We start from the raw sequence: 144179 nt of genomic DNA on the forward strand, positions 1-144179 counted from the left end.
ATAAATAAATATTGTTAAATAATAAATGCTGTCAAATTGAATCCACAAACATTTTGAATGAAATCACCCTCTGTTTAAAGGTACATGAGTGGTATTAACATTCAGTGTTTCTGTTTATCACTATGAAAGAGGTCTGAAGTATTTAGGTTGAAACTTTAGAATACAAACAGTTCCGATTGCATCTAAGAGAGCAAATGGTAGTATGCATTATGGTTGATTGGTGTTACGATTAAAAGGAGGTCCTTGGAGAATTGTCTCCCCTGTAAAGGGGTCCCTGGCCCCAGAAACTTTGTTAATGTATGGTGTCTGTATTGATAATAATAATAACTAAAATGGCACCCGGAGAGTGCAGACCTCCACCGAGCTGCCCGAGTACGATTTTTATTTCTAGATTTACTCTGACGATTAAATCGATTAAAAATATGTAATTGCATGATTGATTAATTGCATGATTGTCCATAGTTGATCGCGTTGAATTGCAAATTAATATTTTTTATCTGTTCAAAATGTATCTTAAAGGGAGATATGTCAAGTAGTTAATACTCTTATCAGCATTGGAGTGGGCAAATATGCTGCTTTATGCAAATGTATGCATATATTTATTATTGGAAATCAATTAACAAAACAAAACAATGGCAAATATTGTCCAGGAACCCTCACAGATATTGCATTTGGCACAAAAAATTATGCTCAAATCATAACATGGCAAAACTGCAGCCCAACAGGCAACAACAGCTGTCAGTGTGTCGGTGTGCTGACTTGACTATGACTTGGTCGAAACTGCATGTGATTAACATAAAGTGGCTGTAAAGGGGAGACTCGTGGGTACCCATAGAACCCATTTTCATTCATATATATTGGGGTCAGAGGTCAAGGGACCCCTTTGAAGATTGAATTTCAGCAGTTTTTCTTCGCCAAAATTTAGCGACATGGTTGGTACCGGTGGATTCCTCAGGTTTTCTAGTTTCATATGATACCAGTATCTTCACTTTAAAACTGAGCCTGCTACAACCTAAAAATCTCGAGTTGCGTTAATGCATTAAAGACATTAGTAGCGTTGCTTTAACTTATTTTAACAGTCCTAACTGATATATTGGAGATAGCATCTACTATCCAAACATATTTTTTTATATTGGTTGTTAGGACCAAAGGGAAAATCCTGTACAGTAATGAAGTATAACGCAGTAACACAGTGATGGAAAAATGAGGCCCACGCCGGGTGGAAGGCATCCTCGACAGTCGTTTTTAGCCCGCAGTAAATCTAGTCTCAATACAACATGATGATCCAGTGAAAAGAGTCCTGCCGTCTTTCATTCTGAGGCCTGGCCTGCAGTTATGAAGGTCTAATGTAAGCAGTAAAGATGGGCTGAACATGATGTAGTATTAAGAGCACCACAGATTTTTACAGCTTGAAGCTGTAAATTTGCGGCTGGTGTCGGTGGTGTAGTGGAACACGGTGTTCTAGAAGTGCAGGTGAGAATATGACTGCAGTCAGTGTTTGTCCAAGCTCATGAAAACACACATTACAGATCTGGGAGGGATTTTAGACACTGATCTTAATGTTATTTTAACATTATAACAGGATGGCAAAAACAGAATTGTTTCACCTTAGGAACATCTGCAAAATTAAACCATTTTTAAATCAGAGGAGCGATGCTGATACATGCTTTTATTACAAACCGCTTCGATTACTGCAACTCTGTTTTTACTAGTCTCCCTAAAGCTCCACTGTCCGTCTCATAGAAGTTCCTAAAGTGTCCCACAAGACACAGAGGCTGCTTTCTGTTTTATAACCCTAAACTGTGAAAACCCTCCCCTTGGATCTAAGAACAACAAACTTCCCTTGGAATCTTTAAAATTAAAGACCTATCTCTTTACTTATCAATGTTAATGTTTTATTGTATTGTGATAAAACTTGTTTTGTTTGTCTTTCACTATTGATATTGCTTGTTATTGTTTATCTTGATCTCATCTTGTTTTGTTGAGCACTTTGGGCAGCACTGTCCCTCCATATTTTGGTGTATTTACACAAGTCAAACTTTATTGATGTCATACATTTTAGCAATTGGAGAAAAAAAACATTGCATAGTGTATATCATAAGTATAATAGTCTACCACTACTAATACACAGCATCCAAATAAAATTAAAACATATAATACAAATGATACAAATAAAAGTAGAATGGCACTCGGAGAGCGCAGACCTCCACCAAGATGCCTGACTTTAAACACAGATCACAGCTTGCAGCTGGCGGTACCGTGAGGTGGTCGGCTTATTATTAACACGGTGTGTTTCCGTGTAACGTATCGGCGGATGCCTCTCTCATTCAGCAGCCTTGTTATGTCTGTATAATGTTACACTACGTTGTCTCTCGTCCCGTCATTTACCGTTTTTTCTTTCTCACCGCGGACGGCCAGCAGCTCCTGCACACACATCCACAAATGTCCATAGTGTTACGTTACAAGCGTACTTTAACCCAAACCATGATGTTTTTTTCTAACCCTAACCAGGTGGTTTTGTTGCCTAAACCTAACCGCCACCGTTTTACAACAGGTGTTATAAGACCAAGCAAGACACAGACACAGCTTGGCTTGTTGGTCTAGGGGTATGATTCTTGCTCTGGGTGCCAGAGGTCCTGGTTTCATATCTCGGACGAGCCCCCCCCCCCCCCCAGTTCCTACTGTCTGAGTGACTGCATATGTCCTTGGGCAAGACACTGAACACCAAGTTGCTCCCCAGGCACTTTACAGCAGATGGGTTAAATGCTGAGGTCAAATTTTATGTACGTATATGATGAATAAAGTTAGAATAAAGTTTAAGTTTTGTCCTCACATGTAGTGTCACTCTCTGCTTGCCCTCAAAATGACTCAAAGTAGAAGGTGGAATGAAGGTGTTGCATGTGATATCTTGTGCATATGTAGGCCAGGTCAGAAGCGGGACCTGTGCAGACTGGTATCAGATAAGGGGCACAGATCACACTGTGACAATCAATCACAAGTGTGAGCGTTGCTGACCTAGACACGGATTATCTTTAGCAGCGCTCCCTCCGTACTCGTGACTTAGAACCCTGCTGGTTGTCTCTCTAGATTTCCAAATAGGGACTGATTTACATGTCCTGGGGCGAATGGTGAATGCAATTTACTGGTTAGACATAAAACCAGCAGCACTAAGTGGTTCTAATGTGTAATGTCAGTAAACATGGCACTATTGATACCAGTCTTTCCAAGTAAACATGAAACATGTCTCCTCGATATTGATCGCGGGCACCCTGGGGTACAGATACCCCTGATTGGGTAGGGAATCACTGCACTATAGGGCACTAAATGTGTATTAATCCGCAGCTGAAAATAGTCCAGAACAAAAGCAATATTAAAGCAGCAGTGGGTAGAAACGGAGCAAATATGATTAATAAAGTTATTTTTATAAAACGGTGACTATATCCTGAAAGTAGTGAATGAGACAGGTCTCTCTCTGAAATTACCTGTGATTGGCCAACGTCTTCCGTCACGGGCTAGATTTTCTGAAGTTTGAAAACAGAGCCATGAGGAGGAGTAGAAGTCTTGTTTTCTCTTGTGGTATATTTTCAGGCCTGGTACCGGACAGAGAGGCCCCTAATTGTAAACATATGTGAAAGAAGTAGGGCAAAGGCCAGGGGCTGAAAGATAAACATGTAGGAGATACCTAAGACATGTGGTCATACCTTAGCTCAGGGATTGGAGGACCTGAACCCGATATAAGGGGGTGCGAGCCCCCAAGCTGCAGGACTTTCAGATTCGACTTGAGACCTCCGGGCGCTCTAGACGCCCGTATGACATGTGTGGCTTGTTTGTAATAAACTCTATTTTACCAGCAAGAACAGTGTCCTCGGAGCATCCTTCATCATCACTTCAACAGCACTGTCGCAGAAAAGATACGACATAAATTGGCGTCACGAGACAGGATCGGAGGTGACCATCAGCACAACTTCACAAAACGGTGAGATCACTCATTGAATGCTGGTCATTAATTGGGGCTGTTATGTGGAGTTGTGTGGACACACCGTAAATTAAGAACCTTCTTGTTACAGACATGTGCTGTTGATTTGATGTTTAAAGTGAGGCTCCGTGCTAAATTTAATGAAAAAAGGGGGAATGAATAGAGAAAAGATATAAAGGGAAGAAAAGAAGTATGAGAAATACAAGGAATAGTTTAGAATAGCTTTATGGTAACGATAAGGTGAGTTAAAAAGTATCGTGCAAGATTAATGAAGAGGGGCCCTAAACTTCTTAACGGTAAGACGCATGCATATTAGCCACTGCGTAACGATGGCTCTGACATAGTCCGGAATTAACTTAGAAAGACAAAATTGGGAAACCTGGATCCAGGTAATTTGAATAAATAAATGTAAAGAGTGTTAAGAGAGATAAGGAAATAAAGGAAATAAAGGAAATAAAGGAAATGATCATATGACAAGCCGCAAATCGGATAGGATAGAGCCCTCAGGTGTAGGAGCATTGTAGTACGGGCCATTAAAACCTGAAACAACATCTGATGGTCAGTTAATAACTGGAGAGTGTAGAATCACAATTCGATTGACAGTTACCACTCTGATGCTGTTGACGAACGGTGTTCAAGAAGTAGCTTCTCGTCGAAAATTTTACATCTCATGGGTAGCAGAAATTTTACGAGAAAAAGTAAGGAAATAGCGGCAGAAAGCATGCATAGGAATATATCTAAATGTTCAAGTGAAGAAAATGTGGGTGCGTGTTTACTTTGGGATGGAAGGGTGCAGTTGAGAAAAATGTGTGTGCGTTGTAGTTTGGAGTGAAGAAAATGTGGGGGTGTGTTTACTTTGAGAGGAGCAGAAGGGAAAAATGTGGGTGCGTAAATGTGTGTGACATTTGGCTGCTGATGGAGTCCAGATGTGGGCCATAAAATGGTTAGAAGACTAAATGAATTGAATGATATATTGTGTAAACCAATGAGCTTCTTGCCTTTTTCTAAGAAGACTGTTGAATTGAATAATGTAGTGTGTAAAACCATGAGCTTCTTATAAAAGACTAAAACATGAGCTCTTCTTAAAAGGGACGTTATATAATAATTAAAGCTGTTAAAGCACAAAATGAACTTCTCTAAGAAGGGTAGTGATTGAAACCTCTCTCTCTCTCTCTCTCTCTCTCTCTCTCTCTCTCTCTCTTCCCAAAATTCCTTTCGATGACCCTTTCTTGGGAGATACAGAAAATTCCTTTGCCATTTGAACTGTTTGGTCCAGGGGGGTTCTTTAATGTTTAGATAAGGGGTTTAAGTTAGGAATATAATGTATGATGCTGTTAAAGGGACCTATGGGTTCACAAGAGACTAAATCATTGCCTGTTCCTTGTCTGTTATGTCATTTATGGTGAGTGAAAATTGAGACGGGAGGCAAGGCAGAGGGCCGGCACATCACGGAGGGTGGATTGCTGACGTCAACTTGGAAGGCTTTCCAGGTCAATCTACTAAAAAGGCCGGTACAATTTATACACAAACTCTTTAACAAAAACAAAACCTGCATTTCCATATGTGTATGTGTTCTCAGTCATAAGCAATATTGATGGTACACATATAGACCTGCTTTCATTTATTAAGCCTAAGAGGAAACTGACCTGCTCAGTTAGGAGAAATAAATAAATGAATTAATAGAAAACTTGGCAACGGATTGATCAGTGAATGCATTTGATTAATTAATGGCATATGATTGTTGAGTCTAACCTCTGCTGACAATTACAGATGTTCATGTATGTTATGGTGCGTAGTTTGTCTGATCTGTGATGTGGTGGACATTCAAGGTGGTGACTGTTTGAAGATTTGAGCTGAATATTGATTGATTAGATGACGGGTTAATTTGTTGATTAATTGAGTAGTTGGATAATCGGATAAATTGTTGATTGACTGATTGGTTAGTTGATTAATTGGTTAATTGGTTAATTGGATAATTGGTTAACTGATTAGTTGGATAATCGGATAAATTGTTGATTGACTGATTGGTTAGTTGATTGATTGGTTAATTGGTTGATTTGAGAATTGGTTGATTGGTTGAATTGGTTAATTGTTTAATTGGTTAATTGGTTAATTGGTTAATTGGTTAATTGGTTAATTGGTTAATTAGATAATTGGTTAATTGATTAATTGGGTAATTGGATTTTAAAAAAAAAAAAAAAAAAAAAAAAAGGGGGGAAGTAATCTAAATAAGCCTTGAGTAGTTTTAATTTCAGCAATTACTTCTTAAAGTACAATAACGGAACATAAGGAAGCCGTTATAATGGGGAAGAAGAACACTAAAAATCCGAAAGTAATCACTCCTGTTGAGATAGTACAGAAGAATAATCCTTTAATTAGGGGCATCGCAAACATTGAAAAAATATCGGAAAAATGGCACAAACGCTGGCCTGAAATTGACCAACCATGGCCAATGGAGGGGACGCTTAACCCAGATGTAATTAAAATAATGCTAGTACTTGTATCGACATACAAAGCTGAGCAAAAGAAGGGAAAAAAGGGGATAAAACGCAAAGAGAAGAGGCAAGTGGAGCTTGGCATTCTCCAGTTATTTGGAGATGAGGGACAGAAACTGATCAAAGCTGCAAACGATAAGAGGGATAAAGTTGCAGAAGAAATAAAACAAAACACAGAACAAACCGAAAAACTAAGGAAAGACACCAATTCATCGTTCTCACACATGAACCCAGTGAAGGGACCACCACCCTATGAGGCAAAGACGAAGGCTAAGAAAATCTATCCTCAGATCCCGGTGATCAGTCAGGAAGGTGACTACCGTATCAGAAACAAGGAGGACAGAATAATAGAAACAGGACGAGCGGAGACAACTATAACGATGTATCCAAGATCCAAAAGTAAGAATAAAACAAAGTTTGGGTCTAGGAAGCAAAAGTGGGACCATGGAAACGAGAGTGACCAAAGCGATCAGGAAGGGTGCAGAGGAGGATATGACCCTGAAGTCAGGCGGATGTTGGCAAGAGCAGAAATAAGAGGAAATGATAACTCTGATGACAGTGAGGAGGAAGAGGGCCATGAAGAGGGCCGTGAAGAGGATGCCCGGGAGACTATAAGAAAGATCGAAATAAGCATAGACCGATGCCGCCGTGACCACCAACAAACTGATAATCCAGAAGAACTAAGAGAACTAGAGAACCACATAGACGAATTGTGGAGGAGGAAGGAAGAGATAGAGAAGGAAAACTTCGAACAATATACCCTGACATCCAGAGGTCGCTCTAGAAAACAGTCGAATCCCAAAAAGATCTGTCCAGTCATTATACGAGGACGGAATTTGGAGTACAAGCCTTGGCAGAATACAGATATGTCAAACATACGTGAAAAGTTACCTACTCTTCAAGATGGAGCACATCCTTGGATCTCGAAGTTGGAAGAAATCACAGTGGGAGAGCAACTGGCCATGGGAGATATAAAGAGACTCTTGGCCAGCCTCGTTGGAATTCCCGCTATGGAAGAGATTCTACAGAAAGCTGGACTTAATCGATATGTGGGAACTGCTGTGAATGATTCAGAGCTGTTTGCTGCAAGTAGAGGCCAAGTGTGCAGGGCGCTGAAAGACACATTTCCGACAAACGTACATCCTGACAATATTTTTATTGATCCACTGGGACAAGAGGAAAACCCGAGGGCCTATGTGTCGAGAGTTCATCAAGTGTGGAGAAATATCACAGGAAATGACCCGGATTTGAATCAAATGGAGCAGTCGATTTTGCGAACCAGAATACAGAAGGGGTTGCCCCTGCCAGTGAGAAACAAATTGGCAGAGGTGGTTGGTCTTGGAAGCATGGCAAAGAGTGGTTATACGGATCATATAGCCCACCAAGTTGAGCTGTATAGGAAAAAAGAACATGATCAAAAAGACCTGGACCAAGAGACCCTCAGGAAACTTAATCACATGCAACTGATGGATAATAAGAGGATGGAGAAGAAGCAGGCTCTGGTTATGCAGAATCAGGCTCCACTAAATCAACTAGTCTGATGATTCAGGAGGCGCATGGCTTAGCTCACGTTGCAAGGGGGGAAGTTAAGAGAAAGATTACCAAAGAGTATGGTTTTTGGGCACCATGTTTGCTTGAACAGATTGATTATGTCATAGGCAGGTGGAACTAGTTATAGACTATGTTGACATGATAAAACCGATTGAAGGGAAAAGGTACATGCTAGTCGTGGTGGACAGATTTTCACGATGGCCTGAGGCCTGTCCAACAAAACGAAAGGATGCTCAATCGGTTGCCAAGTTCTTATGCAGAGAGGTCATAAGCAGGTGGGGACTTCCAGATCGAATATCCTCAGACAATGGGAAAGAGTTTGTGGATAAGACGGTGAAATTGATTTTGCAAAAAAAACTAGGAATTAAACAGCGTACAATTTACTACAGTAACCAAAGGTGATTAGTACACAGATAAAGCTTGTTACATTAATTCCAAAAACAACTAAGAATGTTCATACACCTACTCAGGCTACTACTCTAGTTATGACTTCAAAGGGGATGAATGCTACAACAGTGACGACATCCGTGGCATCTACGACATTTGTAAATACAACGCAGACATCTAATATGACATCTTGGACCTTTAAGGATGTGGTTAATTTAGTCGAGAAGCAAGTGTCAAAAATAGAGCCTAGCGTGAACAGAAGTAATGACATTGTTGAAGTTAGAGAACAGAGGATAGAAGAGAAGGATGTAGAGTCATCTACGTCCAGCTCAGAGGCTGCTACTGTAAATTTGAAATCAATAAATAATGATAATGCTTCCAATCAGAGTACTACCTTGGCGACAACATTGACGCCTAAGAAATTGGAGAATGTGACACAGACACGGGACAAAGTATCCTTGAAAGTGAAAGAGATGGTAAATGAGAGCCGGAAGTCTATGTTGGAGATGGGGATTAGTGTGGGTAGTAGGAAGGAGATTGAGGAAGTGAAGGTTGGAAATTCATCTGAGACTGTTCAGAGGAATATTGTAGATGTGGGAAAGGAGTTTGTTGACTCGGATCAGATATCACAGGAGATGGTTGAACAGAACCATGTAATGCAGAAGAGAGAAGCTAAGTGGAAAGCGTATGGATTTGATGCTTTAGCGTTGGGAATTGTAGACCCATGGGCAGGTAGAAATTTATGGTTTCAGCAGTTAACACACTCAGTGAGATCAATCAAGAAATTGAAGGGTCCATGTGTGTTGAAAGTACCAACACCAGGTACATGGCCTTCAATTTTGGAGGCGGTACCGGAACCATTAACTATGGCATGTCAATCTTCTGTACTGTCATGGCTCTTGTATCAACAGCAGTCATCAGTGGATAAAGTGATGGCTTTATCAGTGAACCTTTTTAAACCTAGAATGAATTGTTCTTGGTTGGCAGGTTTACCATATGTAAATGTACTTGATCAGCATGAAGATATCAGAACAGCGGTCCCTGATATAATGGAGGTGACAGCAGTGGGAGCTAACAGCTGTTTTTGTTCAAATACAACTCATGAAGGGCCGGGAACGTTTATGGGGTTATCAGAGTGTGATAAATATATGATGGACTTGGGTAAAATGGAGCGTGGGAATAGTAATGATTCGTATGAAGCATCTTTTCAGGCACCACAACACAAAAGGAAGACAATTTTAAGGGTACATAATCAGATATTGCCAGGGAATGTGACTATTGGGAATTTCAAGGATATTTGGTGGGTCTGTGGTAATAAGGCATACATATTTCTACCATATGGGTGGACAGGATGCTGTTATATGGCACTGTTGAAACTTCCATATGAGGTTCTTACTAGCAAGAAGGGAGAAGGGCCAGAGGGGGTCCAATCTGATGTCGCTTCAAGTAGTAGGAGAAAACGTGAGTTGGCACAGTTTCACGAGTTGGAATCCTACCATTGGAGAATAAGTTTAGCAGAGAAGTGGGGTATTGGATTATTTCCGTGGTATGGGGTAGCGTTCTTGGTAGATCACATCGACAACATTACCTACACCTTGCAAGGCTTTGCGAACGAAACCATAAGAGGTTTCGAATTGTTGTCAAACACCCAGAGAAGTCACAGACTGACGTTGCTGAAACATGACATGGCTCTTGATTATATTTTGGCCAAACAAGGGGGCTTATGTGTTGCTTTAAATTTATCAGGAGATGCTTGCTATACGTTGATTCCTGATAGTTCTGATAATATGACTAGTGTCATAGGGGCATTGAAGCTCATAAGAGATGCGTTTGGCCCATCAGAAGACGCGGGATGGTCTGCAAATGCTTGGTTGCAGGATAAATTGGGGCCACTAGGAGCAGTGTTAGTTCAGGTTTTGGTAGCGCTCGTTATGTCGTTGTGCGTGATGTTTTGTTTTTGCACGATGTTGTTGACCTTTGCAAAGGCCATGATAATTAAATGGGTTGGAGTTGTGCTGCCCGGCGATCAAACGCTGATGCCATTATTACACGAAGCTGACACGGACGTGGATGAGGATGACGCCATAAAGATCGAATTGGTGGAGGAATATCCATTTTAAATATCTCATATGATTATAATCATATTGTTTACCTCTGTTTTTGCTTGTGTAGTTTGTAGTGTTGATGTTGTGTTGCTCTTCCGAGACTTTGTTTAGTCTCGGAGGGGGGATATGGCAACAAATGAACAATATGATTAATGGACAATATTTACATTTTTACGTATCTTATTCTGTGTTTGATGTTTTAATTGGTATCTGTTCTGTATGCAAAAGATACTGGTTTTCTTTTCTTTCATTCTAGAACATATTGGGGAAGAACACTGTGAGGGTGGTGGATTGTCAGGGACTCCGAGGGGCTGAATGGATTCAGACACTTCAAACATGAAAATACGAATGGCCTGAAGAACTCTGAACGTGGACTGTCGATACAACATCCAGAGTCAAGACGTCATCAATACTACACCGGCGTCAAGGCTGCTGAGAAACTACAGCGTTATACAGTCTTATGTCTTCTCTGAGATGTTACCTTAGTGTTATTGAAAAGGAATTTTCTTTTTTGTGTATTACATGCTTGAGAAATGATGGTTTCTAAATATAATGGGACCTCAGATGTTTTCTTTTTCTTTTTCTCGATGGTTAGGGACAGTGGGGTAGGCAGGAAAAGGTCCATAGAAGGTGCGATGGGTCGACCAGCCTGACTTTGGACATTGTTTTGTTTTAATTTGCTGAGAGTTCCATATGCATTTGCTTAAATCATTTCCATATACAAATTGCTAAAATTCTGTATTTCAGTGTTATGGAGTATTACGTATGGTCGCCTTGGCAGAGGGACCGTGAGAGAATTTTCCTGTATACATTGTTTAATACATTGTTCAAGAAAGATTAGCTGCCTGACAGGTTTTTCACTCTCACTTTTATACTCCATACAGTTGTTTCAATGGTAATAAGGACAGGTTGTTAAATTTGTCATGTTAATACACCTGTATGTTTCTTCTCTTATTTTTTCGAGACTTTGTTAAGTCTCGAAGGGGGGAATATGTGGTATATTTTCAGGCCTGGTACCGGACAGAGAGGCCCCTAATTGTAAACATATGTGAAAGAAGTAGGGCAAAGGCCAGGGGCTGAAAGATAAACATGTAGGAGATACCTAAGACATGTGGTCATACCTTAGCTCAGGGATTGGAGGACCTGAACCCGATATAAGGGGGTGCGAGCCCCCAAGCTGCAGGACTTTCAGATTCGACTTGAGACCTCCGGGCGCTCTAGACGCCCGTATGACATGTGTGGCTTGTTTGTAATAAACTCTATTTTACCAGCAAGAACAGTGTCCTCGGAGCATCCTTCATCATCACTTCAACAGCACTGTCGCAGAAAAGATACGACACTCTCAGAACACTTGAATTTAAAATATGTTAAAGATTATTATGGACTTTTGCCCAAAGATGCCAAAAACATTCTGCCCACTGCCCCTTCAACTCCTGTTCGAGTAACGTTTGCTAAAAACTTTGCTTTGAATTCAGTGGTGTTTGAATTTTAATATTAAGTACTCAGTGGCTGTTAAAACTCAAATACTTATGTCTCTTATTTGTTTCCATACATTTTCCAACTTTGAGGGGTCACATGATAAATCTGAGCAACAGACTAGTTGCATACTAGTGACAAATTAAACCTTTGCATTTTGAATCTTGAACATTGGAAATTACATTCATGTTCTACTGTTTTTTTTTCTCCAATTACAGTCTGCTAGGAAAGTAATCGCTCTGGCAGCAATTTTTCTGGTGTGTTATATATTGTTGCAAATTAGAAACCTAATGTCTAGGAGACAGGGTGGTGAGGTGATTAACAGGATAGGAAGAAGAAAAAAAAAACGTATTTCTGCTATTTATTAGTAGTGCTAGTATTTTCTTTTCAAACTACTGTTTCTCTAATTATTCTTTTTTACTTTTTCCTGGATAGTTTGACCCATTAAGCTCTAAATTATATTCAAATGTAACAATTAAAAGAAGAAAAGTCACTTTGGTTCAGCAGCTCACACCTCAGATGTATAAAACACGCAATGTAGAAGTTGCCTCTTTTTAAAAGGGGTCACAGGAGAATGGAATATTGTCTAATGCACACCTGGTTGACAGAATAAAATAAAGAATATGAAGGCAGTAAACCCTGCTTAAGACTGGACCGACTGTGTCTGTGGTGTAGAATGCATGAATACTGATATGACGGCTGAGACTGTGGCCTCGCTGACACAAATCGGTGTCAGATTTACGACCGTAGAGAGTTGGAAATGTCAGATGCGGTGTGTTTTTTTTTTTCATCTTTTCACACTTTCATCAAAAACCAGGTCAGTGTCAAAAATGACAATTGTGCCTCTTTTACCTGAAGCCTATCCCTAGCTGTAGGGATAGGGTTAAAAACTGGAGATATTATGGTAACCCTGTATTTAACAGGTATCACTTCAGTATTTGCTGCACCTCTACAGGCTACCAAAACCCTAAAAACAAGATAGGCAAGGACCCTTAAAGTGGCAGTAGGCAGAATGTTGTTGGTATCATTGGGCAAAAATGTCATAATAACCTTTCAGCATATTGTAATTCAAGTGTTCTGAGAGAAAACTAGACTTCTGCACCTCCTCATGGCTCTGTTTTCAGGCTTTAAAAAATCTAACCCGTGACGGGAGACTTTGGCCATTCACAGGTCATTTCAGAGAGAGAGAGCATTCCTATTGGCTGTTCATTCAACGGAGCACCTCTACAGGCTACCCCAACCCAAAAAATAAGATAAGCAAGGACTCTTAATGTAATACTTTCCACATGAGACACGTTATGATCAGTTGAAAATAATTTGAGCATCAGCTTTTGGCGAGCTAAATAAAGTGTGACACTTATTTTGGGTGTAATAATCCGGGCAGAATTATCGCATGCTATCAGCACTGCGGGACAGCTTTAACCCTGATAGTGACACTCTGTTCTGAGCCGAGTGTGCAGCCCATTACTCTCTCAACCAGCGACGAAAGGAAAATGAATGCTTACAATGCCGGCTGGTTTTACATAAATCGGCAGTGTTTGATAGCTCATTATTTATTTAGCAGCGTGTGCCGCGGAATGAGGTGCTACCCCATTTATAACAAACAGCTGAGGTGTACAGAGTGTGTGGAAATATGCAAACACAGAGATGCAGGGACTGTTTAGTGTCCCAGAGAGGGAAGGGGACAGGAGATGAGCTGCTACCTTACAGTTTTTTTTTTTACAATTGCTAAAACAACAATTTCGGAAAGTAGGGCCCTCTTTGTCAAAACTCTACATACACGCCAAAAACATTTACACAAAATACTAAATATCTTGCATCTCTTGCAAAAGAAAACACTTTATTTAGAGCTATGTAAACTCTTCCAAAAATGCACCCGAATTGACTCTTATCAGGCCATAACATAGGCGTTACCAGTCACTATAAGCATCATAGATGTGGGTCATTAGGAGCCTACTGTGCATACTAAGTTGTAAAAGTGAAAGTGAAACTTAAAAGCAACACGTTCTAACACATTGTTTAACTATATGGAAAAAGGCTTCTCTAGGTTTAGGCAACACAATTACCATGTCAATAGATGATAAAACCTACTATTGGGTGTAGTAAGTGTTCAAAACTTTCTGCACATTCAAAACATGTCCCACATCTGTATTCTCTGAGAAGTCGAGAACAAAACTGTGATATTTTGAAGAAAAACTTGTAATATTACCAGAGTAAAGTCACAATTTAATGAGAATAAAGTCATAATGTAAAAAACAAAACAAAAAAAAACATCAACCTGCCCTGTAGTCTGCTGAGCATGATGTTATTGCTCTGCTGATAGTATTCCCTTCAGACCGTCTGACAGACACGCAACCCCGTTTGGGACTCTGGTCTCTGGATGAGACGAAGTTTAGGGAAGCAGCTGTGCGCTGCTCAGAGCGCAACGCAGTTGATGAAATGATCTTCATCAGTTGTAGAAAACAAAGATAACATCAAAGCATTAAAGAACAGAGCATCAATAGTTTTTAATAATATCTTCTAATAACCTACTGTGCATATATCACAAAGTACGATCTCAGTTTTCGTAGAGTTTTTGAGTGTAAAGTCAAAGCGGTGAACACGACTGTGCTGTCAGGTGCGTAGAGCGCAGTGGAGACATTGCGGTGATGTGGTGTTTTTTACGTGTTTTTATCTGTTTGAGTATTTATTTGATCTTTGTAAGGTGTCCTTGTTGTCCTGAAAGGCGCCACCAAATAAAATGTATTCTTAGTATTATTTATTATTATGTTTAGGCAACAAAACTATGGTAATCGCCGCGGTTAGGTTTAGACAACAAAACCACTTAGTTAGGTTTAGGAAAAAAGATCATGGTTGAGCTTAAAATAAGTATCTTATCTAAGTAAAATATGTACATACTAGGGCTGTCAATCAATAAAAAATAATTGCATGTTTGACCGTGATTAATTGTCATTAATCGTAAATTAATCACACATTTTTTTACCTGTTCAAAATGTACCTTAAATGTACTTAAAAGTATCTAATACTCTTATCAACGTGGGAGTGATAAAATATGCTTGCTTGAAATCAATTAACAACACAAAACAATGACAACTATTGCCCAGAAACCCTCACAGGTACTGCATTTAGCATAAAAAAATTTGCTCAAATCATAACATGGCAAACTGCAGCCCAACAGGCAACAACAGCTGTCAGTGTGTCAGTGTGCTGACTTGACTATGTCTTGCCCCAAACTGCAGGTGATTATCATAAAGTGGGCATGTCTGTAAAGGGGAGACTCGTGGGTACCCATAGAACCCATTTTCATTAACATATCTTGAGGTCAGAGGTTAAGGGACCCCTTTGAAAATGGCCATGACAGTTTTTCCTTGCCAAAATTTAGCGCAAGTTTGGAGCGTTATTTAACCTCCTGCTCAACACGCTAGCATTATGGTTGGTACAAATGGATTCTTTAGGTTTTATAGTTTCGTAAGATGCCTGTATCTTCACTCTATCTTTAAAACTGAGCCCACCAGAGCCTCCAAAATAAAGAAATTAGTGGCGTTAAAACAAATTTGCGTCACCACTTTATTATCGCCTTAACTTTGACAGCCCTAGTACATAAACAACATATGTACGGAAAAAATACGTCACAAAATAATTCAATAACACTTTGGGATACAAACACTGGTCTCCTGGTTGAAAGTACTGTGTTTGTTGGACCCGTCCACCTCCCCATGCGTTTACGTGGCAGTACAGACTACATGGAGTGAAATGACACACCGAAAGGAAGTTGTTATTGCACGTGAAATGACTTACAAATTGCTCTGTCATTCATACACCATTTGGTGAGTCCGGGCCTGATCAATGGATAGGCTACATGAGTTAGTGGTTTCAACTGTGCCAGAAGGAGCAGTTCTGTGTCTTGGCAATTGCAAAAAAAATTGTAAGTACAGACAAAAAAAATCCCCCTTTTTAGGATCTATCCAGTTTGTCTATCTGTGGTGTCTTTACAGGGTGCAGTACTCACCATGTGAGCCCGTCATGGTTCAGCCCAGGGCTCATCTCCCGCCTCCACCGAGACACACAAAGATATAGACAGAGGTTAATTGGGCTCAGATGCACCTCGCTGTCCCGACGGGCTCAGCCAAGTCTCAGTCCAAGCCCCAGTTTCCACATGAACACACGGGGGCATGCGCACTGCATGTACTCCGAGAGTGGGTCACAGTCTGGTTGAGGCCTGTTAATGTGCATATCTAACACTTGTGTTACAAGTCAGCAGATCTGAATTCTGAGGTTCTGATATCATCTGCGTTTCTTAAAAATGGTTGCATCTTGTGCTGCAAAACCAATATTTCATGGTTTTACATTGCCAACCAAACTACAGTGGCACTACGCAACATTTCAGTTTTTGTATGGATGAAACAAACCAGGCGGATTGTGTTACCTTTGGACATAGCCAGTCCAGCTGTTTCCTCCTGTTTTCAGTCTTTATGCTAAGCTAAGCTAATTAGCTGCTGGCCGTAGCTTTATCTTCAGCATACAGATATGAACGTGCTATCACTCTTCTTATCGAACTCTCTACAAAGAAAAGCAAATAAGCACATTTTCCATAATGTCAAACAGTTCCTTCAAAGCTGAAGTAGGCAAGTTGCACATAATGATAAATATATATATATATATATATATATATATATACACAAATATAGGTATAGGTGACCACAGATAGTGTGGGAGGAGACTTCATGGATGTTTAACGGGCTAATACCAGCTGTGTACCACTGCAGAGCAGCGGCTTGCATGATATTTTAGCCCTGATTAAATCACAAGGCTATTTCTTCCTCATTTGGTTGTCTAGAAACAGAAAAACAATATGTAAATGAGAACAAATATTATGTGACTTTGGCAGCATACCCGAGTACCTGGCTGTCTCTGTAGCTTCTCCAGACCAGGGAGGGTCTTTTGTCATTCTGGATTTATATTTTATTTTAGCTTTCCCTAGTGAGGTTTAACACTACGGTAGGCAGGTTGGAGCAAATATGATTAAACAAATAAATAAATTATAAAACAGGAATGCATGAGACAGGTAATGTGAAAAAGAAAAAAAAAATGTTCTCTCTCCTCCGGTGCTCCTAACGGCATCCGCAAGATTTCACAGACAGGAGGAATACAAGCAGTCAGAGCCGAGCTGGAGTCTTGCCATCTCTGAGCAGCTGTCAATTATTCGCAAACTTCGATCAAACTACTTGTGACCCGGCAGCCATGTTGAGATCAGTTGAGGAAATACCAAGCAACGCCCACTAGCCGGAGCAAACTTTCTCATTTTATAGCTAAACAGTACACTACAAGATGTTTCTGAAAACATTTGAGGATAGAAATAGGCATTACAGTAACATAATATTGATTCATATTTGATCAACGCTGCCTGATTGGACCGTTTGATTGGAGTTAAAACATGGGAACATTATGCATTCTATAAGAAAGATAAACCCTTGTCTGGATCATTATGAAGAACAGTCTGTGTGTCAATAAACCAGCTCATCAACAGAAGCCATGTAAGTGCAGCATGAGATACAGAGACAGACAAATGTCTGCTTGTAAGCCAAAAGATGCTTCCAGATATTTACCAACAGCTGAGAGGCATTGTTAGTCATAATGACTCCGAGTGTCAAACGCCTTGTTAGCTGTTCTAAATCACTCCTATGCACAGCCTTACAGGCTTTACCAAAAAAAGTTCATTCATATTTTAACATCTCAAATGTGATATTTCACATGTGAAATAGCCCAAAATCACATGCATGTATCAGGTGAGTTTTAAGTGCATGTGAAAAGTAAAAAAAAAAACACTTAAACCCATATGTGAAATTCTTATTATTATTTTAACACATGTTAAAGTAATGTATTCATTAGGGCTGTCATTCAATTAAAATATGTAATCACGATTAATCGCAAATTAATTGCACATTTTTTATCTGTTCAAAATGTACCTTAAAGGGAGATTTGTCAAATATGTAATACTCTTATGAACATGGGAGTGGACAAATATGCTTGATTTATGTAAATGTATGTTTATATTTATCATGTATGTACTGTTTAGCTCCTGTTGGTGGGCGGTGCTTCGTATTTCCTCAACTGATCTCAACATGGCGGCAGGGGTCACAAACTTTCTCATTTGACAGCTAAACAGTACACTACAAGATGTTTCTGAAAACATTTGAGGAGAGAAATAGGCATTACAGTAACATAATATTGATTCATATTTGATCAGCGCTGCCTAGTTTGACCATTTGACCGGAGTTCGCGAGTGATTGACAGCTGCTCAGAGACGGCAGACTCCAGCTTGGCTCTGATTGGTTGTTTTCCTCCGGTCTGTGAAATCTTGCAGATGCCGTTAGGAGCACCGGAGGACACATGATTTTTTTTCAGATTACCTGTCCCATACACTACTGTCAGGACATAGTGACTGATTTGTGAAAACATTTTTTTTAAATCATACTTGCTCCAATTCTACCTACTGCAGCTTTAAGATTCCTTTATACATTATACAGTATATGCGTATATAACATGGAATACTAATATTTAAATTAAATCTTAAACTCTTAAGCAGTGAGTTAAGAGTCAGCGAGTCACAGCACAGCTATCCATTATATCAACACACAGTGTCTGAGTGACAGTGCTACTGATACCTGAGTTCATAAACTCTCACTGTCTCTTCTTCTTCCTCTCTGTCTTGCCAACATCTTTTATCTCTTCCTCTCTCTCTCTGTTTTTCTGCCTCTCTCTCTCTCTCTCTCTCCCTTCCTCAGTGTCTTTTGATATGCTAAGCAGCACCCTATTTATAAATCATAGTTAGAGAAAACATAGTAGGTTAGGGGACAGAAAACAAATGCCCCATGTCTGCTGAGGGAGAGAGGGGGATAGAAAGAAAGCGATCGAGTGAGGAGATAAGGGGGATTGTCTGCTCGGTGGCTCCCTACGAAGCATGTCACCCAGGTTGAATAGATGTACATATCATTACCTTTCCCCAGTACATGGCGATAATGATATAAGACAGCAGGGTGAGGGAAAAGAAAGGAGCCATTGTGCTGTGAGGCTGTGAGGCCGTGAGCCAATAAGCGTGGCTTGTAGGCGGAGAGCCAATTCTCTGACGCTGTAGTGTACACAGGCGAGTCAGTATACTGCTGCTGAGGCATATGGTGGCCAAAAGCCCTCAATTCCACTAGTAGTGATATCTTCAGTGAACAAAAACATGCATTATCATCAATTAAGAGTTCATCAATCACGAGTTCTTGACTTGTGTTACATTGTTTTATCTTTGTGCAAGACGACTGAGTGCCTTAAGATGCAGTTCCTCGAATGGCCACTAGATGCTGGCTGCATAAAGACTGTATTGAATTCTAGAGAAAATCCCCCTACAAAACAGACGTTTTCCATGAGGTGTTAGAGTCTCAGAAGCAAATATCCCCTCGTCTAATGTGTGTGTTGGCAGGGATTGTATTAATTGTTTATTTCATTAGGAGGATATCAGGTCAGAAAGAGGGGTATGTTTGTCATACATGTTCACCAGGAGGAAAACCAACACAAGGCGTCATGTTATTTTACACTGGTTGGCTACTTATCTCTACTCTCTTTCTTTATTAAACAAAAATGTGCTGTTTAAACACCTTCCCATTGATCTTTCCCTCCCGTAAACCAAGTCGATTTGGATACCATAACTTAGCTTTGGGAAGACGGTGACATGACAAAGGACACAATCCTGCCAATAGGGATGCGTCATGAGAAAATGCTCATATGGATTGTCTTGGAGACAGTCAAAATCTATTTGGTTGTTTGTCAGGTACAATGACTTCTATGCTTTCTTTCTTAATAGACTTCTGTTGAATTGGGACACAGGCCCAGGGGTCTCATTTATAAAACAGTGCGTAGGATCCATACTAAAAATGTACGTGCGCACAAAAGCCGAAAATGGCGTACGCCAAAAAAAAATCAGACTTATAAACCGTGCGTACGCACACCTTCAAGCAATGTTCCCTTTATAAATCACACTCCACCTGGAAATGTGCGCACGTGAATCCGCCTCATATTCCGCCCACTACACGCCCACTTTCAACCATAAATGGTCAATGCAAAGCACCTCATGAATGTTTCTGCATGTGAATGAGCCTGTTGATCAGTGGATCTTTACGGTGAATCACGGCGACTACCGAGAGGAAGACAGATAAAAGGAGTTTTTCTGACACAGAGATGGAGGAGCTTGTAGGTGAAGAGGTCTCTGAACCCTTGTTCCCTCCTGATTCTCTCATTCACATCACTTAGTCCTCACAGTGCCGGTATATCCACCAGCACCATGCAGCATGTTCCGAGTCTCACCGCTGTGTTTATATCTTTACAGCAATCAGACTGATCCATTCACTTAAAATGATCAAGACAATCAGTAATATCCCCCACCTGGATATCATTAGAAAAAGGAAGTTTGATAGGTGTACACTATTTATTTATTTATTTAAGTTGTTATGGTGAACTTGTCCTGCATTATGATTAGGACTGATAATGATAATGAGGATATGGAGAGTAACGATTGTGTGAGAGCTGTCACTGGCTTCATTTACACACTTTGTTAATTTACACAATCCATAGTGATGAAGATGTGCCGGGTGGCGGTGACTGGAGGAGGCAGAGTGGTGCACCGCAGTGCACTGGAGACAGTCTGATAGTTGCATCGGATAGTTGTTTTCATTTTGTCTATATGTATACTGTATCTGTCCCTATCTAATAAACCATAAATAAATTAATAAGTCATGTCATCACTGCAGCGATTTTACACAACTTTATGAAAACTAATATGGTACTTGGTGATATCTGCACACTATTAGAAGATATTATTAAAACTATTGGCGCTCTGTTCTGCCATTCTTTAATGCTAATTGATATAATCTTGGATTTCTACAACCTATGATGATGATTTCATCAGCTGCTCCACAGCTGACTGTGACTGTCGGTAGTCCGGTCCTCTCCTCTGAGCTCCAGAGGTGGATGACGTGATGGTGAGACAGCGCTGATGAGATATTGAGCGGAATTTGCTTCGAGATTTGAGTTTATCTTTCACATTTGTAAGGTGCTTATGGAATAGTTATGGCCCACTAGCACAAAGAACACTGCTGTTTTAAATGTTTATGATAAAGTGGATATAAGTATGAAGTGAAATTAAATGTGTGAGAGGCATCATTATAGGTATAATGACATTTAATGTCTACAGTCTGGCTTCAATTCATCTGCGTCTCCAGTTTCCCCTGACTCGGTGCCTCCATAATATGCGTACGCATGGGTTAAAGTTTCCGTACCGGTGCGCACATTCTCCCGTCAAGTTTGTTTTTATAGATCACAACTGTTGTGTGGGAAGTGGCGTACGCACATTTCAGGCCCCGTTTTGTGCGTACGCAACGGTTATAAATGAGACCCCTGGGGCCTCATGTATAAAAGACTGCGCAGCTTTCACACTGGAAGATGGCGTACTCACAAAATTGGAAAAGTACGTACGCACAGAAATTTTCACATGTATAAAACCGTGCGTACGCCTGTTCCTGCGCACCTTTCCTTTATACATCCCACTTGACGTGAAATTGAGCGCAGCTGCACGTGCCACTTGGTCCGCCTTGTCTCCTCCCATTAATAACTATGCAAATGACTATAAACACGCGCCATGCTGTCACTTATTGTCCAAATAACAACTGCAAATCATGCTGGAAAAGGAACAAAAAAGAAGAATTTCACAGAGTGTGAAATTGAAGTGTTTGTTACTGAGGTGGAAGCTAGAAAACATATTTTATTTGATGGTCTTTCATCAGGAATCAGTAACAAACGCAACGTCTCCACAGCAGCTGACCGTGCGCTCCCGAAGGTTCCCGAAGGCTTCCGAAGGCTTCCGAAGGCGCACGATCAGCTGCGCCCCGTGCCTTGACTGCTGAGAGGCGCCGGTCTGGCCGCGTCCTCAAATATACTATACGCTGTGCTGGAGTCACAGAGAGAGATTGTCAATACAATGAAGGATAATATATATATATATGCAACTAATTAAAAAGAATGAATGATGGTGGGATAAGTCATATATTAAAAGACCTTGTTAAAAAAAAATGTTTGTCTCAACTCACCTCGTTGCTTTACATTCTGTGTATCTCATCCAAACGGCACCATATAGCTGCTGCATTTGGCTCATTGTTAGGTGTGCCAGGGTCCGGTTCATCCATCTGTAGCTCCAGGGGACACAGGCTCACCACGGTGGTTTGCCACATTGTGCAGCACGCGATTTTGTTTTTGGCACGGTGGTTAAGTCATGCCATCTCTGGGAAATTAGTTTAAATGTGTTTCTGTTGTGCCTCTCTGATGTTAAACTTTATGCGCAAACTAGTTAAGAAATATGTGGGTTGTTTTTTTTGATCCCACATCATAAATAAAGCTCAGTAAGTTGAGTGGAAAAAATATTTTTACACATTTAGCGAGTTTCAGGACTTTGTAGTTTGACACTGCCAGATGACAGAGTTTGGAAGACGGCCCGCACATTCTCACGACTGGTCTAGAGTTTGCGGCACGGTCCGCACATTCTCACGTCACGTTGATTTTTATACATCCCGGCGTGAGCGTGAAACACAGCGTACGCAACATTTTAGTACGTACGCACCATTTATACATGAGGCCCCTGGTCTTTTTTGGGAAATTTGTTCTGTATTCCAATTTGTTTGGAATTAAAATAAGAAGAACTGGGTGGTTAGTATGAGCAGTCATTCATGTATGATATATGTCGTCCGTAAACAAAGAGCACTACCTCCATAAACTCAAATTCAAGAGTTTATAACAGGGACTTATTTAAAGGAATCGAAAACACTTCCTACCAATCAACATTGTTTTTGATTGACAGGTGACCTCTGAGAAGTGGAGTGCAGAACCACTGAAGCAGTAAGCGCAAGCTTATCAAAAACAGATGTTACCCGAGTGAGAAGGAAATAGGAATTCAATGATCTACAAGTAAAAGTTTAAAGATCCTCAACAAAATGAGCGTAATAGTGACACGAGGGGGAAGAAGAAAAGTTTTGGACAAGAACTCAGATAAACTCACAGGCCAGGAGTCAGTGTACTCGGTGCAGATATCTAGTGGAAAAATTCCACCCAGGGAAAAGTCATGACAAAACAATTTTACTGCAGTAAAAGCAATCAAGTATTGTGGTTGTTGGCTTAGTTGCCTTCAGGGATACAGCAAAGAGATGTGGAATAGCAATAGTGGGGAAAAATAAATTGTTTGGAAGCTCAATAATCAGAAGAAAGGAGAGGCCAGTTTCTTTTCTATTATATAGATTTGGGAAAGTCAGATTCGTCCACATGATTTTCTGCTATGTACTGAGTACAATGATTTGACTTCTTTTCAGCCTGAAAGTGGAGGTAATCTCTTTGGGGTTAGCATGCTATTACAGTCTGACAGGTTCCTTGAACCCATGACGGATACAATCTTAATATTCCTTCACTTCAGTGTCAGACACATTTCAGATCACATTTCAGCCTTTCCTCTGGGACGATTCTTTTTTGTTTTTTTCTTCCAAGCAGACATAGTTACAGGCTAATGTCAAGGCTGTTAAAATGACCCATTTTGGGAGCCTGATGGTGTTTTGGGCTGTTTATCTGCCATTACAAGGACATCAAATGTTTGGCAGCACCACACAGCCTGTAGCTTCAAACTAAATTAGACTTGTTTCTAGTTAAAACCCATGAACTGCTTCAGCAAAAATGATTTAGGGATTCAGTTTAATCTTCCCACGGCCCACTCGTTGGGTCCTGGCCCAGCTAGCGTCTGATAAGCTCTGCTTTCGATCGGTACTTTCCGGACATTCTCTTGGTTAAGGACCCGGAAGAAGATTTTTTCTTTTTGATGCGGACCTCTCAACAGGGTCACATTAATTATTTTGTGTACATAATATTTTGTATTGCTTTCTTTGATTGAAGGAATGCAGAACTACAGGATTTGTCTTTCTTTTGATGTTAGCTTGATTTAGTGTACTTTTTAATCAATGCATATTTGTAGAGTGGCACTTAAAGTGAGGATATGTAACTTTTGAAAGTGCAGTTCCCATTCGGGGATCGGATAAACGGTTCTCGAGATATGCGAAGGACACACGCATACAGAGATTGCTTTCTTTATAATAAGAAAAAATAACACATTCTTACCCTCACAAATAAATAGTTTAATTTATAAGCACTAAAACGCACTCTTGCTCAAATCCTTACAGTCAAGGGTCTTGCTGCTACAGCCTTGCATGGTCTGGTATGACTAGCCGCTTATGGTGGCAAACGTTAGCAATCTTCTTGTTTTCCAACTGACTTTTCTGAGTCAGTTTCCTGACGTTGTGACTCTGCTGTGCTTGTGCAACTGTTACACTACTATTTAGCATTCATCATCATCTTATATTTTCCACTTATGGACACTCTTACGTGCCGTGATGTGTTGCATTCAAGTTGTGTTTTTGTGCCCTCTACTCTGTCTCCTCAGGTGCCGCCCCCCCCCCCCCCGTGCAGCTGCAGTGGATGAAGGTACGCAGCCTGCAGCTGATCAGCAATCAGGGTAGAGTATAAGAGAGCAGGAAATCGGAGCAGAAGTTGCCAGTGGGCCAAACAGCAGTATTCAATATTGTGTGCGGTGGTTGACGTAGTGGTTGGCAGGTGTGTCGCAGTCGGCAGTGGTCTATTGTGAATTTAGTGTGTTTATTGTTATATTGTTAGGAAGTAGTGTTAACTTGTTCACGACTTGATTGTTCGCTGCCTCTGTGGAGCAGTAGGTTTAAGTTGAGTACCTCCTGGTTGTTTTTCGCTGTACTTTGTAAGCAGTAGCTTTAATTTGAGTGCTTTAACATTGGTTATTGCCTTATTGATTTAATTGTATACATACCCCCACGCTTTCTGTTAGAAAGTAGTTCTCAGTTGGTGTTTGGACTTTTTTCATCATTATTTTGTTAAAACATTTTATAATTATTTTGCACACAATCCTTTTGCCAGTTCTCTCATTCCCAGGTTTACAAATTTATTTTGTTACTCCCTCCATGGACCTTAAACGGAGGGGTACATAACAAATGGGGGCTCGTCCGGGATCCGAGAGTTGATTGGTTTACATGTTCTTGTGTGGAGATTGTCTTCTGTGTCCACCGTGGTGAGTATCTTGTTGGATATCCATTGTTTACCATTGTTCAGTGCTTAAACAGTTTCCTCTGCTAGGTAGGTGAGTGTCCAGCCAGGCTGTACCAGCTTTTCGTTCGGGCACTCATTTATTATTTTGCCTTTATTATTTTCAGAGTAATCCTGAGCGGGGATTTATTCCTGGTTGGAGGTAGGCGTTTCAGGGCTCCGGCCGCTGAAGTGTTGACTTTAAAGTCGCTGTTGGTCACTGTTTAGCAAAAGTTGCTAAAAGTTTAAACCTCAAATGGAATCTCAATAAGTTTACAGTTAGATCGTAAAATTTGGCAGCATTTCCCTCTCCATCGTAAATAAATGCACATGTTTCAGAGGTGTCAGTGTCCTTGGACGAGTTCGTCCAACCATTTCTGTAACAGGACCTATCTATCTGACCCACAGGCCATCTCATCTCTTCTTCTGAGGCTGGGGACACACTATAAGATTATCAGGCCATTATATATCCTGACATTTGGAAGGGAAATCCTGATCCGAGTCTCGGCTGGGTCGATGGTCTGAAAAGATTACCTGGTGCCAATGCGTGACGGGGATACAGATTCTGAGTCTGAACAGACGGATCTGAGCTGCAAGCATAACATGAAACCAGACAATCCTGAACACCTTCAGACGAACATCAGCAAAGCAGCACGCTGTTCAGTGGGGTGATTCTGCTGCTTTAGGCTCATTAGAGATCAGAGATCGATGACCTGTGATGCTTAAAGCCCCTTTGTGAAGGGTTGACACTTCTGAGTATGATGACTCCTAGAGGGAATGCTAGAATGGAGAACAGAAAGCAACATATGGACTGCAGTTTCTACATGGATCGTCTAATTTTTCTGAAAACATAAATGTATGCCGTCAGAAGAATTTGAAATGTTGTGAAAAAATCAAAACATAGGGACTTTAAAGGGTCAGAAATACCAATTAAGTTAAATTACAATTTTGTCTTTCCCTTTCTCGTATGAATGAATTCATACTTTAAAGCTGGAGTAGATTGGAGATTGTAGGTTGGAGCAAATATGGTTAAAAAAGTTATTCTTATAAACAGGGGGGGGGGGCAGAACCATTTTGTTTCGTTCACCTGTAGCAAACCACCCCATGAATGACTCTTGGTTCTGTATTTTTTTTATAACCCCCCCTAGTTATATTGTTTATATCAATCTTTTTTGAGTCAAGGACCCTTTACAAGATAGAGAAAATACCAGGGACCCCCTCATGAATGCCCCTGGATTCATTTGTAATAGCCTACTGTGTTTTGTTGTTGTTTTTTTACACTTCTATAGTCTTAGTTATGTGAAACAATAACACAAAAGAAATGTATTATAAATATATTACACATGTATTATATATGTATGCAGATATGTTAGATTAGAAGGTAATCTATGAACTAGTATACTGTAGATTTAAAAATGTAAATATTATTCCTTGGACTATGTAGCCTTTTGTAAAAAAAAATATAAATTATATCAGTCATTTATTCATTATCCGTAACCGCTTATCTGGCTCAGGGTCTGGAGCCGATCCCAGCTGACATTGGGTGAAGGCGGGGTTCATCCTGGACAGGTCTCCAGACTATCACAGGACTGACACATAGAGACAGACAACCATTCACACTCACATTCACACCTACAGGACATTTAGAGTAAAAAATGAACCTAACCTTAATGTCTTTGGACTGTGGGAGGAAACCTGAGAACCCGGAGAAAACCCACGCTAACACGGGGAGAACATGCAAACATCACACAGAAGGGCCAGATTTGAACCTGTAAAATGATATTATGATAATTTAAATTAATGAATCGGAAAAACTTTGAGAACCTGGGTTTAGAGAATATTATAAATCCAAGACGAAACTGACAGAAGGGTGGGACTCGGAGAAAAAGTCTAAATTACAAATCCATCTGCTACTTCAGCACCACGGACAGCACCATGGATTTATCAATACGCAGCACAGTTAGGCTGCTGATATTTTCAGAGCCGTGGTCGGGGCCATAGATTCCAACTGGCACAAACATCAGTCAGATAAAGGATCAGACTGGACTAATATATTACACTAAACAGCCCCTCTGCCCTGCACTCTCTTTGCTACGAGGGGATGGACATGGAGGGGGTTGAAGGTTAACAAGGACATTTTGGTTATTTCGCTTACAAAGGGGCGTGGCATCCCTCCCTCAAATTACCGACTGCTTATTACAGTCAGTAAAACAGTCACCTCTGCGTGTATAAAATTGTGGTATTTCCCTTCAGGTGACTACTTAATCAAGGCTTAATCAAGTAGACTGAAGTTCTCCCTTGTGCTGCAAAAGTGCTTAATTCTCACACTTAAATGTGTCACACAGCTCTCTGTGCTTCATATTCATTGCATCTAACTGTATCTCATTCCGTCTAACTTGCCATAAATGCGTCTGTATTTCATCTAACGTCTCCAGTTTGGTGAAGAATCAGTCTGCTGCTTTGTAAATTTCCCACCGGGGGGGGAAGTCTTGAACTTGGAGTATCAGCTCAATTTGAAAGCTCTTATGTGCCTCTCAGTCTGTCAAGGAATCTGGTATGAAATATGTTTAATTATGGCAGTGAAAATAAAATTGACCTAAATGTCTCAGTTAAGTACGTTGCACTCCCTCACCTCTCCGTCTCCGTCTCTCCCTCTCTCATCGCCATCCAACAATGTCCTGAATACCTCAATGATGTGCTTCTAACCTATATTTCTGAGCCAAGTATATCCGTCACACCGTTAATTACCCGATCAGTCTCTCTCGCTGCCTCTACCTCCTGTCAGTCCCTTATCCAGCCCTGTTGTATTAAAATCAAATTTACATTATCACTGAAATTCCCAGTGCTCTAACTGTCTTATTTAAGTGCACCGACACCCTTCTTAATCATGCTCCGCTCCTCTCCTTTTAACAGTTCACATTATGCAGGAATCAAATTTATATCACCCCCCAAATGTCTTACTTAACTGCATCTGCCACCTTCTCAATCAGCCCCCTCGCACCTCTCTCGTAATCTAAACAACCGCTGAGTTCCTACATCAGCAGAAACAATGACGGCGTCTGCTTTATTTGTAAGGAGCAGCGCATCCCATCAAATATTAACAACACGCTTGCCGGGGAGGAGAGGGTGAGCCGCTTTGTAGTTGCGACGTGACGACGCGAGTGAGGAAATTGGGTTGGAAGGGGATGGTGTTTTTTGTTTGAAGGGGGGGCTTGTAATCAGTGTCTGGGTTCATTAGGGTGAGATGAGCTGGTGATGAATCACCAATCACAAAGAGCTGTAGGGTTGGGTGGGGCCCGTTTAGCATTTCGATGACATCATCATGTCTGCATTCCATTCCTACACCTAAGGCAGCTCTGATGTAGTAGAGTAAAAAGATAGGGCATTTTGGGCATTTTTGACGAGGAAGAAGATGAAGAAAGGAAGAGGAGGAAGTACAGGACGGTCCACCATCATTAATCCTTTAAAGTCCCCCTCCACACAGTTTTACTGCCTGTTTTTTGGTTAACGTTCTTTCTCAAACAGAGAATGGGGGTGTGGTTACTAGTCAGACGTCATTCATTACCATGGCAACCAGATTGCATCGTTTTTCAACCCAGTTTAGATTAAACCAGTTTAGATGAATTTGTTATTTATGAAACCATAAATGGGACAGAGAATTAGCGCAACACACCGACTCTCTCTCACTCGCGCTCTTCTTCACCGTCTCCTCCTGGCGAGGCGGCCGTCTGCGGCACCGAGGAGCCGCACCACCGCACGCCAGCCACGGATAAACATGTTGCCCAGGTCCCCCATTTGAAATGCAGTTTCTGGACGTTTTGGAGGTGCACCGTCCACCAGTACCTGCCGCTCTCGCCTCTGCTCCCAGCAACGACACCGCACTGCTCTGCTCTGAGATCAGTATATTTCTCTAACGGGGATTTTTTTTCTTGTTTTCTCTTGAGCTGAAAGTTCTGCGCTCCCCGTCGTTCGGACCTGTTAGAGGCCCGTAAACCTCCAAAACGGCATCGGCTGCTTTTTTATATAACCTATAGTAGAGTCAGAAATGAAGAACAAAAATATATACAATGGCCGAATAAAAGGATTAAATACAAGGATCATAATTAAGCAATGATGAAGGACTCAGCCAGAGTCTAAAGAATTTTAAAGATTTAATCTCCTTTTCTCATAATTTTTCCCTCGGTATGTATATACATACAGTGTATATAAATATATGGTGTATGTATATGTGTATAAGTTTGAGCACCATCATATTAGCATATCTTTTTTAAAGTTAATCTTACTTATTTTTTCCTGTTTTTTTTTAATTCTTTATTTTATTTGCTTGTTACTTTTTTTTTATCTCTGTTATTACTTTCTTTATTCCTTTATCGTTTTTCTAATTTTCAATCGATTTTTCTTTTTCACTATAAAATGTATAAACATTGTAGGAATGATAGAAGTTTGAACAACATCAGATGTAAGGATATGTACATTTTTGTTAACTCCTGCACTCCTGCAATAGAGTATAAAAAATAAAAAAGTATCTCAAAGTACCCCTACATTGACCTCTTGTTTTCTAACTGTTAACACAACGCCGTTTCCGGGGAGAAACCACAGATATGGCGCCGACTGATGGCGACACGCTACGAGCCTCTCTCACTTTTCTCTTTATTTTAGCTCTAGTTATTAGTTTCTTAGCACAATCTACGTCTTCCGCAGTCATTTATGACCGTCAGACTCTACTGGACATCAGACAAAATGTTCCAAACTTCTGCACACCGCCCGCGGTACTGAAAGACATTGTTAAATCGGAGGTATCCTGGTACACCGGCTACAAGCGCCGGCACAGGCGGAAACGAGGAAGACGTGGCGGGCTACTGGTGAGACTACGGCGGCGGCCTACTCGGCCTCCCATCCCGAGCATTTTGCTAGCCAATATGCTAAGATAGACGAGCTCCACTGCCGTATCAGCGCCCAGCGGGACATGAGGAACTGCAGTGTGTTCTGCTTTTCTGAAACTTGGCTAACATCGGACATTCCTGACAGCGCCATACAACCGGAGGGTTTCTCCGTGCATCGCCTGGACCGCTCGGGGGATGCGACCGGCAAGTCAAAGGGTGGCGGCGTGTGCTTCCTAGTGAACAACTCGTGGTGCACCGATGTGGAGGTAATTTCCTACTCCTGTTCACTGGTTCTTGAACACATCACTATCAAGTGCCGGCCTTTCTACTCACCGAGGGAATTCCCCTCCGTCCTGCTAACCGCTGTCTACATCCCACCCCAAGCCAACGCTGCGGTAGCTCCGGAGGAGCTCCATGGCGCTATCACTGGATACGAGAACCAGCACCCGCAGGCCATTTCCATCGTGGCGGGGGACTTTAACCACTGCAACCTTAAATCAGTGCTACCGAAATATTACCAGCACGTCAGCTGCCATCATAAAAGTAGCGTACAGGTCTATCCCACGGCCTCACTTTGGGAAATCGGACCACTCTTCCGTGCTCTTGCTACCTGTTTACAAGCAGGAGGCAAAGAGGGAGAAACCCACCCAGAGGTCAGTCCAGTGCTGGTCAGCAGAGGAAGAGCTCAAACTCCAGGGTTGTTTTGAATCCACTGACTGGTCAGTTTTCAGAGATCCTACTAACCTGAGTGAGTACGCTGATACAGTTACTGACTATGCTAATTCTGTGTGGACACCTGTATTCCCACTCGTACCATCCGCTCCTATCCAAACCAGAAACCATGGATTAACAGCGACGTCCGCCTGAGACTAAAAGAAAGGTCCGCCGTCTTCAAAGCGGGGGATGAGGAGCGTTATAAGGAAGCCAGGTACGAGCTTAGGAAGGCCATCAAGTCAGCCACCGGGACAAACTTGAACAACATTGTAACGACGGGGACTCGAGGCGCTTATGGCAGGGCCTGAAAGCCGTAACAGGCTATAAAACCAAGCCAGGTGGCCTCACTAACACCACCGCTTCATTCCCTGACCAGCTGAACACTTTCTACGCCCGCTTTGAGCATGTCGTGGAGCCACCAGCACAGGGACGTATTCTCGCTGCGGATACACACACACTCAGCAGGACAACACATCAGGTGACAGAGGCTGATGTAAAAGCAGGCAAAGCTGCCGGCCCAGATGGCATTACACCTCGGGTCCTCAAGTCCTGCTACAGTCAGCTTTCTTTTGTTTTTACAGACATTTTTAACCTGTCACTGTCTCTCTGTGTGGTTACAACATGTTTTAAAAAATCCATAATTGTGCCTGTGCCCAAGAAATCACCTGCATCTTGTCTGAATGATTTTAGACCTGTAGCCTTAACATCAGTGATAATGAAGTGTTTCGAGCAACTGGTTAAAGCATACATAAATAACAACATATCTGCCAATATTGACCCATTACAGTTTGCATATCGGTCTAACAGAGCTGTGGATGATGCCGTATCACTGGCTTTATACACTGTGCTAAAACATCTGGAGGGAAAAAACACATATGTCAGAATGCTGTTTGTTGATTACAGCAGTGCTTTTAATACAATCATACCATCTCTTCTTGTATCCAAGCTGACAGACCTCGGCCTCTACAATTCCATCTGCAGGTGGATACAAGATTTTCTGACAGGCCGACCTCAGACAGTAAGAGTAGGAAACAGATACTCATCTACCACAGTTCTGAATACTCCACAAGGTTGCTGTCTCAGTCCCTTACTGTATAGTCTGTACACATATGACTGTGTGGCTATACATTATACAAACAGCATTGTGAAATTTGCAGATGATACAACAGTGATAGGGCTCATTACAAATAACAATGAGATGGCATATAGGGACGAAGTGAGGAACCTGACCATGTGGTGTCACAACAACAATCTGTCCCTGAATGCGGAGAAAACTAAGGAGCTTATAATTGACTTCAGGAGAATTAAAACTGTTCAATCACCTGTTGATATAAATAACACTCCTGTCGAAATTGTCAACAGCTTCAAGTTCCTAGGCATCCATATTTCTGACTCCCTCTCCTGGTCCCTGCACATCAGCTGTGTCACAAAAATGGCACAACAGAGACTGTACTTTTTGAGGTGTTTAAAGAAACATGGTATGTCCACCAAAACCCTCATCAACTTCTACCGGTCCACAATAGAAAGCATCTTAAGTGGATGCATACTGGTCTGGTTTGGCAACATTACATCACATGACCACAAACTCCTGATGAGGACAGTGAAAACAGCATCAAAAATTATTGGATCACCGTTACCACAGTTACAGGACATTTACACCACTCGCTGCAGGAAGAAAGCACTTTGTATCATGCAGGACACAAGTCATCCAGCATATACACTTTTCTCTTATCTCCCTTCAGGGAAGCGCCTACAGAGCATCAGAGCTCGGACCTCTCGCCTCAGAGAAAGTTTTTACCCTCAGGCGGTCAGACTACTGAACAGTAGCACTAAATGAATGCAGAGCTGTGGATTGTTTTATGGATGTTTTAGGTTGTAATTATAGATTTTAAGGGCTGAGAGAGAGCCAGGGTAAAATGCGTTTCATTGCATTTCACTGTACACTGTACTTTTAAATGCATATGACAAATAAACTTGAAAAAAAAAAAAAGAATATTCAAATCAATTAGAGTCAGTGATTGATTGATTATTTATTTTTATTTTTTTACATTCTTTGGAAAAAAAAAATAGTATTCAAGGACTGACACTCTTTCTTAATGAGTACCGGTTGGCCCTGCTGTGCCTGGATACGCTTAAAAACCACTGGCCTTGACAGTCTTAACCTTGGCATTTGTACGCTACATAAAAAGGAAGCCTTTTTAGATGTGAAGAAAGATGTGAAGTGATTTCAGATTTTGCATCAGTCCAAGAGTGTGATTCAATAACTGATGACAAGTTAAAATGAAAGGATTCATCCGCAACCCGGTGAAGCCACTTTAACAGGTAATGACAGGAGAACGGGCTTGAGGAGTGCTTAGTGAGTGAGTACACAATCAGAATACGGCAGGGGGAAAAATATGGAAATGTGTGCTCTGCCGAGAATTTCAATTGGATTGCAGCTTATGCGTTTGATTACATTTCCATTTTATTGTGTTAAGGAAGAAGTGATGAAAATGGCGGAGACACACACACGTATGATTAAATTTGGCGTTTTGGAATAGCAGTGAGGCAAGGTGGGTGTGCATATTTTACGCACCTTACATTCTGGAGTAGATTACAGGTGTTTGACTGACATGCCTTACTGGGTTTGTGTCTATCTGCAGCCAAATAAAAACACCCACCATGATTTGGGAAAACACAACCACAGACACAGAGACGTACAGTAGTGAAAGATACTTGGCGTAGTGGAGTACAGGATGCTAACTGGCACACTGTAACTGGAGTATGTGTCTGAGCCAAGGCTTTAATAAGCTGCGGAGAACAAAACTGTGGCACCATAAAGGTCCAGCTGCTCTGAAATCAAAGTAATGGATGCCAGGAAGGAGGTTTATGCATTTCAGTGGCAACTTTATTAGCCTTCAGAACAGTCTGAATTTTAGTTGGCACGGACTCAACAAAGTGCTGGAAACATTTCTTAGGGATTCTATATGCTGACTCAATAGCTTAATGGAGTTCCCATTGTTGTTGTTTTTTTTTGTTGAGGGTTTGTGAGATGATTAACAGAAGAGTTAAGCTGAAAAACACTCATTTATGCTATTAAAAGGTTAAAGTGGGGCAGCACGGTGGTGCATTGGTTAGCACTGTTGCCTCACAGCAAGAGGGTTGCAGGTTCGAATCCGGCTTCTGTGTGGAGTTTGCATGATCTCCCGTGTTAGTGTGGGGTTTCTCCGGGTTCTCAGGTTTCCTCCCACAGTCCAAAAACATGCAGGTTAGGTTAATTGTTGACTCTAAATTGCCCGTAGGTGTGAATGTGAGCGAGATGAATGGCTGTCGGTCTCTAAGTGTCGGCCCTGTGCGGCGCAAAACACATTTTGCGTATAATGTTTACACATTTAATGCTTTTCACGTCATTCAATGCCCCATTCTCTCTCCCAACTCATCACATACCAACACAGTCTCACGGCAGTTTGTGAAATTGTCACAAAATTTAATCGATTTGATTCATGTACATAGACATAAATTTCCCTTTTTTTCTTGTGACGCTAAGAACGACTTTCGACAACGTTTTTCTAGTGCGTTTTCCTGCGAATGTCCAGCAATACGTGATGCACGTGTCAATTTCTGCTCCAGTCTTTTCAAAATAAAACTACTTAGTTAGGTTTAGGAATAGATCGACTTGGTTCAACTTAGGCAACAAACTACCTAGTTAGGTTTAGGAATAGATTGACTTGGTTCAACTTAGGCAACAAACTACCTAGTTAGGTTTAGGAAAATCATTGCGGTTTAGGTTAAAATAAAACCATAAGTGGTGTAACATGACAAAAACTACTTAGATAGCTTCAGGAAAAGATCGTGGTTTGGGTTAAAATAGCTTTGGAAGTCCTATAACTTAAGTACGGAAGTTACGTTACAAATAAATCAAATTTGACTTTCTTGGGTGAAAGTGTGTTTTTTGGTTAGGTTTAGGAAAAGATCATCGTTTGGGACATTAACAGAGGTCTGTAGGTGAAAGTCATTTGTTTGTTCGACCCATCCATGCACCCCACCCTCCTCCCTATGCAGACTTTCTCACTCTTTATACTACATCACCTGACTTCCGGAGTTGCTTTGAGTGTCTACTATTGCCGTGGCGTGAAATGACACGCTGAAAGCAAAAAAATTAAATTACCTAATAAATTGCCGTGTTATTCACATTATCCATTTGGTGATGCCATTCAGTTATTTTTAGACTTCCATGTTTTCTTTGTAAATTACAGATTGTTTTTTTTGTCTTTTCAATATTCTAAAAAGTATTCTAATCCAACGAGGGATAGAAATCTGTCTCTGGTTGAATCGGTCACAACTGGTGGACATGTGCAAGGGGGTGGAAACGGAGACAGTTTTGTTAGTTTCTTAATGTATTGTACAGGATGCCGTGCCAGAATATGGCACAGACTTGCAAACCAATGCGGCATCACTCAAGTGGAGAAGGCACTTTTATTGGAGAGAAGAGCCGGAAAGGCCGAATGTTGTGTGATGGTTTTATTGGTTTGGGGTTTTTAGCTTGCGCAGCATGAGGTTACCATTCAAGATACACTTTTCCAGGAGATGAAGGTTTTCTAGGAAGGTTAAAGTCTCCTTGTAATTCAAAGACATGAAATTGACATTTTAATGAGAAAAACATATAGAACCCTCATGGTTGGGAATGACCAATGGTGGGAATCTTGGCACACAAAATGGAAATCATTAGATCGTTTGGGCCTTTGATTTTCATTCTGATAACACATTACAGGTTGCTAATATCTCAATATATTGAGGTACAGTAATGAAGACCCCAAAGCGACCACATGGCCTGAAATGAAGCCATTTTTGGGATTCCCAGTTTGTGGAAATTGATTTAACCCTTCTTAAAGTATCACCTGAAGTCTTTGAAAATTTTTACAGAGAACAATTTTCTTAATCTTGGCCCGAAAAGAGATGGAAAAAATAAATGAAATGCACATACGCATAGGCAGACATCCAACCGCCTACACAAAAACGAATAAAATCAATCAAGTCTACTTTAAACACATCGACTCACCTTCTGTTCAAAATCATGCATGAAAAAAAAAACAGGCTTAAATGCATAAAATCTACACATTACCCGAACCTTGTCTCGAAACATTTATGCGAATACAAAATGCAGGCAAGTAAACACACACAAGAGGTGAACTTTTACACCGTCTCTCACAAACCCGCTCCAGCTGACACTGTGAGTTGATGTATATAGAGCTACAAGGTGTTGATTTGCTCATTATTTACACTTTCTCACCAACACTAACCCCAGCGTGCACCTGTACCACATGTCAATTAAAATGGAAATACATGGAGTCATGGCACACAGCATCAGACATCGGATATGGACAGGAGGAGAGAGAGATTCATCTGGAGAGAGACTTCCAGAAAAAGATGTAAAACAAGAGGCAAGGTTAAAGACATGAATAGGTCAGAGAAACCAGAGAGAGAGCTGGTAAGGCCAGGCAGCAACCTCTGTTTCTGAAAAGTGAGGGGGCGATTCCTCTGGTTGCAAAAAGAAGTCCGGTTGTATAAAAGTCTATGAGAAAATGTACCTTGTGTTACATATTGCTCTTGCATGATACATTAGATACACAATTTCACCAATTCATTTTTTTGGGTAATTTTACTTTTATTTGATAGTTGTTCGGTGTACATATTTGTGTTATTTTCACATTTTTATACAGTTATTTTATATTTTATATTTAAAACTACAGTTTCCAAGGTAACGATGGAGCTATAAAAGCTTGTCACTGGGGGAACAAGTCAGACCGGGATTGTATCTCCCAGGTGAACGTGTGTCCTGAAGTGCTTGCGAGCAAATAAATCCATCATTATTTGACATCGGAGCTGTCTGTGGTTCGTTTGAGTGCAACGTTAACCGTCAGCCGTCGGTCTATAATCAAACACAACGCAGAGACTGTTGGCTGTCCCCACTATCAGTGGTACAAAACAAAGTTAACGGGGCGGTTATGAACTGCATAGAGGCAGTAACAGAAGAAAGACCTCCCGTTACACTTGCACGGCAGCTGGATTCTCACGACGTCACAAGATCACGCAAGAATCACGGGATCACGTATCACATGATCGTGGTCTTTGCGTTTGGCAAGCCAGTGCACGGAGTAATTGGCGTCCTATGAGGGAGCCACTGGCAGCTACGGGTGTGTGAGACAACACGGAGTGACGGTTCGTTCTAAACAACAATGGCGGCACCTGAAGAGGTTAGCGTAGATGCTGCAATAGCATCAGTTATATCAAAACTGGAGAGTATTTCTTCATTGAAAGAAGAGCAAAGAACGGCACTGGATGCAATGTTTCCGCTCTTCTCCCAACTGGCTCTGGCAAGAGTTTGATTGACAGACGGTTCATCCAATCCAACACATTCTCACCACCAACTCGTCAAATACCGCCGGAGACTGACACATTGGGTACCCCACTTGTGTTACTTTTGAATGGACCAGGGACGGCGTGTCAATATACGCTTGTTACATCCATAGTGCCCTTTCAAAATAAAATTTCGTTTTCACAGCAAGTTTGGGCAACACAACCACTTAGTTGTCATGGTTGACTATAACTTTACTGACTAGTGACTCACGGGACTTATGATACTAACGAATCGCGTGACTAACGACTCACGGGACTGACGATACCGATAAATCATGTGACTAAAGACTGGTGTGACAAAATAAGTCAACGTTACTTTTAGTTTCACACTACTGGTTGAAAATCCTGTGTTTGTTTGACCCATCCACCAGCCCTCCCGCTCACCCTGAACGGACTCTCACGCCATTAAAGGTCCCATATCATGCTCATTTTCAGGTTCTTACTTGTATTTTGTGTTTTTACTAGAACATGTTTACATGCTGTAATGTAAAAAAAAACTTTATTTTCCTCATACTGTCTGCCTGAATATACCTGTATTTACCCTCTGCCTGAAACCCTCTGTTTTAGCGCATTTCAACGGAATTGCGTTGCTAGGCAACAGTTTGGGTCCATGTTTTCTTCCTGTCAGCTGAGGTTTTTACATACACTAAAACAGGAAATAAACTGGGACACATTTAGAATGTTTATGTTTAAAAACTGTGTAATGTAATCTAAATATTGTATATTTGTGACATCACAAATGGACAGAAATCCTAACAGCTTGTTTCAAAAGCACAATTTCTAAATATGGGCTGTGTGTATTTCTCCGTATATTGAGCGTTTTGATAGTTTAGCAGTATTTTTACAGCACTTGAACCGGCTTTATAATATAAGAGACATGAAAATCTCACTTTTTACAATATGGGACCTTTAATACTATGTCTCTTGCTCTGAGAAACGCAGCAGGTGGGTTTACATCGGTTTACATCACTTACAGTTGCTAAAGTATGCCTCCGTGTGTTGGTTTCTGATGCCGAGGGCGCTGACAAAACAGCGGTATTTGACCAGTTTGGAGTGAGAGCGAGTTGAATCACATGCCAATGTTTCCTGAAAGTGTCTGCCCATTTCCAAACAGTTTTCCAATGACTGCTTCTAAGAACAAAACCATCTGACGGGTCAAGTTATGAGAAAACTGTGAGGAATGAGCTTAAATCACCAAATGCAATTGTCACCAACAACCGTTTCCTTACAGCTAAAACAATTGAGTGTTACCTAAAAAGCCGTTTTCCACTCAGTTGACTCTGGAATTGGGAGTCACATGGTAAATGCTTAGGATGCAGAGCATTTCTGCTCCTAAAACAAAGACATTCCATATCTCTCAGCTTTCAGGAACGAAGCCGGAAGCAAATCACAAGATCTACATGGCTCCGCCGGGAACCAAGTGGGATCAGTTGGTGAGTGTTTTGCAGGTTTAAGGGCCCCGTGGGACTCAACATGGGATTTGCTGGAATTCATGTCAACGGAAGTAAAAAGGGGCTTTAGGAATCATGTCAGATTTGTTGGGTTATCCAAGAAATCCAACCTGGGATACAGATGGCACTTTTGGGAATCAAACAGGCTTCAATGAAATGAGAATCCTGAATAGCTTCATTGCCTTTGGTTTAACATGTAAAATGCTAATGGCAGGCTTACAACTGATTTAATGTGTTATTTCCCAAGATGGAGACGCTTGTGAAGAATTGTATTACACGCAGGGTATTGCATGACACCTCACTCCAAGTATCGTTGGAGTGGGTTGTTAGAAGTATGGCGTATTTGCTCCTCTAGTTCATACTGCCAGCTGATGTTTGATTTAACCAAATAATCAGAGCCAAAGTGAAAGGTAAAGTGACAGTTAAAATTATTATGCACTGAGCTAAGTACTTAACTTTGACTTTGAGCTTTGAGTTCGGCCTGCTATGTGGCTCACCCTTACTGACGCTCAAGGCTGGACCGGCCATCTGGCAGAGCGGGCACTTTCCCGGTGGGCCGACATGACTTTTGGGCCGACACAGCTGTCTTTTTTTTTCTGACCAGACCATAAAACAGGCTGATCGGTCCATTGTTTTGTGTTTTTTTTCTAAATTGACATTGGGCTGGTGATGATGACAGAGAAATGTGTCTATATGTCTGTATCTGTCCTGCCCCCAAATGCTCTAAATGAATGTGTGTGTGTGCTCAGCTGAGAGGTTGCAGTCGTCTTCAGTGTAAGTGATGACAAAACAAAACACATTCAGCATTGCATTGATGGCACAGACAGGGGACAATCACATTAGACGGGCTACTTCTGAGAAGACTGGAAAACACCGGTGGCAGCAACTTGATGATTGTGCAGTGAGCATTAAAGAGTCCACTGAAAGCGCTGAATTTTCCATATACGCCACACAGACGTTTATGGGCTTAAAGCAGCAGGGGTAGGTGTAATGATTTTGGCATTATAGTGCAAAAAATCCATTATAACCTTTCAGCATATTGTAATTCAAGTGTTCTGAGAGAAAACTAGATTTTTGCACCTCCGCTTGGCTCTGTTTTCAGGCTTTAAAAAATCTAGCTCCTGACGGGAGACTTTGGCCAATCACAGGTCATTGGTCTTTCCTCAACTGATCTCAACATGGCGGCCGGGTCAAAAACGTTCTCATATTTATTATTAGAAATCAATTAATAACACAAAACAATAACAAATAGTGTCCAGAAACCCTCACAGGTACTGCATTTAGCAAAACAAAATATGCTCAAATCACAACACGGCAAATTGCAGCCCAACAGGCAACAACAGCTGTCAGTGTGTCAGTGTACTGACTTGACTATGACTTGCCCTCAAACTGCATGTGATTATCATAAAGTGGGCATGTCCGTAAAGGGGATACTCGTGGGTACCCATAGAACCCATTTACATTCACATATCTGGAGGTCAGAGGTCAAGGGTACCCCTTTGAAAATGGCCAGGCCAGTTTTTCCTCGCCAATATTTAGTGTAAGTTTGTAGCATATTTGGCCTCCTTCTCAACAAGCTAGTATGACATGATTGGTACCAAAACAATTCCTTAGTTTTTATAGTTTCATATGATGCCAGTATCTCCATTGAATCTTTAAAACTGAGCTCGCTTCAACCTCCGGAAGATTAATTGTGTTAATGCGTTAAAGAAATTGGTGCCATTAATTCATTCATTTTACACCCCTGATAATAACAAATCAAAAATCTGCTGTTGGATCAACAAACCTTTATGTTGCTAATGTTGTTGATATAATATGCTGTGTAGTGCTAATGCGGAGGAATATTATAAGTGCATTCTTAAAATAGAGGAATTTTAATTAATTGCTTTATGTACCATTTAGGAGATCCGGACTGTATTTCGTCTTAGAAATCATTTCTTTTTTGTACTTCAAAATTGCATGTATTTTCTCTTATCACACACACACACACACACACACACACACACACACACACACACACACGCACACACACACACACACACAAACAACAGTAGAGCTTGATGAATGAAAGGTCGGCTCTGCGCTCTAATAGCTTTGACTTGCTGACATTTTCTGTCCAGCCTCGGAGAAAATAGAGAGATTAGAGCATGCACACACACACACACACACACACACACACACGCGCAGATACACAGAATGAACCTACATTACGCTCTTCAACACTCACATATTCAGGCAGGCATGTACTTTCTAGACACATAACTGAACCACACAAGGATGCACATACCAACACACGCTTACATTCTATACAAGTACTGGGAATACAGACACTCTGCAGGTAATTATTGAGAAACTGCAGTGTGCAGCAAGCTTGCAAAAAAAGTGTCGCTAATGTGCTGGCTGTTTCACAACTTTCACAATTCGATTATTTGCTATATTAAAATATGATGCTTCAGAAAAGCAGTGACAATGATGGAGAGGCAGAGAGAAAGCCAACTCCCCGACTCCCCCCACCCCCACTCCGCTCTCCCATCGCTCGTCCTCCTCCGATGTATCACAGTAACTGAAATGTCAAATCAAGCGTCAGCGTTAAATACTGAAGTGCCTGTGAGCTGCTTTCTGTCGTCTCCCGCTTCTCAAGTGTGACTTATCATTCTGCCACAAAGGAAGACATCTAGAGAGTTCCAGATACTTGTTGGAAATGATGAGAAATGTGAGTAAGAGGCACATCATCGGGCTAACGCTTATCATTCTAATTTTATTTTCTCGTTCATATACCATTAAAAGGACTATGGAACTGGTACCAATTGTGACAGCAAAAATATTTTCCACACCAAAATTAAACCGATGATATTCTGTAAGTCTTTTAATATGGTAGGTTAGGGAGAGGGTAGGTAGACACTGGAGGGTCCATACTGACGTCCAGATCAGTCGAACAGCTGTTCGTGAAAAGTCAAGAAATTGAATGTACTGATTCTTGTAGATAGACACAAACTTCAAGTTTTTTTCGTGATGGTGACAGCACGGAATCGATTCACCGTGTAGGAAGGAGGTCGAGGTGGATGGGTGGGTCAAAAAACACAGGACTTTAACCCAGGAGACCGGTGTTCGTGTCCCGTGTGAAACCACAAGTCAAAGTTGATTCAATTAATTAATTTGTCAATTAAGTTACGGCACTTCCAGAGTTATTTTAACTCAAGCCACGATCTTTTCCTAAACCTAACTAAGTAGTTTTGTTGCCTAAGCCTAATAAAGTCAATATTTTCCTTAGCCTAACTAAGTAGTTTGTTGCCTAAGCCTAACAATGTGAATCTTTTCCTAAGCCTAACTAAGTAGTTTTGTTGCCTAAGCCTAACAAAGTAATTTTTTTCCTAAGCCTAACTAAGTAGTTTTGTTGCCTAAGCCTAACAAAGTCAATCTTATCCTAAGCCTAACTAAGTAGTTTGTTGCCTAAGACTAACAAAGTCAATCTTTTCCTAAGCCTAACTAAGTAGTTTGTTTCCTTAGCCTAACAAAGTAAATTGTTTCCTAACCTTAACTAAGTGGTTTTGTTATCTAAGCCTAACCAAGTCAATCTATTCCTAAACCAAATTAAGTTGTTTTCTTTTGAAAAGACTGGAGCGGAAACTTAACTATCTGGCCAAGCAGATAGACAATCATAGTTTAGGATAATGGGGTGGCCAATCAGATTGGGCCCGTGCCACCCTAGGCCCCTCTACCTGTACATACCCCCTGGAGCCATGGAGTTTGAAAAATGTGGGCATTTAATTGTCAGAGAGGGTCTAACAAAACCATGCTACTGGTTCTATTATGGGAAATTTGCCTCTTTATTTGAAATATTTGCCATCGTTAGATATTACCAAGATTTACACCAATATCAATAATGAAACACAGTTGCCTTGAAGCACTTTGGTAAAACAGTCGCATACCTTGAACATCTTATTTGCATCCCATTGACAGACCCTTTCACTTTTAGACATCGTGAGATAGTACATTACATAACAACTGTTTTGTTGAGATATATACTTTTGGATAGTGACACATTATATTGATAAATAAAAGTGTAACCTGTCCCTTTGAAGAAACAGGAAACGGTGTCCATGTGACTACGCCAATCTGTTGCCTTGCTCCCAAATCGTCCTCCTTTCCATTTGATGTATTCAGCGGGGTCCCACTGTTGAGTAGGAGGATTCACAACTGTGCCATCACTTCTTTCCTCCTCTCAGTCCCTCCTGTCAAACTCTTCCTTACGCCGTCTGTCATTCCAGTTCCTTGATCCCCAGTGCGTTGTCGAACGTGTCCCAGTCTTGAGTGGGCGTCTCCACATCCCGTCACTTAACTGGAACACCACTTATTTCTCCCCTGTGACAACTACGTCTTGCCTTCATTTTCCTTCTCCCAAGCCGTACTGTATAATCCTTTTTTTTAACTTCCTTCTACTTTCTAGGATTTACTATGCCTGAATGCTGCCACACCAGGGAGGTGCACTATCGAAGGAGCATAATTTTTAGTAAGTCTACCAAGGTCCTCTTTCCTACTGTAGGCATATACATGTTTGTAGATGCTTTCATTTATGGCACCTTTAAATCAAACTCTATCACCACAACCAAATTGAAATACTTGGTTAAAGGTTAGGGGAACATTGTGGTTACATTTAAAGAAACCAACATGTTTGGTCTGTGGGACACAAACTGATGGATTGCCATCAAATTTTCAACAAACATTGATGGTCCTCAGAGGATAAATCCTACTGACTCTGCTGATCCTCTGACTTTTCATCTTGCGCCACCAACAGGTCAACATTTCACTTTGTCAAACAGGCTACTTTGATATATGACTAAATACTTCCTAAATCAATTTTTTTCCCAACAGCCTGTGCTGTACTTTGTGATTAGTGCTAATTAGCAAATGTTAGCATGCAAACACGCAAAGCAAAGATGGTGAACGTTATACCCGCTAAACATCAGCATTGCCATTCTGAGCGCAGCACTGCTGTGTATAAGTACAACCTCAGATAGTCGCTAGTCTGGCTGTAGACCCCAAGTCTTGTGACAGTGGATGTGGATGGACATACTGCTTCCATTTTGTCTCATTTTGAGGCTTCTGTGCAGACAGTTCCACCAGGAAAGCTCTTTGTAACAGAAGATCTGAAGATCAATTTCGGCCCAGGGGTCTCATTTATAAAACAGTGTGTAGGATCCACTCTAAATGTTGGCGTACGTTGAAATGGGTAAATGTACGTACGCCAAAAAATACTCTTATCTACAAAACCGTGCGTACGCTTCTCAATGCGCAATTTCCTTTTATAAATCACAAATCAACTTGAAATTTTCCGCACGTGGCTCAACCTCATACCCCGCCCTCTACACGCCCACATTCAACCATAAATGGTCGATGCAGAGCCTGCTGGTCGATGGATCTTTACGGTGAATTACGGCAACTACCGAGAGGAAGACCAATGAAAGGAATTATTTCTGACACAGAAATGGAGGCGCTTTTTGTTGAGGTGTTCCCTGTTCCCTCCTAATTCTTTCATTCACGTAGTCCTCACAACATGCTAAAATGATCGAAACAATCAGTAATACCCCTCCACCCTGAAATATCATTTGAAAATGGAAGTTTGATTGGTGAACACAATTTATTTTTATTTAAGTTTTTTTTATGGCAAACTTGTCCTGCATTATGATTAGGACCCATAATGATAATGAGGATATGAAGTGTAACCATTGTGAGAGAGCTGTCACTGACCTTATTTACACACTTTGTACAATCCATGGTGTCAACGCGGAGACACATTCTAATAGCTGCATCGGATAGCTGTTTTTATTTTTTTCTATGTATAAGCCTACTGTATCTGTAAATAAATAAATAAAGTTATGTTCACTGAAGCGATAATAAACACAACATTTTTATGAAAACTAAAATCGTACTTGGTGATAAATGCACAGTATTAAAAGATATAAAAACTATCGACGCTCTGTTCTGCCATTATTTAATGCTACTCGATGTAATATTGGATTTCTACAACCAATCAATTACAATTTCATCAGCTGCTCCACAGCTGACCATGAGTGTCGGTAGTCCGGTCCTCTCCTCTGCGCTCCGGAGGTGGAGAACGTGATGGTGAGACAGCGCTGATTAAATATCGAGCAGAATTTGATTTGAGATTTGAGTCAGCTTATATGTTTTACAATTGAAAGGTGCTTAAGGAATAGTTATAGCTCATTAGCACAAATAGCACTGCCGGTTTGAATGTTTATGATATATGAGTATGAAGTGAAATTATCATTATCAAGTTATCATTACACGTATAATTCCCCGGCCTCCATAATTTGCGTACGCATAGGTCAAAGTTTCCATACAGGTGCACACGTTCTCCCTCAACGGTTATAAATAAGACCCCTGGTGATTACTGTCCCAAAGCCCTCTCACTAATATACTGTGAAAGTCCATGCTCACTTGCCAAGTTAGTTCGTTGCATATAGTAAATTGTAATGGGTATCCAATTGTTTGAGTCAGCTAATCCAAACTGCATTATCCCAGATGTGGTTGGTTTGTTTTTATATACTGATGCACCCCTCTCCCTGCTTATATATCCACAGCCTCTATACCTCATGCATCAGTTGCTACACTCTGCTATAAGTAGTAAAATGTGTGGCAAGCATTTTTTCTGATAAAATAAAGATTTAACTGTAAAGAGGTAATACTCAGAAAGGCCCTTAAAAGAGAAAAGCAGTCCAATGCGAGGGAAGGAGGCAGTTGGAGTGTGGGGCTTCTACTTGTACTATTTATCCTTGGATGTGTTTTTTTTCTGTTAGTTATTTTTGCTGTAAACTGTCAGCTCTGCCGTCACATAACTTTATTTTTCCAAAGATGAAGTTGCGGTGAAGACCAATGTTCACTCTGTAGTTGAGATACAGGGAAAACTTGAAGAGATTTCAGTCACTTAAAACATGACATCTTCAAAGAATGTGGTTCCGCACGGTGCTGAAGGGACGGGAATTGGATGGTCGACCATCCAGGATAGTCTGAAAGGTAAAAGGTTGACGTGCAGGGGGAGGGTTTGGGCTCTGATGCTGCCTTTAAGACATAATGACAGGTTTAGCAATGACATTTAAAGATCAGCATGCAATTTGTTAAGGCTTCAAGCTTCAACAGATCGAAAAATGGAAATGATGCAGCAATGAGAGAGTCACAAAGGCAGCGTAAACTCATAATAGCATAACAAAAGGGGAAAGTCTAAACAAACCAAATTGAAATAATGAGATAATTAGGTTACAGTCTGTGTTGGCAGTCCAAACTACGAGGTCTTCTGGGGACAACTTTGGGAGAGGCTAAAGCAAAAAGCCCTCATCTGCTTTTATGTCTCAACTAGTGTCCTGAGCCAGTACATTTGAGTTCAGTGTCCCAGTTCCACACCCACGGGACCTTTGCTGTGCCATAGTCAAATATATTCCTGCAGATATGGTACTGCATAACTAGTGAAACTATTCACATTTAGCAAGTTGAGTTTTCCATGCAATTCAAGAAGGAAAATCTCCTTCATTACCTAACCTGACAGGATGGTTTGTTACACAGAACCAATCTGAAAAGCATTGGAAAAGGGCAGGTACTACTAATACTAATACTTGGCAAGTGATTGAATGACTGATCTGTCAATCAAACTCGTGACAAAGTCGGTCTGGAGAAGAGTGAAATCATCTTTTCCATCGAGAAAAGCCTTCAGTGCTACCCTTTCTCACTCCGCCGTTCGGTAAGTAAGTGCCCCTCAGCATCTGAAACCGACACACGGACGCATCCTTTAACAACAGTATATGACAAATCGGGCTTTCAACTAACTCCAAAGCAAACCCACCCATGATGTTATTCGACGGTCAGAGCAAGTGACGTAGTTTTATAAGCTTGAGAGTGCACTCAGGGTGTGTAGGAAGGGTGGTGGATGGGTCAAACAAATACAAGACTTTCAACCAGGAGACCGGTATTCGTGTCCCGTGTGAAACTAAAACTAACGTTGACTTATTTTGTTACGTCAGTCTTTAGTCATTTGACTCGTCAGTATCGTCAGTCCCGTGAGTTACGTGAGTGATTGGTCACTTGAGTCGTTAGTATCGTCAGCTCCGTGAGTCACGGCAGTCACTAGTCAGTGAAGTTAATGTCAACCACAACTGTTTTTTCTAACCCTACCTAAGTGGTTGTGTTGACTAAACCTAACTTCCTGTGAAAATGGAAGTTTATTTTGATAGGACACTTTACGTGTAATGAGCGTATATTGACACGCCGTCCCTGGTCTGTCCAAAAATAAGATGCCGCTGTAAGTGCCGAGGGGCACCGACCAAGCAGCGGTACTTGACAAGTTGGAAGCAAGAATGTGTTGTTCAGTGCCGTTCTTTGCTCTTCTTTCAATGAAGAAATACTCTCCAGTTCGGATATAACTGATGCTATGCAGCATCTACGCTAACCTCTTCAGTCGCCTCTCCATGTCGTCACACACACACCTAAGCCACGCTCCGTAGCTGCCAGTAGCTCCTCACATGATGCTGACTGATCCGGCGCTGGCACTGGCCGGACACCAACGCATTACTTGAAGCCGAACAAGATGGATCTTCGTATGACATGTGTCCCTCGATTTTTGCGTGTTCTCGTGACATCGCGAGAATCCAACTGCCGTGCACGCTAGGCTAATTCATTACCCCAAACAGATCAGTCTTGTCATGTCCTGAGTTTTATTGGTTCTATTACTTCAGCTCAATGAGGCTACATTTAAACTGTGTACTGCCAACAAAAGCAGACATGTTCTTAAGAAGATTCATGTTTTATATTGTTTTTATAGTTAGTGCATATACTCCACAGCAGAGGACAGTTATGACAAAAGTTACAGTGTATGTAAATGACATCAGCTAACAGGAAGTAAACATGGAGCCAAGCTGTTGCCTAGCAATGCAATTCCATTGAAACGGTCTATTGCTTCTCTAAGACATTCCTCCTTCTTCCAGGAGCTCCCAAAGTGCAGGTAGTCCTATACCAAATTAATAATTAATGAATTATAAGCGTTGTGCATGCCATTAGCTGATCGGTACCTGCTGACAGCACCTTGACTCATCAGTATCAGCTGACTGCTCACACTCTCGCCATTCATGCTATAGATCTTTCTTATGGCAGAGAGAGAGAGTGTCCCAGTAAGCCATGACAGTAAGCCAGCCGGCACAATACCAGGACCCTGGCGCTAGCCGACCTAAATGGAATGCAGCCATTTTTTATGTTATCAGTTTGACATGTGCTTTCATGTCTGCTGTGAATCAGGCCTATCGACCCTCATTGCTGTACAGCCACCACTCTAATCTCCTCTTGCTGTTATGTGTACACACTCTTTCTCAACTCGTCAAATACCGCCACTTGGTCAGTGCCCCTCAAAATTGAAGACCGACATACAGGGTACCTCTCTTGCGTTACTTTTGGACTAATTCAGGGACGGCGTGTCAATATACGCTCATTACATGCATAGTGTCCTTTCAAAATAAACTTCCGTTTTTATGGGGAGTTAGATTTAGGCAACACACCCACTTAGGGTAGGGTTAGGAAACAGTCATGGTTGACGTTAACTTCACTGACTCACAGGACTGACGATACAGACAGGTCAAGTGACAAAATAAGTCAACGTTACTTTTAGTTTCACACAGGACACGAAAACCGGTCTCCCGGTTGAAAGTCTAGTATTTGTTTGACCCATCCACACTGAATGGACTCTCACGCTAATAATACTACGTCACTTGCTCCGATCGTAGAATAATGCCGCAGGTGGGTTTACATTGGAGTTAGTTGAAAGCCCGGTTTGAAACCCTTTCTATTCCTTCACATACTTTTGCTAAAGGGTACCTCTGTGCGTCGGCTTCCAATGCCGAGGGGCACTTACCAAACGGCGGTATTTGACGAGTTGGGAGTTAGAACGGGTTGTTCTGCACGCTATTTCTGAATTTTGTCTGGTTCAGTGTTCTCTTTTAACTTTTTTTATGTCATCCCTCCTTCCCATCTTCCCTTTCTGAGTGTCTCAACATTTACCGAATAGTCCTCACCATCAGACGGGGCACTACATGACATATGGCCATACATAATTCAAGATGATTTGAGTACACGTTTATGGGATTTACATCGGCATGAGGTGCCGTTTTTAACGGTCATAAATCCAATTTGAAAACTCCAGCTTCCTGAGCTCTTGATGCCTCCACAATTATGCTGGGGCTCAACTTTATGGATATATACTCATGTTAAAGAAGCCTATATGACTGAAGAAATAATGTTGAAGCTGTGATTTTAGAGTATGATGAGTATTAGTTTTCACTATAGATTGTGTAGGCTCGAGAATGGAAATAGGCAGGAGAGACATCAGAAATCTGCTCAAGTTTAACTCGTAACATGATCAACTTTGATGAAGACATTAAAAATGTAACTCATACAGTAGTTTGTGTCAATAATTAAAACATTTTGGTTTATGCATGAGTGATTTTTATTCTCATGAAAGTTCATACCAATTCCCAAAGCCATCCTTGGACCCGAAAATCATGATAACGTATTCACTTTCCATCCCATTCTGTCTGTATTAATAACATTGTAGAGGGGGCATGCTGGCTCAGTTGTTAGTCCCCTCACAGCAAGGAGGCCCTGGGTTTGAATTCATCCACCAGCTTGGGCATGCATCACACTGTCTCGCCAATAACTGTCTTCTGCAAGTCTTTGTAGGCTCGGCCCAATGAATCATTCTCTCCTCTTAGGCATGATGGGATGGAATACTATGATTTAGTGACATGGTGTCCAACATTGTGAAAACACACACACCTATATATATATATATATATATACACTCACCGGCCATTTTATTAGGCACACCTGTTCAATTGCTTGTTAACACAAATAGCTAATCAGCCAATCACATGGCAGTAACTCAATGCATTTAGGCATCTAGAGGTGGTGAAGACGACTTGCTGAAGTTCAAACCGAGCATCAGAATGGGGAAGAAAGGGGATTTAAGTGACTTTGAACGTGGCATGGTTGTTGGTGCCAGACGGGCTGGTCTGAGTATTAAACTGCTGATCTACTGGGATTTTCACGCACAACCATCTCTAGGGTTTACAGAGAACGGTCCGAAAAAGAGAAAATATCCAGTGAGCGGCAGTTGTGTGGACGAAAATGCCTAATTGATCGCAGAGGTCAGAGGAGAATGGGCAGAGTGGTTCGAGATGATAGAAAGGCAACAGTAACTCAAATAACCACTCGTTACAACCAAGGTATGCAGAATACCATCTCTGAACGCACAACACGTCGAACCTTGAAGCAGATGGGCTACAGCAGCAGAAGACCACCCGGTACTAGCACCGGCCACTTTATTAGGTACACCTTGTACCTAATAAAGTGGCCGGTGAGTGTGTATATATATATATATATATATATATATATTAGAACTGTCAACTGATTAAAATATTGAATCGTGATTAATCGCATGTTTATCCATTGTTAATTGTGATTAATCGCAAATTAATTTTACATGTTTTATCCATCCAAAATGTACCTGTCAAAAATGTCTAAATATGATGCAAAAGGAAGCGAGAAACGAGAGGAAACATTTGGAAAACTAGAATGGCCCTCCGCCAACGCATGACATTAAATCAGATCACAGCTCACAGCTGGCGGTACCGTGAGGTGGTCGGCTTGTTATTAACACGGTGTGTTTCCGTGTAACGTATTGGCGGATGCCTCTCTCATTCAGCAGCCTTGTTATGTCTGTATAATGTTACACTACGTTGTCTCTCATCCCGTCAGCACACACATCCATACACGTATCTCTGCTCTCAGAAGGAGAAGGGGTCATGCATCATTAACGCGTCATCAGTTACACTGCGCATGTGTTACACCCAAAGGTCTTAATGTTCTGGCTGATCGGAATCCGTAAAAACATTCCTGGATCCGGATCATGATCTAGATCACCACCAAAATCTAATGGATTGTTCATTGTGCCACAGCCCACCCCTCCAACAAATTTCATTGAAATCCATCGCGGACCTTTGGAGTAATCCTGCTAACAGACAAACAAACAAACCAACAAACAAACAAACAAACCAACGCCGCTGAAAACATAACCTCCTTCCTAGGCCTTTGGCCTTGGCGTAGGTAACAACAAGGAAAAGTAAGGTAAGAAAAGGAAAACCTAATGGAGGGACAATAAAGGAACGATGACGGTAAAGGAAGGAAGGACTACTGTAGCAGGTCAGGGAAAGAAAAGGAAAGGACATTGGAAATAAATCATCCCTGTCAAAAAATCTCAAAATCAGATAATGGAGAGGGGAAGACTGGGAAAGGAAATGAATGATGAAAGAGGATAGGAAAGATGAGATATAAAAAGGCAAATGAGAGATGAACATGACAGGGAAGGAAGAGCATGATGGGAAAGGGAATAAAGGGGCGAGGAAAGGGATTGGGTTGGAGGGTCGGTACTAAGGATTTGCCACCCAAAATGCTTTACAACCTCTACATTGTTACAGGGTCTACATTGGAAACCGAATCAGCGACAGGCAGAATTGGACACACAGCCCAGTGGCCATGAAGAGAAATCCAATCACATCAGAAATCATTAGAGCAGATTGTTCCTGAAGCGTGGCACTGCCGAGAAGTGTGTGTTTTCTTCTAAATATCATCACACATGGCTGGGATTGATGTATACACACATGAAGAGCATTGTGTCAGTATAGTCTATTAAAGTAAGAGAGTTAGAACTAGTTAGGAGAGGGGAAATTAGAATGTCAGCCCAAGTGGTTTATGGGTAAATAAATAAGAATGACATTTAAATAAGAGAGTGAGCTTCGAACTCTGTGTGTTGTGTGCAGCCTATTAGACTCATAATAAGCAAACAATTGTGTCAGAGGCTCTTTATTGGTGATTGCTGATGCTTGAAACACTCAACCAGTGGCCTTTATTCAACTAAATTGTATTATTTATTCACTCCAGTGCACAAGGATTAATACAATTGAATTTGCCTTTCATTAAAAGTAAATATCAAAGTTCAATTGGGTGGGTTCAAAAGGACAAAGAAGCCACACAACCCGTTTTTTGGCTGGACCGCAGCGGGCCGGCCCTGCAAACGCAAAAGTTTGACTGAGTGATGAAGTTATGCGATTGGTCAGCCGAGTGTCCGTTGACCGTTGATCTTTACCCACTGAGCAAAGACACTTCCAAAAGACATCAATTTAACGTCTCTGTCGACCGTCCAAAAGACAAACAGAGCCAGAATGAAAGTTTTTGGGATGTTTTTTTAAAGGTCCCTTATTGTAAAAAGTGAGATTTTCATGTCTTTTATATTATAAAGCAGGTTTACGTGCGGTATAAATACTGTTAAACTATCAAAACACTCAATATACGGAGAAATACACACAGCTCGTATTCAGTAATTGTGCGTTTGAAACAAGCCGTTAGGATTTCTGTCCATTTGTGATGTCACAAATATACAATATATAGATCATTACACGGTTTTAAACATAAACATTCTACATGTGTCCCAGTTTATTTCCTGTTGCGGTGTATGAAAATAACATCAGCTGACAGGAAGTAAATATGGACTCAAACTGTTGCCTAGCAACGCAATTTCGTTGCAATTCCGTTGAAATACACTAAAACAGAGCGTTTCAGACAGAGGGTAAATACAGGTATATTCAGGCAGACAGTATTCAGCCAGACAGTATGAGGAAAATAAAGTTTTTTTTAACATTACAACATGTAAACATGTTCTAGTAGAAACACAAAATACAAGTATGAACCTGAAAATGAGCATGATATGGGACCTTTAAAGGTCTTTTTAACGTTCAACTATTGACGTCAACCTGAGTTGCACGTCCTCAGACGTCTAGATATTGAACCCATTTTCCACTTCCGCAGACGTCCAAAAATTACCCTAACCAGACATTCAAATATTGAACCCAACTTGCACGTCCACCAGACGTACAAAAGTGGGTCTGGGCTGACAGACGTTATACAGACATGATCTGAACGTCTTCCTGACATCGCATGTTTGCTGGGTTCAAATTGAAAAGTCCTTCATGCAAATGAGCCCTTCCAATTTAATTCTAACTTTTTGATTGCACATTTAAGTTCTATATTTTTTTCTTTTTTTTAAATGTACAGTATTAGTTAATAGTTTCTAGTTGCATTATATGTTGTCAATTATGCCCTTGTTTTAATATTTGTTACTACAGTTTTAGTCTATATTATGGGAGCCCTAAATGGACATAATTCAAAGATTTTTTTAACGGCATTATCTCGAGGTCACGAGTTAATTATGTTGTTATCTCAAGAAAATTAACTTTATTATCTCGAGATAACAAGATAATTAATTCTTTATCATGAGAAAACAAAAGGCTGTTTTGTTTTTATGACTTATAATGTTTGGGTCAAATCAGCCGACGGTGAATGCATTCAAACAGCATGGATGTATATGTTGCACACTTGGACACAAAGTGACTTCCAGGCGTGCATGAGTTTAAAATAAATCTTTACTTCTTCTCTGGAAACACAGAAACACAGCACATTAGCATTGCGCGGCTACATTCTGCCGATACGTCTGCTGAATGACGCATACCATAAACATTCACATTGGCTATGAACACACAATAAACATAACATGTCTGCTTCCTGTATAATCTTCAAAACACATTCACACTGACCATGTTCTGTACACTCACAACTCATATCCTAGCAGGCCCCGGTTGGCTACACTATAAATGTCCTCATTAGCAAACGGCTAACACTTTTACACACAACATACTTCTCACAGCTTGCAACACTCCGTTATAAACCTCATGTTTACATTACCGCTGGTCCCTTATTCATACACATTCTTTATACATCTGTGTCGCTACTTTTATACATCTTTTAACTACTTTAGCTCACCTGGAAACACAGAAACACAGCACATTAGCATTGCGCGGCTACATTCTGCCGATACGTCTGCTGAATGACGCTTTCGCGCTCCTGCATCTCACCCAAGGACCCCTTAGCTGCCCGAAGTGCCTGTATGACTTTTACTCTTTATAACCACAGATAATCCTACCAGAATATTAGTTGCTAGTGCACATACACATATCAGATTAAAAATAAAACAATACATAACATATACATGAGAATGAGAATGGGGGGTGTCCAGTGTCCATCACTATATCTAACATTACTGTGGGTCCCACACTCTCCCCTCCAAAATGAATGTCGTCTCGACATTAAAGATTTCCCAGAAAACTTGTGTCTTCAACTGGTGAGTTATAGCGGTAGGTAAAACGGAAGTCAGTCTTTGGGATACTCTCTGTACACAACAGTCTTTGACATGACATCTATCTCCCTCTTTATGTCACGTGACAGCCACAGACACCACTGGCCAAGTGATATCTGAAGTGCTACTCCGCTACTCTTGCGGGCTATGTATCTCATGCTGAAAGGTTTTGACCCAATTTCTACCCCATAACCCATTACACAGACTCACATGTACTACTGTATGCCTCACATATGTCCAGTTTTCTACAATGTGTCAGTGGTCTGGATTCTGGTACTCTACTTAATATGAATCGATGTACAATACTGCATGAATTTTAAATTTTTACTTAAGACTAATGTGTAATTATGAACTCTTTCTTGTTTAACTGTCACAACAATGAACTCAACATGTGACTATGGACTTATGTCTACTTTTAGCTGTAAACATCACTTATGTCCGTGTGTGACTGATGGTTGACCTAATGTGTTGTATGTAAGTGTTTTGGGTGGGTTTCTTTGTCGAAAAGGATACTTTCTCGTGGAAGATGACTGCGGCTCAGGGCCCCTCTCGTCTGCTTCATCAGATGCTGACACCTGCTCAGAGTCCATCTCATCTGCTTCATCAGATGATGACACCTGCTCAGAGTCCATCTCATCTGCTTCCTCAGAGGACGTTTCTTGCTCAGCCTCCGCCGTTTCTCCATCCTCCACGTCTGGTTCCATCCTGTCTTCAACACTCTCCTCTGGACACTCATCTTCCTCACGGCCTTGCTCCAGTTCCCTGTCAGCTGGTGGTGGCTGGAATTCCTCTGCTTCCACTCTCAGCTGGCTTCTGACCTGTTTGAATGGCTCTGCTGGTCGTGTGGTGATGAATCTCCAGTTACTTTCATCCTCTGAACCACTGTCGAGATCTTTCTCTGTCTGCTTTGCTTGCCTTTTACTCCTCTCATTTGTGTTCAGTTTTCTCTTGTCCATTTTCTTTTTCTCCTGCTTATCTTCTTCCACAGGCAGAAAGTCGCAGGGCAGTAACAGGTTCCTGTGCAGGACTCTTGTCTTTCCTGGGCCTCTTTCAGGTTGCACGACGTAGACAGGACTGTCCTTGTGCTTCCTCTCAGTTACAATGTGGACTTGCTCCTCCCAGTAAGATCTGAGCTTGCCAGGTCCCCCTCTGTCCCTGAAGTTCCGCACTAACACTCTACACCCTGGCTGTAGTTCCACTCCATACGCCTTCCTGTCGTACTGCTTCTTTGATCTGTTTTGCTCCTTCTGAACTGTCTTTGATGCCAGCTTGTATGCCTCCTGCATCCGCCCTCTCCACTTACTTGCATATTCGCTGTGAGAAGAGCTCTGATCACTTGGAGTCAGGCCAAACATGATGTCGACAGGTAGCCGGGGATTTCTACCATAGAGGAGGTAGTACGGGGCATATCCTGTCGCTTCACTTCGCGTACAGTTATACGCATGCACGACTTTGGCTAAGGAGCTCTTCCAATCTGACTTGGCTTCCTCTGTCAGGTTTCTAAGCATGGAAAGAAGTGTTCGATTGAATCTCTCGGTCTGACCGTTTCCAGCTGGGTGGTAAGGTGTTGTGTGTGAACCTTGGATCCCACAGTATTCTTCCAGCTTGGAAAACAGCTTATTCTCAAACTCCCTGCCCTGATCATGATGCAGCTTCGCAGGAAATCCAAACTTGAGCACAAAGTCTCCAAAAATCTTCTCAGCTGCGGTTTTTGCTGACTTGTTGGTGCATGCGTATGCCTGGGCAAAGCGTGTAAAATGATCTATCACGACCAGGATGTACTCGTATCCTCCTTTACAGCTTTCCAGATGCAGGTAGTCGATTGAGACCATTTCGAAAGGGTATGTGGTCACCACATTAACCAGCGGTGCTCGAGTTGGCTTGTTCGGCCGCTTCCGTTTCAGGCAGCTACACACCTTGGTCACATAATGGTCCACGTCTCTCTGCATATGAGGCCAATAGAATCGATCACGGATCAAGCTGAGTGTCCGCTCCACTCCTAGGTGTCCCATTTCTTCATGTAGCTCCCTGTAGATCAGCGGATGGAATGCTGTAGGTAACACTAGCTGTGCTCGAGCTGCTGACTTTCTGTATAGGATACCTTCTTCGTTGACATACAGTTTTTTCCTCTCCCTTACAAGAACAGAAGTGTCATCTCGCCGGTCTCTTCCTCTCAGATGAGGCCACTGTCCTGTGACGACATACTCTCGGACCTTGCCAATGACTGGATCATCCTCTTGTGCTTTCTTTAGGTTCTCTGTGGAGATTTCTGCCACTGGGGATGCTACTCGTTCATGCTCTACATCAGTACATGCTGCAGCGATGGTAACTGGACACATCCAGGGCTCATGTTCGTGGGAGTCAAGCTTGAGTGCCTGTGTGACAGTTGTTATCACCTCTGGCTCCATTTCCTGTGAACATGTGTGGATGTACTGCTCCATGTCTAATGGCATTCTCGACAAACCATCAGCGTCTCCATTAGCTTTCCCAGGCCGGTACTTAATTGAGAACTTAAAGTCCGCTAACTCAGCAATCCACCGGTGTGTTGTGGCGTTCAGCTTCGCTGTGGTCAGTACGTAGGTTAAAGGGTTGTTGTCGGTATAGACAATGAATGAGGGTGCATAATACAGGTACTCCCGAAATCTTTCACAGATTGCCCACTTCATTGCTAAAAACTCTAACTTCCCAGAATGGAGGTGGTAGTTTGCTTCTGGAGCAGTTAGTGTTCTCGACCCATAACCGATGACGACCAGCTTGCCTTGTTGTCTCTGGTACAGTACTGCACCAAGCCCCTCCTGAGAAGCGTCACAATGTAACACAAACGGCTTCTCAAAGTCGGGGTAACCTAGGATCGGTGGACTCAGCAGGTACTCTATAAGCTGGCAAAGAACTTCCTGGTGTTGTTCTGTCCAGGTGATCGGCTGGCTTGAGGGCCGCACATCTGACTGCTTGCGTTTCCCCCTGCTCCTACTTGCACTTGATCCTTGGGCCTTGCTGCCTGTCTTATCCGTGGCTAACAGACTGTACAGTGGCTTGGCAATGCGTGAAAAGTTTGGGATGTATGGACGGTAGTAGGATAAGAACCCTAGCATTTTCCGCAGGTCTCCCACAGTCTCCGGTTTGCGGTCTTTCAGCGCTTGGACTGGCGCTAGCTCAGCAGGATCCATGCAGTAGCCGTCTTTGGATACAATCTTTCCCAGATATTTCACTCTGTCCTTAAACACTTCACACTTTTTAGCTGTCAGTTTTACTCCATGTGCTTGGTAGCGACGTAACACCTCTCTCAGGTCACGCAGGTGATCCTCAAATGACTTACTGTGGACCAGATTGTCGTCCAAATACGGCTGAGATGTTTCATCTCTCAAACCAGCGAGGCACTCCTCCATGCTGCGCTGGAACTCTGCTGGAGCCGAGGACAGGCCGAAGGGGATCCTTACCCACTCGTATAAACCCCAAGGTGTAATAAAGGCTGTGAGTGGTCTGCTATTCTCCTCAAGGAATCCCTGATGGTACGCCTTGCCCTGGTCCAGTACCGAGAACCATGCACTCCCACTCAGGCTGTTCAGCATATCTTGTACCCGGGGGATGGGGTGACGGTCTGGAATGGATTTTTGGTTCAACTCACGGTAATCCACGCACAGACGTAAGCTCCCATCCTTCTTACGCACACACACAATTGGTGATGAGTATGGGGACCGGGATTTACAAATCCATCCTCTGTTCAGCAGGTCCTCCAAATACTCCTTCACCTCCTTGTGGAGCGGTTTGGGTACTGAGATGTAGGTGCGCCTTACCGGAGTTGTGTCACTCAGTCTGATTTTTAACTGCAGAGATGGAATGCATCCCACATCATTCTCGTCCTTTGAAAATGCAACACACTCTTCTCGTAGCATCTGTCTCACCTTTTGCTGCTGATCTGGAGTCAGATGATCAACTGACACTGGTGGGTCCCATGAATCATGTTTGCCGGTGTCCAGCTGTTCGTGTTTATCTTGGTGATGATTTTCAGGAGCGTTGGCTGTGTTTTCACTTGCTGTGCTGGCTGTGTTTTCACTTGCAGTGGCTGTTTTGACTGTGGTTTCACTAGCACAGGCTGGTCTCACATCGACTGGGTAAATAGCCTTGACTTGCTGTAGCTGTCCCAGCACTGTGCGAGGGGTGAGGGTGATGTCATGGTCGCTGTTATTTGTGACAGGGATAGCCACCTTAGACCAATTTCCCTTCTGCAGGCAGATGACTGTTTCAGTAATGTTTACCCCCTCTGGCCACTTTGGAACCTCCTCTGGTTCAAAAAGGACTTCCTGTTTTGTGCAAAGGGGACCTGTTCTCACACTGCACTTAACCTCCCTGGTCTGGCCTGCCGGAATCACTGTCTTGAGTCTTCCAACTTTCACCACGCCCTCCTTGTCGTTCTGGTCACAGCTCCTCACTATCTGGATCAACACATTTGCTTTTTTACAGTCAATGGAGAAAGCCTCTCTTACCACCACAGGTGTAACCTCTGGATGCTGCTCCATTCCATTCATCACCAGATGCTCGATCACATTGTAGCCGATGATCGGTGGCTCTGCTACTCCTGGCTCATTAGAGATGAGCACTGGCACAAGTAGCTCTGGCTGTGGGGCTCTATTTGAACTCAGCTTGAACTTCAGTTCAACCCAGCCTGCAAAGGGTATGGGTGTCTGGTTTGCTGCTTTGCCAATGAGGGTCTTGTCCTCACCCAGGAGTTCATCTGTGCTCCGTACCCGGACGTGTGGAAGGTGTGACTTTCTCCAACTTTCGTTGATAATCGTGACCTGCGAACCCGTATCCCACAGTGCTTGTGTCGCTACTCCATCAAAGAAACAATCCACCATGCACTTCTTTCCGATGAGGGCTCTCAACTTGGCCTGGCGACTCAATGACAGATGGCTGGCATAGGTAGCACCCACAGTCTGTTCAGCCTTCCCACTTTCCGCTAACTCCGCCTCCAGCTGCCTGATTCGATCACAAAGAAGCTCATGTACCTTGTCATCGGGTTCAGTGTGGCTTGGAGCTAATGATGTTGGGGGTGTGACCGTCTGGATTGTCACCTTCATGCCATCAGGTGTTCCTTCCTGCCTCCTTTGTCCTCTGCAGCCTCTTGAAAAGTGCCCTGACTTTCCACACTTGAAACAGTGTTCACACTGGTCACCTGTTCCCTGCCCCTGACATGCTTTACATCCTCTCCTAACACCCATTTTTATTTGGCGTGTGGGCACTTGAGGGTTAGCTAGGCTTTTCCTTATTTCGGCCATTTCTTCTCTCCGCAGCCTGACTGTTTCATAAAGCTCTGAGTCTCTTGAACTGGGACTAACAGGTGTTTTTCGGCTCTTGGACTTCACCACTTCAGCTTCCTGCTCTTGAACCCCCGCTCTGGCTTCAGCTGCACACTGACTCTGCTGACTGATCTGCCTTTCTGTCTGTAGTTCATTTACCTTAGTGACTTTGCTGCTCGTGTTCTTCCTTTGCTTGGATTGTCTTTCTGATTCAACACTAGCAGCTTCATTCATGCTGTCGATGAGTATTTCATCCGTCACCCTCTGATCATCGAGATACGGTTTAAGTTGAAACTTGATATGGTCACTTAACAGCCCAGTACTAACTGATCTCAAGAATTTCTTCTGGATGAGCTCGGAGCTGTACTGTTCATCTGGCTCCACTTCTCTTGAAGCAAGTAACAGCCTTTCCTTTAACTCAATTGCTCTAAAGAGGAAGTTTTGAGGAGACTCACGACTGTCTTGTGTTATATTTACTAGTCTGTGATATAGATCTGTAGAACTGTCTTCTTTGAAGTGCCCCTTTAATATGGCCTTTAACTGGGTGAGGGTGAGGTCACTTTTTATCTCAAGCATATCACGAAGACTCAAACCTGGACTGATTGACTTGACCACAGCTTCCATGACTTCAGCTTCACCGTGTCCTTTACTCAGTCCTTTGTCCATCTGATGCATCAGGTTCGTGTATGACAGTCTGTCCTTCTGTCCCTTTTCCCCTATCTGACCACAAATCTTGAATTCTCTCCTTATTGTCACTTCTGGAAGCCTGTTCACAGCTGTAGGCATCACACTTTGTGGAGCCGAAACTTGGCTTGGAGATGCACTGTTCATTCTTTCACTCAGCCTCCTAACTTCATCCTGCAGCGCTTGACTGTTTAGCTGGAGCTGTGAGTATTTCTCCTCTAAACTCATTTCTTCAGCCGTTTTCTGGCTATCTTGTGCTGTGCTCTCTGTGTTTTCTTCACTATGAGCTTTTCCAGTCTTTTCTATTATTTGCTCAATTAATTTCAGTAATTTTCTCAGATGATGCCTTGCAACATCCTCCTCTTCATCATTAATCACATCGTCCATGGATTCTGTTATTTGTCTGATTAATGCTCGCCTTGTTGTGACATTTCCTCTTGGGATTTTAGCTGCATCACACACCTCTTTGAGCTGATCCAGCTGCAAAAGCCATAGTCTCTGAGACACGGTCTCTGCCAGCTCCTCCAGATCCATTGTGTGTGATGTAGCCACGCCCCCGACGATGCGCGCTCCCGACGTCGTCAGTGAAAGGCAATCCCCGTCCATCTTGTCACACTGAGCACGGCGTTAATCATCTCAGCGGTGCCTCCAATATTTGTTGCACACTTGGACACAAAGTGACTTCCAGGCGTGCATGAGTTTAAAATAAATCTTTACTTCTTCTCTGGAAACACAGAAACACAGCACATTAGCATTGCGCGGCTACATTCTGCCGATACGTCTGCTGAATGACGCATACCATAAACATTCACATTGGCTATGAACACACAATAAACATAACATGTCTGCTTCCTGTATAATCTTCAAAACACATTCACACTGACCATGTTCTGTACACTCACAACTCATATCCTAGCAGGCCCCGGTTGGCTACACTATAAATGTCCTCATTAGCAAACGGCTAACACTTTTACACACAACATACTTCTCACAGCTTGCAACACTCCGTTATAAACCTCATGTTTACATTACCGCTGGTCCCTTATTCATACACATTCTTTATACATCTGTGTCGCTACTTTTATACATCTTTTAACTACTTTAGCTCACCTGGAAACACAGAAACACAGCACATTAGCATTGCGCGGCTACATTCTGCCGATACGTCTGCTGAATGACGCTTTCGCGCTCCTGCATCTCACCCAAGGACCCCTTAGCTGCCCGAAGTGCCTGTATGACTTTTACTCTTTATAACCACAGATAATCCTACCAGAATATTAGTTGCTAGTGCACATACACATATCAGATTAAAAATAAAACAATACATAACATATACATGAGAATGAGAATGGGGGGTGTCCAGTGTCCATCACTATATCTAACATTACTGTGGGTCCCACATATACATCTAAGCCTGACGTGTTTTTTTATCGCCTGAACCAAGCCTTACTCGTTAATTAACCACATTGCTTGACGCAGGCTATTTACTACTGTTTTCAATAGGAGATGATATTATCAGGGATATTTTATATTCCCTCATGTATGTCTCTTTTATCTATTGATCATTTGATTGTAGCTCACTCCCCCACTACCGACGGGAGCTCCTCACTAGTTAGTGGCATTTAAGATATTTAAGATCTTCATGATATTTGTATGTTGGATGTATTTATCTTTGTCGTTATTACTACTCTTACTAAATTATTTTTGATATATGTACATGGATGTTGGCACTGAAACTGCTATTGATATATTTACTTCTACTTCTCTCTTTTTACTACTATATGATGTATGATTGTTTAACCTGCCTACACGCAGGCAACTTTTCCAGCCTATGCTAAATCAGTTCCCAACTAGGGGAGGCTATTTAAGTGGATGTAAGTCTCAGATCAGTTTGGCGTCGAAACGTTAGTCTGTAAATAAAGTTAAAGCTGAAGTAGGCGAGATTGGAGCAAATATGATTAAAAAAAGTTATTTTTATAAAACGGTCACTATATCGTGACAGTAGTACAAGGAAACAGGTAACCTGAAAAAAAATCATGTGCCTCTGTTTCCTCCGGTGCTCCTAACGGCATCTGCAAGATTTCACTTACTGGAGGAAAACAAGCAGTAAGAGCTGATCTGAGGTCTGCTGTCCAGCTGCCATCTATGAGAGCCGGCTGTCAATCACTTGCAAACTCCGACCAAATGGTCAAACTAGGCAGCGCTGATCAAATATGAATCAATATTGTGTTACGTTAATGCCTATTTCTCTCCTCAAATGTTTTCAAAAACATCTTGTAGTGTACTGGTTAGCTGTAAAATGAGAAAGTTTGTGACGCCGACGCCATCTGGTGAAGGAAAGCCAAGTACCGGTCACATGACCGGAGCACAGCCAATAGAAATCTCTGATATGACCTGTGATTGGCCAAAGTCTCTCGCCTAGGGCTAGATTTTTTAGTCTAGTGATCTCTCAGAACACTTGAATTACAATATGCTGAAAGGTTATTTTGGAATTTTTGCCCAATGATGCCAAAAATATACTGCCTACTGCCACTTTAACTGCCTTAAATCTGTGTGCTCCAGTGTGCTTTGGACCTGCTCTCTGAATTATCTCCTGTGACATTTTTTAATCATATCCGTTTAAGGCTTACATACTGTATTTATCTTCTGGTATCTGGTATTTTTCTTGTCAATATCATTTTTATTTGCACTGTTAATTTATACTTCCTATTTTTATTATTTGTTGTTTTCATTTCAGTATAATAAAAAAAAAAATGTAAAGTCCGACATTTGATATGGCATACACCTTTTTTTTGGCGTCTTTATCCACCTAAATTTTCAGTTCTCAGTTCTCTAGTTAGCGAGCTGAACTGAACGGTTAGTCGTGTTTCAGTTCAGTGAGTGGGACCACGTGCCGTACAGTCAGAGCTCAGGTCAAGCACCGAACAACTCAGTGAACAAATCTTTTGAAGGAATCTTTTAACTGAACGGATTCTAATGATTCAGTACACTGAAAAGAACTGCTTAGCTCATCACTATTTACCACGGCCATAGAAATTAGATTTTCTTTAAGCCAGACGTTTGAACAAAACATCAGGAAAATGACAACACTTAGCAGCAAAGACTCTCCAGGCTCAGAATACCTTTCCTCTGCATACAGTCATTTCCTTTCAATTACTCAAAGGGCTACAGAAACAATAAAAACAGCTTGGCTTTGGAAGTGAGATCCATTTGGCTCACCGGCTGCATTCACTGGCAAATGCTTTAATAGCATGTTAGCTAATTGATATTGCTGCCTATCCTCGTTTCAGTGACATATCTGGCAAACGCTACAACGTAGCGCTCGTGGGTCGAACACCGGTGCCGCACATTGTTATCTGTCTCAGGTTTCTAGCTATCACCTTCCACCCGCTGATGGACGGAAAGCTGGCAGCAACAGTGAGGTTCACTGGGCTCTTAATATAGCTGCGAGGCTACAAATGTCAATCCAAACACTAGTCCATTGTGTCTCCACTGACCAGTTTGATGTGTTCAGACTTTGTTTGTGTGGTTCAAGGTTCTTTATTTGTACTTCATCACTACTTCGTCATTTCCAGCAAAGCAGTCATTGGCAATGGAAATCTTTGGTCCCAGGTTCCTTCAACAAAGCTCATAAAATATGTAAAAAGGGGAAATCACACAATAACGCAGACAATGCCAAATTTGTTTTCTCGCCAATAATTTCTTTGAAGCATTAACGCATTTTTTAGGTTGTAGCGGGCTCAGTTTTAAAGCTAGAGTGAAGATACTGGTATCATATGAAACTAGAAAAAACTCAAAGAATCCATTGGTACTAACCATGTCATACATGATACTTGTCGTGAAAGAGGCTTAAAAACAGTCCAAACTTATGCTAAATTCCGGTGAGGAAAAACTGCCATGGCCATTTTCAAAGGGGTCCCTTGACCTCTGACCTCCAGATCAGTGAATGTAAATGGGTTCTATGGGTACCCACGAGTCTCCCCTTTACAGACATGCCCACTTTATGATAATCACATGCAGTTTGGGGCAAGTCATAGTCAAGTCAGCACACTGACACACTGACAGCTGTTGTTGCCTGTTGGGCTTCAGTTTGCCATGTTATGATTTGAGCATATTTTTTTATGTTAAATGCAGTACCTGTGAGGGTTTCTGGACAATATTTGTCATTGTTTGTGTTGTTAATTGATTTCCAATAATAAATATATACATGCATTTGCATAAAAAAGCATATTTGCGCACTCCCATGTTGATAAGTGTATTAAATACCTGACGAATCTCCCTTTAAGGTACATTTTGAACAGATAAAAAATGTGCAATAAATTGCAATTCAATATTTCAATTGATTGACAGCCCTAATATAAGCATACATAAATATAAAATAGTGGTTATTTTTGCAGCAGCCTGATGTCATTTGAACACGATTCATGCTAAAAACAGTGGTTTGTCGTGCGTAAAAGCTCTGAGCTTTGCAGCGCTCTAACTTGGACGCTGCAGATTCATCACATATCTGTCCGGCTGCCTTCAGATGGCTGCAGGGATTTAATTAACTGATTAACTTTAATTAGCCTGCCTGGGAATCACAAGCAACCATCACTTGAAGATTAAGTACTTTTGGATATTTTACCAGCTCTGAAGTGAAACACACTGAAATGAAAAATGCAACATTGTATGCTTTTAGGATTATCATGGAATACAGCCCAAGGGCTTCACTCTTTTTGTTTGCTCTTTCACTGTCAGTTACTCTGTTGTTGATTGAGTTCAAGCAGAAGTTTCTTTACAGACTGCTGAAGAATGCAGATTGACAAACAATGTGATGCGTTCTAACTGGCTGAGTAACATTCACTAAGAAACGCCATTAAGGTCCAGGTAAAGCAACAGTATATATAACACTTTGTGTTGGTCATCTCGCTGCTGCGCGCTACTTTTGCAGAATGTTAACAGAGACTTCTGCTGGCAGAGCTGGCCAACTTCCGGTTTAGCCATTTGCAAACTTGAACAGGGATAAAATAATTCAATTGTGCAACTCCTCTAGGCCAATGGATCTCAAATTTTTTGGCCCAGAGGACCCTTTACAGGGAAGAACATTTTCCAAGGATCCTCTTCTAATCGTAACACTGATTAAACATTATGCTTACAACAATTTGTACTCTTAGATGCCATTGGAACTATTTTTATTCTGAAACTTTTCAACCTAAATACTTCAGACCTGTTTCATAGTGATAAACAGAAACACATTTCCATTTTGAATCATGTTAATACTATTTTTATACTATGACAGCATTCACACTTTTAAAGTAACTGATCTTAAAAGCTTTCAGAAAATGAACAGTAGCGAGATTGGCATAGTCCTAATAAATCCAGACGTTTAAACTTATAAATAATGAACTTATTGCTGTGTGTCACAATCATATCAGAGTTTCTATTGGCCAAAAGCTAACGTGGGTGGGAGTAATGAACACAATTTGCTTGTTTTGTCGGTGCAAATTGTCCCCATCTGTAGATATGCACTTTTAATGATACAATACAAATTCATGATTTATAGCAAATTATTTCAAACATTTTCCAAATGTTATTGGACAGAATTGGTCAAGACAGAATCCAAATGAATTCTCACTCATCACTCAATCACTCATCTTCAACCGCTTATCCGGTGTTGGGTCGCGGGGCCAACAGCTCCAGCAGGGGACCCCAAACTTCCCTTTCCCGGGCCACATTAACCAGCTCTGACTGTGGGATCCCGAGGTGTTCCCAGGCCGGTGTGGAGATATAATCTCTCCACCTAGTCCTGGCTCTTCCCCGTGGCCTCCTCCTGCTGGTGTTTGTGGTGTTTATTTGTGAAATTTTACTTGCTGAACAAAACATGTTAAGATCATAAACATGTGTTTGCCACAGAGCTTATTTTCTGCAATAATCCAAAATCCAACGGAACACTCCCATTGGCTTTTTGTCGAGGGAACCAGAGCGATGTTAACTTCCTGGTCGGCCTACAGAAATACGTCATCCCTGCAGCAATCTAAACTCATCAGCAGTGGTAACCATGGTGACGTTAGCAGGAGTGTCTGGGGGTCAGCAGCCTGTAGTTTGCTCCGTTGAGAAGACTTCACTTTTTCTTATGTCTTCTTCTGTCCATTCTATGTTTACATGATAATTGGATTTCTCGGTATTCCTGTATTCATCAACAATGACTTTCATTTTCACGCCTATTCTGAACCCAACTGCAGCATGAGGGGCCTTGAGATGGTGTGACAGAGATCTCATTCAAGTACAGTGGAATGAAGGAGAGTCAGAAAAATGCAGGAATAAAAAGAACGCACCTGTGAATGAGGAGCTGGTTTCTTACCAGCTGTTGTAAGGAATAAACCTACAAACTAATCTCTGAATGAAATCACCAAAAACAAAAGTACCTTAAATTAACATTCAGATAATTAGAAGTGCAAACACTGGCTGTAAAATTGTATGTCAAGACTGTTCATTTCAAATTCATTAATAACAGGTTAATCAAGCTTTAAAGCTGCACTGAGCGATATTTTTTTTATATTACCAGCTCTATAGAGCCTTTTAGTGTCCTTCAGCTCATGGTTTTGGTCTTACGGCCCAAAACTTCAATGTGACTCCTTTCTTAAGTTGTGTTCAGACCACGAGCGAAGCAAATATTTGCCTTGCTTTACTCGTGCTAGTTGGACCGCCAGTATCATCGCCAGATTGTGCTGTGAGTTAATTGCAATAAACAGATACAAATTATGCCAAAATAACATAACATACATAATAATGCCAATTTATGAAAAGTCTGAATTCATGCTTTCTCAGGTCTGTCTGTAAGACGACAAGCAAACAACTTTTAAAATGCTTTTTTCCTCAATGGAGTTTGGATCGATCAGTGCCAGGCTATGCCAACATTGTAGCTGCTCCATTAACACTCAACAAAAAGTAATTTAGGAATAAAAATACAGTACCGATGTTGCTGTTTCTACCATAGACAGTCAGTGGTTTATACACAGATTTATACACAGAGTTTGGTCTGGGCTCTGTACAGATATGATGTACCATCGTAGCTCTGGGTGACCACTGACGGCTACAATATTTTTAGATTTAACGTCAGGACATCCGTGACGACAGGTGGAGAACCTGAACGCTGATAGGCTTTCACGACACAGCGTCACATGAATTTCTCGCTCAAGTTGAAATTTTTCAACGCCCGCAAACACACGAAATTTGAGTAATTTGTGTCACCCGGCGTGAATTTGCGTCTATTTGCCTCTCTGCATTGACATTGTATGTAATCCCGCCACTTTAAAAGTTTGCTTTGCTCTTGGTGTGAACTCAGTGATACTGTTTTTTAAATTCTATTTTATTTCATTTCATTTTACTTTTTTGTCCTTAATAGTTTTAAGATACTTCCATGTTTTGGGGAGAAACTGCACCAAACTCCATAATAATTTTTTTATATATTTATTATTTCAGGTCTATTTTTTGCTGCACCACCCTGCTCTGACAATGCCTGGCTAACACACTGATTACTTATCTGTGTGGCCACTGGAGGTACAAGCTGAGTTGGCTAGAGTTTATCAAAGGAGGACCAGATAAGCAACTGCTCTCCCTCCTGACGATTGGAAATCAATGCACCATCATGTGCACTAATGTGTCTAATGTGTGAGTGTACCTTAACATGAAGACTGCACTCTACAGCGCTGTGGCATTAGGGAGGAACACACAGGAGAGGAAATAATATTATTAAAATCTCTAAGGAAACTTTCAAATCAGCGAACAACAGGAACAAAATGATGTGTTTTGAAATTTTCGTGTCAATCAACATTGAATACCACCTGAAAGAACAAACTACAGCCGGACACTAAACGGGCTCAGTCTTAGAGCTAGAGTGAAGATACTAGTATCATAAAGTAGAAAACCTATAGAATCCATTGGTACCAACCATGTCATGCTGGCTTATTCATAGTTAATTGCAATTAATCGTAAATGAATCACATATTTTTTTATCTGTTCAAAATGTACCTTAAAAGGAAATTTGTCAAGTATTTAATACTCTTATCAACATGGGAGTGGGCAAATATGCTGCTTTATGCAAATGTATGTATATATTTATTATTGGAAATCAATTAACAACACAAAAACAATGACACATATTGTCCAAAAACCCTCACAGGTACTGCATTTAGCATAAAAAACAGTGTGTCAGTGTGCTGACTTGACTATGACTTGCCCCAAACTGCATGTGATTATCATAAAGTGGGCATGTCTGTAAAGGGGAGACTCGTGGGTACCCATAGAACTCATTTTCATTCACATATCTTGAGGTCAGAGGTCAAAGGGACCCCTTTGAAAATGGACATGCCAGTTTTTCCTCGTCAGAATTTAGCATAAGTTAGGAGTGGTTATTTAACCTCTTTCGCAACAAGCTCCAACAAACACACAACGTTTAACCAGGAAACCGTTTTTTTGTTTTTCATGTGTTTTTTTAGTAACGTTTCTGACATGTAGTCTTATTTTCTTGTTGCTGTATTTCTTTGTGTTTCAGTTACGATGTAGCTAATATTAATAACACAAACTGTGCTATTGTTTTCAAGTCATGAGGAGATAGGAAGAGGAGTTAAAAGGTGCACCAACATGTCGTCATCCGAATTTCAATAGCAAGAGGAGTCAGAAGACAGCTGCATGTGGGCACTAGCAGACTGAGCAACAGTGCCCTCTCATCCTTTTGTCTTTTCAATGTGAATCAGATCGTGATTCATTAACCCCGGTGGATCCTGGACCTCGCCTCGGCTGGGTCTGGGGAACGATGCATTCAGGGGAGCTGACATTTCTCCATCTCTCCCACTCTATCTCTCTCTCTCTCCCACACATATACACTTTTTTTCTCTTCAGTGTAATGGGCTACTGACACACACACACACACACACACGGGTATTCCCCTAACCCCTAAACTCCCCCTTATCTCAGTGCCTCTGTGTCCCTTTCTAGTGAGGAGGGAGGTTTCTCGCCCGCGGGAAGACTGAACAACACTGTGCATGAATGACTTTGTGTCTGCTTCTGTGAAGGGGGACAGAACGAGCGAGCAGAAAAAGAGGGTGAAATAGAAAGAAAGAATGTAACAACAGTTTTTAGGCTTCAGGGAGTTTTACTCCCACTGGAAATATCCAGCCATACTAAAGATGCTCGTGCACATGGTGCTGGTACTGCAGGGAACGTTTGGTATGAAGTGTACGTGGTAATCTGGTTCACAAACAAGGAATTTAACAGCCTGTCTTAATTCATTTAATAGTTTTTCCATAATAGTAACACGTTAGTAACACATTACAGTAATGAAATTACTTGTTTTTCAAAAATGAGTAGTGCAAGGCCCTGATCAGACAGAGCCGGTTTTGCAGGTTGACAATGCGAGGCGCACTCAACTGCCTTCTTTTGTCGATGACGCCCGATTGGACAAGAGTCTTTTACAGTTTGCTGCATCTTTTTTTTTAGTATTGTTGCTAGACAAATATTGAATGAGCTTTAGTGTTCAAATACCTGTTTGCAAATACCTTTTGTAGGCTACATATACAGTGTGAATGGATATTTCAGAAAGGGAAATAAGAAGTTTGGTCGCCCATGAACAATAAGAAAAGATACACAGTTCACAGCAGACAACACATAGCCACAACATTAATAACACTAACACTTATCCCGAGAGGACTTCAGTGGAGTTTGGGAACCCGCCTAGCCACTAAATTTAACAACAGTAAATTAAAGGGGCTCTATGTAAAAATCTGAAATTGCTTGTTAACAGCGTCAACGTTAAGTCAACGTCAGTCAGCGTCCTGTTGCTCGCACTACCAACACACACGAGACAGAAAGTGATCGACAGGCGTCATGTTGATTAGCAACATTAGCCAGCTAAAACCACCATATCACTTTATATTTCACATGCATGGCAGTAATGTTAACTGGCCAAACGAAGGTCTCTCCATGAATCGCAGGCCTGGCCGATGTTGATCCTAGTGTTGACTTTTCCTGCTTCAGCCTCCCGACCGTGGTCAGAAGGCACAGGGGAGACACCGTAGATTAGGTCTCCTGGACCGGAGTCGATAACGTTAGGGTATTTGTGAATGTTCAGCGGAAGTTTGAAGCTCCTCAAAACCAACAGGGGTTTCCCATGTCTTTTTTCTCTGCTGCTGAGTGGAGTGACGGGGGTTAACTCCAGAGCGAGTAACGTTATCGACTCCGGTCCAGGAGACCAAAACTACTGTGTCTCCCCTGTTCCTTCTGACCACGGTCGGGAGGCTGAAGCAGGAAAAGTTAACCCTGGATCAACATTTTTCCTTCCATTCATGGAGGGACCTTCGTTTGGTCAGCTAACATTACTGTCAAGCATGTGAAATATAGAGTGATACTGTGGATTTAGCTTGCTAATGTCGCTAACGGTAATCAACATGATGCCTGTCAATCACGTTCAGTCTCATGTGTGTAGGTAGTGCAAGCACAATCGCGAGCAACCGGAAGCTGACTGTCGTTGACTTAACGGCCACAGGTGTCACTGTTAACAAACTACAAACTTCCACTGAACATTCACTGATATCCTCAAAGCTAAACTAACTCTCTTCTGCACCGCTGTTCACTCGTTTTTTCACACACTCGCTGCCGCTCTCTCTCTCTCTTGCTTCATCACTCACGCCACATGCACACACTCTTCGCACTGGCGCTGCTATACTCCCACAACACTAGTTTTCGCCCTGACGTTGGTCACATTCCTGTTTTGCAAGATGGGCCTCACTAAATGTAACTTGGGGTTTTTTTTTGTGCTTCTGTGGAGTTTGTGTTGGAGTTTGAGTTGTGGTGGGGACTGGATGTTTGTTGGCAATAGCAGACTCCATGAATGTTAGCTATGGTTGCACACTGTTAACCGTGAAGGCCCTCACGGGCACGCATGATGTCATACAGTATGCGTTAAAATGGAAAAAAAACGGCCTGCATTCTTCATATTAAAAGCAGATAAAAAAAGATAGAGGAAACCCAGAAAGATGCAGAAGGTCTAATTTTTTAGGTTAGCACACAACCTTTTACACATTGGCTATAAAAAACTATTAAAACACATTTATACGTGTAAGAACTTACATACAGTCCATTTACGCGTCCTTGGGTTTCTTGAAAGGCGCTATATAAGTCCAATTTATTATTATTATTATTATTATTATTATTATAACAAGCAATTTCTGATTCTTGCAGAGAGTCCCTTTAAAGTCATTCAATTGTAAATATCTGAACTGCACTAAATGGCTTTTTACTGAAGTCTCTCATTGTTTCATCAACAGGGTGAGGAAGAAAACAAAAAAATTAGGAAATGTGAAAAACATTGGTTTATTGTTAGTAGATTCTCTGAACTCTATGACATGGCCTATAACCTATTTTGGTTGACCATGCATGTCTCTCGGTCTAGGTCCATGTGCTGTCACTTTGTTATGAATGTAAAACCCCAGTGCCTGGAGATCTCTCGTAGGTTTGTGTCACATACTGGTAAGACAATGTCCTGTCACTCAAGCAGATCTCAGTGTATCTCATAAGAAGTGTTTTCTCCTTCGTTCAATATCCACAAACTTCCTTGCTGTGACAGCTCAACAATGGCTGCAATGGAAGACGCTGGACAGCTCTGTCTGCAGCCATTACCCAAGTGCACAGGTACCTCTGAATTTTTAATGGAACCTGTCTTTCTCTCCCTCCCTCCCTCTCTCTCTCTGTCATAGCAATAACAATAATTGATTTCAGCTTTAAGACCATTGAATGCTTGTCCCCTTTTTACCGCAAGTCCACACATTTCAATTAGCTTAGCAGAGAGTGGTTTTTACCTCGCAGGAATGCATAATAGCAGCCAATAAGAGAGAAAGAGAGAGAGAGAGGAAATGGGAGATGACATTAGTTGGCTGTTAATTAGACAATTACCCAATATGGACACTGTGTGGGGAATCCAGCAGTGCAGTGGCTTTTCAGTGAAAGTGTTACCAACACAGCTGTTTCTCAGTGGAACCGTTCAATTAAAGGTTTGACTCTGGGCTCAGTCAATGCATCATGGGAAGGGATAAAGTTGTAATCCTCAAGCCCCTGCCTGCCTTTGGTTTTTCTGCTTATTCATCTCCACACTGTCCTGATTTTTTGTTTTTACCCTTGTCACTCTAAACCTTGTGGAGTCAGAACACATTCTCATCCCAACTCGTCACATACCAGCGCTTTGTCACGCCCCTTGGCGTTTTATATACAGTAATTACTTATGTTTATATTTATTTTAATTGCACTATTTTATGCCTTAGATTATCATTTTGCTTTTACTTTTACTTATGTGATTTCCCCTTTTATATATACATATTTTATGAGCATTGTTGAAGGAACCTGAGACCAAAGATTTTCATTGCCAATTAATGCTTTGCTTGAATTGACAAATGAGAAATAAAGTTAAAAAAATATATAATATCACTGCCCATCTAGAGCAGGAGTAGATCTAACTATAATTAGCATATTCCATTAACTCCGCCTCCCAGCCCTAACTCCAGCCTCAGTCTGGATCTCATTCACATGAACAGAGGCAGGTAAATAATTCTGTCTTTGGTGATTTGTGCATGTTGAAACTTTTAGGTCTTCATGTTGATTTACCTCCAAAAATGATCTGCTGAGTTACAGACTCTCTTTCCCAATGTAAGTCAATATGAAAAGTATTTTTGGGTCCAGTGGCATCACATGACGGACACAGAAGTTCTAGTATCACCGATTGGCCACTACGAAAAGTTGCTTCAAAGCCCGGAGCTCCTCCTGGGGGGCTTGGTATAGTGGCCGACAGGAGAAAGGAAGGAAGTCATGTGATGTAGTATAAAGAGCGAGAAAGTCTGCTCAGGGAGGACGTCAGGATAGGTCAAACACAGGACTTTCACCCACAAACTCAATATTGACATATCTTAAGTTAAAATTGTTTTTATCTGCTCTAAAGTTAAGCATTTTAACGTGGGGGTCTATGAGGATTGACTTGCCTCAAGGGGCCATTTTAAGAACTGCACTTTCTGGCACTTCCACGTTGGCTTCATATCTTGGCACCGGATGTTGCAAGCATCCATATGTGATAAGTTGGGAGTAAGAACATGTTGGACGAACACATCCCTCAAGCCACACCAAAGATGTATTCATAAAATAAGACAAAACTCATATTAATGGATTTCCTCATTTCTTTTGTCTTTTCTTATTTCCATTTGTGATGAATACATTTTGAGATTTGGCCCTACTTTTGGCATCATGCTTTGGATTGTCTGGCAAATTGTAAGTGTAATGTTGACATGGAGTTCAACAATGAGTTCAACAATGAGTTCTCACTCCCAACTCGTCAAATACCACCATTGGTCAGTGACCCCCGGGATTGGAGACTGACGCACGGGGTACCCCTCTTGCGTTACTTTTGGACGGTCCGGGGACGGCATTTCAAGATGCGTTACATGCATAGTGTCCTTTCAAAATCGTTTTCACAGGAAGTTAGATTTAGGCAACACAACCACTTAGTAAGAATAGGGTTAGGAAACTGTCACAGTTGACGTTAGCTTCACTGACACGGCTTACATGGCTAACGACTCAGGTGACTAGCAACTCGCGTGACTTACCGGATTGACGATAATGATTCACATGACTAATGACTCACGTGACTCACGGGTCCAATGGTTCACACGACTAACGATGTTTGTGACAAAATAAGTCACAAACTCTCTAGCTCTCTCAAGCTATTTATACTACGTCACTTGCTCCGACCGTCGAACAACGCTGCGGGTGGGTTTACATTGCAGTTAGTTGAAAGCCTGGTTCGTCACAAACTGTCTCTAAAGGGTGCCTCCATGCGTTTGTTTCCAATGCCAAGAGGTCCTGCCCGATTGGCGGTGTTTGACCAATTGGGAGTGAGACTGGGTTGGTGAGTTAGCTGCGGGCTATACCTGATCCCCACCTTTTGTATGCTATGTTGGTTTACATTTTGGTGAATATGTGCCATAGAAAAGCCTGCTGCATTAGCTACTAGAGGTCCCTGTGTGCACTGCAACCGTGGGTGTACAAAAAAAAATCACTTAAATACCGTTGACACTGAAATGAACTGTGTTTCATTGGCATTTTGGATCCACCAAAAGACATCCACGCTTCATCAGGAGGCGCATGTTTCATTCATTTTAGGTAAGTAACAACATATGATAATGAATTCTGTCCCTGAGTGTTTTTTCCTGCCTTATTGGCGTCAACTGTCTGCTGGCATCTAAGTGGTGGAGTCTACTTCATAAAAATCTATAATTTAGTATTAATGATGTGGGCAAACTGTGCTATTATCTCCCAGTCCAGCCCATAAAACATAAATCTGTCAGAAGGCTTTGTTTCTTTCTTAGCAAAAATGCCATTCCACCTACTCGAGCGGGTTTTATGTTGGTTATAATGACAGTTGAAGTGGAGGGATGGGGGGGATGAACGAAGGGAAAGCTGCAGCAGCAGGTCTTCATCCAAATTGCAGTCCCAAGATGAGCCTTGAGAGCAGCATGCGGGCATTAGCAGATTGAGCAACACAAATACCTAATGAAAAGCCAATCGTGGCTGCCTGTTCACACTGGCTCTTAGGAAGTTCTTCATTTCACTTTGCTTGACAAATGACAGCTGTCAGTTGGTAATTGTGGAGTTCTGAGTGTGTAAATGGCAGCAAAAGTGTCTTTCCATCCGACCATTTGTATGAGAATCATAGAATGATAGATTTAAATAGAAAAGATAATTGGCTCACTTTGATTGAGAAACCGTGATGCTCATCTGAAGAGGAAATGATTTTGTCAGATAATCGCAGACTATAGAAGAATACAGAGTGGCATATTAATTTGGAGTTGAAGTAAAAATCTCTCTCCACCACAACTTCCCAAATATGTCACATTCATTGACTCTCCAATGTAAGAGGAAGCCAGTTCAATCGGTTTGACCCAGGTAACAGAAGTTCGCCATGTTGGCATCTTATATCCTGTGTGTGTGGCTGTCTGGGAAAACAAGTACGTCATTATCATAATGATTTGTTACCAGCCAACACATCCCCATTTATTCATGCCAGCAAAAATGTTTAGTGTATGAGTTTCAGTCATAAATTGGAATGGAGGATTTGAGCATGACATCAATCATTGCTGTCTGAATGTTTGCTTTACAGACACTGTGTTACTGTCTCCACAGTCGGGTTGTAGAGTCGGCTAGAGCCAGTTTGAAGTGGAGCCATGTGTATTGTGACCTGTAAATCACTAGGTCAATGTTAAATATAATTAAAAAAAAATCAAATAAGCCCATTTGGAGCGGATATATGTCTCAAGGACAGGTGGGGTGATTTTAACATTTCCTGCGCTGATCGGTGATTTTTAATACCAGCCACAATTGTTGATTTTCTCATGTGATTAAACGGTCCAGTGTGTAGGATCCAACGGTCTCTAGCAGTGAGGTGAGGAGACCGCAACTAACTGAAGCTTCTCCTTTGGGCCAAGCGTGTTGGAGAGCTACAGTGGCCAATACGAGTGGTGAAGCAAGAGAGAGAGAGGCGGCGTACGGCCCAAGCAGGAAAAGTTTGGTTTGTCTGTTCTGGGCTACTGTAGAAACATGACGGTGCAACATGGCGGACTCCGTGAAGAGGGGACACGCTCCGCTGTAGATATAAACTGCTCATTCTAAGCTAACAAAAACACAATTCTTATTATCAGCTGATTATACACTAAAGAAAACATTAATATTATATTCCATTTCTGCCAATAGATCCTCCTAAATGTTACAATTGTTAATTGTTAATTGAAGAGCTACTTGTCCTTTTACTTTTTGTCTTCTTCTTCTTGTTATCAACTTAGTGTGAAATTTGATAGTTGGAAAATTGGAAGTCAAATATATTTTTGCTGATCTGATAGAAACATGTTAACACGGACACATAGGCCGATTTGGAACCAATATGACATCAAATGTGTTGTTGTTATGCCAACTACAGGTAGATACCAGTATTCTCTTTTGAGCCCCATTTATTAGCCTATATTTAATTTTACATTGTGTCAAATTGACACCATTAAAGGTATGTTGAATTAGCTATTAGCAGTTCCTGTTTGCAGTGTACCCATGGATGTACAGACAACTATCACTGGATAACTTTGATACTGAAGAAAGAAAGCTGAGTTCTGAAGCTTTTTTTTTTTTTCATTTCTAAACGCATTTATGGACGTTTATTGGCGATGGACATCGGAGATAATCCTCTGGAGGTGTAAATCAAAGTAAAATGTTTCTCTGATTGGCACAATCATAGAGTCATTTCTGAAGTAAATCTATGGCGTGGCACCGGAAACGCTAGAGAGACGATGATCAAACCGTTGAAACTTTCTGCCGTTGGGTTTTCGCAGACGAGGGGGGGCTCATCGCGACAAATCAATTGGTTGTTTGTGCGAAGGCAGTCGGACTCGGCTGCACATTGATTTTACACAGAATGTCACATTCCACCATTAGCCTTGATATCTGTTGTGTTGCGCTGCAGTGATTCGATCAAATAAAGTCACACTAGCTCCCTTGACACTCGATATACGCAGTTCTACAGTGGAGATGAGAGGAGACAAACACAAGGAGCTTTCCTATACAGTCCACACTCGTATAGGTGCCTGAATAATAAAGATTAATTGAGATTCGTTGGAAAAATGTATACACACATACAGTATACAGACTCAAAGACATATTTGCATCTACACACATACATTCATCCTCAGGGTGGGCCACCCTCCCACATGATTCACACTGGTTAAGTGATGCAGGACACCTAACTACAAAGCAAAGACACACACACACACACACACACTCACACTCCTTCATCTCTGCACGTGCTGTGAACCTGTCACTGCATCAGTTGATGGATCGAGTCCCTCATGGGTTCAAAACGCGGGGCTCACCTCTTTCTAAAGCATCAGCACTTCAATCAGACCCTTATTAGTGTGTCCCTGTAAGTGTGTGTATGTGCATGTGTGTGGGAAGCGATGTCTTTCATGATCTTTGCGCATGTGTGTGTGTGTGAGTGGGGGGGAGATATAGGAAAATGTGTGCGTAATGAGGTGGAAATAAGCGTCTTTCAAGAAACTTCCCTCAGTGTGAACTCCCATACATCTTGTTAACTGACAAAGCTTTGAAGACGAGTCTTTTTTAACTTAACACAGCGAGGTGGAGATCACACTCGCTCATGCACATACACTCACACTTGTACAAACACACACACACACGCACATACACACACACACACACACACACAGGCATGCGGACCCTATATAACGCAACGGGTGGGATCAAAACAACAACAACAAGCGAGCAAGTAGGTGAACAAAATTTGACATGAATCGTTCTATCAGACATAGATTTGGGCTGTGCTAACGGAGAGCGATGAAAAGAGTCACTAAAAAGGAGAGGTGAGGGGAAAGTTAGGCAAACAGAGATGAAGATAAAGCTAATGGAAATCTAAGGAGAGACAAGAAAGAGCAATAACATAAAAGCCGGGCAACGGCAAAGCGTGTCGGAGTCATACTCATTAAAACATACATGTGAGATTAGATGTAAAGAAAAAAATCTATGAAACCATAATAATTGGCTCCGGTATGCAAATGCTTAAGCATGCTTTACAATGATTAAAAGTGACAAAATTTGAACTTGTTGCTGCTTAAAACCATGTCAATTCAGAGCCAAATATCCTCCTAAGCCCTATAGGGTGCTGGAATGTGTGGTTCGCCTAGACAGACATACCCAAAATAAATCAAGAATAGCTCCACAACTGCTAGGTCTATATGCATGATCTTGGTCTCTATGGATAGGTAAGACCTCAGAGAATTCATCCCAAGTGTAAGTAACATTGTGACTGTTACTATGCCTGAGTAAATTGTGATGAACCGAAGGAAAAATTTACATTTTTAACCTCGCCTAAAATGTTTTCTAGATTAGACAGTGGATAACACCATTATAGCAATGATACCATGCACAGAGATGACACTGAATTCATTCAGCAACTCCTTGACTACAACTTTGCCAAAGCAGATATAAATAACATAAAGTACATAGATTCTACAAAGGTTTTAGTAAGGGTAGGACTCTTGGATACCCAAAGTGTGCCAAATGGGTTTTCTACCTTTTGAAAGGGAATCTGGGTATAAAATACTACTGATATCCACTACAGGAGGCTATGTGCACACAATGGAGACTTTGGCCATGACATTTACCCTCTGCATCATCACATTCTACCATTGTGCACAGTATAAAATCAATAAAAAACAACTAAATTGTATAATTTTGACTAAGTACACTGCAACAGCATTTTTTGTTAAATAGGCCGACTTTGTATTTTACTTTTAATTCTCAGGAAAGAAAACTGAATAATTCACCCCCCTGGCATGAACTTATGTGAATCTCTGGTATAAACTAGGCTCATATTCAGTTTTCATTCATTCATTCAATCATTTTTTGCCCCTGCTTGAGTATTTCTTTCTTTTAGTACTCTCCAATTCTCTCTTCTTCTCTCACTCACTGAAGGTCCTTTCAGACACAATGCAAAAGAGGCACCAGGAAACCTTTTATTTTCAATGGCTTGGATGTTGATGTGAATGCTATTTATAAGTGGAAAACTCGCAATCACATGAAAATCACATGAAAATCACATGACAACCAAGTGTTTTGCTTGCCTCAAAATAACTTGCATGCTCATGACACAGGTCATTTTATAAAGTTAGATGTTTTGCACCTGTTAGGTTGGGAACATTCTCATTTGTACCAGTGAACTATAATTTTATTATATCATTTCCAGCAGAGCTCCACCCATGTTTTATGTGAACATGTAAGGGAAGCATCTAACCTTTTAAAGGTCCCATATTGTAAAAAGTGAGATTTTCATGTACTTTATATTATAAAGCAGCTTTAAGTGCTTTATAAATACTGTTAAACTATCAAAATGCTCAATATACGGAGAAATACACAGCCTGTATTCAGAAATTGTGCGTTTGAAACAAGCCCTCTGTCCATTTGTGATGTCACAAATATACAATATTTAGACCATTACACAGTTTTAAACGTAAACATTCTAAATGTATCCCAGCTCATTTCCTGTTGCAGTGTATGTACATAACATCAGCTGACAGGAAGTAAACATTGACCCAAACTGTTGCCTAGCAACGCAATTCCGTTGCAATTCCATGGAAATGCGCCAAAACGTAGCATTTCAGACAAAGGGTGAAAACAGGTATATTCAGACAGACATTATGAGGAAAGTAAAGGATATTTTTGAACATTACAGCATGTAAACATGTTCTAGTAGAAACACAAAATACAAGTATGAACCTAACAATGAGCAGGATATGGGACCTTTAAGTGATTTCAGAGTTACAAAGACCAACAAAGGGGACATTTTAAAAAAAAAAGAAAAAATGATGTATTCTTACCTCATACTTTCAGATGGGTTCAGTTTTGAAAACAAAATTGATTTCTTAGCTGGTATCTTAAAGTATAATACATGTCTAAGCTGTCCAGTTAAAAAACAATGCATTTCTAAGAGACGTGTTGACAGCTTTGTTTTGTTCAAGTAATCCATCATTGTTTGGTGTTCAAGAATACTGATAAAATGACTCAGGTCAGAGGAACGTGTCAGGCATGATGTCATAATGACTTTGGATATGTGTGTGTGTGTGTGTGTGTGTGTGTGTGTGTACACGCACAGCAGCATCATCCATACAATTTAACATACAGTTTTGTCAGCTATACACGCTATAACAATAGGGCTCACCCCTTTTTCGCTTGCCCACACACATTTTGATAAACAGTCTCTGCTAACAGGTTTACTAATTATTAGTAACTATAATTTATGTTATTTAACAGTTTATTGCTGCACATATTAAAACATTTTATATACTATATGTAAGTTTTTAATGATTATGAAATGATGTGCAAACCTTTAACAAATTGTTCGTAAAACATCTGTAAACACTACAGAGATAGATGGACCAGATATTTGTTACACTTTGTTAATGGTTAATAATTAGTTTGTAAACCGTTATTGGATAGCTATAATAAAGTTGCAAATAATGATTATATTACCATGTTAAATAGTTTACTAATACTTTGTAAAGCATATGTAAACATTATTTAGTTAGATAGTTAATTGTTTTCTGGTCCATCTATCTATGAAATGTTTATAGATGATTTACAAACGATTTCTTAAAAGTTTACAAATTATTTATTATTCGTTAACAAATTACAGCAAATGTTATAATGTGTGCAACAATAAACTGTTAATAAATACTTTGCTAATGTAATCAGAATGTAATTGTTACCGTTTCCTATCAGCTATGATACAACATAGAATTTATAAAGAAATTATTTCATATCACACAAACTAATGGTCAAATAACAGAAATTACAGCATTGCAAATAATTAGTAAACATTATTAATTATCATTTCATTATTTGTTAACAGTAAAATAACTATTAACTAAGTTTAATTAACTATCAATTTGCCATTTATAAATGATGGTTATTATAAAGTGTTACCTATTCTCCTTATTTAAAATAACAGCTTTGTCTCTTGGTTCATTTCTCCTCGCCTGTCTGATGCATATCTCTCTCTCTCTCTCTCTCTCTCTCTCTCTCTCTGTCTCTCTCTCTCTCTCTCTCTCTCTCTCTCTCTCTCTCTCTCTCTCTCTCTCTCTCACTTAGTCGACTCAAATCAGATCCGCTGTCATCAAACACACACACGCATGCACTCAGACAGTTGGGACTGTCTGCACTCTATTAGCCTGTCTCTTTAGGTCACTTCAATCAAATGGGGGCGAAACATTTTCCTCATCGTCAGCGCTGAAACATGATCACAGGGGAACATAAACCAACACACACACACACACACACACACACACATCCCTGTATATCTACCTTTGTGAGGATACTCATTGGCATAATGCATTCAGTAGCCTAACCCAAAACCTTACTCTAAGCTAAACCTGATTCTAACCTGAACCTTAACCGAGTCTGAACCCTCAAACAGGCCAAAATGTCCACACTTTCCAAAATGTCCTCACTCTGAAGTTCTACAACTCGAATTGGTCCCCACAAAGATAGTTGTACAAGCACAAACAGACACACACAAACACTCCAACATACATAGACCGTCTGTCTCTTCCCCTTTGTCCCTCCCCAACTTAACCTGCATACATCAGTCAACCATCAGCACAGCCACATTGTACAGGAGGATCAAGGAGGTCATCAATCTTTAACCCTCCATTAGATTGAGCATGTTTCACAGTGCAGTGTCCACCACTCCCTCTTCCCCCCCACTCTCAGCCCCCAGCAGATGTGGCGGGTGAGCACCAATTTGTTGTTGTTGTTGTTGTTGATTTCAGGTTGATGAAAAGTCAATGGGGACGTGAAGGCAGTGGAGGGTGAGGGGCGCCTTTAATTTCACCCCTTCGCTCATCCCAGGCGCCAAGGGTGCAGCCGGGGCTTAATTAGAATGCATTTTAAATATTGATGGGGGCTGGTTGTCCCTACTGTAAGGCTGCGCAGTGAAACCGGAGCGCAGGGGAGGAAACTTGATGAGAGCAAACACACAGTCTGACAGCTCTGAACTGACTGGCTTATTCATTAATTAAAATAAGACGGATGGCTGAAAAGAGGGAAGAATGAGAGCGGTTTGACCAACAGATAGATAGATAGATGGATAGATTTGTTAGGGATTATTTCCAGCGATAGATTAATATTCATTTGGTGCTCTAGTGAGTATTTCTGGCAGCAGGACGATGTATGTGGGATTGAGGTCAAATAAAGTACAGCTAAGCATTTATCCAGATCTCATAGAGAACAATTGCTCTGTGTTGGAAAAATGTTGGTTGCCCCTCTCTTGGTTGAAACGCTTAACATTAAGTTTGGCTTTTGAGAAACTCACATACATCTGGGAAATGTTTTTGGAATTTGTTAAAAATGGTGACATTGAAGAGGCGTTAGAGGTGTGAAGTCAGAGTAAAAATGACTGATCTATTGTGAGGAATGTGTGCTGTACTTCGTTATACGTTTGTGACCATGTTCTTTATTTTTTTTTTTTTATTATATATTGATCGATTTATTTTTATATATTTATTTACTTATTTGTATTATTATTTTAGTTATTTCATTATATTTCGATTGTAAACAATTTATATACTTTTAACTTCATGTTTAGCTATTTACTTTCAATTAAGATTTTTTTATAATCATTTTTATATTATAATTGTTTTATGCACTGTTCTGTGTTGTATGTACAATATGTTAAATGTATAAAATCAATAAATATATGTTAAAAAAAACCATAAATAAACTACGGTGTATGTTCATGGTGATGAAGGAACATGTCACCCAGTGGAATAGTGTGGCTCACTGATGTGTTTTAAGAGTTTTTGGACAACAATGGAGCTCTATGACACAGAGAAATAAGATACAACAGGCTTAGGACGCAAACACAATACTCAGCTTAATCTCACAAAGCGTGTAACACACCCGCCAGTCCACCCGAAGAAAGCGTGTCAGTGTCACGTTTTATTTCGCAGATGTGTGAATATTACATGCCTGCATGAAGGTGCACTGTTTTGTAGTGACGGTAGTAATGTAACGTTTGTCATGTGTTGTGTAGTGATGAAAGTCTAACTTCAGAGCTAGTTATGTAGGATATAAAACACAGTTATGGTGGATGGGTCCAACTAACACACGGCTTTCGAGCGGGAGACCGCTTGGAAGTCCTGTGTTTTGTTTTGCAAGTTACGTTAGTGACGTTTGTTACATGTTTCCGTACTGACGTTACGTTGTTTCCGTACGTCTTTTACTTTTTCCATTAACCTAACTAAATGGTTTTCTTGCCTGATCCTAAGTCAGTAACCATGATGTTTCCATTAACTTTCACAAAGTGGTTTTCTTGCCTAAACCTAAATCTTGATGAATCTTGATGCCCATAATCATTTCTACAGTAACGTCCCCGGGAATAAGGTGGATAAGGTGTTCAAAGTGTGAACAATTGGCCCCTGCGTAATTTTTCTGGTGAGGACATTATTTACTACAATTCAGAATAAAGAGCTAATTGGGGTCCGATAAACAAACTCAACATACCATTCCAACACTCCATCTTTCTATGGCCCTCATGCTTATCAGGAGCCTTACATGAAAAAAGTTCCCCTGTGTTTCAAAAAGACATCCATCAAATCAACAGTTGTTCCTGTGTTGCTTTCACAGGATTCTTTGGAAACTCTAGTTCAGATATAAACAACGAGCGTTTCTAAGGGAACATACACACAATCCCAACAGTTTGGCAAATGTCGTCTAGGGAGCACAATTTGCAGGAAGTAAAAAGCAGAGCTGCTGGAGACTTTGAAAGCTTCCAGACCACTCAATGTCACAACTGTTGTAGAAGTAAAGCTTTACTCGAATGTGCCAGGACACGTTTCAGGGGAAAAGACAGCACGGAACGAGACGAGGATAACATATACATATGGACACAGAGAAAGAGCAAAGTGAAGGGCATAACATAATGGCATAAAAACATAAGAGCAAAACAATAAATCAGAGATGCGCTTTGCCATTAAATCACTGTGAAGATTTAATGTCCATAAAATTGCTGAAGCTGAAATCGAGGTAGTGGGGGAGGTGGAGAGGGTAAAATCAAATTCTAAAGAAAAGTTTGGAATGTGGCCAACGCAGAGGAGAAGTGGGGAGAGAAAAAGTGCAGAGGCAAGTGAGAGGGGAAAAAGAAGGTTTTGACAAGTGGCAGGAAGAGAAGGAGAACAGAGGAGGAGGGGAATAAAAGGAAGGACAGTTAGAAGAAGAGACGATAAAAATCTAAAAGAATGGAAGAGAATTAAACTGTGAGAGAAAAGACAGTGAAGGCCAGATTGGGAAACAGTGCCAATTCTGTTTTATAGAGATATTTTTTTTATGTGAAAGGGAAGAATACTTCAGTTTCCAATACAGTGCGTTGTGATATATTTAAGTGTCTGTCCAAAGTGGAAATTCTCCGTTTACCTTGTGCAGGGTCAGCCAGGTTACAGCTACACTGGAGCAGAGAGAAGTTAAGTTGAAGAAAGACTTCTGCCATCTACGGTTGTCATCCTGTCAGTCAAACCTCCACTCAGGTTCATATGAGAACATCAAGTACAAAGCCCGCTGTGACATGCAAAGATGAAACTTTAATGATTCCCACAGGGAAATCAAGATGAAAAACTTCCAACACATTAAAAGCTCATATGGATGAACATATAATAATTAAAAATGATCTAAGGAAATAAAGATGTCAAGGAAAGTGATACCAAGATATGACTTGTAAAAGAAAAAGTCAGTTTGCAGCCATCTGATTTACACAGGTTTTAGTCCAGTCAGTGCCAGAGAACCTGTGCAGAATGCAAAAATAAAACAACCCGATCTCATTCCTAAACGACAGAGTAGGTTGTTTGCCAATGACTGCCAAAATGACGTGATCGTTCTATTTAACATTGTGAAACGGTCGCACATGTCGATTTTAAACAGGTGAACGTTCTATTTAACGTTATAAAACGGTCGCACGTGGCAATTTTAAATGGGGCTGTTCTATTTAACGTTGTGAAACAGTCGCACATGGCAATTTTAAACATGTGACCGTTCTATTTAAGGTTGTGAAACTGTCGCACGTGGCAATTTTAAACATATGACCGTTCTATTTAACGTTGGGAAAATGTTGCAGTTTTAAACACAAGGTTAACATTTTGAAAAGGAACTACTTGGTTAGGTTTAGAATTATATATTATATTAAAATAAGCATGTTTGTTACATAGTACATGATGTTGTGATGAAGTACATGATGTGTCACTTGGTTACGTTAGTTAGTTACGTTAGTTACGTAGTCACGGTAGTCAGGGTAGTTACGGTAGTTACTAAGTTATGGTAATTACTTAGTTACAGTAGTTACGTAGTTTCGTTAATCACATAGTTACATTAGTAACGTATTTAGGGCGGCTGTGGCTCAGAGGTAGCGTAGGTCGTCCACCAATCATAAGGTCAGCGGTTCGATCCCCGCCTCCTACTCCAGTCACATGTCGAAGTGTCCTTGTGCAAGACACTTATCCCCAAATTGCTCCCGAAGGCTGTGCCATCGGTGTGTTAATGAGTATCTAAATTAGATCCTAATGGGCAAGTTGCAGCCTCTGCCATTAGTATGACTGTTTGTGTGAGTGGGTGAATGCTGACATGTAGTGTAAAGCGCATTGAGTGGTCGGAAGAATAGAAAAGCCCCATAAAATGCAAGTCCATTTACTATTTACGTACTAATGTAGTTGTGTACTAACATAGTTGTATATCTAACTTAAAATAACTCAACGTGTTGATTTCTGGTTTCACACGAACAGCAGTCTCCTTGGTGAAAGTCCCGTGTTTGTTTGACCCATCCGTCCGCCCCAACCTCATCAATATCTGGACTTTTTCGCTCTTTACATACCTGACTTCCTCCTTTGCTCCCGTCGTAATTACCACGACCACTAGAGAGGTCAGCGCCTAACAACAAATGTTAATGCGGGTCATAATAAGCAGTGGTAACACTTTATAATAACCATCATTTATAAATGGTAAATTGATAGTTAATTAAACTTATATTACTGTTAACAAATAAGGAAATGATAATAATGTTTACTAATTATTAGTAATGCTAAAATTTATGTTGTTGTATCAGTAGTTTGTGTAATATGAAATAATTAATTTATAAATTATATGTTGTATCATAGCTGATAGGAGACGATAACAATTACATTCTGATTACATTAGTAAAGTATTTATTAACAGTTTATTGTTGTACACATTATAACATTTTGTATACTATATTAAGTAATATAGTTAATCGTTAATTGTATCGTTAATGATAACCAAATTATTTGTAAACTTTAAATAAATAGTTTGTAAAACATATATAAACATTACATATATAGATGGACCAAAAACCAATTATGACAAAAGATTAACTATCTATCTAAATAATGTTTATAGATGCTTTACAAAGTATTTATTAATCATTTAGGTATTATATTAAGGTATCATAATCATCTGTTGCAATCTTATATAAGCTTTCCAAATAATGTTTATAGACGGTTTACAAACCAATATTAACCATTAACGATGTGTTACAAATATCTGATGTTTAAAGATGTTTTACAAACAATTTCTTAAAGGTTTACAAATATTTTCGTAATCATTGACAAATACATATAATATAGTATATAAAATGATATAATGTATGCAACAATAAACTCTTATATAACATGAATTATAGCATTACTAATAATTAGTAAACTTTATTCATTATAATTTCATGGTTTGTTAACACTGAAATGACTATTAACTAATTTTAAATTAGCTATCAATTTACCATTTATAAGTGATGGTTATTGTAAAGTCAAAATCTGTCCAGAACAAGAAAATGTATAGAAGCACAATGCACAGAATTTTTTTTTAAAATGGAGAAAAAAAAGGTGCTGTTAAACCTGCATTGATTTATATTTTGGCCATTTGTGGGCAGAACAACAAGCTATAAACACAATTGACATATGTTATATTATTACTACTGTGTTTTACTATATTGTCATCCATTATCTGTTCATACAGCAGTCTCCACTTATAGGTGCCCACAGGAGGAGTTTTTAATAGACAGTTACATTTATGAACACATAACTGTGCGTTATATAACATTAATTAAATGTTTATATACTGTTTATAAATGATAAATGCTAAATAGGGTAAAAATAAAATGTTACCCTGCAGCATTAATATAACCAAAACAAACAATGGCCTTAACTATGGAAACACAACCCAAGTTGTGACAAACAGCAAATATTATGCTGTCATGATTGGGGCTTCAAGTGATTCATTTCACTTTAAATCCTGAAGATAAAGACATGTTGCATCATCACCAGGGATTTTGTCAGATAATTTACAGATATATTTCACAACATTCAAACTCACTTTTGAGTTCAGGTGCAATGAAAATGAATAATTAGTCTGGCTAATGGTGCCAAATGTTTCCCTCAAGTCAATAATTTTCCTTTCACAGCAACTTGGGTTGCACCCCAAGCAAGCACTAAAACTTATCTGAGGAAACTTTATGGAGATACGATACATCATCATTTGCATATAAACGATTGAATGGGAAGCTCAGTTATTCTCCTAGCCCCCTGGTTGTATTGAGTTTATAGTTTTGAGGTACCAAAGAAGTTGCTACCCAAATGATTTGTACTGTTCAGGTGTCTGATGCAAAGGGAGGCAAAGTTGTGAAGGTGGATGAAATCCATGGAAGGCAAAAAACAGAAGTACAGAGGGGAGCTAAAGTAATCACTACTGAGGCATGTCTGTACTTTCCAAATCTGCCATCTCACAACTCTTTGACTCTGCACCAGAACCATTTTCTGCTTTTTAGAACCTTCTGTGCAATGCCCAGTACAAGTAAAAGGAAAATAATGTCAGAGGACATTCCCTATTGCAGCAATTATTTTTTTTTGATTGTCCTGAAAACTAATCTTGTTCCAATAGAGTTTAAAAAAGAAAACAACAAAGAAGTGAGGACTGAAAGAGAATGATAAGCTGTCTGGAGACAAAAGGAAGGTGCAAATAAAGCGGATGGGAGAAAACTTTAGGACTAACAACATTAAATGTTGACATTTGGACAGTAGAGAGGTGGTGTCCATGAAAGAAACAGTACAATAGAGGAATGCAAGTGATGGAGAAAAAGACATTAGACTGAACAGGGAATCTGATGAATGCGAAAAAACTAATTCTTGAGTCGGGGGGAAATTAAGAAAATGGAAAAAGAGGGTGAAAAGAAGACAACTTTGAAAGGAGGGCAGACAAAAAGAGTTTAACAAAGAAAACAACAAAAAAGGTGAGGAAGAGGATGACTAGCTGTCTAGAGACAAAAGGAGGGTGCAAACAAAGAGGAGGAGAAACCTTTAGAACTAATAACATTAAATGTTGACATTTGGACAGTAGAGAGGTGGTGTCTGGGAAAGAAATAGTCCAAAAGAGGAATGCAAGTGATGCAAGTGGGAGAAAAAGAAAGAAAAAGACATAAACTGAACAAATAATCAGATGAAAACAAATTCTTGAGCGGGTGGAAATTAAGAAAAAGGTAAAAGGAGAGGGTGGAAAGAAGAAAACTTTGAGAGGAGGGCAGACGAAAAGAAAGAACACTTTAAAGGTGAAGGCTGTGGCCTTGACTAATCGTCCATACGGCTCAGTGGCAGCCGAACCACAGGGAGCCGCCTGGTTTGTGTGTGTGTGTGTGTGTGTGTGTGTGTGTGTGTGTGTGTGTGTGTGTGTGTGTGTGTGTGTGTGTGTGTGTGTGTGTGTGTGTGTGAGTGAGTGAGAGTGAGGGAGAGAGATGAATATGCATTGTTTTCTGTCAAACGTCAGGCTGCCAGCAGGTTGCCAGCTTGGCCCATTATAGCCAGGGAAGACAGCTAACACGGATCATGCACAGTTACACACACAAAGGCCACACACACACACACACACACACACACACACACACACACACAGTCGTGTTTTCATAACTTGTGAGGACACTACAATGACTCAATGATTCATTTCCTGGAGACTTAACTTACCTCTAACTGTAACTGCTACTTGCCTGACTCTTTCCCTAACCTTAACCTAAACCTAACCTTACCCTAACCCTAAACCCTAATATATAATGATTTACGTTATGGGGACGTGCATTTTTGTCCCTATTTGGAAGACGAGTCCCCACAAAGTGACTTTGTAAACAGGCTCATGTCCCCGCAACGTGGGTAATCCATGCCCACACTCACACACACACACAGCCGTGTACTTCCATCTTTGTGAGGACACTCATTGACATAATGCATTCCCTAGCCCCTCACCCTAACTTAAACCATCACAACTAAATGCCTGACCCCAACCCTTACCCTAACCTATACCTAATTCTAACCTGCACCTTGAAACCATGTCTGAACCCTCAAACAGGCCTGTGAAGGTCTTTCCGAAGGTGAGGACCGGCCAAAATGTCCTCACTTTCCAAAAATGTCCTTACTCTGAAGGCCAAAACTCAAATTTGGTCCTCATAAAGATAGCTGGACAAGCACTCACATACACACACAAACACAATGATGACTATGACTGCATGTGCACATATTGTGCATACAGAAACATACAGTAGCACCTGTCAAATGACTGATAGTGTTGTTTGCGTAGCACATACACATCTCCCTCTGTGGCCTGTTTCCTTTCTCTGCCCCATTACCCTTTTCTGCCTCCTGCTACTCCGCTTTAAAAAGCCTTCCGTCACAGCCCTCCCTCTTTCCTCACCTCTCTTTTTACTGTTAAAGTGCGGTCCACGGTCCCTTTTAGACATTTACTTGATGACATAAATGTGTTGGCAATCACCAGTCAATTTTTCCATTAAAAAAACGCTTCCAACATGTAGTGTTCATTTTGTCATTTTTTTTCTTTTTTCATTTAGTCGTAGTGCTGTCTGTCCTGGTTAGTTTTTATCATATTTAGTCAACCTCATCCTTTCGTTTAGTTTCCTTATCATTTTTTTATAAAGTCAAATTTTAGTTGACTTAAAGTCGGGACCTTTTAGTTGTGTCTTAGACTAAAATGTCAACAGTTTCATTGACTAAAACTAAATTAAAATAGTTATGGCTTTCTTTGACTTTTAGGCCGTCGGATTATTTTTAACATTCCAGTTTATCTAGTTTAGCCAAAACATCACCTTGATTCTTTCAAAGCCCTGTGGTTGCCATCGTTAACCAGCAGCAACCTCCTGGTCTAAGAAGTGAAGCCAATGCGGAAGTGTCATAAACTTCCATTCTTTCTAATGGCCAGCAGGGGGCGGCTCTTCTGGTTGCAAAAATAAGTCCAATTGTATAGTCTAAGTCTATCAGTCAATGAGAGTCTCTTCTCATTTGATTTATTACCTCAGTAAACATTGTAAACATGAGTTTATGGTCTCAATCGCTAGTTTCAAGTCTTCTTCAATACAGCATGATGTTCATTTAGTAAATTATGGTCCCATTTAGAGTCAAATAGACCATAAAGCAGGGGATGACTACGTCCACTCTTTTATAGTCTATGTTCTTTAACTGAAGTAATTATGAAAAAAGTAATTGTGTGCTGCTAGTGTAGTCCTGATATGGCAGAACCACTGCATTGAGAAAAAAATAATAGTCTCCTCCTTTTTGCAATGAAAATAAAGAGAGATTTTGGTAAAGTTTTTATTTTTGAAACTACATTTTAGTGTCGTCTTTTTGTCAACAACATTACATGTTGATATAGTCACAGTTAGTGTTTGATGACATCAGTGCCGTCTCGCCATTGTCTCATCGTTGTCTTGTCTTAGTCGTGGTAAAAAAAGTAATTGACGAACATATTTAGTCATAGTTTTCATTAAAGGTGCTAAATGCTAGACTGGGCACAGTTGTCAACACGGTGACCCAGTCCTGACAGCACGCCACCCTTCAGCGATGGTTTTCAGCTGTAAACGCCATAGGAAAGTAGTGCAGAGCGGCAGTTGTGAGCCAGCCAGTGGGGCACGCTCACATGCAAGAACATGCACTAAAAAACCCGCGCAGCCGGCCCGGCTATGTCCACAAAGCACAGTGAAGCTCGGATTACAACACACATGGAGGGAGAGTGACTTCATTCTCTGCTCAGGTAGACATCACTCCTCTATGTCTTTACATAGCAAATAGTTGTTTGCTGCTATATTAAAGCTCTGGTTATCGTATAGAGAACCATTAATGAAATTAACACTGGTGCAAGCAACGATAATCTTTAACAAGTGGGACCAACCCAAACATTAGGAGAGCTTTTTGCCAAAAAAAATAAAGAGAGAAATTAAAAGCTCTAAGTCTAAATATATCTGCAGCCATAAAACCATAATGCCTACAATTCGGACTTGCATCATTGTGCTGTTGATCCTCTGGGCATAATATAATTTAATTGTGTTGTATGCAAGGACTCCTATAGAATTTGGGAATTAGAAACTGTTACTACATTAGCTGTCTCAAAACTAACTCTTCTTGCAAGTTAATTTGTTTGATATACTGAAGCAAGGGCCTTGAGGTGCATTCATAAGAGCACAAAGTAAAAATCACAGGGAGTGCAAAACAGAAATTGGTTTGCATTCAGTCTAACCTGAACTCACTTTCTCCTTTTGACTTTATGTATTTCAAGTATCTCCACTGTAAGGTACAAAACTGTGGAATCTTAATTTAATCATTTTCAATAGGAGCTTTTGCAAATGTCAGCGTACAATGTATTCACAACGACAGAAGACAGGGAGCAAGTGCAAAAATGTTCAACCAGTCTCATAGATGGGACTGATAGCCATGACCTCTTGAAGAAGCCTTTAGAGGTTCTGTCCATGTAGCACAACCACTGTTAATCACATAAAATGATACTATGGCAACTGAGAATTCTCAAGTCTGATTCGCTGTAATGTGTGGATTAACTTTTAGTAACCGGACAGCCTATGACACAGATGTGTGTGGATTATCATTCTAGACCAGTATAACCTATTTTCCTTGAAGCCCCCCTCTTTAACATTATAAAGCAGGTTTAAGTGCTATATAGATACTGTTAAACTATCAAAACGCTCAGAAATACACACAGCACTTATTCAGAAATTGTGTGTTTGAAACAAGCCATTAGGATTTCTGTCCATTTGTGATGTCACAAATATACAATATTTAGACCATTACACAGTCTGTCCTGGTTGCAGTGTATGTGAATGTCATCAGCTGACAGGAAGTACACATGGTCTCAAACTGTTGCCTAGCAACGCAATTCCGTTGCAATTCCATTGAAATGCACTAAAACTGAGCGTTTCAGACAGAGGGGAAATACAGGTATATTCAGGCAGAGAGTTCGAGGAAAATAATGTGTTTTTGAACATTACAGCATGTAAACATGTTCAAGTAGAAACACAAAATACAAGTATGAACCTGAAAATTAGCACGATATGGGACCTTTAAGTACGTCTGTTCACACCAGGCATTAGAATGTGTCTCCAGATGCGTTTTGAGTGGCCACTCGTGATCCGACCTCCCTTCCCCGCTCTATGTGCAAATAGATACGCACTAAACACATGGCTAATACAGCATACGTCGTGACGTTATATTACAGGAATGCCAGTAGTAATATTGTGAATTCGGGTACATTTTATTAACATTTTTACAACATCAAAATATAAGGTTATTGGACCTACGCGCCACCGGCACCGCTGCCTTTGCCAGACAACAGCGGGGTACAGCGCTCCAGAAGTCGAGCAGGCAGGCGGGCGGGCAGGTGTTAGCTCCGTGCAAAGCAGCGCAACAAAAATCGCGACACATTTCCGATAGTATGATAATAATGTACTTCCTGTTCCCAGTCTGATAGTCTGTAGATATGTAGCCTATAGACAAAGTATACAGTAGAGCACAGAGGCCGTTTCCATGCTGCGAGGCAGACGAGCGCTCGCCTGTCTGTTCACATGAAGTGCGCAGAGACCCGCTGATCCCAGCGGGACGTCAGTTGAGTAGGCAGTCCTTAATGTGGTACAGGACACATTTGCGTACACACTGCTAAAAGAATGTGGCCACATGTGGCCCAGACAACCTCTGAATGTGGTCTGATCATCACCCTTAAAAAGAAAAGAAAAAATACAAATCCTCAAACTATGTCCTTAATTTGAATAAGGTGATTCAGTGTATTAAATTAGTCAACTTTCTTTCATGAATATAACTCGTCGGTTTCGCCAACACACCCCGACCTCTGCCCTAAGCAGACTTTCTCGCTCTTTATTCTACGTCAGTTGCTCTGACTAATAATGCCGCAGATGGGTTTACAGTGGAGTTAGATAAAAGCGCGGTGAAGCTCATACAGACGCTAAAGGGTTCCTCGGTGCATCGGTATCGGACGCCTAGGGCCACTAACCCAGAGGCGGTATTTGATGAGCACAAAAGCCAAAACTTTTGAAACTGTTTGTTGCTAGGTTGCCTAGCAATTCTATGGTAGGGGAACTCTGTTTTATGATATTTAAAACACAAATGCAAGATCATTTTGAGGGCAAACCTATATATATATTTCAGTTCTGAATATGAGCCTTTCGGAATACTTTTCGAGACGTGGCTCAGGGAAAAGGCAACAACGACTACATAAATAAACAGACTGAGATTCGTGTTCCTCTCCTGTGCGCAGCATCCGTCACAGTCTTGACAGAAAACCAGCGGATTATGATGGAAATGAGTGACAGGAATGTTCTCGGTGAAGACAGGAGACTGAAAAGAAAATGTGTGCCTTGTCGTCTGGAAGTATTGCCCCCTTCTTCTTCTCCTAGGCCCCCCAACAGATAATGGATTTGACTGTACTATTTTGCTGGAATGAAAGGATGGTGTGACAGTTTCCGTTTCCCCCTGAGGAGAATATATAATCTCCAGGCATGAATTTACATTAGTCTTGTCATCTGATAGAAGAGGCGTTTATTGTAGGGCAAATCTGCATGAAAGCCTCTTATAATGGGATCTCCGGTTAGGTCACATAACTACGTAGTCTTTCATGTGTCTTACAATGAGGAGCACGGCTGAACTCCATATCAAACACCTGCTGATAAAGCTATGTTTCTTCTTCCTGCATGTTAGCGCTTAACACCTTATGAGTTACTTCAACACACCTAATTACGGAAGCCTTGAAATGCAAGTGAGAAAAAAAAAAAAACCTGGTGATCCTTAAGTCTGATCTAAATTGTTTTATCTCCTGTGTTCATGACTTAAAAAAAGGTTTTGCTAGGATAATTTACTTTTTGATCATGTGTTAAACAGGTGAAAGGCAATAAAGTGTTTTTTGTTGTAATACTGATTTTGGCCATAAGAGGATGAAGAACACCACTACCCCATGTTCTAGATGGGATTAAAAGCATTCATGTTTACTTCCAGGTGAGTTTTAATTTACATACCTTGCCTTAATATGTGTACCTGGTGTTTAGAGTGCATGAAGAAATTAAAACTAACCTAGAACAAAACCTATTTAGAACACGGGGTAGTGCTGCACCTTTCACTTTCTTTTTTCAGGATAATTTTCTGTTTTCATCTATGAAAAAATAAGGTAACTTGGAAAAATTATCCTGGCAAACCTTTTTTTTCTTTTTCCCCACCTGTTTCACATATTTTTTTCTTAAGGAACTTGGAAAGATCATTCGGGCAAAACCCTTTTTTTCACCTCTTCTTAAGTCATAAAAACATTTTTTGTTTCACTTGCCTCTCAGGGCTTCCATAGCTCAATCTCATAACATGAAGAAAAAGGGGTTTTATGAATACTTACTACCTAAACTGCCATAAAATTATCTCCAGCTACACTAATAGTAGCCGTTCAAACCTCTCAAAAATCTGTCTATCGTACTTTAAAGGTGCTAAATATGAGATTGGAAGCATTTCCATTGCCTCCGCACGGTTCTCAACATGGTGACGACTGAGCTGGCGGCTCGTAGCTATCGGTACGAACAGCAAAGATTATAGAAACAAAGAGACGAAATTCCTGTGTTTTTTTGACAACAGCCGCTGCCGCTATTTTGGACTAAAAACACTTATTATGTTTATAATATTTTATTATTCAACGCAGGCCATTTAGGTAGAATATGACAATAGAATACAAATAATTTAGTTTTACTTTTGTCCGGCACTTTTAAGGCGTTTTACTGGTGTCCGGTAGTCATTTTCAGTCCAAAATGGCGGAAGCGTAGTTTTGCTGCTGGGCGCTGATTGAAATTGCAATTGAACAAACGATTGACTTTCACCTCTTGGCAATATACGTTCTTTGCTAACAGCGCTAAACGTGAAAACAACGGCAACACTGTTTGACAGAGCTAAGAGTGTTAACCTGGGGGGGGGGAAACTGGTTGGTCGTGCTACGCTTCCGTAACAGTGCCATCAGTAGGGACGGCGTTATCCGCTATAACCGCTGTATAAGAGCAGTGTAGAGCAGCGGCCATGAGTTAGCCAGTGGCGCTCACGCTTAACTTGTACAAGGATGATAGAAATGAATAGTAAAAAATGTTGATGAAGCCGTTTACATGATTGCATCAATGTGACACCATTTCAGTCTTAATTGTACTGTATGTCATATTGTAAATCGTCACATCATATCATAAAATGTGACACAACTGCCTTATGTGTTTCAAGAATAAAACATGAAGATAACCAAAATGGACAGCCAAGTGTGTAATGGCACCTTTCAAATCCGAGGCTGCCGATTTACCAACATACAGTATCAGTCCTACTGCCTTCAGACGGCTGCAGGGGTTTAATGAACTGAAGGAGAAGCTTTTCATACATTATTAAACCAGCTGTGGACAACATTAACTGTGAGAACCACTTACAGTCATTTATAGATAAATGCAGATACATTTACTGATGTTCCTGCTTTCAGCACATTAAACATTTTTTATGCCAATTTAAACACATCTTACTTGTTAAGCATTACTCTGTCATTGCTGCACATTTTCTCCAAGTATTTCCCCTTTTGACAAAACCATCAGATTGGCAGTAGATTGACGTGTCAGAGATAACTTTACTTCCACTCCGCATTTTTTGTCCTAGTCATGCTGACCCATCTGCAATGGCTCTATGGCCCCCAGCTGGGGCCCACCCCACAGTTTGACAACCCCCTAAATTGTGAGAAGACATATCATGGGCAAGTTTAAGCAAACAATGCTTGGGCTTAAAAGTGTATTGCTCTATATTCTCTATCTATTTTTTTGTCATATACATCTTTGTGACCTCATATAAGTAGGTTCCTTACATCTTAACCCTTATTTGAACCCACATCTCCACAATGTATCTGTACAACCTTTTCCCTACAGTAACACAGACACTTTACACTATGTAAAAATGCATTGAGTGTGAGAGATTTGAGCCAAGGGAATGATTATTCGAAAGGATTAGATTTGAATTCACTATGTAAAATAACACTTGTGAGCTTTAAAACAACTTCTGCTTCTGTTGCAGGGGGAAGGAAAGGCTTATATGGGGGAAAGTGTCGGATTTTAACCCACGAAAATTGCACAGAGCACAGCGCACGTCTTTGCCCAGCGAGCCACTGGGGTGTCTCTACATAATACGATTTGACTGCTGAAATCCATATGAAGGGAAGGAATATAAAGAGAGTGAATGGGGGATTGTGGCAGGCAGTTTTTGTGCGAGGAGAATGGATAATCTATAGGCATGGATTTACATTCATCTCCTCTTCTGTGGAGCTGACTTGGCACAGAAAACGCACGACTTATGAAGACATCAGCTATGCAGCTTTCAGTCAAACTGTATGGGGATGAATCTCAGTGTGTGTGTGTGTGTGTGTGTGTGTGTGTGTGTGTGTGTGATTGAAAAAGACAAATTTAATGATGAAGACATCAATCATGATTTGGTTAGTCAACATCCATGCAGATTAACTGTGACTGTGTGTGCATGAGTGCGTGTGCGAGGCTCTTGTGCCTTACTGTACATTAAATGTGAAAAAAACACACATTATGGAAGTTTATGATACATATTATAGCATTCACATACATTATATATGAATGTCATTATGTGTTTGGAACTGTCAGTAAGGCTGAGCTTTGCATACTGATGACAGTGCTCCTGCTTCAACAGAATACAGTATATGCTTACTTAGCTCCACACTAAGAAAGCTTATTTTTCTCTCTAAAGATTAAGGCAATAATTTGCATCTTAATCCCCCCGTAACATGTAGTCAAAAGCATATAAGCAGTGGAACAGTGAGTGGTCAGGGGTCTTCAAATGCAGCAAAAGTGCTTACATGGCTTGTGTGAATATTAATTGCACTTTTGCTGGAGTCCTGGAAGTTTGATAAGAGGTTGAAAACATTCTTTGCTTTCTCTCAACCAAAGCTGGATCCTACTGTTACTGTGCATGCCATACTAGAATATCAAAAGCATCAAAGGGCGGGTTAAACTTAATCCTACCAGAGGTCTACTTATCGTCAGGCGCTTTACTCTATCGTTCAAATTTTTCATGATTCTGTCACTCAATTTGTTCCCAATGACTTATTGTAATTGTCCCTTTTTAATATTTTAATTGGTGTTTTTAAAAAAAAAAAATGGGGATTCTAGGGGACCCCAGTCAAAAGCATCCAATTCCACATATGCAGCTTTAACTGATGGACCTATTTATTGAGTTCACATATGCCATGGCTGTGGTCGAAAAGTATTTTTTGCCTAAGATGGTTCCTAACGGAGTGAAATGACCCGGAAGTATCTGAGTAGCAGCCATGATAAGAGCTGTTTGAATCCTCCAAATGGTAAGGAAAGGTGCTTCAATGCTTCCTTTATTACCATAATCATAATAATATAATAATATATTAGACTTATATAGCGCTTTTTAGGGATCTCAAAGACACTTAACATATTCGGGGGGAAAACGGTGTGAGACAGACAGGAGACGAACGACAAAAACAGGCGACATACACAGGCACACTCACATACATACACACGGACTGATGGGTAGGGGGAGGGAGGGGGCTACGGGTAAGCAGATGAGAAAAGATGTGTTTTGAGGCGGGAATGGAATATGGTGAGGGAATCGGAGTCCTTACTACCATCCTTACTACCATCCTTGTGGATTCAATGAGCACAATTGTATTAATGTGTGATGATGTTAGTCCCCATAGTAGCCAAACTAGAGACCTAGGGCATTTAGAGGATGTATAGATTGACAATACGGAGGTTTCTGAGCAGTTTCCAGAACAGAAGCGCTCGCAATCCAATCACCGAAAAAAGTAATTCTTGCAGAAATCTCCAAATGTCAAAAGTTTTTGATCCCAAATCAAAGCATGTTTTTTTCTATGGGTGTTTTTCAAGGTCTCGGTGTCTTAACGTGGTAATGTGGCGGGATTATTGATAATTTTTTATCAATTCTTGAGTGGTAAAAAATTGTTAAATTTAGCACCAAATCTGTGTAACAAATGGTATCAACCCAAAAAATAGATATAAATGAGCACGGGAATGGCCATCAAATACTTCTATCATAATGTTCTAAGCACTTTCACAATCATTTGTAATTAATCCATCCATTTATTAATTAATTAATTAATTAATATTTATTTCTTATTTATGACTAGAAGATCTTGACACACAGTGCTGAGCTGCATCTCAAATTAATCTTCAGGTTCCCAGCTTTCAGATGATGTACTCCACTTCTATGTGACATACAGTATACTGATGACTTTTTATTTACCCCTGAACATCCCCTGTAAAAAGAAGGCGGAATAGTAAGGGGTTAAACACTCACTGCTGAGTAAATATAAGCTGCTGGCCTACAATCAAGGTTTGAATAGTCTACATATACAGAGTAAATATTGCGAAGCATATACGCTCTACCAAATGGATGTAATTCTCTTTTGTAAAGCACTAGAATGTTCAGGGGATAATTATGATCATTCATGTGGGGAGTTTTGACACATTGCCTCTGCAGTTGATCATTCTATACCGGAGCACAGTCATTGCAGAGTAAACAGAGCCTTAATGTATGCATCTAATATATTGAAAGACATGCTCGCTAGCTTTTTAGTAAATTAGAAACCATGTCGTCGTCTGGGTCTGCAGCAGGGAGCCAGAGCTGAAATTACATTACAAAACAAACGGAACTTGGTTTTACACATCATCATATTAAAGCACCGCACAGAATCTGGACTTTACTCTTGTTGCTTTCATCCTAACGTCAGGAAGTGATGTAGAACTCGATACCTCATGGAGCACTTTTGATGCTTCTAGTGAGAAATGAATGAACGTGTTGTTTGTTTAGTGAAGAGCCAGGTTTCTGCAGTAAAAAATTAACCTTTCAATTTCCACACATACATTTCTGGGTCCATAAATTCAATCTGGCAGTTTAATACGACATGCTATTGAACCTATTCCTGTAAATGAGATTTTAAAGGAGGGTTTTTAAACCCTTGTGAATGGAATTATTACATCAGACTTCGAGTCTGACTTGAAAAGGTAAATCTGCAAAGCTGGATCGGCTAATGAGACGGCTGGCTCATGCACGGCTAATCGATCTGCACTTCTGGGTTTGAATTCCATCTTTGTCATCTGGTCTAGGCCTAGGTGATCATTCCTCATTACCTTAAGGGGATAACCAAAGCCTCATCTAAGTAAGCAGCTAGTTATCCAAGGGTAAAATTCAGTTACCAATACAAGTTACATCCAAAAAGCAGGCAGAAGTGTAAATCTCCTTCATGAAGAGGAAAACTCACAATAGAAAATGAGGGGACTTATTAAACCTGGTTGCAGTGCTATAGTATAAAGTACATGAATGTCCTGTTTGCAGAAAAAGTCAAGTTAAGTCAATTTAATTTGCATTGCCCAAAATCACAAATCACAATTTTGCCTCAGGGGGCTTAACAATGTGTATAGGATACGACACTCTCTGTCCTTTACAGTGCGACCCTCTCATTGGATAAGAAAAAACTTAACCAAAAAAAAACCTTTTAATAGAGAAAAAAATGTTAGAAACATCAGGAAGAGCAACAGAGGAGGGATCTCCCTTCCAGGATGGACAGACGTGCAATAGATGTTGTGCGTACGGAGTAACAACATAATGAAAATACAACATAGACAATCCATATGACAAAAAATAATACATATAATGTGAACATATGTGAAAAGGTGGATCCAGGAGGATGTCAAGCAGCTTCCCGGTGTCGCCAAACCGATAGAGCCAGAGCTACACAACCTCCTCTCCACGCCAGATAGATAGAGCAAGAGCAACACGACCTCCTCTCCACGCCAAACAGGTAGAACCAGATCAACACGACCTCCTCTCCACGCCAACCAGACAGAGCCCGAGCAACACGACTTCCTCTCCACGCCAGATAGGTAAAGCCAGAGCAACACGACCTCCTCTCCACCATGGAGCCTAGAGAGAGGACCAGATTTTAGTTTTTAATTCACAAGAAGAAAGCCTTTAAAAGGTACACAGTCCGTAAAAATACAGGCCAATGTACCGTGTTAATATGAAGATATTTTCTGTATCAATATTACGCATCGATTTAACTTGTTTAAAGCAACTATTGAATGCACTTTTATGAATTTATGTTTACAAGAGGGGGGAAATACCTAAAGAAGAAAAAATAAACATGTTCAATTATATATATTATGGTGGATTTATTTGATCATGTTGCTGTAGCCTCACAGCTGTTCAAATAGTTATTTTATCACATTAGAACATTACATTAGTGTGATGACTAATGTATTTTAGAATTGTTTTAGAGTGGAAGAAAATAATATATATTTACCAGAAAATGTAGGCATATACTTACTATAGAATTGGACATTTCGTAAAAACGGGAAAGGCTCTAGGGGAGAGTGGTGTAAGATGAGCCAGTGGGTAAGTTGACCCACCCCCTGTATCTAGGCAACTGTGCATATGTTTTGTCATGTGACCATAAATTCAGGAAGTACCCATCATTTCTATCTTGCTGTGATGAAGTGAAGCACATGGGAGAAGTGGTAAGTACTTTTTTACACCAAAAACTGTTTCTGCATGTCAGGAATAATGACTGTTAGTTCAAAGCAAATTTATCCAGGTCTTAAAATATATATTATACATGTTGGTGAATTACTAAGGTATAAAATCATGTGAATCACTTTGCTAAAGATTAGCCTGAATTGCTAAGCTAGGCCATTTTTTCCAAAATGGTAGCTATGGGGCAAAGTGAGCCAAAGGCTATGGGGTAAATTGAGCCACTGGCTCAACTTACCCCACCATAAGGCATTTAAGTTCAGTTAAGTCTCTGAAGTATAAAAGGGTATTACAGTTGAGTGTTACACAACTTGGTTTGATTTTTTACATGTTACCCTTTATAGAAAAGGTATAATGCCAAGAATCTACAAGAGGAAAACCAACTGGGGCTCAAGATAAAGGAAGTAAGAACAGTTGGTTACAGTGGAACAGCAGAGGCAAAGAAGGTCTTCACAGAGGAGGTAGAGAAGGAGCTTGCAGACCATATCAAGAAGCTGGCTGAACAGTTCCATGGCCTTATTCCAAAGAAATGCTGTGAACTGGCATTGGAATTGGCAGAAAGAAACAACATTCCTGTCCCCAAGAACTGGAAAGAGAAGTGTTTAGCAGGTATACCTAGGTTGTGCAGCAAATTATGTCACTCAGTAGGTTAGTACAGACAAACTTATCTTATGTAGTACAGTGACATGATAAAATGAATAATAGCCCACTTTTTTTAGGTCGAGATTGGTTCAAGAATTTTATGGCACGCCACCATCTCTCCTGCCGTATGCCTGAAGCGACATCTTTGGGAAGGGCTACAGCCTTCAATAAGACTACAGTTGGGGAGTTCTTTGACAATCTAACTAAAGTGATGGACAGGTGACAGAATTCATGTATTTGCCTGCATTAATAACTATGACAACTACATACAACAGTTAAGTACACTTACAACAAACTGGCAAGAGTTTACTAGGGTATCTACAAAGTATAAAGACTGTTTACTTACTATATAAGGCTTAACTATTCTGATTCTCATCATTGTTTTCTTTTTGTTTTACAGGCATAAATTCCCCCCAAACATGATTTATAATGTTGATGAAACAGGTGTGACTACAGTGCAGACACCAAAGCAGGTAGTGGCAGAAAAAGGAAAGAAGCAAGTGGGCGCCATCACGTCTGCTGAAAGAGGAGAGCTTGTGACTGTGGTCTGTGCAGTCAGTGCAACTGGGAATGCAGTCCCTCCCATGTTTATCTTCCCAAGGGTTAGATACAAAGACCACTTCATTACAGGAGCACCTCCAGGATCAATTGGTACCTCCACCAGATCTGGCTGGATCAATGAAGACACCTTTGCTGAGTTCCTTGAACATCTGGTTGACCACATCAAGTGCTCCCCTGAGCAGCCAATGCTGCTAATCCTTGATAACCATGAGGCCCACGTTTCACTGAGGGCACTGGATATAGCAAAAAGGAAGGGCATTGTTATGCTCACAATACCACCCCACACATCCCATCGCTTGCAACCTTTAGACAAGACTGTTTATGGTCCATTTAAGACCTATTACAACCGAGCTCTTGATGGTTGGATGAGATCCAACCCAGGCAAAACAGCCAGCATATATGAAATCCCTGGCTGTGTGAATGAGGCGTTCATGTCAGCAATGATGCCACGAAATATCTGTTCTGGATTCAGGTCCACGGGGATTTTCCCTTTCAACAGAGATATTTTCTCTGATGCGGAGTTTGAGCCATCCATGGTGTCTGACAGGCCTAACCCTGAGCTGCAGCCAGCAGCTCCAGATGATGCATCAACCTCCATCCCTGCTGAGCTGACCACACCATGCCTCACACATGCATGTGCTTCACCAAGTGACACAGATTCACACCCCAACCACACTGGACATGTGTCTCCTACTGAAATTCTACCCTTACCCAAAATTCAGCAGCCCAGGAAACAAACAAACCGAAAGCGTGCGAAGACAAGAATCCTGACCGATACACCTGAAAAGCAGGCAATTGAAAGGGCTCATGAAGAGCGGAAAAATAAACAGAAAGGGAAAAAGGAAAGTACCATCCAAGAACAAGGAAAGCTGAAGAGGAAACAAACCAAGACGAAAATCACAGCGTACAGTAGCTCTGAGGAGAGTGATGTTCCCATCCCATTTGATGACACTTCTGAGCATGAGAGTTCTAATGATGACAGAAGTGAATCAGACATCTCAGATCTGTTAGTTGGTGACTTTGTCATAGTAAACTTTGCATCCAAAGGCAGGAGCTACCATTACATTGGCTTGGTTGAGAGCCTGGAGGGCAATGAAGTGAGTGCAAGATTTCTCAGAAGAATCCGGGGGAGCGCTGGACGTGAGAAGCCCACCTTTGCATTCAAGGAAAAGGATGAGGCATCTTTTCTGCTGAGTGATGTGCTGAAGAAGCTACCTCAACCTCAAAAGGCTGGAGGAACTGCAAGGAGGGAGCAACAGTTCATATTCCCCTGCAACCTTGACAACTGGAATGTTGAATGACGTTGAATGATGTTTTGATTGTTCAATGGTCTTGAAACTCACAGGTGGTTTGTTAACACAAGTTCAAAACTGTGAAACTGTTTGTTATGCTGAGGTTTAAACTTAAAAACTCAGATGTTCAGTTTACCCCACGATGGCTCAACTTACCCACTGACTCGGATCAACTTACCCCTTACCTGGGGCAAGTTGAGCCACAGGAGCACTTTTTTTTGGAAGGTCATTTTTTACAGACAGCTTTGTGATAGATACATGCTGATCATTTCATTTGATAGGAAACATCCTGAAATAAAGGTTCATGTTTTCATTTGACGTCTGTCTCATTTTTCCTAACCTCGAGGACAGCATAAGTAAAAATTGGCTCATCTTACCCCACTCTCCCCTATATAGAGCCAGAGTCTTGTTTGTCAATTCTGGGCTACTGTAGAAACATGGTGGAGCAACATGACGGACTCCATGAAGAGGACCCGCTCTCTACACTCTAAGAATAATATCCGTAGAAAAACAGACAATGTCCTGGCAGTTAAGCTAACGGACATTTTCTTCATTTACAGGATGTCCTCCGTACCGAGCCAAATAGCAGGCCCAACCTTTAGATTCTGGAGGGAAAACAGACGCTAACGCTAGCATTTGTACGTTAACTATCGATCTTAGCGGACCACCTGAAGCTAAAACTGGGGCTAACTCTACCTGACGTGCACTGAAGTCTAAAATAGAAGCATTGGTAAACCGTAAATTACAATACCAAACTTGTAAAATAAGTCAGCAAAACAGCTTTCCAACTAAAATGGTACTGAGCCAACGTTAAGTCCTTGACATAAATCATTTTGGACATTCATTTTTGATTTTTTTACTTCAAACTTTTGCGCTAGCGGAGGTTCGTGTTCCCACAATGCAATGCGTAGTTAAAAATAAGGGTAAAACTCCTTCATAGTAACACGGCCCATATTTTTACAGACTTTTCTTAGAGTGTATGAAGATATTAAGGGCTCTTTCTAAGCTAACAAAAACACAAAGATTCTTAGTTTCAGGTGATTGTACACTAATGAAAACATAGTTCTGAATATCATATTCCAAGAGATCCCCCAAAATGTTACACGCTGTACCTTTAACAGACAAACATAATCTTCTCAACCAACTCCCGATAAGGATGTGAGTCTATCTATCTATCTATCTTGCTAGTTAGTTGTAGATTAAAGTCTGAAAAAGAAAGAACACCAATCAATCATCAACCGTCAGTGTTAGCATGGAGCATCAGCTAGCCAAAAGTCTTAATTGTCTTGTCTATTTTGCCATTATGTGTTGGGGTTACATGCCCAACAAGGCATTTGATGCCAGAATATTTGATGCTAACCAAGAGAAACTGTCATTTATGCTTCCATTAGTTTTTGGCACTTTCTTAATCCGTCCATTTGTCCCCTCCTTTGTGCTGTTCCTCCTGCTTCTCTAGCTGTCAGTCGATACAAATGATTAATAAAAGTTAACCGACCCCCACATCATCTCTCGCTGTTCTGTCCCCCTTGAATTTATGGTATAAAAGCACCTTTAGGCCTCAAGTCTGAAGCAGTGTGTGTACTTGATCTCAAAATTGCATCTATAAGGGACTGAAGGCATCGATCTGTCAAACAATGAATAATGCTGCCTGTCATTTAGAGTCGCTCATTTATCAGATATGCTTTTCAATATAGTATCTGTATGTATGTACTGTGTAGGCCATACATGTCTGGATTCTACACCCATGACACAAGTAGGCTATGTAACTGATGCATAGGCCTACGTAATTATGCATTTAAGTGTAATTGTGTTTGCACGTGTGGTTCATATTGTATAACCTTCTCACATTTGCCATGGGTGTGTGTGTGTGTTTTATAAGTTTCATGGTCCTTCATGTATTATAATATATATTACCATTAGACTGCTGTATGGGCCAGCGGTAAAACATTCATTGGCCCTCATTATGTTATAGGCATTGTTGGTGTTCCAGACTAACATTCACCAATGTGCTTCTCTTCCTCGTTCCAGGAATCAGTACACATACTGTGTGTGACTGGAAAAGTCTGTTCTACTTGGCGGAACAGAAGCTTATACTTAAGTCCAGTGGTGGACTCAAAAAAAAACAAAAAAAAAATTATAAGGGCACCAGCTGCATGCAATGGGACACTAGTGTGCAGAAAGTTTTCTAGCATGTAGGGCAGCCTATATGGGACTACATTGTGTTTTTTTCAATTTTAAGGGCACCCTTGAGGGCACTCTATCATGTTTTTATGGGAACCCTTAACCATCGGAATCATGTTTTCTCTATTTAATGGCACCCTAGAGGGTATGCGTCACGTTTCTTCTGCTGGAATGGCATCTTCAAGGGCACTGCATCACGTTTTCTTGACTGGAAGGACACCCTAGAGGGCACTTCATCATGTTTTCTTGACTGGAATGGCATCTTCGAGGGCACTGCATCACATTTTCTTGACTGGAAGGGCACCCTAGAGGGCACTTCATCACGTTGTCTTGACTGGAAGGGCACCCTAGAGGGCCCTTCATCACGTTTTCTTGACTGGAAGGGTACCCTAGGGGGCCCTTCATCACCTTTTCTTGACTGGAAGGGCACCCTAGAGGGCCCTTCATCACGTTTTCTCGACTGGAAGGGCACCCTAGAGGGCACTTCATCACATTTTCTCGACTGGAAGGGCACCCGACAGGGCACTTGTTTTCTCCATTTGAGGCCACCCTTAAATTAGGGCCTAGAGGCCTCACATTGTCAGGGTCTTATTTTGTAGTCTCTACTTTCATTCGTTTTTGATTTCCCTATCTTGTCTTTATTTTTATCTTGCTTGCCACATGCTTGTACTGCAGGTCTGATAAAGAAATGATGACAGAAAGACAGATGTTTGTGTGTAGAGTGCATATTCATTACACTTATAACACCACTGCTTGAGTTTAGGTTTAATATGCCTTTGTAGTAGCTGAATAGATCAAAGTTAACTTTCTTAAACTAAACAGCTTGTCTACACAGGAGCTGTTTCAGCTGCCGTTTCCAGTCATCCGTCTCACGAGTGCCTGACGGAGCAGATACACTTCATTTGAATCAATACAGCTATCTAATCAAGCTGCTGGTGGCTCAAGTTTCATGTGTGCTATACAAGCATAACCGCAACCTGAAGCATTTGTTTTAGTCTATTGTGTTGTCCGTTGCCAAAACACAGGTGAACTACACTCATAACTGTGTCTGAACGCATCCTATGTAGACACTGATGGGAGACTGAAGCTGCTGCTGCTGAGCTACTGATGTGCTGCTTTTACTATGTAGACATTGTGTTCCTTCCACCCAGTAACACAAATCACACAGGGCAGCAAGCTGAATGTTATAGACCGTTTACTGCAAGTTAAGCTTTGTTTTCATGCTGAACAATTACAGTTTTTCTCATTCGCTGTGGCTCAATTCTTGAATGTTTTTTCAAAACAATAAACTCAAATCCCTGAACAATTAGTTTGTCGTTCAAAACAGATTTGAATTTCTCATTCATTCAAGCAAGTTTTGCACGTGTTTTGGCAAACGTACAAAAGAGTAAGTATTCAAAAAATGCATTTAAATCCACGGCCTGATGTCAACATTTACATGGATCCCTAAATAAATCGACCAAAAACGGGTCACAACAAATTTTTGCCGGCTGAGCCCCCGACCAGATAACCTGGCCATGATGTACATTTACATATTTAAATGAAATAAATATATCACTGACCTTTTGACCCCAGACTTCATCCTCTAACCTCAGCATGTTTGCTGATGCAGGAAGCATCTCTCTCATAGTTGCACTTCCTTTTCATAATTAATAATCTTACAAGGGGTTGGTTGTGTCCCTGTTCCTGTGTGTGCACACAAGTTTTGTTGCATTTGTGTGTGTGTGTGTGTGTGTGTGTGTGTAGCATGATTTTAAATGGCAGAGGTCAACAAGGTCACTGAGCCTCATTTTTCTAATTAATAAGTTATGTGGAGAAGTCAACAACCAAACTGACATTGCAGTTTGCAGTGAAACCCATCAAATGGAGACAATTTGCATGAAGGCGTGGCTGTTTAAAAATGCATAAGAATTAAAAATGTAACACAGTAATAAGCAGACAGGATGAGTGCCCTTGCATAAAGTACCACAAGGGCACGGGTAATAAGAAAAGTGTAATAATAATCTGCTCACAGTCCACAGACTCAAAACTAGAATAACTACAACAACAACAACAAAATGTATCACACACACGTACAATTTAAAAATCTCTGAATTGGTGACTCACACTGGTATCATCAAAATATATTATTTTGAATATCTTTATACAATAATATATGAGAATATATAGTTTAGTTTCTGCGCTTGCGCTCCAGCCTCGGTCTGGGTCTCATTCACATGAACGGAGGAAGGGAAGTAACTCTGGATTCAGCTATTACTTCATTTTACAACTTTAAGAACGTCATTTTTTATATAAGGGCTATTTAGAGTGTTTGTACTGGGGAGTTTATTCACCTCAAAAAAATTATCTGCTGAGTTACAGACGTCTCTTTCCCAATGTAAGTCTATGGGAAAAAGTATTTTTGGGTCCAATGGCGGACGTGGCGGACACGGAAGTTGCAGTACCGCCGTTTGGCCACTACGAAAGTTGGGATCGACGACCAGCGCACTTCCTGGGGGCTTGATTGAATATAGTTCGATAATATATAAAACGGTGGATTTTACGGAGCCCCGGAAGGGACATGGAGGGAAAAAAAGAAAAGAAAGAAAAAAAAGAAGAAAAAAAATAACTTTTATGAGCCTTTGTTTTTTTTTTTTTTAAATGAAAGCAGTTGTTTCTCACAAAATGTACCCAAATCTCCCTTTCCCTACATTGTATTTATATTATTATATTATATAGTATTATATTTCCAGTCCCTATTGCAGCTACAACAAAGACTAGTTTTATAAGCGAATGCTGCCACATTATCATCAACACAATGACATAATGCATTAGTCATTTTTCGTCATATTGTCTCACCACTCTAAACAATAACTGGATATGCTTGCAACAATTCTACTAGCTGTTATATAATTTACATATTTAATATCCCATTGTAAGTAACTGCATTTTAACATATCAGTCTCAGCAGACAGATAAAATTACTCTCTCTCTCTCTCTCTCTCTCTCTCTCTCTCTGTCTCTCTGTCTCTCTATCTTTCTCTCACACACATACACACAAACACACACACCTACACACACAGGCTAATCAGTAATCCCCTCCTCTCCCAGAGCGGTCATTCTGCTTGCTGCTGTCTATCTCCTGGACACAGAGATTACAGCAGGTCCAATTGTCCTCTCTGCTTAATGCCCTTGCACTTGGCTACGTTCTGGTTATACCTCGAATGAACCGCATGTAGACAAAATGAGATTCAGTGTAGGGTGGTTTAAACAGCCTCAACTCTAATTTTACAGACTGAAATTTGAAAAAGTCAGTTTGAGAGACAATAAAATCCGACTTTGTAAAAAAAAAAAATACAGTGGATTTTATAGTAATGATTATGGATAAATTGGCATTTTAAGAATGTCGGTTAATGGTTACATGGTCAGAGGGTAAAGCAATAACAATGAAACAAGTCAATTTCAAGAGCCAGGAAGTTGTGAATTCATCTAGGGGCTCATTTGGATGTTATTGGGAACATAAGCACTTCTGAAAAGACAATTATGTGAGAATATCTGAGAAAGTTAGAATGATACTAAAGAGTGAATGTAAAAGAATGCAGAATGCATGCACATACTAAGGCCCTGTTCAGACCTGGTATTAAGATGCATCCTCAGTGATCAGATCACAAGTGGACAGCTTTAAGTACGTCTGTTCACACCTGGTATTAGAATGCGTCTCCACATGTGTCTCGAGTGCCCACTTGAGATCAGATCTCACTTCCCCGCTCTATATGCAAACAAACATGCAGTAAACACACGGCTAATACAGCAGCCGTTGTGATGTAATACAACAGCAATGTCAGTAGTAACATCCTACATATTTGTGAATTCGGGTACATTTTATTAACATTTTATTAACATTTTTATAACATCAAAATATAAGGTTATTGGACCAATGGACCTCCGCGCCGCTGGCACCGCTGGCACCGCTGGCACCGCTGGCACCGCTGGCACCACTGGCACCGCTGCCTTTGCCAGACAACAGCGGAGTACAGAGCTTCAGAGAGCCGAGGAGGAGAGAGAGCAAGCAGGTGGTCGGGTGGGCGGGTGTCAGCTCCGCGCAAAGCAGCGGAACAAAAACACAGACACATCTCCGACAGTATGATAATAATGCACTTACTGTTCTGATAGTCTGTAGACTATGTAGCCTATAGATAAGGTATATTTAAATAAAATGTAATAAAAAACATTTTTTTGTAAAAAAACACAATAAAAAGGAGAAGAAAATAGCACATCCTCACATTTTAAAAGCTGCAACATGAGAATGTTTGCTTGAAAAATCTATTTAAATTTCCAAGTCCTATTGATCACCTAATAATGACTGCTATATATCTGAACATATCATTTACAGGTATATTAACATGTATTGTGTTATAGTCATAACTGAAAATAGGTCATTTTCTGTCGTATTTACAAAAGTTACTGGTTTAAACAAACAGCATCAGAAAACTTGAATGAATAAAGATTGAATAAGATTGTTGTCTCTTGTTAGTTGCTGTATAAAACTCCACCACTGAGTAGCATCTATACGTTTATAAAAGCTTAACGAAACTGAAATGAACCAGATTTTTGTTGACTTGCTTGGCTAGTAAAAATGATCCCTTTAACCCTCTTCTTTCTGTTTTTTTTCCTTCATTCTTCCCTTTTTGTCTACCTGCCTGTCTTTCTGATGACAAAAGCTGAACCAAAGGCCTGTCTCACACTATACACTATGAGTACAGTTTAAATTACAGAATTAAAGATTAACAAGGAAAGCCTTGTTTGAATTATTTATCAGTCGGACGTGCACCTATATGTGTGTGAGTGTGGGAGGTTAGGTTCAGCTATACATGTGGAGGGCAGCTCTAAGTGAACGTGTGTTGAATGTTTGACTGCTCTTACATGGATCAGTTGGTAATCATACACCCATGTGTCACAGTCAAGAAGTTATAATTACCAGCCGCGACAGAGACACTGGTATTGTGTTCACCTTGTGACTCTGTGTGTGTGTGTGTGTGTGTGTGTGTGTGTGTGTGTATCACCATGGTGAAATATGGTCCTGGAGACACCTACTGTAGTGGGAACTGGCACAGAAGAGGTTTTGAGTATTTTGTGAGGTGTTAATATTTCTGTCTGTCTGTCTGTGGACAGATTTTTTCAAAACAATAATGTTACAACGGTGCAAGATGCAGTCACAAAACTTTACAGGTGTGTAGTTGAGATCAAAATGAAGGCTGAGTTTAGAGATGGGTATTGGGGTCGATTGCGTTAATGCATTAAAGAAATTAGTGGCGTTATAACAAATTTGTGTTAATGCATTATTATTGCGTTATTTGACAGCCCTACTTCCATCTATTATCCGTAACCATTTATCCTATTCAGGGTCGCGGGGAGGCTGGAGCCGATCTCAACTGCCAGTGGGCGAAGACGGGGTACACTCTGGACAGGTCGCCAGACTATAACAGGGGTTGACAGAGTCAACAATTAACCTAACTTGCGTGTCTTTGGACTGTGGGAGGAAACCTGAGTACCCAGAGTAAACCCATGTGAACACAGGGAGATCATGCAAACTCCACACAGAAGGGCCCCGAGACGGATTCGAACCTGCGACCCTCTTGCTGTGAGGCGACAGTGCTAACCACTGCATCACCGTGCAGCCCACAGCCCTACTTATTATATTTATAATATTTTCTTGTTCATCACAAGGCCATTTCCGAAAATATGGCAATAGGATAGAATTTTTTTTTTTACTTTTGTATGGCACTTTTTAGGTGGACATTTTGCTGGCGTCCGGTAGTCACTTTCAGTCCAAAATGGCGGAAGCGTAGCTAAGCATCTCTAGTTAACATATGTATTTGCATGTTTAGAAAATGTTTAATCAACTAATGGCTCCAAAACGAAAAATAGTTGTGCAATAAAAATTAAGTTTAAAGGGTAGCATAACAAAGTATTTTAGTAAAATATATTTGCCACATTCTTCTCCAATTAACCTTAACCAGTTTACCTCCAGGACTGGATTTTACTGTCAGGGAAAATAAGTCTAAAATATTTATAAGTGTACTTTCCTAACAAATTAGGCCAGACCTTGATGCTTAAGTTCTACTACTGGTAATGATTTAGCATTAAAATGTAAATGGCCTCTCATTAACTGGATAAGGCCAGGAGGGCGCAGGCTTGGGATATCATCCACAAAGTATATCATTGCTATTAGCTACCCTAGATTTATTTTTTCCTTGTAGGAATAAACTAACAAAACTTTCATAGTGGTACTGACTCTGTAAGTAATAAATCAACACAAAGTCGAGCTTATAACACACATTTTTACCCTAGCTAGCCAGGCTCTGTCCAAAGTGAAAAACACACACATGCCAACACCTCTAAAGATCACTAAGTAACATGTATCTGTACAGATGAATGGATTTTTAGATGCTTCGGTATAGGCATATTTTTAAACTTTGAACAGAGCCAGCTAGCTGTTTCCCCCTGCTCCCAGTCTTTATGCTATGCTAGGCTAACCACATCCTGACCAGTTGGCTAACCACATTCTGACCAGTGTTGGCAACTATTTTCGATGGAAAACAGCTAGATGTCGCTACAACTCATCCCAAATCAGCAGCCAGGAACAACTTGACCAGTTCTCAATAGCCGAGCCCGAGACCAAGACAAGTCCACGTCTAACAAGGCACGAGTCCAAGACAAGTGCAAGACTTCAAAAAAGTGGTTTCAAGACCGGACTCAAGACCGAGACCGGACTCGAGTACTACAGCCCTGCGTGCTCGGCTCATGATTGGCTCGAGCCCCCCTGATCATTGTTTTGCAGACTCGGGCTCATGGATGTGTAAAGAGAACTGGACACAGCGTTGTAGGCGGGCGCCTGTTCAATCCTTTGAGAGTTGCTCAGTGGCGCATGAAGCCAAAATGGCTCGACCGCCGCGTGATAAAAAAACGTGGATCTTACGGTGATCATCTGCATCCATTGGGCCCATAGAGCGTAGCGTTTCTTTTAACTCCGCCTCCAGCCTCGGTCTGGTTCTCATACACATGAACGGAGGAAGGGAAATAAGCTATTAGTGCATTTTACAACTCTTAGGACCTAATGATTTAAGTAAGGGCTAATCAAGTGTTCGTACTGGGAAGTTGATTTACCAAAAAAAAAATAAAAAATCTGCCGACGTCTCATTCCCAATGTAAGTTTATGGGGAAAAGTATTTTTGGGCCCAATGGCATCACGTGATGGACACGGAAGTTATAGTACCACCGTTTGACCACTACAAAGATTTGCTTCACAGCCTCATGGCGCTCTTCCTGGGGGCTTGGTCTGGTTCCAAATGACGTTAAAAGAAAGGAAGTGGACATCTTTATATACAGTCTATAGTTTCAATAATAACGTCAGTAAGGTTTGTGCCACAGCAGTTAAAATAAAGACCCAAGCCAATTTGGCATTGTATTAATTCAAGCGTGACAACGGTATCATTTTCCACCACACAATGGCTTTGTATAATTCCTCCTCCTCTGAAGCAAAGGTGACTGAGCTCTGGTTGCACACGACTGTGAGTTTAGGGGTGTGTGTGTGTGTGTGTGTGTGTGTGTGTGTGTGTGTGTGTGTGTGTGTGTGGGAGTGTGTTTATGTGTCACATGTGCTATGTGATCTCTGCTTGCCAAGCCAGGGTCAGTGGCATCAATAAATACGCTGCAAAGATTATAGAGCACGGAGAGGGACACGCACACACACACACACACTGAGGGAGGGTGGTTGAGGGAATATGAGAGAGAAACCATGTGAGTAGTATCAGTTTGCAGTGCTCTTCAGCCTCAGGGTATGTGTGTGTGTGTGTATGTAGCCTTGAGTACACGTGTGTTAAAGACCTATACAATGTCAACAGGGTTAAGACGCATTAACCACACGCGGAATCTTTTCTTCTTCTACAGAGGCTGATGATAAGCCGCTTAATTGGACACAACACTGCTTCTATGTTTTACTTGCATGGATTTATTTATATGGTAACTTAATGCCTCGAGGATGCTGGCGTGTGTGTGGTCCTCGCATCCAGCGTGCGCATGTGTACGTGCACGGTTTTGTGAGCACAGATGAACTTGGAGTGGCTGGCTGGTAATAGTGTGGATTAACTGTTCAGCCACCTGTGGATATATCCTGGTGTCTCTTACACTGACAGACGATGCCTCAGTTAAAGTCCCACGTTTTGAACGCCTGCTGCTGCAAGTCCAGGAAGACGGGGAGTGTTTGCAACAGACCAAAAAAGGAGACATTGTTATGCGTCATTAATTACAATATGGAATAAGTGGCAAAAGTACATCATTTATTTTAATATCGATGGGAAAAGTTGCAGATTTTGAAAAGAAAGGAGGATAAAGAGTATAAAACTGTGGGTATCCATTTCATAACTGGTTGAGAGTGGCGTGTTTGATTCATTTTAATAAAGGGTGTCCATATTGTGTATTATGTTCATTTCATCACGCGACCTTACAGTACGACCCCTTCTCGAGATACGGTATGTTCTTCTTTTGGTCTCGTTTGATAGCAATTATGTAGATTAAAGTATATAAACTGTGAGGCGCGCCTCCTCAAGGTGGCCACGGAAGAGTTGAAGGGGTGGTGCGCAGAGATAGAGACGCGATGCAAATACACTGTGAGGTGAAAGGGACAAGTGCATGCCAGTGTTGGCGCTGATTACATTTCACATGGATATCATCTTTGATGCCCATAAACACCCATAAATCTGCTTAAAAATCATAGAAACAGACTAAAAACTAGAAGCTAAGTAGCAAAGAAACTGGTAACAAGGTGGCTTGAATGTAGCAAACACTTAGCGGTAGCTGAGATTACGATCTGGCAGTGTGGAGACGGCGGAGTATTTGAAGAAGCTTGATTATGGTGATGAGATGCAGCTGATGGTTCTGCCCTGACTCTGGCACACCTGTAGGCAACCACACACACACACACACACACACACACACACACACACACGGTAACAGAGTGACATCAGGTTAATGAGGAATGAAGTTGACGTCCCAGGGGGCAGATGTAACAGACAGGATGTGATCCCAGGACTCTGAGCTTTATACATTGTTATACGACCCGCTTCGTACGTCATTGTAGTATAATGATTACTGCTAGAATTTCTCATTTGCATACGACCACACATTGCTAAAATTGACTTAGTGCTGCAAATGTGATGGATTTTGATCTCACGGGATCTATCGGGGTAACGGGCTTTCGGTCCAATGGGACATTTTTGGGTTTCAGAATAATGGGCCGTTAGAACAAGGGGGGGGGGGGGGGTCCCCCTTTTGAGCCTACTCTGAGCAACAAGTCGCTAAAAGGGGAAAATCGCCAAGTGCAGCAAAAAAGTTGACAACACTGTGTGTGCGTGTGACATCCCACAATAAAAACATGATATTCCATACACACTGTTGTTGAAAGATAGCTGAATAGGAATCCATTGGTACCAACCATGTCATACTAGCTTGTCGAGAAGGAGGCTAAATAACGCTCCAAACTTACGCTCAATTTTGGCGAGAAAAAATTGGCATGTCCATTTTCAAAGGGGTCCCTTGACCTCTGACCGCAAGATATGTGAATGGAAATGGATTCTATGTGTACCCACGAGTCTCCCCTTTACAGACATGCCCATTTGCAGTTTTGGTCAAGTCATAGTCAAGTCAGCACACTGACACACTGACAGCTGTTGTTGCCTGCTGGGCTGCAGTTTGCCTTGTTATGATTTGAGCATATTTCTTTATGCTAAATGCAGTACCTGTGAGGGTTTCTGGACAATATTTGTCATTGTTTTGTGATGTTAATTGATTTCCAATAATAAATATATATATACATTTGCATAAAGCAGCATATTTGTCCACTCCCATGTTGATAAGAGTATTAAATACTTGACAAATCTCCCTTTTAGGTACAATTTGAACAGATAAAATATGAGCGATTCATTTGTGATTCATCGAGATTGATCACGGACTAAGAATAATAATAATGTTGATTTATCCTAGGAGGGCCGCCCATAACGGGTCTGACTATTACCACTCACCCTTAGAAATTGTTAACTTTAGTCAAAAAAAGTATAGCTTTTATGATGTTATCCAGCTAACTTGATGGATTTGCTCCCAAACACTCCTCAAACCTGTGAATTCAAGATGAGTGCTTAACATCAGAGTTGTCAGACGGTTGTTATATTGATGCCTTTTGTCATGAATTGTTGCCCTAAAGATTTACGTGGGGTGCATCTCGGTAGCAGTGTTATACCCCTAAGATAACTGGCAGGCCTCAGGTCCTGGTGATTCTTCATAGTAGTAGACATGATTGGAAGATGAATGAAGTTTATCGGAGAATGCATATAGGGGCACTTTCATGGGAGTTGTCCTCTCCACTTTACTCATTGATTTAATAACATTTGAGAAACTTGTTTAACATAAATTGCAATTGCATTCAAGCATAAAGAGATCATCAAGTTTAAATAAATAATGAGAGGTTATTATTAAAGATGCCTTTGAATTAGTCATCGAATCTATTTCTGTACGTTTAGCTTTTTAATATCTTCAAATATGTGATCTGGGGCCAAACCATTTTCACTGCTTCCTACGCCCCATGTTTGAAATGATAACTGTTTTCAACTCTAACAGATCTGGTGGCTTATTTAAGACCCACAGTGTTGAAAGGGTAAGCAATTACTACTAGAGGGTTTGCGACTGTGGTGCTCAGTGATGCATTGTGGCTGGCACATTTATATACTTCCATACAAACAAGCACATTTACATACATTAACACGATCACATGGATAAAGGGGGGTTTCATTTAACATGTATCACTGATTATATTAATTAACAGGGTGGAGCATGAGGTGCATTCATGTACATTAAATTACCAAATTAATGGGATTTAAAGGTTGTTCAGATACATTTTTTGTTACGTTTGTTGAAATTCTCATTACATCCCGACATAAATCAAATGCTCTGATAAAAAAAAAAAAAAAAAGTGGAAAAAAATACAGTATCTGTGGCTTTCCAGCACGTACTCATCCCAAATCGTCACATACTGACGCTTTGTCAGACCCCTCTGCTTCACTTTTTGGTCGCAGTAAACACATGCTTAATGTTGAAAATTAAACAAAAACACATGGAGACCGCTTTTTGTGTCCCATATGTTACATTTCACTCTCCAATCAGCTGTTCATTTGTGTCCCGTGGTCTAGCGATGCACCGATACCACTTCTTTTTCAGACCGAGTACAATTACAAGTACTCACATTTGGGTACTTCCCGATATCGAGTACCGATACGAGTCCTTCTCTGTGCCAAAAGTCCATACGAGGCGGTGCGCCGCGACCGGCTCTAGGTCGGCTTGGAAAGGCTCGGGGCGAAGGTGCTTCCCGGGGCCGTGGCCAAATTGTGTGCCCGGGGCGGACTGTCCTTTGTTCGCCCCAAGCGTGTCATGCCCCCAGGGCGGGGCTCGGCCCACGTATAAGGCGCCAATTGCTTGTTTTTTTTGTTGGTATATATTCTGTTACACGTGTACGGGTGGCACTGTAAATAAAGCACAATTTCTCAAAACTGGGCAATGTTTCCCTAGTCTGCCTCCTACTCTTTAAGCCACTTTGGTCTGACTTCCTAACATTTGGTGGCAGTGGTGGGATCCAGGCCAGTAGGAGGCAGTGAAGAAAATGTCAACAAGACAAAAGAAACCTCCAGTAACTGAGTGTCTCCCGGAAGTGTCCCACAATGTCAGTGATCAGCAGGGGGCAGCAGGTGGCTAACCCCAAGAAACTATGGCTGAGCTGTCAAGAGTTCTGCGCTGCCTGATGCAACAGCAGGACCATGATGTCAGGACAGAGCTGGAGCTCAAGCATCAGGAGGAGAGGTGGAAGGGAATCCAGCACCAGTTTGCCCAGCTTCAACTTAAAGTGCTTTATAAATACCGTTAAACTATCAAAACGCTCAATATACGGAGAAACACAAACAGCCCGTATTCAGAAATTGTGCGTTTGAAACAAGCCGTTAGGATTTCTGTCCATTTGTGATGTCACAAATATACAATATTTAGACCATTTCACGGTTTTAAACGTAAACATTCTAAATGTGTCCCAGTTTATGTCCTGTTGTAGCGTATGTGAATAACATCAGCTGACAGGAAGTAACCATGGACCCAACCTGTTGTCTAGCAATGCAATTCCGTTGCAATTCCCTTGAAATGCACTAAAACAGAGCGTTTCAGACAGAGGGTAAATACAGGTATATTCAGGCCAACAGTATGAGGAAAATAACGTTTTTTTTTTAACATTACAGCATGTAAACATGTTCTAGTAGAAACACAAAATACAAGTATGAACCTGAAAATGAGCACAATATGGGACCTTTAAGCACGACTTTTTAAAGGTGATCATTGAGTCATTTGGGGGTTCATCCTCTGAGAACCACGAATGTTAGGTGTCAAACTGACAGAAGCGCTTTGCCAATACCAAGCTGCTAGCGTAGCAAACAGCAGACACATGGAGCCTCAGGGAATTAGATCTCATGTAACTCGAAAACACACGTCAAAGTTACTGATGGAACGTTCTCAAGCTGAACAGGAATACATTTTAAAAGGTTGTAATTGCAACTGTTAAACTGTCATACGTTGTCAGTCCTATTAAGAAAAGCTTTGTCAATCAGTTTGACAAACAGTGGAAGATAAAAAATTCTTCAGTCAAAAGAAGTGACAATCAATCAAAATATAAAGTAAGAGTGGGCCGTGTGTCCAAAAAGTGTTATTTATATATATATATTATGAAGGCTACTGAAAACGTTAACATAAAAGCTGACAATCTGTCACTTTTTATTTATCTTGAGTCAACTTACCGTCACAATATATACACCACAAATGTCCTATTTACCAATTTAACAGTATTCTCCAAATATCTATTTTGACTATTGCCTTTAGAGGCTTTTATGTTATTGGAAATTTGAGTTTAATATAACACAGTACATACACTTTCCAGCCCATTAAACATAACCTTTATTTACATTTTTATATAATTGTACACATATCTGCACGTTCTTCATGTTGACCCTGTTCAAAGGCTTTTAGACCCTGCAGCCATGTTCTCGCTACAGCGATGCTGTAACATGAAAGAGCCCTGAAGGAACACACATACCCATACGGTATATAACATGACATGTAATCAAAGCAACAGAAGCATTTTGCTACGCACAGTGAGACCTTATCGCCCTCATCATGAAAAGGGTTTCGGTTTTGCATTACAAACAGTTTTGCACGTGGCGCCCATTCAAAGCAAACTATAACCTCTTATATCTGAGCCAGGATACTGGCATCATATGAAACTACAGAAACCTAAGGAATCCATTGGTACCAACCGTGTCAATTATGCTAAATGTTTGGCGAGGAAAAACTGACATGGCCATTTTCAAAGGGGTTTTTACCATGTTATGGTTTGAGCATATTTTTAATGCTAAATGCAGAACCCGTGATGGGTTTCTGGACAATATTTATCTTATATTTGATTTCCAATAATAAATATATAAATACATAAAGCATAAAGCACGCATATTTGTCCACTTACATGTTGATAAGAGAATTATATACTTGATAAATCTCCATTTAAGGTACATTTTGAATAAAAAATATGTGATTAATTCAATTGCGATTAACTGTGGACAATCATTAGTTTAATTGTGATTAAATATTTGAATCGATTGACAGCCCCTAATTAGATTACAATCAATTAATTTATCCATTCATTATTGCCTTATAACCCCCATTAAAGTACCTTCATTTAGTCATTATGAAAGCTAGAGTTTTTTGTTATATTTGTTGAAATTCTCATTAAATCCCGGCAGCAATCAATAAATCAAATGATCTGACCAAAAAAAAGACAAAAAATCTTGTATCTGTGGTGGTTGCAGGGCTGTAATTATCCCATCTAATCATTTAATTCGGTCCAAATAAATTGACTGGAAGGCCTACCTGCCTGCGTGCACTCTGCCCGTGCACTCATTGCGTGTCACCGGAGTCTAACCCAAGCTGCTAGCTTGACAGCTGTGAGTACTAACAACAGCTAAGTTTCCTTGTTTACGTTCATTATGATCATTTTTGGCTTTGGAGGGAGGCCTGAAGGGATGGACTGTCAGTGTTTTGCTGACTTGGCGACTTTCTCGCTAGGTTTAGGGACTTTTGGAGCTAGTGCTGCTAGCTACTTTCATTGGAAAATAGTTGGCAACACTGGGCTGGGTTTTGGCCTGATCTTGTTTGTTTCTCACTTACTAACCTCAGCTTTAATGGGTAAATAAATGGAATTTTAAGGTTAAAAAACATTCAGTTTCAGTGTTCAGAAGACACATTTTTGCTTCAAACTCTTGCATTTTTCCTTGCGTTGCAGTATTTCCTACAGTAAGTTTAATTTAATCCTGTAACCAGTTCAGATGGCAGTTCCCTGTGGACGGAAGGGAAGTGAACTCACCACCAGATGCATTAAATTCTCTTGAGGATTAGGGACCAATACACCATCATCATATCCAATATCCTGCCTGGATGCTCACACCCAATAGTCATGTCAGGTCGTTGTGCACGTGCGCACACACACACACACACACACACACACACAGTTATTCCCTCTCTTGCACATAGACAGCTACCTTTAGCCCGAAGCATTTCAGAATGTTTAAGTGAGTTTGCCTGTCAATGATCCTGTTCAATAAACATTCTATTTTGAAGAACACTGCGACATGTTGCAATATTTATTCGACATTACCTTACAAACACATGTTTAATTCATCCATCAATATGATTGCTTCAAAATCAGTGCTTGTCTTGTATATTAACAACCACCAATGTATTCCTATCCAAAAGTTGGAATGTGTAACGTTCTTCCCTTTTGCCATGAGCGCATGGTTCATGTTAGTTTGGAAATTGCATGCCCACAAAGCATGAATCTTTAATGGACACACGTACACAAATGAACACACCTGTGCCCCGAAGCCTTACTGAATCATTCCATCACTCCTCATCTGCGCACGTTGGCAACATGTTGTCAAAAAAAGATTAATTTATATGTGTAGAAAGCCAAGCATCTTTAATAGCTCGGCACAGGCGCTGATTTTAAATGGGAACTTGTGATTTTCTGACTAAATTGACATGAAGACAGTGAACGCAGCATGTAACATGGATAACATTTAACAGAGCCGACGGGCATAATAACACAGCTGGACCTGACTGGAATGTGTTGCTTTGTATTATAAAGCAAGTTATTTTATGCAGAGGAAGAAAGAAAGGCACCAAAGAACAAAGACTGGTGATGAACATTTAAGAGCAAATAATCCCCAACTGACAATCAACAACTTAAACCAGGAAAATGAAAAGAAACCCCTGTTCATCTGTTATTTACCTTTGAGAAAACCTTGACATTTTGGGATGAAAAAAAGCCGCCCACACATGATCAGCGGTGAAACTGCTCTGCGCTAGCTGTGCCATTGTTTTCCTATGGGGAGAGCGGTGGTGCCCAACTAGGCTCAAAGTTCCAGTTATTTCAATTTTGACCTCGGTTACTACTGACATTTCAAAGCGCATCCAATGAGATAACAGCTGTATGTGACGTAGCAACTTTTTGATGATGTATACCTGTGCTGTACTTTGCCTCTGCAAGTGTCTGCGCTATGCTCTGCCCCCTGAAGGCCCGGACACACCGAGCCAACATCAAAGAAATAGCGGCGATGAAGGCCGACTGTTACGTCGCCTTAAGTCGCCTTTATCTTAGCCGACAACTTGCATTTGAACACACTGCACATGACTACAGCCGATGGCCAGTTAGCACATATACGTTCTGCATCTGCATGAGAGGAAATATCTCCCCACGCCAGCAGGCGGCGGTAGTCTGTATTCATCATTCGAAGAGGGAAACCAGAAGACTTTAAGGCTGCGGACAAAGAGTACAGAAGCAGAGACGAATCTCCAGTGTATTTCTGAACAGCCGCTGCCGCCATTATGGATGCTTACTATATTTATAATATTTAATTGTTCAATATAGGGCATTTCTGTAGAATATGACGATATAATAGAATCATTTTTGTTTTACTTTTGTACGGCACTTTTTAGGTGGATGTTTTCCTGCCATCCGGTAGTCGCTTTCAGTCCAAAATGGCGGAAATGTAGCTTCGCTGCTGGGCGCTGATGTTGCAATGGAACGAACAGTTGACTCTCAGTTCTTGGCAATATACGTTCTTTGCTGCGGATATACAGGCAGTTGTTATGATACATACATGAAACAAAGCAGCGTTTGCCGACCATTTTCACACCACTCTTACTCACTCTAACTAAGTAGTTTTGTTGCCGTAGCCTAACCAAGTCGATCTATTCCTAAACCTAACTAAGTAGTTTTGTTGCCTAAGCCTAAACAAGTCGACCTATTCCTAAACCTAACTAAGTAGTTTTATTTTGAAAAGACTGGAGGGGAAATTGATACGAGCATCACGTGTTGCAGGGCATTCGTAGGAAAACGCATGGAAAATATGTTGTTGAAAGTCGTGCTGAGCGTCACAATAAAAAAGGAAATTTGTGTCTGTGTACACGAGTCAAATAGATTACATTTTGTGACTATTTCACAAACTTTTACAGTGGCTGTGTTTTGCCGTTGTTCACCATGTGTGCGGTTTTATACTTGCTACATTCTTCTTCTGGTCTTCATAAATACGTTGGTTTTCAGATGTCGGTTTGCTTTGAAAGGAAGTGATTGGGTCAGGGTTCCAACTAGCTGCAGCAAAAGTTGAGCAGGGGGTCACATTTTTGCCTGACTACACAGTGTGTTTTTGGCAGAACTGTCCATGAAAGCAAGCCTGGCAACAGTCTATCCGAACACAGCTTAAGGTACAGCGGGAGAGACACGGTGAGAGACAATGAGAAAGACAGGGAGAGGGAGGAGTGAATGGGAACAAAGAGTAAAGTGAAAGTGATGGAAAGAGAGGTGGGAAAGGTTGACGGACTGACTAAGAGAGAATGCAGATAGAGAGAGGAATGAACAGAGGGGAGAATACGTTTCAGGGGGGTTCAACTTTCTGTCACCTCAAATGGAGATAAATGATTACCCCGCGATGGGTGAAAATGAATGGATGGATAGCAAACCGAGAGACAGAGAGAGGGGGGAGTGAGTGCAGGAGATAACTAAATGGATGGACAGGGGTTAAATGGATGATGGAAGTGAAGTAAAAAGGCAGGCAGTGACGGATGGGTTGAAGGTAGCAGGGAGGAAGAAGATGACTTGTTCTGCATGTAAATGAGGTCGGTGTCATATATTTATGCTACGACAGGATATGAGTGGGTGCTAGTGCAACAGAGGGCATTCGGAGATGTGTTGAGTATACTCACCTCTTTCTCTGGGCCCTAACACAGCAGTGATGAGTAAGCCTCTAGCAATGATCTGCTCAGGGTTTGTGGGTATCTCTTTTGTAGCAAAACTTTTTTTTTTTTAATGCTAAATGCAGTACCTGTGAGGGTTTCTGGACAATATTTGTGACTGTTTTGTGTTGTTAATTGATTTCCAATAATAAATATATGCATACATTTGCATAAAGCAACCATATTTACCCACTCCCATGTTGATAAGAGTATTAAATACTTGACAAATCTCCCTTTAAGGTACATTTTGAACAGATAAAAAAGGTGCAATTAATATGCGATTAAATATTTTAATCGATTGACAGCTATAATACATAGACAAGCTGAAAACAGCTCTCCGATGCAAGCGTCATAGTGTTATATATAGTGTCATATACCGGATGCTAAATTGCAAAACCCGACCCTAGAAGTACTTTTATGAAACTAGAACTTAGCAGCTTCTGTTTTTAATGACATACTTATACATCTCTTTTCTTGTCTTAGTCATATTGATTACACCAGCGTTTGCTTTTGCCATTTTGCATCCCAAACTAAATCTCATGATGAGGTGCTTCATAGTGGCTATAGATCACTCGGAATGATTTCAACATCAGAAACACCACAAAGCTACCACGTAGGTTTTTTCAATAAGCCAATTGAAAAATGTCATCCGCAAAATGAGACAAAACTCCGTTGCATGAAGAAAGACATCATGAGAGTATAGTCAAGAATTTGTGGAACCCAATTTATATTGCTTGTTTTGATGCATTTGGCAGCTGGTCCTTGAGATGTTTAACATGAAGCCACTGATGATTAATTCATCGAAAATCCCCTCGGATCGGTTTTGTCTGTACACGCCTCAATTCAGACAGCGGGCGGCCTTGTCAGTGTGTTGAAGTCGTTTCATTCGAGTTCAATTCACGTCGTCGCCGACGCCGTCATCATCATCGAGTCTTTCCTGAGAAGAATGCACAATTTCATCTCATTGTTTTGAAAAGATGCGTGTCATGTGCTGTCCTCTCCGTTGTAGACAGTCTGGACGTGTTTTCTGTCAAGATAAGAACACAAGGGCCACTTGTGAAAGGAGTACATGCCCCCGTCATTTCTGCCATGTTATTATGCTAGGTCAGTAGCAGATGCTATACAAGTCAGGGAACTGCTTTCGTTAATACTCCTTGGCTGTTGTAACAGGTTCAACTTCATCACTGTTCACAGAGACTCTTGTTTGTGGAACTACAGTTGCAGACAAGAGCTTCATTCACATCTTCCAAATATAGAAAGCCAAAGTGACACCAAAATGTCCAGGTTCTGTTCCAAAAGGCCAACCTAACACTGACATTTGAAAAAAAAAAAAAATGCAAATTACAAATAAGCCTTGGAACATAACCTTCCTCAATAAGATGTCATAGGGGTTAGCACCACATCTGGATAAGTATGACATATGGCTAAGACCGTTGCAGGTTAAACATCACAAGCTTGACAGAACAGGTCACTGGAGTGGTTGCTGCTAGTTCAGACACGTCTGTAATGATAGCAGGGCAGGGAGGGCCGTGAAGACGAATTTAAAGGGCAATATTGGTGGACATCATGGGTAAGATGCAGTTGCATTGAGAAATCTTTTGCCCACTGTTTGTAAATAACGGTCTTAAAGGACCCGTGTGTAACAATTAGGGGGATCTATTGTCAGAAATGGAATGTAACATTAATAATTATGTTTTCTTTAGTGTATAATCACCTGAAATCATTGTGTCTCAGTTACCTTAGAATGAGCGGGTCCGCCATGTTGCGCCGGCATCTTTCTAAAGTAGCCCAGAATGGACAAACCATGCTGCTTTGGCCGGAGTCGACAACGTTACTCGCTCCTGTCGCCGCCACTTTCTCTCTCTCTTGCTTCACCATTCACTTCCCACGTACACACACACTCTACGCACTGGCTCTGCTCCAACTGGCTCTAGAGAGGGTCATTGTCGTTTGTGCGTCGGCCACTGTAGCTCTCCAACACGCTGGGCACGCGGGAGAGGCTTCAGTTGGTTGCAATCTCCTCACCTCACTGCTAGATACCACCAGATCCCACACACTGGACCTTTAAGGAAAATGCCACTGTTTTCTAGTAACTGCCACTTCTTTACAATGTTGTAAAAACACTTGTTGCTGTCCACAGATAGCATACAGGTGGGGAGAAAGCAGTGCTTTAAGTGCTGTAATTCGAGAGGTCACCCTACCACATCTTCTCTATGTGCCGATGTCAACAGTGAAAATAAACTATTCCGAAAAAAACGCCCCAGACCATAATTTCGAAAGCCCCGGGCTATTTTGGAAGTTTGATGTCTCTGTCTGTCTCCAGGGATGAAATCTGCAATGGCATCAATTAAACCTTCCATGGACAGACTTTACTGCATTACAGCTGTATTAGAGCTGTAAGTCAGCCCCACTGGAGCTGACAGATACAGGCGACGACTCTCTCTCCTCCTTCGTTAGACAGAGTGTAATATTTATTTTATTGCACGTTTGTACTGGAGTTATAAATCCACCTCAGTGAAGCAAGATGAAATACAAGACAGGGCAAAGAGGAGGATATTGCCCTCTTATAAATCCTCATTTCAAAGAGCATGAGCATGTAAAAATGCCACATCACCTGTGTGTGTGTGTGTGTGTGTGTGTGTGTGTGTGTGAAACTCACTCAGTCTCTAATCTTTCATTTCCTTCCTATTTCTTGATTTTTTTTTCACTATTTCTGTCCAGGTTAATTTCCGTTCAACTGTCAAGTAAATTGCAAATGTGGCAAATGTCACAAAATAAACTGCAAATTTCCTTTTGTTGGGTGGAAGCAAAAAAGATTTAATGGACCTCTAAAGAAACAAATCAACCATAAAACATATAAAGTTTTGCAGGACTTGTTTAAGTACTGTGCAGGGGGGTTACTTGTATTCATTGGCACATTTGTTCACACTAAAAGACAGCAAGACAGAGCTTTACAAGCACTTCAGGGTCTATATTTATCAAGCATTTCAGAGTAGGAAATCGGTCCTAAATGACCGACATTTCGCAGAGTGGAGAATTTTTCACCCTGCTTTCAAGATGAGGAGTGAAAGCATTTCAACATCCTTCTTAACTTAGTAAATGACTCTCTCAATCACTTTTTAGAAGAGTTTCAGAGGTGTCCTTAGCTGGTAGGAGAGTTACATTCTGTGGGAGAAGGAAGATTAACTGTTGACAGTGAGCTTATTAAGAGGTATGGTTTGGTAAAACAGTTTATGAACTTTTGACTGACCTTATGCAGGATGCAAGAGACATAATGTTCTCTCTGCAAAAACCCAGGGTCCTTGCAAACTTGCTAATGCTAAATTATTAATCAAATGTTGATGAGTCTTGAGGTGCACACATTAACTGTTTTATAGTGGAGGCATCGCGCCACAACTAAAAGAAAGAACACCTCCACTAATATCACAAGAAAGTATTACAAATCACTAAGTTTCTTAAGCTACAGGGAAGCGGTGGCGCTACATTACACGACTAAAGTCATGTATTTAATGAGTTTCCTTGTTTACACTGAGATTTGGCTACATCGATACACAGCCACAGATCCGTCCAAGGTTTTGCCTAAAATTACTTCCAAAGTTTCCCAATCACATACTTTCATCAAGCCATATATTTCAGCTGTTCAACGCTGTCATTTGCAGTCTTAAAAACTCGCAATAACCCTTTTTCAAGGCACACATTTTGACTTGTCAAAGCAGGAAAAGCACAGGTGAAACTGATTTTACAAATGATGGCCCGGTACCATAAAGTGTCATAGTATGCCATCTCAGTGAGCCAAGTAACGATTGCAATAGCAGCTAAATTATAAAGGGACCGTTTGTAACTTTTTACATGTATAAAACGCTTCCACTACTTTCTGGGTTTCTCCTATCAGACTGTTTGATGTGAAGAACCCGGGCCCACTTTTCTGGGAAAATCCAACGGATGTGACGTCAAGCGCCCTGGCGAGTGCCTTAGCCAACGTTTGGTTAGAAATAGAGTCTGCTAACGCCAACAAACGACCAGCCCCCAACACAACTCAGACTCCAACACAAACTCCACGGAAGCACCAAAAAAAAAAGTCATATCTAGTGAAGCCCGTCTGTTAAACAGGAATATGACCAAAGTCGGGGGGGAAACAAGGGTTGTTGGAGAATAGCAGAGCCAGTGCGGAGAGTGTGTGTGTACGTGGGAAGTGAGTGGTGAAGCAAGAGAGAGAGAGCGGCGGCGAGTGTGTGAGAAAACAAGCGAACAGCGGAGCAGAAGAGAGTTAGTTTAGCTCTGAGAATATCAAGGGAATGTACAGTGGAAGTTGCAGTTTGTGCAGAAATGTGTTGTATTTCCCTGCTGCTGAGTGACGGGGGTTAACTCCGGAGCGAGTAACGTTATCGACTCCGGCCCAGGAGACCAAAACCACGGTGTCTCCCCTGCGCCTTTTGACCACGATCGGGAGGTTGAAGCAGGAAAAGTTAACACTAGGATCAACATCGGCCGGGCCTTCGATTTATGGAGAGACCTTCGTCTGGTCAGCTAACATTACTGCCAAACAGGTGAAATATAAAGTGATATTGTGGTTTTAGCTGGCTAATGTTGCTAACGTTAATCAACATGATGCCTGTCAATCACGTTCTGCCTTGTGTGTTTTTTACACCTTAATGCTTATTGGTAAATATCATTATGAGATATAAGGTATTCATTTATTTTGACATTACATTTTGTAGGGCTGCACTGATACCAGTATCGAGTATTGGGTCCGATACTGTGCTCATGTACTCGTACTCGCAAAACGGCTCCGATACAACGGCACCGATACCACTTTACGGCAGCGTCACCATCTTCCGGGTCCTATCACTATCCCCGTCTGTGCGGGCGAGACGGGCCAGTGGTGCGCCCGACCCCGCGGGGCCGGGATCCCACCTCAGGCGCGCCGGCCCTCACTTTTATTGCGCCACAGGGTTTTGCTTGCAGACTCTGATTCGCGCGTGCGTCAAGATACCTTGGTCCGTGTTTCAAAACGGGTCGGGTGGGTTGCAGACATCGCCGCAGCCCCCTGGCGCCTTTTACGTGGGCCGGGCCCTGCTCTGGGGGCACGACGCGGTTGGGGCGCACTGAGAACAGTCCACCCCGGTGACACTTTGGCCACAACCCCGGGAAGCACCTTCGCCTCGAGCCTTTCCAAGCCGACCTAGAGCCGGTCGCGGCGCACCGTCTCGTATGCGGGACTCCCCAGCCTGCCATGTATCGCTCACACCCTCCAGCTGGCTGTTAATGAGGGTCTACTTGTACTTGTACTCGGTCTGAAAAAAGTGGTATCGGTGCATCCCTAATATTTTGCATAGATAATAAATAACATGTGTTGTCATTCCTAATTCAACTTCCAGCATGGTTCCTTAGGAGGGAGTCTGAAATGCTTGATAAATGGGTCCTGTACTATTTCGCAATGACTTTGAAGCATGTATCAGGCCATCCTTCACCTCTCCTTATCCTCTCTTTTCCCTCTCCTGCTCTTCCCTTCATCCCTCATTGTTCCTCCCGTACTTCCCTAAAGCTCTGAGGTACACTTTGGAAAACAAATATCTCGGAGGCCTGCAGGTTTCTCTCCGAAGAGAAACGCTAACGCAGCTCTTAGTTCAGCATCATTTCTTTTTTTTCCTCTGCTTCCTTCCTTTCTTTCTTTCATTTCTTTCACTCTCTACCTCCATCCATCCTTCCCTCCCTCCCTCCCTGAAGTGTGGAAGTGATGCCTTTGAAAACAAATATCCCAGAGCTCCACTTAGTTCTCCTCTCTCTCTCTCTAAAGGAAAAAAAACAAAAAGATCCTTCAATAACGATGTCAGATCATCTGCTGTTTGGGGAATGAGGAGAACTAACGGTGTAAAAGAGAAAGTGATGAAAAGATGGAATTGATTGAGAGAGTAAGAAAGTGAGAGGGAGAGGCAGGTAGACCAATATGGAATAAGAGAGAAACTCTCTCAGGCTTCTAAACCATCTGTTTTATGAAGCAAATTTACTCACACGCTTCCCCTCGAGGACTGCTTTATGTGCGCACACTAGCAAAAAGGGCCACCAGCTGTGTGTGTGTGTGTGTGTGTGTGTAGCTGCTGGGGAGATTCTTTGTGCCACACCATTGCTGACATCAACCTGATCTTTCTTTAAGGACTAAGGCAACAGAACACATCCTCACAGTGAAGCTCAAAGCCTCACCGGACGTGACTTTTAAGGCAAACACATCCGTCTCTTCAACCTAAATGACAACTAGATGAAGGTCTCAGCTCCTGTTTGTCCAATTATACTTCTTAGGCCACTTATAAATTGTCTTCTGAACAGAAGAGTATTTTGACTGAATATTTTGTATCATGAGTTATAACTGTCAAATTCATTCATTTTCAAGACCAAAGGCCTAGAAAGGAGGTTATGTTTTCACTGGCGTTGGTTTGAATGAAATTTTTTGAAGGGGTGGGGTGTAGCACAATGAGCAATCCATTCTATTTCGTTTGCGATCCGAATCACGATCAGGATTCAGGAATTTTTTAAAGGATTCCGATGAGCCAGAACATTAAGACCTCAGGGTATAACACATGCACAGTGTAACTGTACCGGACCATTGTGGTGAAAAGGGAGCTGAGCCGGAGGGGAAAGCTCTCGATTTACCGGTCAATCTATGTTCCAACCCTCACTTATGGTCATGAGGGTGTCTGTATTGACCGAAAGAACGAAATCGCTGATACAAGCGACCAAAATGAGTTTCCTTTGTAGGGTGGCTGGGCTCAGCCTTAGAGATAGGGTGAGGAGCTCAGACATCCGGAGGGAGCTTGGAGTAGAGCCGCTGCTCTGTCGCATTGAAAGAGGCCAGCAGAGGTGGTTCGGGCATCTGAACCTGGACGCCTCACTATGGAGGTTTTCCTGGCACGTCCAACTGGTAAGAGGCCCCGGGGTAGACCCAGAACACGCTGGAGAGATTACATATCTCGAATGGCCTGGGAACGCCTCGGGGTCCCCCGGGAAGAGCTGGAAAACGTTGCTGGGGAGAGGGACGTCTGGAATTCCCTGTTAAGCCTGCTGCCCCCGTGACTGAGACTATTTAATCAGAACACATTAATTGGAGTGGTGCCCTGAGGTGACTTAATGTCAAATAAATCACTTTTTTCAGTCTATTTAATAATTATTTTTGATAATGACTAATTACTTCTGATACCTTTTTGATCTACTGCACCAACATAATTGTGTTGCCCCATTAATATATAAATATATATATAGAGAGATAATTTATTAATATACATTTTATTGACATTAATAATTATCTTTAAAGATAGGGTCGGCAATGTTGGAAAGCTAGCATAATTTGAAAGTAGCATCGCCTCAGGAGCTCCGTCTAAACCCCCCCTCCTCCCCTCGGGGCTCCTTCCAAGGCAACGCCCGCCCCCCACACACACACACACACACCCACACACATGCACGACCATCGCCGCATCGTAACTACTTCACAGACACAGAGCTGAGAGAGGACCTCAACTCAACAACGCTACCTCATGACAAGTAACCGCTGCAGTGCTGGTGCACGCAAAGGGTAGAGTACGAGCAGGGAGGCAGGGAGGCATCTGATTGGTTCCTTCCAAGCGAACCGCGAGGTGTGGGTCCATGATGTTGGAAAGCTAGCATCATTTGAAAGTAGCATCGCCTCAGGAGCTCCGTCTAAACCCCCTCCCCTCGGGGCTCCTCACACACACATGCACGAGCACCGCCGCATCGTAACTACTTCACAGAGCGGAGAGAGGACCTCAACTCAACAATGCTACCTCATGACAAGGCAGGGAGGCATCTGATTGGTTATTTCCAAGCGGACCGAGCTCTTCAGAGCTCATAATTAATGGATCGCTGTCGGGGTGTAAAGACCATTTCAACCAATATAACAAATAGTGTAAACTGGAGAGCATCGTCAACCCTGCCTTTAATTTATGTATAAAGTAATACATTAAATCTATTACTCTGATTCTAATAGTATTACATTCTGAGTACCCTTTCAGTCACTGTGTCACTGTACACCATTACTTACTAGCACAGCAGAGATTCCTATAGTGTTGCAGGGATACTTTTGAGTTGCCTTTATCTATTTAATATCTTCAGCTGATGAGCTGTTTCTAATAGCACTGTCAAAGCATGACGCATCACCAATCAGCATGCTGCTATGTGCGGTGCAAAGAGATGTAGCACGACTCCACTGGAATTGTTTCAACCAAGGGTAAAGTTAATTTCCCCTTAAATAGCTTCAAAGTTAAGTAAACAACCTAATCTGCGTCACTGTCATGCTCATATTTTGGATCTGTGGATTCTAATGCTTCATTTGCGTCTCTGCATGTCTACACTGCGAGATGTATACAAACCCGAGGCACTGTTTTGCTGTGGCAGAGCCAGATTGAGATGCCTTCGGTCCTTTATTATCTACATAGTGCTCTTAGCTGCCATGTCATGATATCATTGAAACCCCCCCAGAATTAATTTCAAATAGTGTGTAGATGTAAGCAATCTGTCAAAGGTATGGTGCAACTATTAAAGTATTCCCTGCATACATTCAAATGTAAAAGGAGCTCTTATAGATCCTTATCTATAAGAGATCTATTAGCCGTTATTATCTATTCACATATGATGACTTCTACTGGCGCAGTTATTATGATGGGAGCAAAGGAGGAAGTCAGGTGACGTAGTATTAAGAGTGTCAAATTCCGCTTGGGGAGGCGGTCGGAGGTGATGGATGGATCAAACAAACAGGACTTTCACCTAGGGACTACCTGCATGTGTCTTCTCGTGTGAAACCAAAAGTCTACGTTAACTTATTTTATCATACTTTTGTTACATAACATATGTATTTGAAGTAACGTATGTATTTCAAGTAACAAGCATAGTTATTTTACCCAAACCATAACGTTTTCCTAAACCTAACCAAGTGATTTTTTAGCCTAAACCTAAAGTTGTTTTGTTTCAATTAACGTACAATTTCACTTCCACAACGTGGTAGGTGCAGTTTGGCCTGTCTGTAGCATCAGAATGGGAGTGATAACCAGCCATAACGCCCATTCAATCGGCTGATAACGTTTTCTCGTGTTTTTACAACACAGGGTTAACGTTGTGAAAAGTCTTTTCGTGTGTCATTTAACGCCACGTTGTTACCGTGAGACGGTCGCGGTTCTGTTTAGGCAACAAAACTACAGTAATGGCCGCGGTTACTGTATGTTTAGGCAACGAAGCCAAGTTAGGTTTAGGAAAAACGGTACGCAGACCAGAGCTGGCTTAAGGCATAGGCTTATAATAATGAAAAGGTCCAAGCCTTCAGGTGCGCAAGGAAGAAAATGGAGAAAAGAGGACAAGGAAAAGAAAGCCCAATATAGAGGTGTGATGTTTGCCTCTGGTGGGGGATCGAAAAGGGCTAGAGTCGGCCCTGACAAAGCATAAAGTAAAATACGTACGTAAACAACGCAAGTATGGGAAGCACGTCACAAACGTCAATAACGTAATTTAAAAATAACTCAACAACACTTTCAGACACAAACACGGGTTTTGAACATCGGACTCCTGTTTGAAAGTTCTGTGTTTGTTTGCCACATCCACCATAGGCAGTCTTTCTCACTTTTTACACTATGTCATTAGCTCTGAGCGTAGCATATTCATATTCATATTTCATTGCAGTCATTACTACATGCCGTGAAATGACACGCCAAAAGCAAGAACGTTGTTGTGATTGTTGTGTCCTTCATATGCCATTTGGTGAGACCGGGCTGATACCACACACCTACCCATCACGCCAGATATAACATCAGTCGTATCATACACTGCTCACATCAATGCATGTAGATGTTACAGAGTGAGTGGTCCACAATATTTTTTATCTCTGCGATTTGGGAAACTAAAGACGATAGTGATTTCAGCTCAAAGCAACATAAGGCCTGCTCTTGGAGGTGGGAAAACAGGCCCCAGTGAAGCTACACTGCAGGCATTGTTCATATTTTTACCATCAAATTGGATCTTAAATCCTGGATAACAGCACAGAGATACATATGTCCATGTGTTAGAAACTACATTTGAGAATATACAAACACAATTCGAACCTGGAAATCCACAGATTAAATTGTTTATAGTACAATTTAAAACCATTTGTAGGAGACAAACACAAACATATAAAACTAATATCTCTCCGACAAAAGTAAGTATACTACCATTTAATTACTGTTGTTGCTACACAAAGCAATTAAACCGGCATCACCTTATGTTTGCCTTGATAAAAGCTGTGGAAATGTTTTATTGAAAAACTAATCATTTTAGACCATTTAATGTGCAGTGTTTTTAATTTGAGAAGCAAAACTCACAGCCATTAGTCCTGGATAACTGTTCTGCCAGAACAATTTGGGAATTCATTTTAGTCTTTGTGTCGAGCCTTCGTCTGTTTCCAGTCCAGCTTCAGTGAAACGAGCCCGGGATCCAAATGAATGATGGATTCTGCAGGGACTCAGGCTCATTAAAACACATAATTTTCATACATATCATTTCTCAATCACAACAACAACAAAAAAACAGAAAGGCTTTAGCTGAGCATATCATGAAGTGATAAGCATTAAGGCCTATCATGAATCATTTATCTTAAATTAATTGAGACATCTGAACGGATTCATTTGTGTCGTGACAAGAGCAGCGTTTTATTGAAGCGATAACTCATGGTTGACCTGTTGTTGTCTGAGGATATGAGCTTTACTTTACAAGGATATGAAAAGAGATCACACTGTAATATCAGAATACATGTTGTTTTTCTCTGATAATGGTTTAGCAGTGTTTATGTACCCAGCACACAAAAAACGATCTATCAGCAGCACAAGTAGCTCATTGCGAGCCAGTTTATATACATTGTGTTTACGTTGTTTACTGTAGTGTTGGAGGGTTTTATTGAAGGAATAAATCATGCGCTGGTCTGTTGTTTTATTAGATGATTACTTTTTTTTTTATTGTGTGGGTATTAATTCTCTATAGGGCCACAAAACAGTGTGAGTTAGGACACGGCCTCTGGCTATGGTAGTCTGTGGCATGCCTGTGTGTGTGTGTGTTTATCCTCTAAAGCTCTACCAGTATCTATGATGGAAAATACAAACAGGCTCAACAGCATTAAAGCTGCAGTCGGTAGAAATGGAGCAAATATGATTTTTAAAAAGCCTTCTCTCAATCAGCACTTTTCTATCTGTGTCTCTATTGTTGTTGTTGCAATATACAGTCAGTCACATTTTATTCTCTGTGTGATGTACTTTACAAACATATTCCTATATTTAATCTATGGGAGACAACATTTTTTGTTTGTTTTACGATGGATGGGCAGGCTGTAGCAGGTTCAGTTTTAGAGGTAGAGTGAAGGTATAGATATTTAAAACTAGAAAACCTAAGGAAAATCGCAGGTCGTATCCACGCGGAACCTCCACCGTTTTCTACTTTTTTGTTTCGGCTCGCGACGGCCAGCTGGTTTGTTTTGGTTGAAGGATACCGAACTGATATTCAATTCAATTTATTTTATGATATGATGTCCCATTACTCAGACTACAACAATAAAATAAAAAAAATAAATAGAACTTCCTTTCACCTCTGCATAGACTCAAATGAAGCAAATATATTGATTCTGGAATTAAAAAAATAAATTTCAAAATCATAAAAAGTTACATGGGTGAATCACAATAGTGTGTCTGGTTGCTGGGATAATACTTGATGGCTTATTGTTGGAGGTCATTGTTGTGAACTTGGTGAACGTAGTGTGGAATGTAAGTCAGTTTGTAAAGTGTGGTGACCCTTGCTGTTAACCTGTTCAGCAGAGTTCTTATTCTGTGTTCCAGACAACTCGGCACTCAAACATTTCCAACCTTCTAATAGAAAACGTACAATGGTGCACTGTTCAAAGTCGGAGATCTTACTTGCAAACTCGGGGCAAATCTATTGACCCCGACACGGTTACTGTCCCTGAAAGTTATCTTCTCTGCACAAAAGTTATTCGGGAAAACGTTAGAAATATATTAAAAAAAAAAAAAGTGTAAGCTGCACTGCTGAGAGTTCAGTTGCCAAAGAAAGCCATGGTGTTTGTTTACATACGTTGATCACCTGGAACGCTTGGAGGTCAGAAGTTGGAAATGTCAACTGGGAAAATTCCAACCTCCTGAGTTGTCTGGAACACAGCATTGTAATTTGGTTGACAGGTTGGTCATCAGTGCCTTCTGTTAGGCTCTGCTACTCTCTCTCTCTCATCAGGCATGTGGCGGCATTGGTTCCTCTTCAGTTCCTTTTCGTTTATTTAATGCATTTTATAACATTCACAGACACAATTGGTTTATTGCACCTGGCAGTGTTGATGGCAAGAACACACCACCTGGAAAATAAACAGTTCAGAATCTATCCTCAACCATTCTTTACATAAGACACCGACACGATTGTAGTCTAGAAAACAAGTAGCCAGATTAGCTTTAAAGTAACTCGGAGGAAAACTCTATTAAACTAAGAAAGATGTAAATTAAAGTCCATGTGCGTCTGTCTGACTGCCAGCAGCAAAACCATGGACCACATCCATGAACAGTGTCCAACCCACCAGGCTACCGAGCCTCGACACAACTGTGCAGGCATCGATTTGGCTGCAGGACATAAAATATATTCACTCGATAGATTCTCCTGCTGTCAAGTCCCTCTGTCTCCTTTTGTCTATAGTCTTACATTCTCTCACTCTTTTTTTTTCCTCTCTGCCTTCGTGTTGTTTTTCATCCACATTATCAGTAATCCTGCGATAAACTACTGTAGACTTTAACTTTAAGAACGCACTCGTGAACAAGGGAAACATCTGACGGAGCATCGAGCGTAATACAACCCCTGTTGTTTACAGTTTAAACACTATGATGCCTGCAAAGCATTATAGCACACAAACACACCACCATCCACAAAGCCATGTACTTAAATGTGTACTTAAGTACAAGTACTCACTGAATTTATATGTACACAGCTTTGCTTTACCTATACACACACATATACACACACACACACACACACACACACACACACACACACACACACAGTTTCCCACACAGCAGTCACTGTGTCAACATTTAATGGTGTGCAATTATTGGCTGTGGGCACTGGGAGAGGCGGTAATTTGTCTCACTGCGTGAGTGTGTGCGCATTTATGTGTGTGTGTGTGTGTGTGTGTGTGCGTGTGTGTGTGTGTGTACACATGTCCTCAAGTCCAGTTTACGGTTTTCTGAAAAAGAAAAAACAGATAAAAAGCAGGAACGAAGGCCAGACGTTGTGCATATATTTCAGCATACGAGAATGTGTGCCCTTCACTACCCACGCAGTATGTTATACGGCTGCAATGCTGGAGAGCATGTGGTAATTTAAAGTCCAAGTAAAGTAAAGTCAGAGATTTGTTTCCACAAACATTATGCATGTTAGAAAACTAAGTGCAGAAAAAGACTGTGCACTATATAGTACTGAATTTTGGAGTTAGATAGTTAAACTGTTTTTCTCCATTTTTATGTACAGGATATTTTGGGCAGGCCTGAAACAGCCTCATAGTCTATCATGGCTTGATGATGTGCTGGAGCCATACATCAGACAGGCACATACGGGTACTTCGCAAAAAGACAAGGCCACGCCCTCTTTTGGTGGATAGAAAAAAACGAAGATCCCACGTCTGTTTGTATTTATTCATCTCTTGTTATACAAATGTTTTTTTTCATACACGTCTAATAATTATTTAGCGATCTTGCCTGAACCTGAGTGTTCACGATACGTTAATAAATGAAGGTTGATCGCCGTCATGTCCCTTCGGTCTTCCCATGTCTGACACAGTGGCCGGATACTGCTTATCCAGACATCTCTACATATCTGATTGAATCCCGTTAGACTAAGTGTTGTCTGTAAATAACCAACGTGTTAACAGCCAACTGTTTGATCTATTGGCTGAGATCTAGTTTGAGACGACATGAGTCATGTGTCGAGTCATGTGACTAACACATATTTTAACCCAAACCACAATCTTTTCCTAAACCTAACCAAAGTACTCTTATTGCGTAAGTAAACGTAGAATTAAGTAAACCTTTGCAACATTGGAAGTGTATTTTGACAAGAGACTGTAAGCATGTGATGAGTGGAAAGTGTGTGTTTCCTGTGAACACGGAAGTTTGTTTTGAAAAGACACTGCATGTAACAAGCGGGAACTTGACACGCCGTCCAAAACTTTGGACGGACCGTGGACGGCGTGTCAATATATGCTCGTTACACGCATCGTGTCCTTTCAAAATAAACTTCCGTTTTCGTAGGAAGTTACGCAACACAACCACTAAGTTAGGGTTAGGTAACGGTCGTGGTTGACGTTAACTTTACTGACTAACGACTGACGTGACTAATGACTGACGTGACAAAATAAGTCAACGTTACTTTAAGTTTCAGACGGGACACGAACACCGGTCTCCTGGTTGAAAGTCTTGTGTTTGTTTGACCCATCGACCACCCTTCCTTTCTTTAGCAGACTCTCACGCTATTAATACTACACATGCTCTGACCGTCTAATAACGCCGCGGACGGGTTTACATTGGAGATAGTTGAAAACCCGGTTCGTCACATACTGTTGCTATAAGGTGCCTCCGTGGGTCGGTTTCTGATGCCAAGGAGCACTGACCAAAGTCAGTATTTGACGAGCTGGGAGTGAGAACAGGTTGGTTTCAGGATTCCTGGTATTGTGTGTGCTCGCTCACTGTCACACTATCATGGCTTACTGGGACGCTCGAATGGAACAGAGCCATCGTTATCTATATTTGTTTCGACTGTGCTTTTCCTACTATGACATGTCAGAATGGCTGCTGTGATAAAGGCTTGGTGGCTTCCCACTGATAAATGAACAATTAGGTGAAGCAAAAGAAGAACAGCAATCAAAGCCAAAACAAAGAGTGTGAGGTCCAATAGCAGCCAGAGCCCCACAAGAACACGATAAAGAGACGCAGAGTGGAACAAGTGAGACGTATGTATATATATAAGGCAGACAGATGGCACAGTGAAACACCTCATTGCTTCGCTTTACATTCTGACCTTGAACAGTGTGTTTGTACGTGACTGCTTGTTTGTGAAAAAGAGAGGTTGTGTGTGTGTGTGTGTGTGTGTGTGTGTTGGAGAGAGGGGGTGAAAGTGAGTGGGTCTGTGTTTTCAGAACGGAAATGGAACGCTTCATCTCACTCTCCGGTGCCTTATTGGGTGAAATTGGTTTGTATTGTGAAAGATGATGGCTTTCTCACAACGCACAAACACCAACACATACTGTATATGTACTGACTGAACACCCGTACACACATACCCATAGTGTGAAGTGACAGGTAGGAATGCATGGATACCACACTAGCCTGGTTAAGCAAAACACACATTCACTGACACTCGCAGGCACAGTTTAGCCCTCTGAGACCCGCGATCCCAACCCACTTTACTGTCTTTCAGAGGCAGTAGCAGATTCAGTAGAGCCAGTGAAGATACAGATACTGTATATGAAACTAGAAAAACTAAGGAATACACTGGTATCATGTCATGCTAGATAGTCGGGAAGGACCCTTGACCTCTGACCTCAAGATATGTGAATGAAAATGGGTTCTATGGGTACCCACGAGTCTCCCCTTAGGCAAAAACCATGCAGTTTTTTTAATGCAGTATAAACGTGTTATTTTCACCTATTCTAAAATGGTGTGTTTAAATATTTCTGCATACTGGGTTCGCTAAACACTCTTGGAATTACATCAATTGGGTATCACTGTAAAGCTGAGACTTTTGTGGATCCAATGAGCCCAACTGTATTCATGTGTGATGATGTTAGTCCCCATAGGAGACGTTTCATGGTAGTGAGACAATTTTTTTGTAATTTCACATCACTGTATAAAATGACCTTGTGGTGACCTCTAGGATAATCACAGCCTCATGAAACGGATGGATGGATGGCTTTCCTAGCCAGATGGACAATAAGGGGCTTTCTGAGCAGTTTCCAGAACAGGAGAGCTCACCATCCAGTCGCCGAAAAATGCAATTCTTGCAGAAATCTCTATAAGTCAAAAGTTTAGGATCCCAAATCACAGCATGGCTTTTTCTATGGTGTTCCTCAAGGTCATGGTGTCCTAATTTGGTATTTGGGAGGGATTATTGATAATTTTTATCAATTCTCAAATGATAAAAAATTGTTAAATTTAGCACCATTTTGTGTAACAAATGGTATCAACCCAAAAATTGCTGCAACGACTTGTGAGACATAATAGTACATCTGAAGGACCCTCACATACTTCCATCATCATGTTCTTATTATATATTATCATATCCCTTATACACTGAATTAATGATTTCATGTTCATTATTAATGACTAGAAGAACTTGACACACAGTGCTGAGCTGCACCTCAAATTAATCTTCAGGTTCCAGCTTCCAGATGATGTACACCACTTCTATGTGACATCTACTGCTGACCTGCTATCTCCCCCTAAAGACCCCCTGTACCCCCCAAGGAATGGGTTTTGCACGACCTGGATCAGGACAGGCTGGCTGCAGACTCACCAAAGCCTCATAGACTGGGAGGTGGGCTGGCTGTGAGTAGGCCAGGGTGCAGGCTCGGAGGCTGGTGGAGAGTCGATTGGGCTGGTTTGCAGGAAACGGCGGTATTTAACGAGTTGGGAGTGACAACGAATTGAATAAGTGGTTTGTCTCCAGCCCGTTCTCATTCCCAGGGCGTCAAATATCGATGCTTTGTCACGGCCGTCTGCGTCAGATACCGCCACACAAGGCACCCTTTAGTGCCAGTAATAATTAATCACTCAGGGAATGCGCTGTGGTGACGTAGTTTAAAGAGCGAAAGAAAAACACCGGGTGGGCGGAAGGGGAGGTGGATGGGTATGACAAACATAAGGCTTTCATCCGGGAGACCACTGTTCATATCCATCACGTTACAATCAGCTGTTTGCGTTCACGACGTTCAGTGTCATTTTCGCCGTACAAATGTAGTAGTTTTAAGCCCAACCATGTTGTTTTTTTCATAAACCTGAGTGGTTTTATTGCCTGATTTTAAGCAAGTGTTTTTGTTTAATTCACAACATTAAGCATGCATTTACTGCGACTGAAAAGTGACGGCAAGGGGTCATGTTATAGCTACGTGATGGAACAAACTACAGGGTATCACATCTGAGGTTAATGACGATAAAGAGAGCATGTTGGCGTGCTGTGTTTGTGTCTGTGTGTGTGTTTGACCGTCTACAAAGGTTAAAAGCACAATCTAAATGGTGTCAGTGTCCATCCTCCAAAGGGACGACCTCTAATGGCATCCTGACATGAAACAATCATCAAAGTCTCAGGTTAACACGCCACACACACACACACACACACACATGAACACGCACACACGTGAACACACACACACACAAACATGCACACTACACAGAAACGTGCACACACACGTGCGCACTACTCACACACACGCGCTCACACTACACACACACACACACACACACACAAACATGCACATACACGTGCACACTACACACACATACACACGTCTGCACACACACACACTAAGGTCTCGTTTGGGCCCTAACTGCATTATAAAATAAAAGCACAACATAATAAAAGCACAACATCAACATAATCACTTCCTGTATTAGATTGTTTGGTCCATCTTTACACCGTCACTGTGTGTGCTCCCTCCACCTTGAGTGATGGAGATGCTTTCCAACTCTCTCACAGTCACTTGTTGACCTGGTAAACTCACCTGAACCTGTCTGCAGAATGTGGACAGCCTTGGTGTACCCCAGATTTATAGGCTTATTGAATGAACTAATGTATGAGTTCTCTTTACACTTAAAAACACACGTCCCCTTAAAATAACCTCATTTATTGTCATTGAATAAGAGTGCATTTATGTTTCTAGTAAAACAATACACCATCATTGTGATATGTCTTGATACACCTTACAGTGAAGGTGTCAGTAAATAAATATATAAACATGATAAATAAGGTTTAATGATCTTTAATTACAACAGTTCTGATCGGTCAGGAATAGACGTGGTTTTAAATATTAATAGCTATTTACAGACTGTGTGAGCTAATACAGACAAGAAACCTGATTCTCCTTTACAATAATTCTCTACATGTTTACAGTCAGGCAGGTAAACTCATTAAAATTAGCAATAATTAAGATTAGTGTATATGATGGAAGAGAGTGCGCAAAACACTTTTCTTTGTACTTTATTTTTGCACTTTATAAAAATTCACTGTATCAGCAGAACTTCAGTCTGAGTTGAATATTTACAGCAAATGATGAAAGAAATAAGAAATTAATGAATATTATTTATTTATATTATTATTTATTGTATTTAATTAGATGTCCATTAGTATGCACTGATTGTGGGAGAACTGGATCACCCAGATCGAACCCGTGCGTTCCACAACAGTAGACAACACTGACTACTGAGGTGGCGCTGAGAGCTCAAGCCCTCGCATTCATTCAGAAGGAAAAAGGCAATTTTTCCTTCAAGATGAATGACACATTGAAGACGTTTTTTATCTATAGAATAAGTCCAATTATTCACTATATGTGGACCCATAAACCACCTTAACGCCTCGTCACGGCGGTGAGCATAGAAGAGAAGCACCTGCACATGCAGCACCTCTGTCTCGGTGGTGCCATCAGGTGACCTTTGACGGCGTAGGCGATATGCTCTCCGACTGCCGTTTGACCCCCTTTCAAGGACACCAGCACCCACATCGCAGTGCCCCACGTCTTAATCAGGTCCCGGTAAATGGCCTTTTCGAGGTTTTCCAATGTTTCTGGGCTGGAATCGAAATCGAGACCCTCGACTTCGGCCCACGTTTGATCAAAAAGGCGCTGGATGATGTCCTGGACGTTTGAAAGGGTCCAGGTCACTTTTGCCTTCTTGAAGATCCGCGTGACCAGCCTCTCCAAGATCACCTCGACGCAGTTTTTTTTTTGTTCGTTCCGCGCTCGCCGTGCAAAGTCATCACGACTCTTCATCACGGATACCGGGGCAGGCGGTGCAGCGATTGCCAAAGGCTTCTTGGCCCTGGGCTTAGTCCCCAGTATGGCGTGTCTCATATTGTCGACGAGGTTGTCGGACTGAAAGATCTGCCACCATCTGGCCAGACACAGGAAACCGAGCACCTTCCGCTGCAAGTCGGCGCGCATGTTGGCACGTATCACCGGCTCGGGGATGATCTCTGGCCCATGTGTGATGTGTATGTAGAGGAGATCACTTAAGACCTTTGTGAACTCCAAGACTCGACCGGGGGGAATGTTTATGAGTGGAGTGCCGAGTCCCAGAAGATCGCGGTTTTCTGGTTGTTTCATCAGATCGGTAATCTTCTTTGTGAGAGACTTTGCCGACTCCCGACTGTGAACTTTGGAGCCTCGGTGGAATCTTTTCCTCATCTGTGCCACGATGCGATGGATGCACGTTTTGGCAAAGCACTTTGCCAAAAGCTTCTTAATTTTGTTTCCGATGCTTTTCTTTGAGCGTTTGCTCTTCTGCGCCGACGGAGTCTGTCTTACAGCATCTTCGGCGATACTCCGAGCAATTTCTTCCGCGACGTCTTCAATCTCCCGAGAGTTTTGAGACTGCAGCAACGTGTACTCGGAGTCCGGCACGTCAACCAAGAGAGGTTCGGTAATGTCGTTCAACTGCTTTTTGATGATGATCGTGACATACGTGATGTCTTTCATCGAAATCACGACGTCCGACGAAGGCGTCGCCGCATGGCGGACTTCGGCGTCTGAGGGTTCCAGTTCCACATCTGATTGTTCGCAGATGGTCCTCTGCTTGCGCGGTCGAGGCGAGAACACCGACTTCATCTTGCCGATGAACGCCTGGCACATTTTGCAGGCGTGCAGAATCATGTTGTTGAGTCTGCTGGGAGGAGTGAGGCGCTGAACTATGCCCTCGGGGCTGGAGAGAGCACTTCGGACGCTCTCCGAAACCTCTTCAGAGATCAACGTCGTCAAGCTTTTGGAGCTCGGACACTGAACCGAGACGTCGACGCCCAGAGCTTCGGCAAAACCCTGAGAGATTGCGTTTCCCAGATTGATTTGGACGTCGTCCTCAGACGCCAGGGTCCTGCTCCCGAGAGATTTCAGGAAAGCTTTTGTCAAGGCCGCTGTGATGTCCAACAGCAACTCTCCCATCATGGTCATAGTGGCGTCGTCGGGGCTGCCGGATTTCATCATTCCCCACTGATCCGCCGTCATCCCCTTAAAGAAGGAGTTCAGCAGCTTGGAAACAACGCGACGGACGTTGAACTCGGGCATGATGGCTTCTGGCTGGGAAGTTCTTGATGATTGCATGATGCTGATTTACGGTCAATTCTTGTCGATGCTTTGTGGTTTTTGGAGAGAAATTCACTGCTTCTCTCAGTAGGTAGTCTGATGAGTGAAAATAATCGTTAGTTGCAGCCCTTATTATTATTAACTAACATGTAAGCTGCATTTAAATGTTGAGGCTCATTCTAACTGCTTCATATACTGTTGGGAATTTTAATCTAAAGCAATGCATTCATAAAATTCATACCTCTTTCTCTTGAGACAACTGCTTCTCTCAGTCGATGTGTTTCGTCTGATCGAGTCTTCAGATTCAACTACAGTTGTGTGATTCTGGGACTCTCTCCTGAATGTTAATCCTTTAATATGTCACCGCTCCTTTATGATGTCACAACTGATGTCACCACTCCTTTAATCCATCAGTGTTCCATCTAGTGATGTCACGATGCAGTGATGATGTCACCACTGCTGTGATGTCACACTCCTTTATTCCATCAGTGTTCCATCTAGTGATGTCACGATGCAGTGATGATGTCACCACTGCTGTGATGTCACCCAAACACACAAACACACACGTGCACACTGCACACACACGCGCGCGCGCGCGCACACACACACACACACACACACACAGTGGAGACCTTCAGCTTTGCCTTCTCAAAGAAGCTTTTCTCTTTTTAATCACGACATCTCTCCCAAGATGACTGAGCTTAAATCTGCTGTTCACTTCCGACAGACGCACACGGGACACGTGCACACTCCCACACACATTCATTTAATGTCTTTTGTTCATTTCCCCCTCCCACACAGATTGCACAGATTTATGATATGCAGCTTTTAAACCTGATGATAATTTTTTTGCTTTGGAACATGCACACACACACTCTCACGCTGCGACAATGAGAGTGGGCCCCCGAAACAACACATTTAAAATAAATCATTAGTGTCTACCCTCAGAAGTTCTATTCACCTATTATTTATACGTTCTCTCGCTTCCTTCTTCCTATCCTGCACTAGTAAGGCTTCATTTACTTTGTCATGTTGGTAGTCCATAGAAATTATGACACCAGATGTTTGTTAGATGTTTAGTATGTAAATTGAACATTTGAGCATTATGTTAACAACATGGCCAATGTGTCAATTGTTAAGGCTGAACTAAAGGCTAAATGTTGCTTGTGTTTTGGATTGACTTGTAGTCTATTAGGCCTTAACAGCATGTCAGTAAATATTATATTTACACATAATGGTATAACAGAAAAATGAAGCCCTAATGCAATGTGATTTTAAAGGGACAATTCA

General features: G+C 41.2%; 1 protein-coding gene across 1 annotated transcript; it reads right to left on the reverse strand.

Annotated features, from left to right (window-relative positions):
* Positions 1-141164: 141164 nt before the first annotated feature.
* On the reverse strand, positions 141165-143262 carry LOC141775896 (uncharacterized). Its single transcript, XM_074649636.1, has 2 exons — positions 143131-143262; positions 141165-142985 (listed from the first exon to the last, which is right to left on the reverse strand). The coding sequence occupies exon 2, from the start codon at positions 142905-142907 to the stop codon at positions 141165-141167; it is 1743 nt and encodes a 580-aa protein (XP_074505737.1). The 5' UTR covers positions 142908-142985; positions 143131-143262.
* Between the last annotated feature and the right edge of the window lie 917 nt (positions 143263-144179).

Source organism: Sebastes fasciatus, chromosome 10, assembly GCF_043250625.1.
Source record: "Sebastes fasciatus isolate fSebFas1 chromosome 10, fSebFas1.pri, whole genome shotgun sequence".
Lineage (NCBI taxonomy): Eukaryota > Metazoa > Chordata > Actinopteri > Perciformes > Sebastidae > Sebastes > Sebastes fasciatus.

Bases quoted from the DNA above. Each gene is read 5' to 3' on its own strand.
- LOC141775896 (XM_074649636.1), bottom strand. From the start codon at position 142,907: ATGCAATCATCAAGAACTTCCCAGCCAGAAGCCATCATGCCCGAGTTC.